At 37.9% G+C, this 144179-nt stretch overlaps 8 protein-coding genes, 1 long non-coding RNA gene and 1 other non-coding gene across 16 annotated transcripts in view; 6 read left to right on the top strand and 4 right to left on the bottom strand.

The window, feature by feature from the left end:
- Nucleotides 1-24951: 24951 nt before the first annotated feature.
- pdlim4 (PDZ and LIM domain 4) lies at nucleotides 24952-69125 on the top strand. Its single transcript, XM_087807217.1, has 7 exons — nucleotides 24952-25168; nucleotides 38650-38801; nucleotides 47328-47409; nucleotides 57950-58197; nucleotides 59348-59505; nucleotides 65188-65326; nucleotides 67400-69125. Exons 1-7 carry the CDS (start codon nucleotides 25067-25069, stop codon nucleotides 67602-67604), a joined length of 1086 nt encoding a protein of 361 aa, XP_087663343.1. The 5' UTR covers nucleotides 24952-25066; the 3' UTR covers nucleotides 67605-69125.
- Nucleotides 25349-25458, bottom strand: trnal-caa (transfer RNA leucine (anticodon CAA)). Its single transcript has 2 exons — nucleotides 25421-25458; nucleotides 25349-25394 (listed from the first exon to the last, which is right to left on the bottom strand). It is a non-coding gene; the product is annotated as a tRNA-Leu (tRNA).
- Nucleotides 69126-81039: 11914 nt separating the features above from the next.
- Nucleotides 81040-92411, top strand: LOC148066411 (organic cation/carnitine transporter 2-like). Of its 2 annotated transcripts, none has more exons than XM_087807833.1 (11): nucleotides 81040-81318; nucleotides 83631-83810; nucleotides 84563-84666; nucleotides 86563-86717; nucleotides 86799-86970; nucleotides 87327-87453; nucleotides 87754-87857; nucleotides 89247-89461; nucleotides 89526-89708; nucleotides 91822-91957; nucleotides 92031-92411. In XM_087807833.1, the coding sequence occupies exons 1-11, from the start codon at nucleotides 81109-81111 to the stop codon at nucleotides 92113-92115; spliced, it is 1671 nt and encodes a 556-aa protein (XP_087663959.1). In that variant the 5' UTR covers nucleotides 81040-81108; the 3' UTR covers nucleotides 92116-92411. The 2 variants fall into 2 exon arrangements, with proteins under 2 accessions (XP_087663959.1, XP_087663960.1); XM_087807834.1 differs by having other exon boundaries at nucleotides 89391-89461.
- A 507-nt stretch (nucleotides 92412-92918) lies between these two features.
- Nucleotides 92919-102928, bottom strand: LOC148066412 (solute carrier family 22 member 4-like). The gene is made up of 10 exons (XM_087807832.1): nucleotides 102476-102928; nucleotides 100973-101076; nucleotides 99396-99550; nucleotides 99151-99322; nucleotides 98926-99052; nucleotides 96587-96684; nucleotides 95487-95701; nucleotides 95237-95419; nucleotides 94317-94452; nucleotides 92919-93718 (listed from the first exon to the last, which is right to left on the bottom strand). The coding sequence occupies exons 1-10, from the start codon at nucleotides 102914-102916 to the stop codon at nucleotides 93646-93648; spliced, it is 1704 nt and encodes a 567-aa protein (XP_087663958.1). The 5' UTR covers nucleotides 102917-102928; the 3' UTR covers nucleotides 92919-93645.
- Nucleotides 102929-105581: 2653 nt separating this feature from the next.
- Nucleotides 105582-110712, top strand: LOC148066413 (solute carrier family 22 member 4-like). 2 transcript variants are annotated; one of them, XM_087807831.1, is made up of 10 exons: nucleotides 105582-105975; nucleotides 106039-106142; nucleotides 107601-107755; nucleotides 108183-108354; nucleotides 108432-108558; nucleotides 108635-108723; nucleotides 109006-109220; nucleotides 109982-110164; nucleotides 110238-110373; nucleotides 110439-110712. In XM_087807831.1, exons 1-10 carry the CDS (start codon nucleotides 105583-105585, stop codon nucleotides 110533-110535), a joined length of 1671 nt encoding a protein of 556 aa, XP_087663957.1. In that variant the 5' UTR covers nucleotide 105582; the 3' UTR covers nucleotides 110536-110712. The 2 variants fall into 2 exon arrangements, with proteins under 2 accessions (XP_087663957.1, XP_087663956.1); XM_087807830.1 differs by having other exon boundaries at nucleotides 105582-106142.
- Nucleotides 110713-112803: 2091 nt separating this feature from the next.
- Nucleotides 112804-118526, top strand: LOC148066414 (solute carrier family 22 member 4-like). Its single transcript, XM_087807116.1, has 10 exons — nucleotides 112804-113211; nucleotides 114091-114194; nucleotides 114270-114424; nucleotides 114493-114664; nucleotides 115757-115883; nucleotides 116045-116145; nucleotides 116208-116422; nucleotides 117278-117460; nucleotides 117521-117656; nucleotides 118302-118526. Exons 1-10 carry the CDS (start codon nucleotides 112804-112806, stop codon nucleotides 118390-118392), a joined length of 1692 nt encoding a protein of 563 aa, XP_087663242.1. The 3' UTR covers nucleotides 118393-118526.
- Nucleotides 118527-118673: 147 nt separating this feature from the next.
- On the top strand, nucleotides 118674-128547 carry LOC148066415 (uncharacterized). Its single transcript, XR_015713318.1, has 2 exons — nucleotides 118674-118934; nucleotides 126965-128547. It is a non-coding gene; the product is annotated as an uncharacterized LOC148066415 (long non-coding RNA).
- Nucleotides 128548-129935: 1388 nt separating this feature from the next.
- On the bottom strand, nucleotides 129936-132547 carry LOC148066416 (interferon regulatory factor 1-like). The gene is made up of 10 exons (XM_087808159.1): nucleotides 132415-132547; nucleotides 132028-132123; nucleotides 131766-131865; nucleotides 131538-131699; nucleotides 131417-131466; nucleotides 131224-131335; nucleotides 131048-131152; nucleotides 130880-130905; nucleotides 130708-130798; nucleotides 129936-130403 (listed from the first exon to the last, which is right to left on the bottom strand). The coding sequence occupies exons 2-10, from the start codon at nucleotides 132112-132114 to the stop codon at nucleotides 130324-130326; spliced, it is 813 nt and encodes a 270-aa protein (XP_087664285.1). The 5' UTR covers nucleotides 132115-132123; nucleotides 132415-132547; the 3' UTR covers nucleotides 129936-130323.
- Nucleotides 132548-135501: 2954 nt separating this feature from the next.
- On the bottom strand, nucleotides 135502-139008 carry LOC148066417 (uncharacterized). 3 transcript variants are annotated; one of them, XM_087808161.1, is made up of 10 exons: nucleotides 138809-139008; nucleotides 138447-138542; nucleotides 137503-137602; nucleotides 137275-137436; nucleotides 137154-137203; nucleotides 136952-137072; nucleotides 136786-136893; nucleotides 136658-136683; nucleotides 136485-136581; nucleotides 135502-135921 (listed from the first exon to the last, which is right to left on the bottom strand). In XM_087808161.1, the coding sequence occupies exons 2-10, from the start codon at nucleotides 138531-138533 to the stop codon at nucleotides 135788-135790; spliced, it is 885 nt and encodes a 294-aa protein (XP_087664287.1). In that variant the 5' UTR covers nucleotides 138534-138542; nucleotides 138809-139008; the 3' UTR covers nucleotides 135502-135787. The 3 variants fall into 3 exon arrangements, 2 of the variants coding, with proteins under 2 accessions (XP_087664287.1, XP_087664286.1); XM_087808160.1 differs by having other exon boundaries at nucleotides 135502-135924; XR_015713345.1 differs by having other exon boundaries at nucleotides 135790-135924; nucleotides 136648-136683.
- A 2394-nt stretch (nucleotides 139009-141402) lies between these two features.
- acsl6 (acyl-CoA synthetase long chain family member 6) overlaps nucleotides 141403-144179 on the top strand; it is a 28167-nt gene continuing 25390 nt past the window's right edge. For 2 of the 3 annotated variants that reach the window (XM_087808164.1, XM_087808162.1), the window contains exons 1-3: nucleotides 141403-141447; nucleotides 142320-142396; nucleotides 142481-142713. Coding sequence is in view for 2 of the 3 variants with exons in the window: in XM_087808162.1 (XP_087664288.1) it covers nucleotides 142668-142713 (46 nt within the window). In the remaining variant the exon portion in view is untranslated. The remainder of the gene's footprint in view (nucleotides 141448-142319; nucleotides 142397-142480; nucleotides 142714-144179) is intronic. The other variant, XM_087808163.1, reaches the window with a different exon arrangement.

Raw genomic sequence — 144179 nt, forward strand, 5'->3', positions numbered from 1 at the left:
AGACTCTCTGATCTTTAACGGCAGATGTCGGCTGGGTGAGGCGTTCTCCCCCCCAGAGGTTTTCTCGCAGGGTGAGCTATGATATTATCTGGGCCTACCAAGAGGCGGGCGTGGTTTAAGTGCCCACTCCACTCCCGGTGTAGCTGCTTCTGTGGCCCTCCTATGGCGTGGAGAGCATCCTAAAGGCTGCGTCCTGGGCTTCCACCTCAACACAGCTGATGAATTTTTTAGTAAAAACAATCACGTTGTTTTTCCAAGGCGCGGAAGTACACTATATTATATTAGCATTGTTCCAAAAAGCATTTTAGAGCACATAGTCAAGTTAATTAAAGTTTTGTTGAGCACTAATGTTCATTGGAATTTTATGATTTATATTCAATTTATCAGTGGCGGGCCATGCATTTCACAAATAACCTTCAGTGGCAGAGATTGAATCAATCCACCTCTCAATAACTACTTTAAGGTTCTTCATACACCACAGGGATCTGACCGTGTACTGTTATAGGTCAATAAGACGTCTATCATCAGATGAACATCAGTGCTTTATATCAAAATACCACTCCGACTACAGTCAGTTTGGTTTCCATGGCCACGACACACACGCTCTGCACCCCTCCCCCCCACACACACACACACGACAAACACACGCTAAAGCGACACAGAAGCACCACTATTGATCTCATAAAGCGCAACATTATTTAAAAAAAGATGTATTTACTCACGTAGTTCATGGAGGAAATAAATACATCCATTGAAGCTCGTGAAAGACTTGTCTCGGAGTTAGCATACCTTTCTTAACAACGTCCAGCTTTTTTTTTAAAGTGTGTTGAAAAACCAACAGTTAAATTAACTCAAATCATCAGCTCCATGTCACGAGTCTAAGTGCTATCCAATCAGAGGACATGAACGTGTTACACCAAGCTATGAGAAGGTTAGCTTCCAAAGCGCTGACGTTGTGTCCCCAACTCGAATCTGATTGGTTAACACAATCCTTCGGCTGCCGTTGATTTCAATGGACAAGAGCCACTTCTGAAACGCCTGAAGGCCTCGGGTAGATTTCTTCTGGCAACAAGTGACAGCTCAAATATGATTGGATGAAAGCTCTCACATGAACGTACAATCCCGGAAGCAGTGCACAACTTGTGCTAGCAAGAGAAAAGAAATGAAATGAAGAGAAAAGACTATTTGGAATAATTTAATACATATTTATGAAAAATAAACAATATTTTTTTATTTTATTTTATTTTTTATTAGAAAATTAAATTGTTTTCTGATTATGTTTAGGCCAGCAGAGAAGGCATTGCTGGCCCTGACGGCCTGCCACTGCAATTTATACTCTTTACTGTGTTATCACAGGGACAACGTGACCTGAAAAACAAGTTTTCAGTATCCCTTGTGTTGTCTCTGGTTCATGATGAACGACCTCCCTTGCTTCCAGAAATACACATGCAGTGGAGGAGGTCAGAGGTAAGAGGTCTACGTATGTATTTCCGGATGCAAGGGAGTGCAAGGCTCAAAATGAATGGAAAAAGGTAAAAAAAAAATTAAAATATTGCATATAATACGTAAAACCCAAGACTAAAAACAACTTAGGTTTGTTAATAACAAAAACTTAAAAAATCCTAAAACAAAAAACTATGCAACAAATACAATGAATTACAATAAAACTAAACTGAACATTAGCACCTTTAGTGCTAAGGATGAGAGGGAAACCATGCAGAACTATTTTTGTAGAGAAAGCTAGGAGGTTAATTGGACTTTTATAAGCATCCACTGTTTTCTGGATTGTCAAACAGGATACAGAATAATTTAATTGAAGCAGTGATGTGATGAGAACACTCATGTGAACCTAGGGTTGGGATTTTTTTCAGAGTAATCTGTTCCTTTTTAGAGTTATAGTCAAAAAGTGATGTGAAAGTGAAAGTGTTTTAATGTGGAGCTCAGTGATTGTTGTCTTCATCTTCTTCCAAAAAGACACTTAAAAACATCCAAATACCTCCATGGTGCTTGTCTGTACCGTCCATCCTGTATTGAAGCCTCATACCAAAAAAAAACAGTCTATAATTTATGTTTGTCTGTAGCAGAAGCTTAGAAACAAGCGATACAGACAGGAAGTACTACACTGGAAGCACTTGCGATATTTACCCAGAGTACTTCCTGTTTGTATCGCTTATTATTCTTTAACCATCTGCTATAAACTAGCTTAAAATAAACCCTTTTATAATGTTTTTTTTTTTTTAATTCCTAATGTTAAGGCTTCAATTCCAGATTGACATTACAAATGAGCAGTATTGCGGATGATGAAGATCCGAATCCAAGTTGAAAATTATTCCAACCCTTAGTCAACATGAGGGGGACTATCACTTTAAAAAGGAGATTTTTGACACCTTATTTGTTGCAGTAGTAGATGAGACTACTAATGCCAATAACAAAAGACAGATTTCTGTCATTTCGCAGTTTGAAAAAAGCTTGAATTATGTGCTCTATGTACTTAAAAAATAAAAAAGAGAAAGTAAGTTGTAGGACGAATGTGTTCTTTGTACGTGTTTTTGTAGGTGTAGGTGTCATTGTAAGAGGAATGATGATATGAAGTATTAGCAATTATTGTTGACGAAAAAGTCAAATAAGATGCGCTTTTCACTTCTTACAATTGTAAATCTGACCAGAGGAGTCAGTGCCATGAACTTCACCGCATGTCATTGGCCTGCAGCAATAATTTTAAATAAAATTAAACCTTGTGGCAAAATATAGAAAAAAGTAATTTTGAACATTTAACATTTTTTAATTATGAGCTAAGAACTGAAGTAGCGAATTTTCAAAATTGTGAACTGAACTTTGAACTGGTTAACTTTGAAACAAAAACAAAAGATTATTTAGAAGATAATTTCATTTTTGTTAGAATATTTCTTGGAAGAAAATCTTACATCGTCACAAAGCCTGTTTATTTAGCTTTTAAATGTTGCCACACTTGGGCACATGCATTTAGTAAGTAAGTATATTTGTAGAGTATCTGGGTTGCGCCCATGACAAATGTGGACAACATTCTCTTCCCAGTTAAACCGCTTCATCTGCTGTTTCTATTAACTCTTCTTTTTTAACATTTCTTGAATCCCCAGTTGAAAAAAAAAAACGGGTATAAGATTTATTTCCAAGAAGCATTGTCACAATAAAGATTAATCTGCCGAACACACATTCCACAATTGTATTCTAATATAGTTATCTCAATTTCTTCTTCCTGTTTCCGTTTAAAAGTTCAACAACTTAAAGATCGATTTGCAAGCAAGTCAATATCTTTATTTTCCGACAGATGGCGCTATATGTCCAAAAATCTTCCTTTTAGTTACAACTTTAATAGGCGCTTGTTTTGTCCCTTGAATTATCAATATTTCAATGTAATAGTAATCACAATAATACATGAAACTAAACAAAACATATTTGAAGTACTTGAAATGTGTTTTATCTTTTAAAACAAATACTTGTACAGATACTCTCTAGGTGGCGACAAAGTCCTTCTTTTTGTATCAGATCAATTACTTTTTGGGTTAGAACCACTGATGTGTAGCTACGCTTACAAGGCCCATAAGACCATAATGTTTACGTCTGAAGTCACAAATATTTTCCAGCTCAAGTTCATCAACAATATGTACCGCTGTGAGACGCTCGGGGCACAACGTTATATCAGGAGGTGGAAGAAATGTAGTCAATCGGCAGCGGTTAATGATACCTCGTAAATTTGCCTCATGAGGTGAAAGGGATATGAGTTCTACCCCGGCATCTGTTTTTTTTTAGTACCCCGTGTTTTATTGAGATGTTTGGGAACAAATGACATCAGCTGACCTGCTCTGTAATAAAGGCTGGAGAGAACAAACGCCGCAGGAGCTTGTTAGCTTAAGATATTTTAAGCTAGTCGTTGAAGTGTAGTGCCCCGTCATCATGCTTGTTATTGTTGGATAAGGTATTTGCTAATCTCAAGGGCCCAATCCTGGTAATAAAAAATAAGAAAAACCCCAAAGTGTTGTTTGACACGATAAATTCTCTCATGCGTCCTGCTGCTCAAATCGACCCTGTCTTCTGTGAAGCTGACAGCAATGAATTGTTGAGATTTTTTTTTGACAAAATCAAATTGATCAAAGAGAAAACCGCTCCTCCTTCTGTGTGGAACCCCTGCTGTCACTGTCTCCATGTTGTGGTCCTTCCTTCAACGTTGTAATGCTAGCTGATATTTCGGCTCTGGTGAACAAGATGAAACCCTCCTTTTGCTCTTCCGACGTCCTTCCATGTAGGCTCTTTATCAAGGTATTCGATGTAATTGGGCCCTGGGTTACCAATATGGTAAACCTCTCTCTTTCCATCAGGGTTTTTCGCAATGCCATTGTGTAGCCTCAAAAACCCAGGCTTGGACCCTAATAACCTCAGTAATTTCAGGACTATTTCTATGCTCCCTCTCTTTTCCAAGATCTTGGAGAAGGTGGTGTCTGAGCAGCTGTCTGTGTTCCTGGATCAGAGCGACATCCATGAGAAGTTTCAGTCTGGCTTCCGCAAACATCAATCTATGGAGACGGCCTTACTGAAAGTGTCCAGTGACATCATGATGATTCGGGTAAAAACACTGTTCTAGTTCTCATGGATCTGTCCTCAGCCTTTGACACAGTTGATCACCAGATCCTGCTGAGAAGACTGAGGGATGAAGTGGGACTGTCTGGGTCTGTGTTACAGTGGTTCTCGTCATACCTTTCTGGGCGCAGTTTCAGTGCATCTGCCAATCAAATGAGGTCTGAATCAGCGGATCTGTTGTGTGGACTTCCTCAAGGTTCTGTTCTGGGTCCTTTATTGTTTTTGCTGTACTTGATTCCCCTCGGTAAAATCATTCAGAGATTTCCTGATGTTTCTTAGCACATTTTTGCTGATGACATCCAGCTCATTTGATCCAACTGAGCCCAGAAAACTGAACAGCTTTGTCAATTGTTCGCTAGAAATCAAACAATGGCTGAGTGAAAACACTTTGCAGCTAAATGTGGACAAAACTGAAACTCTGTTATTGCGCCTGATGATTTGGCGTTGAGTCAGCACTTGGGTGATTTAGGTCAGTCTGTCAAATTGAGCCTGAGAAAAATGGGTGTTGTATTTGACAAAGACATGTCTCTAGTTCAACACTGCAGAAAACTGACCAGAAACTGTTTCCTTCAACTGAGAAAAATCAGTAAACTAAAGAAATGATGTCAGAACACGATCTGGAGCTTGTAATCCATCGTGTTTTGTCTTCTTGACTATTGCAACAGTTTCTTTTGTCTAAACAAGAAGGTGCTGTCTCGCTTGCAGTTAATATAAAATTCTGCAGCAAGAATTCTGACCCGCTCTAGTAGAAGAACTCACATTTCTCAGATCCTTAAAACTCTTCAATTTTTAGATTCTGGTTCTTAATTGCCAAATTTCTGCATGAAGTTAGTTTACAAAACAAAATAAAAGATATATTTGTTTTACTTTCATGGTAACCTGGAAAAAGAAGTCTCTCAGTTCTTCATTTAAAATAAAGAGTACAAATGTTACATATTGTAGCTTAAATCAAGGAGGAAGAAGAACACTATTTCTCAAATTTTTACATTTTAAAATAAAATTATAAAACATTTTTATTGTGTAGATCAGGGAGTGATTGGGGGCCGGGTTTAGTTTGTAACAGAAAAAGTACAACAACCTCAGGGATGACTAAAAAATGTATTGTTATCCAGAAAGCTACACCTGAAAAATCTTTTTAACTAGACCTTCTTAGAGAGCAAGAAAATGTAGTTAGATGTGGAATATAACAAAAAACATACAGTCTTGATTTTTATTTATCTACTTAAAAAAAAAATGGATGGTCCTTTATGTCAGTCAGTAAAAAATTAATTTTGTACAACAAACGCTTCAGTGTATTTGTTTGGATTCTTCACTCGAAACTGTCATCGCCCTAACATTTCTCTCACCAGTCTGCACTGTAAAAAAAGGGCCCAACTATCTTCTCTATTCATTACTCAGCACAGGAGTGTTTACCACTCAGTCATGTTCACACCAAAGAAGCCAAAAATGACAGAACGAGAAGTGAATGAGAAGCACGCCGATGTCCCGACAACAGAAACCAATAAAAAACAATTGACGTGTTCTGACTCTGTCATCTTCGGACCATGTTTTCAGGTTCAACTGGAGCTGGAATTTAAGTTCTTTATTATCTAAGAGGTCATGTGATGATGCAGTGTTTAACAACACACACATGTGAACACGCACACGGTTGCTCTGCCTGTTTCAAGTCACAGGCCGACCTTCTGCTTGTGTTTAGGCTGATTGAAGGTGAACACACACAACGAAAGGTTTTAGGTTCCACCCATCAAACATCATCAGCCTTGCTCAAGAGCTATATAAACGATCTGTTGTTTCCAAAAGGGGCCACATCGCAGGAGTCAAATACGACGGCAGAAATTTACAGGAATAAACACCCTGCTAATCTTTTTAAGAAGACGGTCATAATTCACTGGCCAATCGCTGGCTCATTTTAATTCCACTTTTCAAATAACATTGTAGAGAAGAATTATTGATTAATTTTAAACACAAAAAAGTTGAACAAAAACAAGAGAAAAGTAACATAATATTAGGTGCAAGTAAGGTTTTTCTTGTTGTTTTTTTGTGTGGAAACTAAGAAAAATGTAACACAAAAATACATATCTGATATAAAATCAAAAAGAGAAATATTAAATAAAATATTAATATTAATATAGAAGCAATAACGTTTCAATAATGTCAAATACATGAAAAAAAAATCAACCTTAATAAATAAATAAGGTTATTATATCAAGTAATACATATATATGAATGATTATTACTTTTAAAAACAATAATATAAAAAATTCTCTTAATAATATTTGATCAAAAATAATGTATTTTAATCTATTGATTTATCGCTGAAGCTGAGGAACAGATGTTTAACTGTATGTTGTAAGTCAGTTAATATGGGCAGTGCTAAAAACAGACAATGGGATTTTTTTTATGGAAGGTAACGCTATCTTTGTCTTTGTCTCGACCATGTTGAACAGCATCTGCACCTTTGGTCTCAAATAGTCCCCAAAGCTCTGAGTTCTTTAAAGGCACACATGGTTTTGTTGTGGTGAGTCCGAGACAGGAGACCTCTAGTGTCGGGTTTCACCAAGGGTCTGTCAGCGCCGACAAAATGAGACCCCTCGGGACAAAGGATGCCCGCCGCGGCGCTGATGTCAAAAACTGTTTACAGGTGATCCTTCACTTTTGTTTTCCAAAGAGCCGTGCAGACTGAAGGGGAACTCTGCTGTGAACGATTTGTGAGTGACAAGTGGACTCTTGTTTCGGGTCACGGGTGAGGATTTCGCGTTTCAGGGCCGATCGGGCCCGTCAGTCACATCCTCGTCGACAACCATCACTGGAGATTTTACACCTGGTCTGTCCTCTTTTTGTGGTGAGACTTTCGCCTGTTTTTGATCTGAGTCATTGTGATTTGGAGTCTGCGAATGTAACACCTGCTTCATAATGTCAGGTAAATTCCAGGAGCGAGTCAGTGAGTACCAGATGTGCCCGCGGTGTTAGACCTCGCCTCAACTACGGGCGATGTCGTCATGTTGTGCAACACACATTACATACTTGAAGTAATGGGAAAACCCAACCTTCCTGACTCACTATCATGTTTCAAATGAAGTCTTCCTCTCCAGGATGCAGTAAGTCCCTCATCATGATGATGTTTTGAAGTTCTTTGTACTTTATAAAGTTCTTGGCGAACAAGAGGTTATGAGAGCGGAGTCCATTATGACGTAATAACGGTCTTCACTCCTCCTCCAGCCAGCTGTGAACATGAATTGCTTTGTTTATACAGTCCCTGACGTAGAAAGACCATCTATACAATATCCTAAAACTGAAATAAAACATAATTATCATATTATAATTAATATCATAGGTTGAGGGAATGTTTTACCTTAATGTTGATTTTATCATAAAATTAAAATTCATTTTTTCCCCTGTCCGAAATCTCAGCGAACGAGAGGTTATGAGGGCGGAGTCCATTATGAGGTAACAATGGCTCCAGCTGTGATCACGCCCCATTTTGTGTATACAACGAGTCGTTTGGAGGTGGAGAATTCCGGTATTGATGACACGGGGTGACAAAACTAAGAAAGATTTAAGCAAATGATTATGTTATGTGGGCACCACACAGCAAGAAATAGCAGCTTACCCATAGTGTTTCCTGTGTAGCATGTTAGCCTTTTAGCTTCTGCTACAAACAAGCTTAAAATATAGAATTCTTGTTGGGGCTTTAATACAAGAGGGACATCATAGACGAGCACTATGGCGGACATCAGATGTTTTTCAATGCTTTTTGGACGAAGAAAAGTGAGCACGGTTCGCAACTGTCAAATCGATATATATATATTTCTTCCTATAACAAAATAATAATAATAAAAAAATGACAGATTACTCTGAAAATAATCTCAACCTTTCTTCAACGAGTTGAAAATTAGTGAAATTTGAAAAAAAAAAAAAAAAATTGGTGACTCTGTGTCTGCTTTAGCGATTCCACAAATATTAAAGATAAACTAATAATAGCATTTTAGCTTAAGTTGCATAACTTAATTGGTGACCAAATGCTATTGTGCATCAATAGACTGTTTTAATTTGTTAAATTTGGTTAAAAAATAAAAAGTTTTCTTTATATAAAACTGAACTTGGACCTATAACTTTTTCCAGTACTGTTTGTTCTACAGGTGACTTTAATGTTTGTTGTAAAGTGTGCTAGAACATTTCACAACAAGTTCAAGGCGATTTGTTTTTTGTTCATGCTTCCTTGACATCTGAGGTCAGAGACGCCGCTTAATGCAAGGTTAGCATCGTTTCATAAAAAGACAAAAGAACAAGCCGAGCGCCCACGCAACGAACATTCAGTCCAGCTGAATGACTCTGAATCGTAACTCCTCTCGCTGCTACATGACCAAACATGTGCGCCAAGAGTCATTGGTGTGATTTTCAGCTTCTGTCAGCAACACTTTGTCCGAGCGCTCACTGGATCTGACTTACGACTTCGCTAATGTTGACACAGCTCTCGCTCATGAATGGAGCGCAGATGCACAAACAGCTTTGAGATTGTGAAACAGCAAGAAGAGTCGACCGAAGAGCTGGATCTTATTCTATTATTCTTTAAACAGATGCACTGATGCGAGACGTTCAGGAAAGAAGAGGAAGCATTTATTTAATATTATATCATGAGGCAAAATACTTTAACGACGGTCAACAGTCACATCTTTCTTTTGATTCATAAAACGGTTGATACAAGTATAATAATGTTCATAATGATAAGAGTATTGTCAGAAAAAAAAGATTAAATTATCTTTCCTAAAAAGGCGGTCTACCCTAACTTTAATTTTAAGCCTTTAAAAAGGATAATTTAAAAAACAATTAACCTCATTTCTGAAGAGAAATTTTTTTTTTACTAGATTAAAGTCGTGTATATTATGTGTTTTACCGGATTTAAGTTGTATTTATTACCTGTTTCATGAGATTTAAGTCATTTATATTACATTTATTACAACATTAAATGGTATGAATTACATTTATTACAGCAATAAAGTCATTTTATTCCATTACAACATTATTGTTGTATATATTTGATTTTATTACGACATTAAAGTACAATATGTTCTGTTTATGACAACATTAAATTGTATATAGAAAGGCGCTATATAAAAAGAGATTATTATTATTATTATATTATATATTATTTTTATGACCAGATTCAAGTTGTATAAATTACATTTACTACAGCATTTAAGTCATTTTATGGCAACATCAAAGTCTTATATATTTCATTACGATATCAACATTGTATATATTACATTGATTACAAGTTTAAAGTTGTATATTTAATATGTTTATTATAACATTAAGGCCACATACAGTATATTACATTTATTACGACATTAAAGTAGAATATATTACCCTTTATTACAATATTAATGTCGCATATATAATGTTAATTACGAGTTTATTACGACATTACAGTTACGTTTATGACAACATAAAATCGCATATATTATTTTTCATTACAATATTTTCATTGTATATTTTATGTTAATGATCAGATTTAAGTTGTATATATTACGTTTATGACAAGATTCATATTGTTTATTACAAGATACAGGATATTTCTTTTAGAGACCCTAGTACTCATATTATTATATTCCAATCAATGGAAAATGTAAAAAAAAAAAGACATGGAACTAATTGGGGACAAAAATAACTAATGAACATTGACATTGGTTAACAATATCTCTTGATTTGAATGGAAAACATTATTAATGATCCTGTAGTTTAAGAAATTAACAAACTCTTCCAGATACACAGCCTGGGATTGAAGCACAAACAAGAAAGTTTCAAAACACCAGCATGTATGTTTGTGCTCTAGTGGGAGACTAGACTGTTGACTTCACTGTTGCACACAAATAAAAGAAGAGAATGGATCCGGCAGATTTCACGGATTCATCATTTTCCTGTCGACTGGGTTTCAATGAAGTCACGACAAAAGCTGAATCACCAAACTGGCACAGAGCAGGACAGTGTTCCAGAAGCAGGTCAGATCCGAGCGCATGTGCCCGTCAACATCCAGACCACTTAAAACACTCATATGGTCCAGTCATCAAACCACCGGTTCAAAGATTAGACGGAGAACACGACACAACTGCCTATCAGACACTTAACCTCAGGCCATGACATCACACACATCAAACAAAACACATTCATCAGAGTTGAAGTCGTGGTTCTTCTAATGTGCTTCTGAACATATTCAAAAACTAAAGCTCTCACAAATGGAATGCCTTGAGAATTCCAGACCAGACATGATGTCACCGAGGCTCTTAAATGTTGGGAAAGGAACCGGTATTCCAGGTAGAGGAGCTGGAAATTTAATTACAACATCTCGAGGGAAACTCGTAACCACCCGACATGGGGTTGTTGATGTTCACCCCCATGAAGTTTCAGAAGTCAGTTCTTCAACTTTGACCTCATTTTAAGCTTCTGACATCAGCGCCGGGGCAATGCAAGCTCCATATTTATTGTGTTTTATGATGACTGAGAGTGGATCCCTTTACCCCCTACTATCAACCACTTCTCGAGTCTTTTCTGTGTCACTCCTTTGATGTTACAGTAGAAAATGTTTTTCCTTTTATTTCCTGTGTTGCGTGTGCATTAAAAATTACGATTTAATTCAGTGTATGTTTCTCTGATGGTCATCCACAGTAGGATTCATTTTTGGATTCTTCCTTTGTCTACATATACTGCATTATATATTTTTAATTCAAAACGTTATTAAGCATTAAAATAGCTTTGATAACAATGAGCTCAATGAGACAGCAGGTGGCAGTAGCACACGGTAGGAGTGAAGAAGACAATATTGCCGCTCTCTCTAGACATAGAGTAATAAATCCTTGAACGGTTTGTTGATTCAGATCATAATCCAGAATATCAACAAACTTTTTTTAATTTCTAACGAACAGACAGGAAATTAAAACAATCATTTAAAAATAAATCATTAGTTGATCCCTTCTTCTTAACTCGACTCTGCCCAAACAACGCGGGGTCTAGTAAGTAGATAAAAGTGGGGAAATCCGCTTTTTAATAGTGAATGCGGTTGAGGTTTGGTGTAGAAAGAAAGGAAGTCGAGTACTCACCCAGCCAAAGAACAGACTTTTACGGCATTACAAAACACATTTACAGCCTGGTGAAAAAGAAAAAGCTTTGGTCTTCAACACTATTTTCCGTATAAGAACACACTTTCTAACACTTCCCTTTTAACAGATCCCTGATATTACATAATAAGAAGCACAGTCAATGGTGTATTAGCAACTATAGCCTCAACTACATGGACATGTTTTCATCGACCAATAGCCTTTTAACCTGCCCAAAATACACCCCTTGGTTAGATTCCGGCATTTCCAAGATGGCCGCGACCAAAGATTGGCTCAAAAGATTCATCATGGAAATCACAGATACTACATTTCTATTATATATAATATATTAATCCAAAGCAAAGTCACTCTGTAGAAAGCCAAAAACATAAAAATGCACTTTTAATGGCTTTTAATGTTCTACTAAGTATTTGCTCAGCAAAAACTTCCATGATCAAAACAACAACTACATAAAAATACCTTCAATCTTGGCACCATTTCAACAGAGAAATCATCAATATTCATTGAGTGTTTGAAATAGAATTATATCCTCAAGTCTTGGCAGTCAAGCTTCACCACGAAATGGACCACTCGAGCTTTTGGCAAAAAGTGAAAAAATCTGTCCCGAACAATATTTAAAAGCAAACAAAATGCTGCGTAGCTTTTATTGAGATCTGTTCCTCCTCCGGCCTGGCGTCCAAGTGTTGTTTCTCTACAGAGAAGAGGACTTTTACTGAGATATAAATCAGTGAACATTAAATCTGTGCCATAAAAGTTTGTTTCGCTCGCAGATAAAGCGGTTGATGGATCCTGACACGAGAACGCAGCATGAAAGACGGAGCGGTCTGGAAGTCGTTATGCAAAAAAAAAAAAAAGGTCGGGCTCCCTCTTGAATGTCCCCCCCACCCGACCCGAAGCCACTGAACGACCTTGATGGCCCGGAAGGCTGTAAACCCAGAGTGAGTTCCAGGGATGTCTGAGGACCACTGCCCCCCACTCTCTTATCCAAACATGACGGACGTCTGGCAACTTTTAGTGTCTGTCAGGGTGGAAATTACAACCTAACCAGGTATAGAGTGAGTTCCATTTAGATTTAAGCCTAGTTTTAAGTTCATCTTCAACAAGAAGAAGTGGTTTAAGCTTGTAGTCTGATGGTGCTTTGTCAGTGCAGACACACCACAAACAAATTAACACGAGACACAGTGTTTCAGAAAGCAATCATTTGACCAAGTGTGGCCAATCCGGTCCTCAAGGGGCCACAGTGGGTGCAATTTTTGGTTTTAACCATTGAGGTTTCAGATGAAACAAGCAACACCACACTGTTGGTCAACTGACCCTAAAACACTGACTTTTTCTTCTCTTGATTGGTGGAAGAAAAACCTGCACCCACTGTGGCCCTCTTTCCCACCCTGAACTAGACTACGAATTACAAATATTTATGTAAAATTTACAAAAATAAATACAAGTTTGAATGCTTTTTCTGGGGTTACATTTGTGCTTCGAAACAATTTTGCTGTCAAGTTAAGGCAAGTAGGGTTAGAACTGTGTAGTAAAAAATTAGTATAAAAAGTATCCATCTCTTCCCTCGTTCAGAGTTATCATCCCTTGTGATCTATTCCTTATTTAGTCATCTGATGTACCAAAGTGTCTATAAAACTTCTGGAGTGTATTTCAGAACTTTGGACATACTACTTAATGAAAGAGTAAAACTTCTTTTTTGTTGCAAACCCAACGCTGACTCGACCCAAATGCATGTGGTGACTGAAGAACGGGGAGACTCGACACCACAAGGTTTGAGGTTGCAGTTCATTTACACCCGTGATTAATAAGAAAAACAAACAATAGGAGGATAACCACAAAACAAAACCATGGTTCAAATTGGAAAAAGACTAAAAAAAACTAAAAACAAATCGGAAAATCTGTGGACATTCTTAGAAAATAGTACAATAAATACGTAGCTGTCAACACAAGCATACAGCTATACGAAAAACAAATCAAGGGAGCGTGAGGTATTACATCTAAATAGCTAAAAAACACCAGGGGAGAAACATACAAGGATAATCCAGGAATTCTCTGACACCACGGACTGGAACCATTTATCTGTCATTTGAGAAACGGAAGAGTGGGTCACCGAAAGGTATTTCAACAAAATGAAAGCAAAACAAACACTGATTATATAATTACATTTTAAAACAAAAGTTCAGTACGAAGCTCCTCCACCGTGCATGAACGCTGACCCCGGTTGAGTTGAGAACAGCTGAAACTGTTGAGGGCACGACATACCAGACGGGGGGGAAGAGAAGAGGTAAGTGTTTGGCTGTCATTGCCTAAGTAGGTGTGTGTAGACGTGTGTTTGCACGGCACTTCCACAAGCTCTGTGCAGGTCCGCTCATTTTCAAAGGTCCAGGACAAAAAGAGGCAAATATAAATCATCCGTCTGAACTTTCTTTAACCTTGAGAAAGGCTCTTGTTGACTGATTCATAACCAGAAACTGTAACTCGTGGGTCTGAACTTTTGTTTCATATACTTCTTGGACCGTCACAACTGGGTACATCCATTTATGCTCCTTATCTCGCGCCGAGTGTCCCTTGCAAACCTGTCTCTGGGGAGTTGTTTTATAGGCCGACCATATAAGTGCAGAGTCCAATAAAGTTCTCAAACTGAAGTCCTCCTCTGGTCTCACACGGACCAGGACTGTACTGGACTCCCATCTTTGGTAATACATGGAATAGAGACTCTCATCCTGACAACTTCAGCAGAAGAAGAGAAAGCTTTTATCAATATTTATATTTATTTTTATTTAGAATTTAAATAGTATACATTTAAAAAAAATATTGTAAGAAGGACACTACTGTGTTATTTGTAGGATTTTTGTAACTTAATGAATGAACGCAGGAGTTCCAGGAAATCAAGGAAAAGCCTGAACAAATAAAAATGTCTAAAGCGCTATATAAATACAAATTACTTACTTGAATTGTATTTTTACAAAATGATTTTGACAATTACATTTCATTATTTTATTTTTTTAGTACTTAAAATGAACTAAATTCTATTTTTAATCATTATATTCTAAATATATGTTTTTGTATATTTCAATTATTTGGTTAAAAAAAAAAAAAGTTTTTTTTTATATTTAGTTATTACAGTAACTTGTAAATATTTGATATAAATATATTGAAGATTATTTGTCTGGTGATTTTCTGTTGAAATTCTTTGGGTAAAAACATTTTTAACTCTTTAATTTCTGCTTGTATGAATTTATTTTTGTCTTGTTAAAATTGTGTAGTGTTTATCTATGTTTCCTTTTCCATGCATCTGTGTTATCTTCGTGCACCTCATCGTTTATCTTCTTCTCATTCAACAAGTTTCTTTTTTCATACGCTTCGCTGAGATGTTCGTACACTTTGGAGCAAAGTTAAACCCCGGGGTTGTTTTTAAACAGCTTTACAGAACAGAACACAAAGCTACAATCTTTTATTTCCTCTATTTTGAGTTTTTTTACGAGCCGAAGACAATCCTGGAACAGACTCTGAGACGTTTCCAATTACCCTCCTCAATTAACAGAGAGGCTTGAGCTCGTTAAAGCCTTTAATCCTGTTTATGACACGAGATTATGACCAGAAGCTTCTCGTTCAGCCCTCGGTGGAGAACGTCCTGCAGATGAAGGAGTAAGAGTAAGAGAAGTGTCAGTCATTTTACTAATGATTCCCTCGTTATATATTCTCGCACAACTTACGATGAAAGATTCTCCAACATTTTTCAAGATCTGTAGATGAACAGGTGGCTTGTAATGAAATCCTGTGTAGATTTGTGTAAAGACAAAAGTTGTCTTGGGGGTTTACACTCATTAAACATGGAGTTTTTGAAAACTATTTAAACAGACAGTGTTGGCCTATAGTAGAGATGGTGTGATGAAGCTTCATGAAGCAGTGTCATGTTGTTTAGAGGTCAGTAGGTGGCGCCATCAGTTTAAAGATGATGTGATGTTTCATTAGAACAGTTGTTCAAAACAAAGGAAAATAGTGCAGAGACCACCATCTAGTGCACTCTGAAAATAATGACACTGCTTCATGAAGCTTCATGAAGCCTCAGTCGATTATTAACACTGGTGCAAGAGCTATTGGTCTGACCAGTCAGGATTGTTTAGGTCCTGGAGATCGTGGAGACCTCCTGGACTCTCAGACAGACAAGAACTCCCTCACAAACTGCAAGAAAATACCGGGTTGGCTCTGTCACGTTCTGATTACGTCAAGTTGATTTTATTAGATCAGGACTCATGTCTGTCCTGAAAACTTTTTAGACAAATTGCCAAACTTCTGATCCACTGATAAAACCAGATGTTTCTAACGGAAAACTTTTTTTCATTTGTTTAAAGGTCTGATGTTTCATTAGAACAGTTGTTGAAAACAATGAGCAATACAAAGAAAATAGTGCAGAGACCGCCATCTAGTGGACTCTGAAAATAATGAAACTGCTTCATGAAGCTTCATCAGACCATAACTGCCTAATAGTTCCACATAAGGTAGCCAAAGGGTCTTGTTATGCTTTTCCACTCCAGTTCCAGCCCTACTTGGTTGTCACTTGTTTATTGTGTTGTGCTTCCTAAAATCTGATTGCGGTGGGCGGGGCCATAACATAACATTGAACCCCAAAAAACTTTGCACAAAAGGTATTTTTTCGTGTTTTCGATTTTCGAAGTCACATGACCAGTTCACTACTAAATGTGATGCTTTATCAGACAACAAGGTTTTGAGAGTCCGCCTCCATCAAGTCAAGTCCTGCAGGATTAGTTACTTCTGCCAAAAACAACCTTGTTAAGAAATATGGCTTTTATTTCCATCTGCTTTTTGCTCCTCGAGCCTAGTGTGGTTCAGTTGTCAGTCCTACTGCTGGAGATGTCTTCATTTTCAAATCCGACAGAATTATTCACGTTCGTCATCAGTTAATGTGACATCATAATCTTCAACGCACACTTGCACAAAGTGATTTATCAGCAACAGCATTGTGAAATTCATCTGAAACTACAACCACATGCTGAAACTGTATGAAGGTTTCAGCGAAACACGGCATGTTTAGAAACATTTCCACGTCTGTTTAGATTGTATGCGTTCATGATTCGAGGGTTGAGTAATTGTATTAATTTACGTGAGAGGTAATCCACGGGGAGAGAGGGAGAGATTTGACAGAGCGGCTTGTTTAAGCTACACGTCGTGTTTACTGTAAATAGGACAAAGCCGTGAATGTGCTGAACTCACTTGTCAACAACTTTTGCCCACCGGACTCGTTTGTTTGGCCGATCGGAAACTTCCAGCGCCAGACAAAGAGCCAGTGTGAGAGCGAGGATACCTGCGTGTGGTACAGTTGGGAGATTAGATCAGAATCTCACAGATGATCGAACAACTTGTCATGTCAGAGGATGACAGTTTGTTTTGAGGACAGTTATGGATACTAAATAAATAACCATAGTTTTAATGATAATGTTTAAAAGTCCAAGTTAGGAAATATATATACATTTTTTATATTTTTTAATAATTGTTAATCATTTTACTATGCAAATTGATTTTAAAATATATTATAAAAAAATATATCCAATAGAAAAAAAAAGAAGTTAGTTTATATTATTTAATTGACATATATACCTGGTTTAATTTAAATTAAATGTTTTTATTAGTAAAAATTGAACATGATTTGAAACGTTTTCTGCACATTTTAACTGTTTAAAAATTAAAAAAAGAGTGAAACACACCCTTACATTTTTTGTATTGCTTCATTTACATTTATTCATTGTTTGCATTTGTTCATCTACGTTTTTTGTTTGTTGTTTTTTAAGGTAAGGTAAGGTAAGGTAAAACTTTATTGATCCCTCAGGAGGTCTCGTTCAGGAAATTGTTTTTTTCCAATAGCCACAGAAAATACAGGAATTTTTCATAAAAAATAAATCAAAATAAAATAAGAACAATGTTATCTACTTAGTTTTAATACGACAATATATTTCTCCAACATAGGTCATAATTAAATAAATGACATTTTTGCTTAAAAAATAGATTTCATGGCAGTGTTTTTTCTTTTTTCTCTTTTTATTGTCTTACATTTGTGAATTCAGTATATATCTGTAATTTAAAAAGAAAATCTACAAATTGTATTGAATTGTTTTCAAAACTAAGTACATCACAAGCTCAGCCCTGAAAAGAAAATACTTATTACATATTTAAGATCTAACGAGTGCATATAATAATATAATACATTAATTGCTGTATATTTACATACCAGAGTCCTCTCACCACAGTGCAGAATGATAACCACAATCTTCAACCACATTATGAAAGGTGGAACCATACGTCATAAATGTGGCTGACAGATATGTAATTACACAAATACCCTCATTAGAAAGAACTTGCTCTTCCTTCGCGTCACCCACGACCACACACAGAGATCTAAATTAGAACATACAAAACCAAAAGCACAGCTTGGGAGTAATTACAAGAATTATTGTGGATAATAGTCTCAACAAATGTGTCCTCGTGTGAACCTGGAATTGGTATAAATAGTTCTGCCAATGGATTAATAAGACATTTATCCATAATAATCTGTAATAAAAAGCACATTTTTATTTTTTTATTTTTTTAACATGTGAATGATTTAATGTGACAGAACAAGAGGTTGATTTAAAGCCATTCATTGTTCTTATCACACTTCAACAGATGCAGTTCTACTCATTTATATTCTTGCTGTATTTGACCCTTGTGTTATCTCAAGGTCACACATTTGCTTTCGGGCCTTCGGGTCACCTTGACCCTGAGATAAAACAAGGGTTAAGGCAAGTCCTACGTGTTGCAGCAAAGCTTCCTTTTGTTCATTTTTGTCTAAATCATTAGAAAATTAAAATAAAACATCAGGTCTGTACAAAGCGCTGTAAGTTAATACATCAATTAACAAGTATTACACAATTAACCAGATAAATCATTGTCAAACTCATGGTGCGGCAACTTGAAAGAGAAACAGAAAAAAAGTTAGAGATTGACTCAATAAAAAATAGAAGCACTTATTATGAGTATAATTAATTAATCGCGATTAATAGCAGTAAATGAAACCCAAGTTAAAAGTTCTGTTTTCATTCTAAAAACACATCACCAGGTGAATTTCTGTTGTTCTTCGTTTGTAGTTTTTAGACAAAAGCAATCACAAGTTTCTCGTCAACATTTTTGGTGCGATCATCGGAGCGCCAAATAGGTTTTAGTGTTTTTTTGTGTAATTACCAAATGGCCTCGAGCACATTTTGGAAAACATCACAGAAGATTATCAGAAAACAAGTGTTTTTGTGTGGTTTTTGTGTGATTTAGGAGGAAGCTAAACGAACACAAAGATGTTAACTCTGACCAGAGTTGTTTTCCAAACAATATGGATGTTTCATTACTGAGCAAAAATAGTTGGACTAAATGAAGCCTCGTTATTCCAATTTTATACCAGATCTGATTTATTTCTTGGCTATAGGTCTCCTACCAAATTAAATTCGGGTTTATTAGAAAGCAACATTTTTTTTTAAAATTAAAACACATTTTTAAAATCTTTTCAAAGATTGTAATACTGCTATGAAAATGCTGACCGGGTTCAAGGGAAAAAAAACGTTTTATGAAGCATCATTATGCTTCCATATCCTGAAAGTTATTATTCATCTTGTGGCTATAAATGGCTTTATGAAAATCGAAAAATAAAAGCTGACTCTAGCAGTTTTGCTGGAACGTTGGCAAGATGTTGGTAATGTTCTAGTGACAACTATCGCTATTTATTTTTAGCCACTATAGCACCGAGGTTGTGCGTCATGATTAGATTTTTACGCTATAATCATCTGTTTTCCATTTCTGATTTAACAATATGGACGCCACATCAATCAAGCAGCAGGACTTTGCCATTACTGTTCACTTCCCAAAGGGGCGCCTGCATAACTCTGTAAGTAGCTCCCTCAGCTGCTATTGTTAAAGAAATAATGTTTCCCTTCAGCTACCTAAAGTGGTAGAGGCCAGTAAACAACCAGTGCTTTTTGCTTATAATGAGGAAAAGATGCTGGTAAATAGGAGTTTCATCTGCCTCAAGATTGACTTGTGTGCCACACTCACATTTGTGGGATTGGACTTGAAACAAGATAAATACGACAGTTTATACGGATTTTTGGTACTTCACGTACTAATGTGGGGTTTTTATAAAAGGGCACTTTCACCAGCTTTAATGAAGTTTTGAAACAGGGATTACATGAACACCATATTAAATGTCACCGGTTGTTGTCAACAAACACAAAGGATAATAGATGAAAATCAAAAGTGTAGATGGTGGAGTATTTTAACCATTTAGAGTCTGTTTTTTAGTAGTTTTTTTCTGGTTTGTAAATATATTTGGTTCATTGCTTTGACTGATATATTCAGTATTATGATCCTATTTTCTAGATTGTGTTATTTGAAATTAAATTCCAAGTCATTTCAAAAGGAACGCTTTAATTGAATATATTTATTCTTTACGATTTCCCTTTAGGACGTTTGAAAATCTCAGTGATTGTTTTAAATATATATATATTTTTGAATGAGAAATGTTCATTATTTTCATTTCAATTGTTTTACAGAAAAATATTGTATTCACTGTTGATGGACAATAGTGCTTGAGCTCATTTTTTCCAACTGACCTGGTCCTGTATCTAACCTATATATATATTTCTGCATATATATCTATATATATATTTTAACTATGATCTTTGCGCTTTATATTTTCACCTTGTTATCTCTTTGCACTTTGTTCTTGCTTTTATGAAACTTGCTGTACCTTCTATTGTTTGCCGTGTACTGGAAATCTAATTTCCAGATGGAGATCTCCAGAGGGATTAATAAATCTAATCCAACAATAATAATAAAAATAATCACAACTTTCTAAGTCACATTATAATCACCTATAAATGTGTAAATATCTTGGTGGTGAAAGGTGTCATTTTTCAATTATTATTTAGGACCATTTTTATTGGTTGATTTATGCTCTCAAACTGAAGTATGCAAGTTGTAGAAATAAAAATATTATATAGTCTGACATAGTCTAACATAAACTCATCTGTGAAAGTGTGGGAATTGTGGGTATTTAATTCCCTAAGATAAAGGTTGATTACTCTAATACCTGTAGAATCTGTTCTGTTTCTAAAGTATAAGTCTAAAAAAACAAGCTGTGGGAGCTGAAGGCTAATTGAGGATCCGTCTGTCTCTCACGCAAACTTAATTTTCCCCCAATAATGTCGGAGTCGAAGCAGCTAATGATTCCTCCAGCAGCTTTCATCCTGTCGGAAGCAGACAAGCCATGACCTGCTTCTTTGTTAAGGAGCCAGCGGCAACCTGAAAACCAGATAGTGAACAGATTTGAGGAGATTTAAACGGACCTGCTGAAGGGAAAATCCGTCCGAGAACAGAGACGAGGCCTCTGAAGTCTGACACAGATTTATGTAGGGAAGCGTTTGAAGACGCCCCAAATATGAAACCCGTTCATCTTCCCCATAAATCCCGGCGAGCCGTCATTCTCGGACGACCTCGGAGGAAAAACTACCTTTGATGGTCAGGTGGACACGACTGCTTGATTACCAGAGCGACAGTTTAATGATGAGATACAGAGTTTTTTTTATGAGCTTTTCACATAAGTTTCCTGCAGTATGATCAAACATCTCCTTGGTGCTGAACAATTAAAGTGTTCCAAAAATTATTTCACCTTTTTTCTTTCATTCCTGCCAATACATTATCATTACAGCATATTTAAAAAGCCTTTATGTTTTTATTTTTTGCTCCAAAATGAGTAAAATGTATGACATTTATATTTAAAATCTTTTCTTTTTAATGGTAATGATCTATTTCTCGTATTTTTACAAAAAACAAACAAATAAACTGTTAAGTCAACAAGCTTGAAATTGATTTTTCTTCTTCTCTGAATGTCACTTAACGATTACTTTCATCCAAACGTGTCCCGACCTGTCGTGCCTTTCAGTTCTCATGACTGATTTTATCGCAACCTCTGACTCTTCCCGCGAATAAACTAAACTAACACTGTGACGCGGCGTCAGCGATGACGGTTGTGATCAGTTTTCTGCGAGTATGTGACTCAAAACTGACTTGTCATGGTTTGTCTGGAAGAGAAGCTCAATGAGGTCATTGTGTCTGCAGTGAGGAAACCAATCCAGTGACTCACTCTGTGACATTTAAAAACTCAAAATCCTATCAATTAAAGAAAATCCCTTTACAATTCATACTCACCTTTTCTATTCAGGCCAGATTAAATATTTATTTCAGATGAATAGAACTGTTTTGTGGTGCTTTATTTAATTTTAATGATAATAATCCCATTTTACAATAATTGTGTTTTCTTTATTTTTTTGTATAACAGACAACTTTTCCTGTTGAATGTTGTGGGAAAAGTACTGGATCACGCTTTTTTTGCTTGGATTCTTTAAAGATTTATGTGTTTATATCTACTAGAATAACAACTTTTACATATATTATCAGAGAACAGTGGTCTCAGTGTATAGTAAGGAAAAAACTTGAAGTCTGGGCTTCACTTTTCTACAACCAAATCATTCTTTCATTACTAAAAAAACAACAACTTTGCAATGTTTTGGTGAGCTGTCATTAGAGGTAACACAATACTTCTGAGTGACTAAAAACATGCTGATTTCCACTGTTTATATTTTGGTAAATCCACTCATAATTTTGTTTACAACGCTTACAACGCTTTACAATGTTTACACACCACTCTACACAAAATAAATGCCTGATCTATATGAAAATGTCTTTCATTATAAAAAAAAGTTTAACTCGTCCATAACGTAACTATCTCTACTAACAGGTAAAATAAAATTGTGTTAGAGACAAGTTACGAACCCACATCTCTACTAGGAGACCAGAATACACATTCAGTTCATGGGAAGGAATCAACCTTAAGTCTGGCACTTTAGACCACTTGGCCACCCTGACACTGATACAAGCCCCACTGAAAGATATTTCTTAATATAATTAAGTAAGTAAGCAAGTAAATCCCCCAAATATTTCTGCTAAGATTGGCTGTATTTACATGCACCACTCTGATCGGAAAATGCTTCATGAAAACACATCTTTCAGTTCTATACTCTATACTTTGCTCTGAAGTAGTGATGATCTGATGAGGCTTCATGAAGCAGTGTCATTACTTTCAGAGTCCACTAGATGGCAGTCCCTGCAATATTTACCTTTGTTTTGAACAACTGTTCTAACGAGACATCACATCATTTTTAAACTGATGGCGCCACCGACTGACCTCTTAACAACATGACACTGTTTCATGAAGCTTCATCAGACCATCAATAGTTTAAAGCATTAACGTCTAAAGTTTTGTAAAAAAAAATCAAAATGAATGTCCATATGACAACGAAACTGCGATATCAAGTCGTGAATAACCATTTTTTCAATATGGTATGTTTAAAGTGATCCTATCCAAGGTTTTATTTCAGTATTCCTGGTTGGATAACAACCATGTAACATAATCTCCGGCTAGTATTTAAAACCAAACCTCCATTGAGATACCAGAAGTCCAAGTGCGTAGGAATAAACAAACCTTTCTACCACAGATGGAGAAGTCTTCTTAAAACACAATTAGTTGTATATGAATTATTAAAACCCCAAATGTGTTCGGTAAGAATTGAGGGCTTTGTTTCTCCAGTGACATCACCACATAACATAAGAGCCGAAAAACATGTCAAAAGCGGAATTTGAACCCACGCCTCCCATCAGAGACCAGTGTAAAGTAAGTAAGTAGGTAAGTAATGGTTATTTCTATAGTGCCTTTCTAGACCAGGTTCACAAAGAAGGACTTATCCTTGAGTTTGGTACCTTAGACCGCATAGCCATCCTGATACCAGAAGAACTTGAACCTGAAATGCCCCAAAATTTTCAGTGAAAAAAAATATATTCTATTTTGTGTTTGGATGCAGCATATCTAGTTACATAACAACAACTTAACTCATTCCTCAAAAGGTAAAGAGTAGACACGGGTAAAGATAAAAGCTGTTCCTGAAGAATCCAATCCTTTAAGAGAGCTCCTCGAGCAGGGGAGAGGACTTTTAAGTGGATTAAGAGTTCCCTCAGCAGGGGAGGCAGAGGAGATACTGGATGACAGGAAATTAATGAAACACCACAGATTGGATCATGCAGGAATCATGTTTGTGATTCATTACTTCTCCAAACGAACACAGCATACCTGGAGCAAACACATCATCCAAAATGATAATAAATGCTAAAGGATCTACTTTAAAATTAATATAGTTTGATTTTGAGACAACCATATCTTTGACACATAGTAAGTAAGTAAGTCATTTTTATTTGTATAGCGCTTTTCCAGACCAGGGTCACAAAGCGCTTAAACAATCGAAACAATATTCAATAAAGTATATACTTTAAAGTAAGTAAGTAAGTAAGTCATTTTTATTCATATAGCGCTTTTCCAGACCAGGGTCACAAAGCGCTTAAACAATCAAAACAATATTCAATAAAGTATATACTTTAAAGTAAGTAAGTAAGTAAGTCATTTTTATTCATATAGCGCTTTTCCAGACCTGGGTCACAAAGCGCTTAAAGAATCTAAACAATATTCAATAAAGTATATACTTTAAAGGTCAAGATAAAACTGATAACACAACAAGAGTTCCAGAAAATCAAGGAAAAGCCTACATGTGGGTAATAGGATCAGAATCATGAAACTATATATTGCCAGTCACGTAAGAACAAAACAGGATTAAAAAAACAGGGATTTTTCGTGGCGAAGAGGAAAAGACAAGACAATCGACAATAGTAAAAAACCTTGAGGCACTTCCTGACAAAAAAGAAACTACCAGTCTTTTGAAATATTGACTTTTAGTTGGCTTAGTGGGGCTAACTGTTGGCAATTTACTTTTCTTGGTAGTAAAAACAACTTCTTGGAGCTGTTCGACATCTGAAATATGTGGGACTAAAAAAAACAACAACCAGATTTCAATTTAATTGACCAAAAGAAACTAAATATTTACACACTTTTCTTTCTGTTAAAAAAACAGCATCTTGAGATTGACAGACTTCACTTTCCTTCCATGTCTGATGGACTCTCATCCTGGCTGTGTCCCCTCCCTCTCAGGAGGGGCCGGGGGCCCCCGTCATCCCGCGTCAGAGGCGGCTCCCATATTTAAACCTTGAATGAAGAGGGGGAGGAAAGTTTTGTCAGCTGGGACAGTGTTGCCTAGCAGCTTGTGGCGGATACTTCACGTCTGTTCGCTCAGCCCGAGGAGCTGCGGATCTATCGCTTCAACGCCGCCTGTCAGCGACCTGTTCTCCCCGCACTCGTCATGCCCAACACGCCGCAGACCGTCACGCTTCTCGGACCTTCTCCCTGGGGGTTCCGCCTGGTCGGAGGACGAGACTTCAGCGCCCCTTTGAGCATCTCCAGGGTGGGTGGAAAGTTCAGCAAGTTTTTGTTTCATTCAAAACTAACTTACCGGCGTTTTTTTTTTTAACCGTTATTTTTATGACCAAAAACCGACGAGTTCACAAAAAAAATATTACCCGGGACTGACTTGTTGGACTTAAAAAAAAAGTTTGTCAGATTTAAAAAAAAAAAAAAAAGTATGTGTCAGAAGTGGGATTCGAACCCACGCCTCCAGTTGGAGACCAGAAGTCCCTGAGTTCAGGAAGGAGTGAACCTTGAGTCTGGCGCCTTAGACCGCTCGGCCATCCTGACACTGTCGGTATTCGATCTTCAAAATAGAAAGTGAATCCTTAGTCTTTTTTATTTTGACAAACGAGACGTTTAAGAAAACCAATCTGACATATTATCTGACATTAAAGTCTTAGATGAATTGGAATGAATCATGGAAGTCACTTTTTTAATCGCTCAAAGAGTACAGACCTCTGCCAAGCAGCTTATATTCATTCATATGGTGAATTTGATAAACTATTATTGTTCTTCTTTCATTTTATTTAATTAAAAATTAAACGTTTATTAACAATATCACTTATTATCTTATCGAGTTACCTATGCGGGACAGCAGGTGGCAGTAGTCCGGCTTGTTTACGTAACCTAATAAGACCTGGGCAAAGTGCGTCCCCTAGTTAGAATTTACTTGAAATTAATTTAAATGAATTAATAGGATGGTTGTCTAATAATAAAGTATACCTTAGTAAAGATAATATCAGATTAAATCTGTCCTTTTGTAAACATTTTTATATGCAACTTTGAATCCATTTAAAGCTTCTTTTTCTTCTTGATTTTGCTAGTTTGGCTTGACAGTTCCTCAAGACTGGCCAAGTATAAAATGTGGCCCCATGGAAAATGTGTAGTTTCCCATCTAGACTATTTTAGACTGGTTCCTCAGACCAGTGGTCCCCAACCCCCGGTAAGGGGACCACTCCAGGTTAGTGAAGCATTTGTTAACCAGTCGCACAAATAAAAAACATTGATATAATTTCTGATCTATTGATTATTACTTTTTTGTTTTGAACTTTGTATTTTTCCCTAAACTAACATTAGCCTTTGATTCTTGAGACATCATGCTTTCTTTAAAAAAAAAATAATTTATTAATAAATTAATTTAAGTTAACTCTATATTATTTATTTTATCTGAAAGTCTAATAAAATGACATTTAACTGCTTGTGTTACGAAAAAGGTTGGCTTAGACCACCTGACCCTTCCTGACATTGACAAGATGACCTCAATTTAAGGTTTTGGCTAAAACATGTTAAGCAATACAATAAGTACTCTGTATTGGTACTGTCTCTTAGTATATTCAGTCAACTTGTGATAGTATTACATTTAACTTTTGTAACTTTTCTCTGTGTAGAAGTGAGGGGGCAATTGGCCCTCCCAGTCAGGTGCTATAATTATGGTATTCCTGAAAACTCTGTGAACTTTACTGACCCTCCAAATTTGGGTCATGAGTCGGGATACTGGCAGGGTTTCTGGCGGTAGCGAATGGTCGACTCCAGCCAGGGTAAACACATGGGCTTTCAGTGGAGAGCGCCTGAGGAGGGCGGAGCTAGAACATTTGTTTTTCATCAGTGCTCTTGTGCGCCGCTGAAGGATTCCAGGTGTCTCCTCAGCTGGATCACGGCTCCAAACGGGCCCTTTAACTACAAGAGTTTTCAGACCGAAAGTGTGATTTCTAGATTTATGGCTGCAATTACCGACATGGAGAGAACATCTTGTTGAGGTCGCACTCTGACCTCGGCCTCGGACCAAAGACTTAGGCACTATCGTTAAATACCCGACATCGATGGAAGCTTGTTGATCAGAAACAGAGTTGGACTAAAATCATAATCATTTTTATTTCCAAATCTAGTATTGTTAGTTATTTTATTAGAGTAAAGGTGAAGATAAATCATTTGAATAATACTAACAAATTATTTTTAAACAGATTAATGTCGTATTGATTAAATACATTCTCTGATGCTTACATACAAACAGAAAAGAAATGTTAGATGAATTGACATTTTTGAACTTTAAAAAAAACATTTTGAGAAACTCTCAATGCATGATAAATATTAATTATTAATAGAATATCCATCGAGAAAAGAAAAAAGCAGCAAAGTAGTTATTTCATAGTATAATTTTTACCTTTCATTGATAGTCGTATTCAAGAGACAGACATGTCATAAAAGAACATAGTATATGATATGTACGTACTAAAATAAATAATAATATAAATAAAATTTAAAAACAATAAAATTAAGTTAAAGGCAGAGATAAGATGTGCATTATATTGTTATTGTAGGTACACAGAGTTAAATATGCATATTTATATGTAATAAGTTCTTAAAACATTTATGAAAAGAACATGATTTACTAGATTTTATATTTATTTATATATTATCCAAGCATTAGCATTAATGCTAATGCTTGGATAATTAGTTGAGCTATGAGAGTCGGACGTGTTGTTTGTTTGGCTGGCGATGAGTCAGCAAAAGTGCTTCCCCTTGAGGATATAACCTGCTCACCTTTCCTTGGATGTTTTCCTGGAACGGTCAGCAGGATGAAGCCGCCAGGAAACGCCGCAGCATCACTCAAACTATGACCATCGAAACATTCTAAGGCTTCCCACCGTGCTGCTTCAACTCGGCAACAGTTAACAGACGATAAAAGTGGACAGAACGAAAACTTGATCTAACATCTGCTATTTTCTCCTCACGCTTGCTATATACCGTATGTAAACCTGAGGGATATAAAGTAGGATTATGTGTCTGATGTAACCTACAGTACATGGAAATGTTACAGAGAGACTTAAATATACCACAACCATAGTTTTATTAGAAGTGGGATTTAAGGCCAGAAATCAAATTCACTAGTCTGGCACTTTTAACCACTTACATCCTGACACTAAACATGGATTCTAGTTGCTTGTTAACAGTAGTTTGCCAGTAAAATTTGCTTCATTATTGAATATGAAAAATACTTTAAATTGTTTTCTCAGTCTTGGTCGTGGTCGACAATGAACACTACAATGTACACAATATTACATTCAACTAGTAATTCATCATAATGCTAGTGTAGCTAAGTGTTAGGTTGTAAAAAAAAAAGCATGTCATAAGTGGGATGTAAACCCACCCGTCCAAAAACTCCATTCTATGGATGGTGTCTGGCGCCTTAAACCACTTGGCTATTCTGACAGTGACCATATGAATATGGCTCTTTGAAATTAGCCTGGCCGTATAACTTTCTTTTTTATTGAATACAAAATGTACTGTGAATATGATTTTTCCTTGAACTAGTCAACTTGGTAGAATCAACATTAAACACTTCTACACTTCTACACATCTACTTTCATAGTTCATTGTAAAGCTTGTGAAGCTAACATTTAGTTTCTTGACAGAAGTGGGATTTGAACCCACACTTTAAACTGAAGATCAGAAACCCCATTCATATTTCCATTCAGCCAACCTGACACGGAAAACTTTACCTCAAAGCTCACGAAAAGCAGTCCAGTATAGTATTCTGGTATAGTCTCTTTAATTGAAGTACTTTTGATAATTGGATATATTCAGTCAACTTTGAACACTTGTACACAATGGTACAAGTAACTTATATAACATCATAAAAAAAGCTCTAATTTTTGGCATAAACTGGCGAAAAACTAGTCAGAAGTTGAATCTCAACCCAAGCCTCCAACTAGAGACCAGAAAGTAGCATTGCAGTATAGCTAACTCCTTTATTGAATAAAGCTAGTGAAGCCAACTATTAGCTTAATCATGTCTTGCTTAATCTTAAGCAATTATTTCTTGTCTCTGTCAAGCTAAACATTAGTCATGGTTAATCGATATGCTTAAGCATTGACAAGAAACAAAGTTGTACATAATATTACATTTCATTCCTTCATCATAAACCTAGTGAAGTTTATTGATACTAGTGTAATGGTAATGACAGAAAGCATGCAAGAAGTGGGAATTGAACCCACGCCTAAGACTGGAGACCAGAAGGCCCCATTCTTTGTATCTTTCGTTTTATTCATTTGGCTCACTCCGCAAAATATCTCCCTTCACTTTCATGTACTTTACTACTTAAATAAAAAGATAGATGTGATTAAACACCTGCACTTAGTCCCAGAGGTTGTTTCTTGCTTGATGGTATTTACGACTGTTTCCAGAGTAAGTTGTAAATACCAGTAAGCCAGGTCTGATGGCAGCAGCTGGTTCTTTGCTTTAGGTGATAATGTTCCAGGATCAGGCCGTCAGTACCCTGCCAGCTTTTTAGGACCCAGACCACTTTATGTTGTCTGAAAGTATTTGTTCTGATGCTGCGTGCTCTCTGGTGGGCTGTCGGAGGTGCTGGCGCTTGCATTTCTTTTCAATGGTCTGATCGGAAATATGGAGAGTGCTTGAAATTGCAAAACAACTCTGAACCTTAAACAGTATTGTTGATGTTTTACCTTGTTTTTATCTTCAACTTGGTAGACAAATACGTCTTGAATGATCAGCCAGAATTAAAAAGTTTAAAGTAGACTTGGTAAATTTTTTTAAAATTAAAGTAGATCTTGGATTACTTAATGGATTACTGTAAAGTTAGAAATCGAGATTAAAAAAAGTAAGCAAAAAGACAGGATAATCGTCAAGACAACTGGTTTAAAAAAGAACTTGATTAAACTCACAAGTTTAAAAAACAAAGAAACCTGAAAAGACTGATAAATTCTAAATGACATTTCGTAGTCTGAAATAAATTGGTCAAACCACAAATTCCAAAATAAACATGGTAAATGGAAAACCCATCTATTACATGTCAATCTTAAAACATAGACTAGATTAGCTGGACAGTAAAACCCCAATATGTAAGATGGAGAAGTGTGGCTTCTGGCGCCCCCTAGTGTAACAGAAATGATGTAGCTTCTCTGTCTCTAATTTTAACACAAACACAGTTTTTTTTTTACCAAATGATAAGAAAACTAATGTGGCCAGTTTCTCGCTTCATCATACTGGTAACTTTAAAAAGTGTCTTCACCCGACCCAGCAGTTTGGTTGTTACCTGGACACTTACAGACTCTACTAGTAGGTCATCCAGACATGGACTTGGTAAAGAAAGAAACTTGGTGAAGCGGGTAAGGCTTGTTAAATGAATCAAATATATTGTAGTCTCTGACTAAAACGCCGGTAAATTCCTTCTCACTAGCTTCTGGAGGTCAACCAGGGACGTCTCCACAACCAGCCATGTAGGTGTCAGACACGCAGACGGTGGCATTTAAACGTCAATTTTGTAACTTCGGAAGGCATTTCGGGAGTACGTGTGGAATATAACAGTGATGGCAGAAGGTGACGCAGGACACTTGTCAGTCTTGATTTACAGGAAACACTTCTCGGCGCTTGAATTTAACAAGAGGAAATGATGTAATCGGCTTATGAGGGTCTCAATCCTGCTGTTGCTTCATTCCTAAGGCAGGCATTTCTGGAATGTGCTAAACACGCAAGACGTTATTTAATACATCGTTTATGACTTGGGTGTTTGACAAAAAAGGGCAGCAGTTATGAATCCAATGAACCTGATGTTCTCCGTGCCCTCTAATCTCTCAGCGTACGTCCGTCCTCGCCGCATACCACTGGCAGGACATGTGACCGAAAAGCCGCATGGGTTGTTTCCCTGACACTGCTGCTTCTAATTCTAAGGTCTCCGGCGTGGCATCTTCTTCCCCTCCTTCAGGCTAGTATTAGGCGCTCTGACCTGCATCTGCAGCTAAAAGCAAAAGATAACAGATGGTACTCCTGAAGTATTTCCTGCTGTCAGAGGTGATGAGGTGTTCCTGAGCCAGAGGGCAGGAAGAGCCATGCTAGTCCAGGAGTGACTGCTGAGCAATAGTATCTGTTGGCGGATTGATTCGAAATATTGTAGCGGAGGATCTTCTTAGGAGCGAAACAGTTGAATATTTGCTGGTAAAAATCTGGAACGGAATGTGACATTGATTTAAATTTTAAAACAGATTGTTGTCAGCTTTTAAACGACACTCCCTTTCTTTTTAAAGCATCTACATTCTTTTGTTTTCCCAACTTCTAAATCAATTGTTTTCCAGATCTTTTGTTGATATTTGAGACCTATGGAACCTTTTGTCGGAGAACAAAGATGCTATAATGTAGTCTTTGTGGGTCTCAGTATCAACTTGCATTGGGGTGAACTGGTTTTTAGTGGTGCCTTTGTGATATATATTCTATTATTCAAAAGTCTAAAAAAACATCCTTATGAAAGCATACATCTAAGAGGTTTTCATAAAAAGTCAAACTAGTGATGGGTTTATAACTATTTGTACCCCTGAAGTCCTGTTTTTCATTCAGTGAGCTCTGTAAAAAGGACACTGCTTCATGATGAAGTCTGTCAACCCATCTCAAGTATCTACTGACTTTTAAGGAATAATAATAGAAAATCGGCTGCTGATGAAGGCAAAAAAGACATTTTACTTAGTCATAATAAATCATTTAGTCATTAAATGTGCTTTGAACTTATGTTTGGGTGTTTTTTCAAATGTAGCCATAGGCATGGCTGTGGTAGCTAACTAAATCTGATGTTATATCATGGTTAGCCCTTGTGTTAACTCAGGGTCAAGGTGACCCAAAGGGCTGAAAACAAATTTGTTTGATGTATCCCTTGTATTGTCTCAGGGTCAAGTTGACCCGAAGGCTCAAAAACAAACATGTTTGTGGTATCCTTGTGTTGTATCTGGGTCAAGGTGAACGATGTCCCTGGCTTCCAGAAATACATAACGCGTTAGGTCACTCATCTTGACCCAGAAGAAACAAAAGGGATACCTCAAACACATTTGTTTTCCGGCCTTTGAGATAACACAAGGGTTAGGATATACAATGTATATTGTGTTTGTTTACTGCATATTTCTGACCTTTAACCTCCTGGGAATATGTTTCAAGCCCATAGTTAAGATGTGCCTTCAATGACGGGATCAAAAAGGTCAATATTCTTCCTAAAATGAGGCTCAAATCTGCTTCTCTCTCCCTACTTATCAGTTCAGATCCCTTTGTTTGAGAGTTACAGACTCACACCCTTGATTATACATAATGGCTCCACAAAGGCATAATCAAGGTCATAACCGCTGCTGCTATCGGTAAGCAAACAAAAGCATTTGACACATCGCCAGGAATGATTCTCCCTGTATTCCGAGACGCTCGACTGCTCCCACCCAGAGAGAAAGAGAGTGTCCGGGTGGAATGCACCGTGATGAAATATTTGACAGGGGTCACGGCTAACAGTGGCAGGTTCTCTTTGTGAGAGCTGACATATACCGTTGATGGTTCAAAAGACACCGGGAAGTGACGCTTGTTTGGTGTCTGTTTGCTTTTCAACGGGGCTGTGTGCTGCTTTTCAAAAGATCTGCTCAATGACAGATCGCATTTTCCTGAAACCTCCCCTGAGGGCGAGATCATGAGCCAAGATAGAAACCATTAACTGTTGGAGTGGACAGGAATGCTTCAGGGAAAGTTATATGGCCGTGATTAAGATGCGTTTCAGCACTTGTTTATGCCTTTCTTTGGTCTGGCTTTTTAGTTGGATCCCATAAGAGGATTTTAACAATCTGGCTTAATCAGCTTAAATCATTAAAAGGATGTCTTTAGGGAAATATGCAATTGTGTTTAATTCAAAATCATTGGCGACTATTTAAGGAACTAGATGATGCCTTCATGAACTGTTTTCTTATGGAATAAGACACTGACAACAAACTAAATGAGTTGCTTAAATAAGTGAAATGATGTTTCCAATAGCTTTTTTATACAGCCTGCAAAAGATTAAAAATGTATACTTTGATAACATTTTTTAATTAAAACTGGCATTTATTGTGCATCAAAAAAGTAGATCAACTCCAATACATGTTGAGATCATCAACTATACATATAGAAATATAATGAGGCAGGAAGGGATTTCAATGATGATTAAAAAATAAATGAAAATATCTAGAACAAAAAAGAGGTAAGAGGAATATCTTTAAGTAATTAATAACAAAAATAAGCTATGAATTAGTTGCTTATGGATCAAGATAATTAATATAATACATGATGACTTTTGCCAAGTGAAAAGCAACTTGTTAACTCATTTTATTTGGATGGCAATATATAAAAAATCATATAATTTGGTAAAAAATGATGAATCAAGAAATAATTCACCTCAGTACATGTCGATAGTGTTACTCATGGAAGTAAAGATAAATCTTCTTCGTCAGCAAATTATGTAGGGTGTGTAAAGGAAAGCATTACAGTGATTCTAAATTTTACTCTGGAATTGCCACTTCTGCTCTGGGAACAGCATTTTAGCCGCAGGCAGGCTACCTCCCCAGACTTAAGGTAAGCTTTCAATTTTGTACCAGGGATTCTCAATGAGTACCTTTAAACCTGTTGGCAAAACACGAGGGTTGGAGTAGAAGCAAGAAGCAGAATTTAACACAGATTCAAGCTGCTCTTAAAATTGTTTAAAAGTAAGGCGCCAACTACCCTTTCCCCACAATGCAACCCTTCTCCCGTTCAAAAAAAGACATTAAAACAATTATTTTCCTCACGAGAAACCAGCAAAACCACGTTCCAGCTGACCTTGACAGTCCTGCAGGTCCTCGTGTTGACTCTGTCGTCTCAAAGCTGTCATTTTCTAACCGACTTCTCTGTTAGCAATTTACTTGTCTTCACTGATGCCGATGTACGTGTTTACGTTGTCAGAGTCGTTTCACTGCCTGCTCCATTTGTGGCGCGTCCACACTGACTTTCTTTGACAAATGACTTGGACTGCTCCGACTATCTGTAAAAAGAACACAGAACAAGAGCATCTGCTGTTTTGAATTTTTGTTATTGAATAAAATGTCAGGGTTTAAACACGAGGCAGAAATTATGCCCGAAGACATTTAGAATTTTGATTTCATTCGAAACAAAAATGTCATTATACATCGTTTGTACGTTGTCCTCAGATGATTCACACCATTTGAATCATATTTTGGCAAAAATATCACATGCACGGATCAGACAGTACATTTTGAGATCACAAAGTTATAAGAAATGAATGTTAATGGAGACGCCCTTTATTCATATTTGCTTTAACTTCAGTGTATTTAAGAAAAGTCCCACCATTAGAATGTTCTAACCAATGTTCCCTCTAATTTTGTTGGCGTCTGAGCAAACACAGCATCTCCCTGAGGGGTCCCTTGTATCACTGTGAGCAACATCAAACGTACTGTCATCAGGCCAGGATCGCATCCATTCAATATTAACTTGGGATAATATAATTGATTTATATAATAACCATGTCATCTTTGACATTAATATTATGATTTCTAGCTACAATATTATGATTTAATTATCAATTTATCTAAATTCTACATTCAAATGATATAATATTTTGGTGGAATAGTCCACATCTTCAAGAAGACATCAATGTCAGTCCATGATTGTTACCCATGGAAAGTATTTATTTATCATAATCTTAAATTTCATCAGTCATGATGGAAGGATGTGTGGATTTAATCATCTTCACATAAATACTGACTTACATAAATAACTAGATTCAAATAGTGCAGTCCGTGAGGAGCATATTTCCTCATAAGAAGATACTTTTCCTCTGAGAGTAACTTCCAAAAATGTCCATGAGACCTGGTCTTAAGCTCAGTGTCAGCCTGTGTTAAATCTCATCCTCCACTGCAGACAAGTTCAGACTCGTATGTACTAAGAATTGCATTGATTTCCAACTAAAATTGGTCATTAATTCGAACCCAAATGGTGCACAAAAAACATTAAGATGTAAGAATCTGTGCGTGACACGAATTTGAGCCTTTTTCCATGTCAAAATCAACAAAGGATTCAGACGGGTTCATCCCTTTCCATGCCTCCATTTCAATATGTCCATCATGTTTAAATGAAGCACAAGACTTACATTTCTCCATTTCTGTGATCATGAAAAAAACAAAAAACAGTTTACAATTGCTAATTTTAAACATGTCTGACATGAATCACACTATTGTAAATGAGTTTAGATGTGCTCCGGTGTAAATGTTTATATTTTACATACACGGTTATTAACAAGAATACTGCATTTACAGAGGCGACCAGTGGATTATTTAAATTGTAATAAAACGCGCATTATTTTGTTTGATATTTTTATTAAAAAAAACAAAGCTTATAATTCTATATTGTTTTTCTTAACTGCGTAAAATGACTTTCAGGAAGTTTGCACGTTTTGTTCTTTTTATTCTCGATTCATATTAACTTTGCCGTACGTTCACTGGAAAAGGCGGGAGCTCAGATTGGCTGCTGTGCATGTCAATCAAATTGACAACCAATCGGCGCAATAACTATTTGATTGACATGTACAGCAGCCAATCTGAGCTCTATTCATATTTTATTAAATCACGCGATCTTCTAGCAGCAGCTTGCTTTAGAATTGTACAAAAATAAAAAGTCAGAATTATAATAAACATAACTTTTTGAAGACAAACTGGTCTTTATTTGTGGAAATCAATGCAAAAATACATAATGTAAAAAAAGAAAAATATGACCGTAGACATATAAAATGTATAATATATAAAATATATGTATACTTATGAGAAAGGATGAAAAAAATGATCCTTTTTGTATCTTATTTAGTCTCATTTTTATTCTTATTTCTATATATTTTCTAAGTTTATTAATACACAAATTAAAAAATGTAAATAACTGGGGACAATACAATAATCCAAAGGCTAACTTTAGGACTTAAAGAATTTAATCAGCAATTAATAATGTATAGAGTATAAAATAGTATTAGTTGATTTAATCAGTGACAAGCTTAGCCATCCTTGAGAGGCTCAAAGTAGAGCCATCTGTTTTAGTTAACCTGTCACTGACCTTTTTTTTAATTGCTATTTAGAATTCCGGCTAACAATGTTTGCAAGGCTCTAATTCACTCACATAGAGATTGTTGGAGTTAATGTGTACATTCACACACAGATAAGAATATACGGCCCCTCGTAGCCACCTCTGAATGTCATTGTGGCGCTCGACCTACTGCTGTGAGAGTGTGTGTGTGTTTGTGATTCATTCACAACAGTTTGTGGTCTGATCCCGAGGCTGTATGTATGTGTGTGTATGTGAACTTTACTCAACTCTGACACAACACAGGCACAAATCCAAGACCCACATGCTCAGGAGGGAGGTCGTGCTAAATGACGTGGTTCGACTCCAGATAGATTTCACGGAGGCGTATCTTTATTTGTCCTGGTGTAAATAAATGATTTTTACTCTTGTGTAACAGGGAATTCCAGCCTATGGTCAACAAAAAGTTCCTAGGTGTTCTCTCCTGAATGTTTTTTTGTTTTTTTTTCAATAGGTTTGCATTTGTGTTAGGATTTATTTTTAATCATCAAATACAAGCCATTGTTTAAGTTAGAAATGTGACTTGAAAAACATATTTTTCCACCTCATGCATTAATATTGATTACTATTAAGCAAGACTCATATGAGACTCAAAATCAGAAAACATGTTTTATATTCCAAATTGTTATTTTATTTTATTAGATTGCAGATTTACACGATTATATTCAATTTAATTTCTAATCTTCAGCCTATACGGTGATACAAAGTATTTTAACCTTAAGAATTTAACCTCAAAATGACTGCAGCTAGCATTGTTAGCGACTAGCTAAGATAGCAAATTTACAATTAATTTTAAAAGATCCTTGACTCTACGTCAATGCTCATCAGAGTCTATCCAACTACCAAAGATAAAAAACTAATAAATCACTTCAGCTCTAGCTTGTCTTCTTGAGTCATAGGCTCTTGAAAGGTAGTGAATGGTGTCATCTGCAAAGAAACAGCATCTTTGTATTAGACAGAACCTGTAAGCGGGATTATGGGCATAAATCAAGGTTTTTATGTTGGAAAAGATACATTTATCTATAACTATAAGTCAATTTATTATCAATTTTAGTAATATAGGAGTATATATAGTTGTTCTCCTTTCTTAAAATGAAGAAATTGTAAATGTTCTTTTGCAAATGACTCAAATGTAAATGTATATAATGATGTTAAAACATGCTTTATGTCATTCACAACACTTTAATAAACAGTTGTGAGTCGTTTAACCTAATGAATGAACGGGTTTTGGACCCAGTGGCTAAAGTGGCCCTTTGGGGAAATAAATCGTCTCCATAATGCCTCTCAGTCAGGAACGAGGGGTGACGGTCCTAGGCTGTAAATAAGGAATTCCACATCTGAAACACACGCCTCGGCTGTTGAACTTGCGTTTCGCCTCTCCTGCTTAGTCCGGCTCAGTACTGGAACTAACTATTCCATCGTGGAGCTGTAATTTGTCTGGGGTTAGATTACAGCTATCTCCCGAAAAACTCTGTGTTATTAGCGAACACCGGCTCTCTCATTGGACGCGTCGAGGTTACTGACTTTAGAAAACACTGCGGCGTCAGCCGGCGCAGCTACAGATGAAGACGAATGAGTCCAAAGAGGCGCTCCACTTAAGAAACGTGCGACAGGATGAAGATTAATCGCAGACACTCGACGTATGCGTAGATTATAAAGTGATGTATAATCTTAAATCATCTGCTCCACGTGTTATTGTAAACCCAGGTTGTAATTTAAGCCTCTCGACTGAATCGTGAGAGACGTTTGGAAAATGATTGACAGGTGGCACACACCTCTTTTGCATTTACTAAATCCCAAAATTGTAATCCTTTAATGATTCCTTTTTTTTTCCACCACGTATGACTGAAAATCCATCTGTCTGCAGCGACTGTTTCCAGCTGTTTAAACTGTCTATAATTCATGTGTTGACTCGTCAAAGCCTGACAGAGAAAATAAAAGTAAGTGAACGCAAAACAATAATCTGATAATAGTAGTGTTCAGTTTTCATGTATAAAATATTCACTCTTGGCATTATTATTTTTTAAGTATATCTAGGAAAGGCATTTTTGTATTGTCACTATTATTATTCTCTTAATGGGGTCATATGTGCCTGAAGCCTATCCCAGCTACTTTGGGTTAAAGGCGGGATAAATTCCTCAAAAGGTCAACGGTCCACATGATGACAGACGACCACTCGCACACAAACAGACTATATGAAGTCCTGATTAACCTCTGGATATTTTAGTGACTATGGGAGGAAATTGGAGTTCCTTGAGAAAAAACGTTCACTGGGATAGAATAGAAAACAAGAATGAAGGTGTCAACCAAGTTACCTTAAACTGGAGTGTGTTATTAAAGCAATATAGCACTGTTTGCCTTTTTACTATCTGATCCAGTTTATATGGCCTGTTAAATCTACTTTATCTTCTGGAATCAATTGACCTTTAGCTACGACGTTCACTGACATTTCTCTGTGACTACTCACTTTGTGTGTTTGATTTTGATCGAGGACTCGCAATTTCTTTCAAATCCAGTCATGAATGCACAATTTTAAATCTGTTCTTTCCTCTTTCCTTTGTTATCCAGGTGAACCCCGGCAGCAAGGCGGCTCAAGGGGACCTGTGTCCGGGCGACATCATCCTGGCCATTAATGGCGACCCAACAGAGACCATGACACACATGGAGGCTCAGAACCGGATCAAAAACTGCAACAGGCAGCTTGCGCTCAGCATCTGCAGGTATGGACCCTTTGATCAGATACACTTCCTTATGTAGTCGTGGCTTGTTCATCACACATCTGTGCCTCACATTTGCACAGTTAATGACAATTTCCATCGTGGAAATGCAGTCTTATGGTTATGCCAGACTCCGCTTTCGTGCTGCTGATCGATTCGGTTTGAAGTTTGAAGCCAAAGCCATTGGTCTTAAAGTCATTTTTGCAGCCATCCTCGAGTTGACTCCAAATTAACTGCAGATTGTTGCACTTTCCCATTGGCTTCTCTTTTTTTAAACCAGGTGTTGCCACTTGGTTCAAATAATAAATATTGGTTGGACAAATAACCTTTTGCCATTCAATTATCCTTATCCTGACATTATTTGACTTGAGAGTTGGTCTTAAAGTTGTCAGGTTTTTTTTTATTAGATCTCATGACTAATGATTGTTTAGGCCTCATAACCAGAACTTAATTGTATAATTGCATGATGTAAGAAAAGTTTATTGAAAGAATCACTCAGTTGCCGATTAGTCATTTTCAAGCTCCCTCTAAAGGTCTGAGTCAGAGCGCTGAGCTGATGGAAACCATACTTCGCTCCTATCATCGCAGCTGCTTTGCCCTTCTTGGCACGGGTGCGTTTTGTTCATAACGTACTTAAAGGATCGTCTCTTTTTTCTAAAGCGGCCTTTGTCAGGCTCAATAACGCTTCTGCGTCCAGTCGTGCATATCGTGCCTTTTCCAAAATGTTCTCCCGAGGTTAATCTGGTGCGTTCAAATGAGGTGGAAAATCATTCCGCACTTTTCAGCCTTTCATTATTCCTGACCAAGAGCGAAAAAAAAGCGAAAGAAAAAAAAAGTCTTCCTGTATTTCTGTGGTGGGTTTTGAAGAGGAGCTGAAAAGTGCTGAGCTAATCTGGCAGAGGGTGAATCATCGAGGGTGAACTCTGAGGCTTTAGGTCGGAGCTTCCAACGGCTCCTTTTAGGGAAGCAGACGTCCCCCTCCTAAGAGACATCCGTCCATCCATTTTTTTTGTTCATGTAAAAATTCCCACAAGAACTTTTATATTTTTGTGACTGGAGTTCTCACTGTGTAAAAAAGTGAAAAATAGAGGTTGCATAACTTTAAATCAAATCTGGAGCTCAAATAAAGGAACAGGTTTGGGGTCGCAGGGTCAAGGCTTAGATGCTTTTTCAGCAACATTTCTCCAGCGGCATCAGTAGTGTCTAGGCATGTGAAGGGCACAATTTCATAACAGGAAGAAGACGAAATTCAGTTCATGGCTTCTAAGGTGGAGACTGTGGTGAATCTTTTATTGCCCACATTAGATAAAGGTAAGTATAGACGCCCAGCACAGTGAACTTGACTTGAGACATATCAGGAAGTCCTTTTTGTCTTTAGATTCCATCTAGGGTTATATAAGTGTTGCCCAAATCGCAAACCATGGATACCCTTAATCCAAAATTTGGTTCCATGAAGTAGAGATATGCAACTCCAGAGACATGACAGTGTGGAGAGATTTAACACTTGTATTATCTTTGGGTCAATATGAACCGGTGGCCCGAAAACAAACATGTGTTAGGTATCCCTTGTGTTGACTCTGGTTCAAAGTGAAACTCCTGGCTTCCATAAATACATGTGCAGTGTTGAAGGTCGTTCGCCTTGACCCAGAGACAATACAAGGGATATCACAAACACATTTTTTTTCAGGCCACATACGTGAAAAGGCAAAGTTGAGCCATGGACTTGGGGTCATTGCAGGGAGTAGATTCTGTTGGAAACATTTATTTTTTTATGGAAACATTTGGTGGAAATTCTGTTTGAGCTCTTTAATGATGCCATACATTTTTCCGTAAAAAAACGTTTCTCTTCTTGCATTTATCATTGTCAGACGTCTGTTTTATCTTCAATCTATGTTTCTAAACTCCCCAAAAGTAGAAATAAAGCAGACACAGTCGCACCCTGATTAGCTGTAATTATACAACATATTCACTGGCAGGTTTGTGTTGCTAAAATAACATGCTTCACTTCCCAAAGAAAATAACACACTTATAACGTGACTGTCAATGCTAAAGAAAAAGCGCCATGCTACTTAGAATTATAATTATAATGTACCTAAATAATTACCCTCTGTATTCAATCTCAGTAATTGGAAACAAGACTCAAATGACTCATAACTGAGTACGTAATAAAAATATGAGTAAATAATACGTTGTGTGTCCATCCACAATATGTCGCTGACGTCAATGAAAACAGTGACAGACCTAAAGAAAAAACCCGTCCCTTGCACACTCAGCCATAAAACAGTTGTGTCACGGTATCAAAGAAAGAGAAGGAACAACCCTGTAATTGTGTGTTGCTGCCGATGGACAAATATGAGTCTACGCATCTGCTGGGAACCAAAATTACAGTCCACCGGCTGCATCTGAGCATGAGGTCTTGCGTGGAGTGCAACAATTTTTCTTTGTAACGCCTCCACATTTATTACTTTTTACAACCTAGGTTCTTCATAATCCCTATTTGGGAGAATTTTAAAGAGCACTTTGTTACATGGGGACTTTTTTTCCCGGGACGCTTGTTAAAAAATAAATGCAGACAAAAATGAAGGCTTCTGAAATGTGGGTCACCAGATGGAGTTGTTTGTGAGGTAGTCTTAGATATCGTCCGGATGGGGGTTTAATTCATACGTCATTCATTCATCTGTCCGCTGCTTTAACCACAACCCGATATGCTTTTGTCAACCTCTTGGGGGCAGAAATCATAGCCAAGAAGTTCATACTCCTTCTACCCCATTAAACTCCTACATCTATTCCAGGGGTATGTATTCCAACATCTATCCAGGTTCTGTCCAGAAACAAATCCCCGGTTGGACATACACTTTTTCCAAGACTCATCTCTCTCAACTTGGAATAGCAGAGGTTCTCATTTGAGGCCTTCCTGGGTGAAATAGCATCTTGTATTATCTAAAAGAGCATTAGAAAGAAATCATATTGTAACTGGTCAAGGAAACAGGTGACCAACAATTCCAAACACCACCTTACACTGGATAGACCCAACATAAAACATACAGATTACCAGTGAGTCTATCCGTCAACTTGATTTCAGGGGTGTGTCTCAAATTGCGAACTTCTGCACTTAAATTTACACAGTGCACAAGTGCGTTCACACTGAGCAGTGTGCGTAAATGTAGTTTAGCGCACTCATCTGGCACACTAAAACGGTTAAGGGTAAAATTGAGTGAGGATCGATGGACACTTTCCACCCTTAACGTCGGCCATCTTAGTGACGTAGATGGCGCTAAACGGAAGATACGTCACTGACGTCACTGCTTCTTTTTAGCAGATACCAGTGTACATGTTTTGGTAAAACACTCAACCTTAAAACAACAAAACAAAAATAATAACAAAATTAAACACAACTAAATAACTTGTTTTGGTTGGCAAAAATCGCTTTCAAGTGTCGCCGATGATCGCTGTCAAGTGCAGTCAATGGCCAGTTGCAATAAGCGTTAAAAAGTAGTAGAAGAAGCTGTCCAGTCATTTCTGATAAGTGCGTAGCAACAGTCTTTGACTTGAGACTGTATAACCCTGTCGCAATTTGTGAACTGTGCAAGTAAATGCAATTTCTTAGAGTGTACTGTAAAGCAGGGCACTTAATGAAGTGCTCCATTTGAGACACAGCACACGACTTGTCCTAAATTGTCTTGGTGGTTTCTTTGTTGGTTTCCCTTCTGCGGTACCTCAGAGAATACCTTAATTACCTTGTACTGTAGTTGGAACAAACCCTCTTAAGAATAAGGGAACTATTTTTTCCAAAACAGCAGTTCAATTAACACTTTTAGAAACACTGGGTGGATATCATCTGTACTATGGGCCACTGGAGATAAATGTAACCACAGACGCTGAGTCTGTAGACTCTGCTTCAACCACCTCAAATAATGGCAAAATTTCTACTTTCCTATAATGTCTTATGTTAAGGTTTGCTGTGCCTAGATGTAGTAATTGCTAGTCCATAACTCATTGGACGAGTTGTTTCTTTTCTAATAAAATAACAAACCTTTAAACACAAACTTTGTTTTTTTTCTCTTAAAGAGGGGGCTGCTGTGATCAAAATTATTATTTGGGTGAGTTTTGGCTAACCCTGTGGAGAAATAGTGCAATAACGTGGTCCTTTACGTTTTGGTGTTTTTATTTTGGCAGCTGAAAAAAAGCTCATGACTTTCAGGGACACTGTGCTTTGGCCATGTTACTTGGAAAAGCCAGAGCTAAATGATTGGATTACAAAGAAAACCATATTAAAAGCAAAAGGAATCGATTAAAAACATGCAGCACCGACAATTTTCCTTTTTCACTCTGTCTTGTGGTGGAGTGGAAGAAGATCGTGGCTGCATTGTGAGGAAAAGCACTGCTATTTTCCCCTGTCACAGATAATTAAACAAAGCTGTGTCATCTTTGTACACACACTGTCCATTTGGACGACTACAGGCCTGTCGGTGTCATGCAAGGTTTGTGTGTTTCCAGATTCAAACATCACAATACATGAACCAGCTGCGGGTGAACAATATGTCCCCTTTTAACTTTTGAAATATTTTCCATTTTCAACCCTCAAAGTCTGGAACTCTTGCTCACAACACCATCTGCTCACTTTCTTAAAGGTTAAATACAATTATAAATCACATCTGATGTATGTACATATCCATTTTAGCTTTTTCCAACTTTGAGGAAGGCCAAGATTAGACCATGGAAACCCTAGATAGATTATTTCACTTGAACGTCCAGGAGAACTTAAGGATGTTTCTGCTAATGCTATACGGGTTAATGTTAAGTTAATGTTAAGAAAGTTAAGGTGAATAGAGTCACTAGTCAATAGCCATCAATACAGAAACCCAGTTGAGACTGTTTAAAACATTATTGATGACATTGGAAATGATAGATGGACCTTGTGTTCATTCAACTACCTTTGTGTGGGAGAAAATTGTTTTTGGTACTTGAACTTCAGAACAATCTGTGAGCTTGAAATCAAAAAAGAAATAGAGCTCTCCAATGACCAATATGTTTAATAACAGAGAGAAAAACCAAGTGAGAGAATAGTTGAAAAGAGTTGTATGTTGTTCTTTGAGTTAGTATTGAGTTTGAAGGGGTTTTATCCTAGAAGGCAAGTTGAAAGCTTTTTTTCTGTTGTTGTCTTGGTCACAAGTTTCCACAAACCACACATGTCCTGCCACTTTGTAATTTTGGGTAAGGAAAGAAGTAGAGAATTTTCTAGGAACTTCTAGCTTCTAGGAACAAAGGGCGCAGTAAGAGAACTGTAGCCACTCCAGTAGCTCCACAGCAATGATCTCTAACTTTCTGGTTTTAATTATTAATTTATTCAATCGATACTTTTGAACTCAGAGATAATCATCTGCTTTAAATATAGTCACCTGAAATGTTTACACTTCATAGGTGTGTATATTTACTTAGGTTAATGGAATGTTTTGTGTTATTAATGGGTTTGGGAACATTAAATGTGTTGTAAGTAAGTAAGTAAGTAATTTGTATTTATATAGCGCTTTTCCAGACCAGGGTCACGAAGCGCTTGAACAATCAAAACAATATTCAATAAAGTATATACCTTAAAGGTCAAGATAACACTGAGAACAACACAGGAGTTCCAGAAAATCAAGGAAAAGCCTGCACGAATAAAAATGTCTTAAGATGTTTCTTAAAGGAATCAGTAGATCCATCAAGTGCAAAGAGAGAGAAAGATCGTTCCAAAGCTTAGGAGCAATAGCCTGGAAGGATTTCTCTCCTTGTGCAGAAATCAGGTTCATACAGACCGCTTGGACAACCGTATAATTAATTTCATGGAAAGAAATAATCAGCTTAGTAAAGTGAAATAAGGGACCACCAATATTTTAAGAAATGATGGTCAGTCCGAAGAAATTCCAAAAAAAAGAAATTTGAATGAGCCCAGAAGTTGTGTCCAAACTTATGGCCTGAACAGTATCCTATAATAACAAGTGTATATTTGCATTTAAAGACAGGTTTGAGACAAAGCAAATATTCCTAGATTCTGACTAGATTCCGTCACGTCAGCATTCACCTCTGCTGTCTGGCTTTGACTCACAGCTGAAGGCCGATGCAGACACTCTCACCGACCCAACCAGTCCAGCTGCAGTGGAGACAAAAAAAACGACTCACACACACAGCTCTCGGCAAACCAGCATCCTCTCATGATCTCCCGGGTCTCTTTTTTGTGGTCAGAACTTCAGTGAAGCCTCAAAGCCTGTGTTATTGAAAACTCCCACTCCACCTCCATCATACATTCATCTTGTCATCACCTAGACACAGTTTATTTCCACGAAAACCCCCTCAGGTCTTCTGAAAAAGGCCTTTACAACTCTTGGAAAAAAAGAAAGACTGTCTCCGTTTACTCACAGAAGAGAAAACATTTGACCTCTTCTCATCTTTCAGAAGGAGCACAGAAGCAGTCACATGTGATAGATAACGGAGGTGCAGGACTCTTGCTGAACCCTGAAAATGTTCCGCGATTCGCCACATCTTAATTTGAGGGATAATGGTTTTCAGTCGTCAGTCTTTCACTCCAGCCGCGTCATGGTGATTGTGTTCGGCCAAAGAAAACTCATCCTCCATTTGAAAAACCAGATCTCAGCAGCGTGGAAATTAGAGTTGGCAGGGAAGAGCCCTCGGTCTGAGGAAAATATGACCAACGGGAACCATTTGGGAAGTTGTCCTGATGATCTGACATTTTATCTTCTCCTTCTTGTCATGTATTGAAGCTTGCAGTCATCACTTGGGCACCAGGAATTTGCCATAATCTTAAAATGTGCCTGCAAAAAGTTGCAGTAGCTTAACATGATTGTAGCTGGGAAAAAAAATGTATGTGGGTCTTTGATTAAAGGAAAAAAAAAACTGGTCCAGGCCAGGGCAACTGACCTCGTCTTCTATCTTTTCTGCCGCCTTTTCCTGCTAGACCTTCTGCTTATCTGCTGTAGAAGCTAACAGAAAGGGGATTGAGGGAACCATCATAGAAAAAGATACCCTTGAGTATGTATAATCCTGAAAAGTTAATGTAAGCAATTTGTAATACAAATCAAAGACTATTTCTCAGTGCTCAATCTGTCAGATTTGTTCAGTGCTACATTAAATCTGTCTCTCCACTCCCATGTTCATCTCCTTCTGTAAATGTCAACTCCATTATATCACTTTGACCTTCACTCTGCTCAAAAGGCTATTTGTGCATGAAGTCAGTCAGATAAATTGTCAGGGATTTTCAGGGAGGGATCTCAGCCTACGCAGTAGCTGTTCATCCACCAGACATTCGGCGCCTCATAAAAGACTCCTTGATAGCTCGACTTACATTAATTCGGATCTGAAGATTTGTCCACCGACGCCATGCCAGCCATGATGGATGACCTCAAGTTTCTTCCAAAATCCAATGGTTGATTTATTTGTCGATGGTGCCAATGAACAGTGTTCGAAAAGACAAATAGCCTGTCCTTCAGATAATCTGTCAATTTGAGTTCACGCTACAGGAGAACTGGATTCAGATTCATTTGAAACTTAAAACTCTCAAGACCCCAAAAGTTAAGTGGATAATGTTGATCTGACACAAGATTTTCGTTGAATACTTTACATTCTAGTTTGAGGTAACTGGTCAAATCAACCAGTGTGTGTAAAGTATGACCCTAGAACTGTTGAACTGTAGCCTTCTCTTGTGATTTTGCGACTCAATTATCCCAACAACTTCAAGGAAGCTTAAACCTTAGAAAGGAGTACTGCAGGAAAAACTGAACTGAATGAGATTAAGGTGAGCTAAGTAATAGGTCCAGAAGGATCTTCATCCTCCACTCATCTTTCTCTCAACTGTAGAAGGCTGCCAGAACTGTGAGGATCACGTTCTTAGATTTCTGGGATGTGATGATGTGGACCAATAACTGACAAGATGGGCTACCTTAATAACCGACCTGAAGATACGTGAAGATGCAGGACTTTGTGTCAGACCTGGCTTTGTTCCTGTTCCCCCAATACTTGACAACAGAGATGATCAAGAGTCAAGGTAGTTGGTGCAGGACTTTGCGGACTAGTGTCAACAAATGACCTCCAAAAAGATGGTGATGGATTTCTGCAAGCATCAATGTTAAGACATTGATAGGGTGTCACCTGATTGTTCACCTGAAAAATTACCTGGACTGGGACAACATTGATGCTCTCTTTAAGAAGGGTCAGAACGCTTAAGAGGACCAGAATGAACCAAACATCAAGGTGACATTCAACTGGATAATCGTATTCCTCTTTCCCATAATTGGGTCACCAGGTGGAAAAGCCTACCCCAGGTACTTATGTCGTAAGGTTGGGGACACCTTGGGTAAGTACCAGGGCAAATTCTGAAAGACAAACACCAAAGATTCCATCTGGAGTTTGCCAATTATTGTGATCTCCTTGAAGACCCTTTTTCATGTTCACCAAGAAATTATTTTTTTACTCTTTTATAAATTACATGTTTTTGAGTAATGATGTGATTGACATCTGTCTTTTTCCCTCTATCAGGCCAGGACCAGGAGACAGAGTGTGGTCGCCCACTGTAAGCGATGATGGCAAGATCAGCCCTTTCACAGAGCCAGACTCGCAGGTATTTAAATACTTTTGAAGTCCTAAAAATGTGTTTTTACTCTTGTCATGTTACAAAAAACAATTCCTTCTTTTTATTTTTTTAATTCTCAGATAGTTTAAGATAGGATAGGATTCAGGCAGTTCTTACACACTTTTATTAATAGTTGACCATTTTGTTAAGTCATTTTAAATGAATGTAACCAAGGTTGTTATTTTTTATTTAATCTGTCTATCATTGTACTGGTATCACAGTACAATGACTACTCTTATGGTATTTAAAAGAAGAAAACGGGTATGTATGGCTTGCACGTTGGCTGCCTTGAAGAGTTCAATAAGAGGGAGTGAGGTAAAGAAAATTAGAAAATTATCTTTTTTATATATATATAAAACTACAGATAAAGAAATATTAGGTTAACATTGTTAGTGCTTTGGATTTAAGTCACAGTAATGTTACATTACTGTTATATAACTACTGTAAATTTAACTTATCTTATTGGTATTATTTTATCATCTGAAAGGGATGAAACATTATTTTAAATATTCTGCATCAAATTTAAAATCTAGAGAAACACAACATTGAACTCGGTGGGTTAAAGAAGAAAGAAATACCTTCATAAACCATTGAAGTGAGCATTCTATTGAGGTTGAAAGCCCACAAGCCACAATAGTAGATTTTTGTCGTCTGTTTGTTGACTAAAAGTGAAGTTTCCCGGTCTGGACTGTTTACATCATAAACTGAAGCCATAGAAACAGACACAACACATTATCCCGGCAACTGCATGTGTCATTCATACGATTAGAGACGAGATAAAGCTCCCCACTGTTAGCTTCTTCAATACTGTCCCGATTGTTCCTCCACTGTATGAGCTGCCAGAAGGATATTAAAGACGTAATGACCTCGAGCGGATCATCTCCCCCAAAGTTTTCCGGCGCTGGCAGGCGATCAGGTTTTTGTATTTGAGCACACTGGGAAGACCTTTTTGACTGGCACGGCCAAAACAATGCACATATTGTCGCTGTGATATGCGAGTGTCCATTTGTCAAGCATTTGGTGAGAAGTTTGGACAGATCCATGTGTGAAGTGAAATGAATCCTGAACTGAAGAAGCCACTCATCTTTGTAGAAGCCGTTTGGGACTGGAAGATAATCTTGTCCTCAGCCGTCTTTTAAAAAGGAATGCTTAAATGTTTAGGATATTAAGAGTCTGTGAAATCACAGGAAAGTTCATTTAAAGTCATGATCTTTTGAGCCTGTTTGTAAAGTCTCTCTGTCTGCTTTTTAACAACCAGATGTCTTTTTTGGCATGTTTTGGTGCTGGTTAATATAAGTCCCTGAGTCTTTTGTGACTGGTCTCATTTACCCCTCATATGGTTTTCCAAAAATACTTTGGTTCTGCCTCAGATAGACTTCAAAGAATGACCTGAAACACACTATGTACATACTGTAGTTAACATCAGTTAGTTCTTGAAAGTACAGATTTTTTTTCACACTGAGAAACTGCATGGGAACTTCTGTTCATAGGAACCATTGGAACAATATTTTTTAAATTTTCAATCTTACAGACGGAAAGGCTTGTCGGCTATTTAACCGTATAAATGTGACCCTACCAAGGATGGAGTGTAGAGTAACACTTCATGTTATTGATATTTTTATACTTTTTCAACTCTAGATTTACATTTAGTTGTGAGTATTTTATTATTACAAGAAATTAACAACAATATTTGAAAAATGTATTTTGAAACAAACTGTCGTTATATAATATCTAACTTTCCATGGATCATTTATGGTTTATTTTCAGTTTAAGTTTTGAATAAAATATATAATAAGCTATAAACTAACAATAACAACAATTGGCCTATTTTTCACCACCATTTTGCTCATGTTACCTACTTTTTTCCCATTTTGGGAGCACTGTTTAGCATAAGCAAAATAATGTAATTAAAACACCGGGATAAAAAAAAGGGCTTTTATTTATTGATAGTTTAGATTTTTCTAAATATATCACAGAAACTCACCAAGGAATCAACAATTTGTAAATTTTTAAATGTGAAACAATATTTGTGGACAAAGGGGGGAAGACCAGAACCTTTCTCAGGATCATAATTGAGAAAAATATTGCTGCCAAAATAAATTAAAGGTACCCGTTGACTAGAAAATTTCTCAAAACGTTTTTTAGTGTCAGAAAACATTTGTCTACTTGAAAGATGAGAACGGTTTCTTTAATAAACTTTCTTGATCCCTGTATTTTTTAGGGCATCATAACCTCATCTTCCACTTTTCTAAATGACCTTATTTAATAAAGTGGTCTAAAAGCAGAAGTCGGTCACGCTCAGGTGGATTTGTCCTGGTATGTGTTTAGTAATTACTGCCTGTGGCCAAGTAGAGAGGCCTGACATCTTAAGGCTCCCTTTTTTTTAAATATTTAAATTGATAGCAAATGAGAGTAATTTTTCCCATGGTGCAGACAAGCTAGTAAAGGAATGTGTCCATCATTTCAAAAACTTGCCGAGCACGGTGACTGGACTGGCAGCAGAACATCTGCTTCACATGACTCACTTAGCTTAAGGTACAAAATCGCAGTGAAATCTGAAACCGAAATGCCAAAGCGCTTCATCCTAAAGCAATTTTCCTCTGTGCTGTGGAGGAGTTCGTACCTCGCCCGGGTCGCAAATTTGTTTTTTTTGACCTGATATTGTACACTTGAGTCAGACACTTTACAATTCACTTTAAAAAAAACAAAAAAACAAACAAAACTTCTTTACACAACAGTTTGTCATATTTGCCTAATCTGCTCCAGTCTCAACACATTCTTGAGACCAAATCATTGAAATATGTTGATTTGTGTCCAACAGCTTTCAGCAAGTCTCCAGTCATAGGCAATTTGTTCCCGAACCAGTGGCGACTGGAAATTCCAAGCTCACTTGTGGGAATTCGCTACCGAAGAGGAAACAATGCATGTTTCGTTTCCTTTCACATCAGGAGCGTCGATGACTATTACAAATGTGTCTGATGAAGTAATGCTCTATTCATGGTCAGTTACGACAAACCCTAGCGTCGGTGTAAGTCTTTCCAGTGTGACTCTCAGCCACGTACCATGTCCATGAAACAAAAAAGTGGTTTAAGAACCATATCACTTTACTTAGACTGTTAATGGATCCCATTTAGCACCTTGGAACTATTTCTGTTCCCCACAGAAATGTGCAATATCTAGTAAGCAAAATAAAAAATGTTAATCTTCCATGAAGAGGTTTTTCAGAGATTTCAAAATCTATTTTACAAGTTTTTCCAATTCCTCATCACATTGCCAGTACACCACAAAAAAACGTGGCATGATAGAAGATGAGACTTTTCTTAGCATCAAGTAAGTAGTCAGGTTTTGGTTATGTTTTCAAATGTTTTTAACGAGAATTGATTAAAGACATCTTTAAAAAAAAAAAAAAGAATAGCAAGTACTAATTATAAATATGTACTATGAGTTTTGGGTCAATGTTCCTTAAAATGCTCAGACAAATGTGTAAGATATTATAAATTTTACATTCCCAGGCGGATGGAAAATTCCCCAAAAAGATATTAAGTCTGTCAAAAAATATGCTCGGAATTTCTCAAAATGATCTCAAGTTTAACCAAATTCTGGATGAGAAATAATCAGACACACATGCATGACTTCTGATGTGGTTCTGGGGAATAATTACATATCAACGTGATGTTTCTTTCACAATGATGAAAAGAGATAACGACAAAAGAGGGAACAAGTTATCTCTTTCATAACTTTTATGATAACTAAAGCCGAAAACCTACAATTTCTGAGCTTGCTTTCAGACACCTACGTTACAATTTGACAGGCGTAGCGCACACCTGCCTCAACCCAAGCCTTAAATAGCAGTATTCCTTTAAACTAATATAAATTGCAAATATATATGTATGGTTATTGGTCATTTAACACTGTTTTATAGTTGCTAAGTAAAACTGTTAGTGCTTTTTAAATACCCTGGTTAAGGTTTTTGAGCCATGAACTATTGAGTTCCTTGGTGGAGTCGGAGCTGTCTTAGTGCTGTTGTAGAAAACAGGGACTAGTATAGAAAACTGAATGTGAAAATGTTACACATACTTTCAGTTGGTGGCGAGTAGTTGCAGTGGATATTGAAGCTCCCAAGACTGCTGTATGTTAAATATTGTTGGCAAAAAGGAACATTAACTCCTCAGTCAATATGGCTTTGTAAGATTAGCTTTAAGAGGGGTAAAGGTTAAAAGATTCACATTCCCTTTTAATCCCAGCGAAGCCTTTATTTTTTCACCTGACCCTCGTTCGTTCAGCCTGGAAGACCAGCGAAGGCTCCGTCAGCGAAAGCCAAAGACCGAGTTGGACATTTCTGAGGATTACCGGCTGATTAGTGAACACAAACATTCAAATAAAGTGGGGTCACAGGTCTGAGATCCTGAATGTAAAGTTGTTAGAAAAAGATGTTCCAGCTATGCACCATTGGGTTTCCTGGCAGAGGGATTAACACAGCAATTAAACACAATCTGGTGACCCGTGTGAAAATAAAACTAAACTGAAAATGGCTTGTTTTCACACTGTGAATCTGGGGCTTTATTCAGGTGTTGATTTTGAATTAAATCCATTCATAAAAAAGCTCACACCCTAGCCTACATTTTGTATTTTTTAAGTCATGTGAGGACGCCACACTACACTGTAATGGCAGGCAGAGGAATTCACCTTTAACTGCCAAGTCTGGAAACCTCAGTGACGTGTGATCCAGAGCTTCGACATCTTTCCAGACGGCTCAATAGTGCTTTAGGGCCACAATGGCTCTCAGGCTAATAGCAGGTCAGCAGTAGCTCAGCCATGAACAGAGTTGTCTTTGCCAGGGCTGCTGTTTAATTTTAACATTGACAAGCGGAGCTTTCCTACCTTAGAGTAGATGAATCGCTGGAACATAAAGAAAACCCTGCTTTTCTTTGGCCTTAATGTTTAGAAAAGTAGAAGTGACAGCTCAGTCATGATTAATATGTTATGCAGACTATAATATAAAGCAACATCTCGTCAAATAAAGCAGTCCCAGGTGGTATTGATATTGAACTGATATTTTCTGTAAAATACCTAAATCATTTCAATAATATTACTACGAATCCACAGTGGAAGCCTTTGTTTATTAAGATCATATAGCTGTAGATTTGGGATTCTAGTGAATGCTTGTGCCTTCTTTCTAAGGCTAGTTTTGACTGCTTAATATAAAATTGTACATAGCATTTTCAGCTTTATAACATGCTTATAACTTGAGAATAGATGAACAGAGATTATCATTTGATATATTTGAGTAAGTAAAATCTAATTTCGAAATTGCTTTTCCAACTCATTAAACAATCATGATCTAGATGTGTTTCCCAACATGTCTCTTCCTTAGTCTGACCCCCTCTTAGTGCCTATTTTTTTGCGGCTGGAGTGTCAATGTTATATGTGACCTAAAAAGCTGTGTTTTTGGAAATCTTTCGATTTTTTTTTAATTGTGCCACAGCACCAAGATTCTTGCATTAGTCTTAAACAATATGTGAGGAGTCTTATGTGTGATCCCACTACCAAGCCATGGAATCTGTGAATTTTCTGAATAGCAAAAATCTTCGAGGAGTAATGGTAATTTGGAGAAAGAAAATAACCTTCTTACATTAAAGTTTGAATTTAAAAAGTGGTACTCAGCCCTCCAGCAAGAGACGATAAGAACCCAAACCATGCATTTGCTAAGAAACTTCAGGTTTATGGTTGTTATGCTTATTGCCACAATGATACAGTTGAATTCGAAGTTCTATCTGGGAGGTCTTCCACTGACTTAGAAGCCAAACACGAAGGATATACAATGAGATATCCTCTGAAAAGAGACAAAAAATGTCGCATTGGCTGCACAAATGATTGCTTCATGTATTTCTTCTTGCTCAAAGGGAAACTAAAAACAGTGGGTAAATTACAACAGATTGTTTCCATCCTATACCCGGCCTTGATTGAGCCAGCTTTGATTGTTTCATCTCTTTGTTTTTCTGCCAACTGAGGGGTCTTCAGAGCTCATCAAACATCATATAATCATTGTATTTGTCCCCCTGGCATCGTCTCTGTACTATTCTTGAGACAGCGGTGCGATATGTTACCCAATGAGAGCCACAATGAGGCACCAACATAATTTCCAACAAACCCAAAAAATGACAAGTCTTTTTTTTTTAGTTTTATCCTCACCAAGAGCGACTTCTGGTCTCAGCTGAAATAGTTTTCCCGTCTCCCCCCCTCCTGTCACCTCATCTGTGGGCTGCCTGTCTCCCCTCCTCCAGGCACCCATGGGCCAGGCCCCAGGAGCCATAAAGGGCTGGTTTGTGTTTGGTTAGTGATGCAGAGCACCATGTGAAAAGCTTAATTTTGAATGTCCTGAGGGATTAAACCAAGCAGGAGGTAGTGGAGGAGAGGGAAGCGAGTGTGTGTCCGGTGTCCTCCGGGTCGAAACATATGATTCCTATTAAGAACCACCACCTTCCCCTCCTCCTCAAATTCAACTGTCATCATCTGTCGACTTGGTTTTGGCCAAATTTGGTGCTATACTGACCACTTCTATTGTCCGGTTGGTGAATATGGTTAATTTAAAGATGTTTAGTGTCAACGTATTCAGGTTATTTTAATCCTTAATGTTGTGTTCTTCATGTTTTTATCTCATTTAAAGTGACTATAGTGATTTGTCAGACGGAAGACAGCCGTGCAATTTGGGAAAGTGGAAGAATAAGAAGCCTCATGAGAGAAATCTTTAAAAAATAGATGAAATCACAGATGGACCTTTTTATTAAATTTGTTCTGGTCACTTTGAGATGAAACTGTAAAATCGACCCTAATCTGTTTTGACTACGCGGGGAAAACAAGACGGGGTTGTCAGCAGAATTACTGATGTCACACCGAAGTCACCATCGAACCCACGAGAGCATGAGACGGTTCGCCTTAACGATCCGTGTTGCAGGGAATAAAAATGACGATCGAAATCTGTGGAGAAACTTGAAAGCACTTCTGAATGTTATCAAAGTGACGTTTTTACAAGCTAAGCACCAGATGTGGCGGCTCGTAAATCTGCCATTCACCTTAAAGAAGCGAACACATGGTGAAGTACGAGCGCCGACAGAAGCGTGAGGGAAACTATTCAAGAAGTTGCTGCAGACAATGGTGACAGAGTTTACAAAGAACTGCTTTATATTTCCTGCTTGTACTACATCTTTGTCTGAAGGTGCTAACAGCTAGTTTCTAATCACCAGTTTGGGATTTAGCTAAAGGATCGGACTGACCCAGAGACTGCAATTTGCAAATCATTTTTAAAGATAAAGAGCAACGTTCCACTAACATTAGACCCTGCCTCTGCGGATTTACCCACTATTTCCGACTTTAAGGATAGCACTTACTAAGAAGTGCACTTTTAGAGGTATGAATCTCAACCCTTTTGAGGCTCTCGTATTTTATGAAGTCAAACTGGGTGGAGGTCATGTGGCACACCTAGGTCACGACCTCTTTACTTCAGAAAGTGAGTCATTGAACAGCTACTCGGGCAACACCTTTGTATTCCACCAGAACAGCTATTGCAGAGTTCATGAATAATTTCATTATTTTTTTGCATGTAGTTCTCACAGTGCTTGACTTTTTAAACAAAAAAATTAAATTCCATTCTATTTAGGTGCTCAGAAAGTGTTACATTACCCTGAAAAAGGTGCATATTCTTCATTTTAATGCACATTACTAAGCCCTCCAAACGTTTCAAGATTGATTTTCAAACATCCTGTTTTTCTTATCAGTGACAAGAACAAGCTTGTCTGATAAGCGATACACTCGCGGAACTGATCCCCCCTGAGATGAAAAATAGACTGTCCAACGACGAGTTGAGACAGCGGCCTCGTTCTATAGAAGGATGTGAGAAGAATGAGGCTGAAAAACACTGGAGGGGGGTTCAAAACTGCTGCTCAGGCGGTTTTCAGACAGGAAGTGGGCCAACTGATATTAAACTGAAACTGAAAACCGATGCCCAAGTCTGTTTCTCACCGTGTGATGAATGGATCGGCTCCAAAAATGTCATCAACCTGTTTTCGATTGTGACTCACACCTCAGCCCAGATGGATGGAATTCTGTGGTTATTTTTTCTTTATGTTACTCAAAACTTCTGGTGTGATTTTGAATATTTATTTTTTCAATCAGCTGCTGACGTTACAACCCTAAAGAGTAACACAATTGAAATCATAATGTAAAAGAGATTATAGCAGATGCTCCTTATATTATACTGTATGTTATATAATACAAACAAATTGTTTTTTACTGTCAAAGTCTTTTGCAGGAATTAAATTAAAACAAACAAGTGGTAAAATGACTTATCTTAAATACATTTAATTGCGTTTTGAAAAGGAAATATTAATAATATTTAAAGAATTCCTTTATCCCCTTATTATGAAATTTAGTTAAAATATTAATATAATAATTGTTATAATTATTTTCACCATGATTTGTTTCAAATACATTATATCATTAATATATTATCTCTATTGTCTAATCAAAACATTTTAAACACACACTTTTGTTTTTTATTATAGTACACATATAATATATTCTAGCTGATTTTACCATAGTTAACATTTTAATCTAAAACCTGTTTTCTTTAATACCTTTTTTGTGCATTTTATTATGCAGCAACTTTAATTATTCTGTTTTTTTTTAAATAAATAATGTTTTTATTTAAAATACTTTATGAGTTTTAACATTTGATTTTACTATTTGAGTTGTATTGTTTTGTAAATTAAAATATATATAAGTAGTACATATATTAATAAAAAAGAAGAATGGGTATACAAAGAAAATAATAATAATTCTCCAACAGAAATGTGATATTAAAGAGTCAAATAATAAAACAAGTCAAGCACAGATGGCTTGTGCCAGTAAACTGTGGTTACGGTGGTTTTCAGTTCTGCTCTGAACGTTGCAAAATAAACCTGGCGCTCAAACGCATCAAATCCAAACATGGCTAAATCCAGCCGCTGAGGTTAACATGATATATAATATGAAGCTTTGGAATATCACAGCACATCAGTGAAACATTGTGCAGCCCTGTCTGTTTCCAGTCATACGTCACTCAACCCAGAGACCAGTAAACCAACATCTCTGGACCACCAGCACATCAACGTCGTTATATTTCAGCAAATTCAATAAAGGCTGCGTGTGATGTGTCTGCATTGAGGGATTAAGCAAATCTTTGATTAAATTCGCATCATGTGTGCAAACGGGGTTAAATATACCGAGTGGGTTCTGGTCTGTGGTCGGGCTTCAGAGTGTCTGGTTTGTGGGTGTCTTTCACATCCAGTCCAGGGTTTTGGCTGTTGGATCTTGGGTTGACTCGCCAGCCTGATAGTCAAGTATGTTTCGTTGTAACGGCTTTGAGACTCTTGGGAAAAGAGTTTTACTTGATCCACCTTTTGAGTTTAAGGCTCCTTCGGATGGGGTGTGACGGGTCAAGTGTGTGTGGTCCGGGGGCGAGGTCTGACAGGGACCAGACCTGTCCATTCGAATGACAGGTCCGTCATGTCTGGACAAGCCGTGGACGTCCGCCGGCCTCTCACACACACACACACACACACACTCCGATGACTGGTTTGTGTCTTCACATTGTTTAAAAAGCAGTTCACGCTGACATGTTTACGCCGAGCACGTAATGTGAAGCTCTTGAGAGTTATCTGGTGATATAGAAACACTCGGCAATCATCCTGAAGTTCATCTCCTTAGCCTCTCAGAAACACACATGATTCAAGCTTTATCAGTGGAGTTGACTTGTAAACACAGAGCATGATGTCACCAAATTCATGTTGAGGGCGTTGACCGCCGCACACTCCAGTGTACACAAGTGTAGGTGTACACACTGTTGCTCTGGCCAAGTATCTAAGGAGGAAACACCTCAATGTATCATAAATGTTATACTATAATTTTGCAAGAAAGAATAAGTGCACCCAAGTTGTTTATTGGATATAAGGTAGGACGTACCTATGTTTACATGGGTTTTGAGAAGAGATTTCCAACTGACGGTTTTGTACTAAGAGCTTTCGGCAGCATTCAAGCTACACTCAAAACAGGTTTCTAAGAAGGACCAATCAAGTCCTTGAGAAGGTCAGTTGATTTAGCGATCCTCACATTTGACATTTTAAAGTTAAGATCACTAAATTACCCGTCAAAGGATAAACTGAGGGAGTGCTCTGTTGAGGGAAAAATCTTTTTTGGGGTGGCAAGAAGCTCTAATGTTACTAATTTAATTTCCCCGAAAAATCAGAATTCCTTCTGAAAACAGAAAAGTGCGGTGGATAATTTCCGTGAATGCAGCACAGCCTCATCGAAGCCTTGTTTTCCACAATGTTCCCCTTCTTCTCACCACTGGAGGATTGTGGTTTCCGACCCTCTTGTTCTAATTTCCTGGACAACAGACTCATCCTGCAGAACGCATTTGTCCCTCCAAGCATATTTTTACCACTCCATTGTTTACAAAGAAAATCATCGCGGTCTTCTTTCTTCTCTGCAGAATTTCCGTCCCATCACCAGCGGATATGGCGGCAACTCCCGTAAAACCTCGTTCTCTGCTGAACCCCAGATAGCCCCGCAGCCCAGCCACGTGACCAACGGGCACTCCAGGCCCAACAATGGATGCGGCAACGGAACCGGCCACACTCAATACAACAACCCTGCGGGGATGTACGCTCACAATGGCAGCAATGGAGACAGATGTCTGCCCAATAAGATGGGAGGCCTCAGTCTCAGCGCCACCCAGAGGTGAGAGTCCGTTTTACTATAATTCTTTAACATCTGGGCCAGGTTTTTTTTGTGGCTGTTGAATTGTTGTATTAATATCCAGTTGTTGTTTTTTAATGTGCTTATTTTAAGTTGCTGTTTGTAAGATATGAGATTTTACTTTAGAACAAGGCAAGGCCTTCAAACTAACATGGATAAGCAAACCAAGACTTTCTAACCAAATCAACACAATAGAAACTTTCTTTCTACGTCTCACTCCATCTCAGTGAACTCATCACATTAGGGGTGGGTTTTCGTGCCATATCTCATTGGAAATATATATATATTTTTTCCTTTAATTGTACTGAATGTTCAGGGTTTTTTCTAAGACATATGTTTGCTTATTACATATAAGGACATAATAGACATATGTGCTTGGTTTTCTTTTTCCTCTAATCCTATATTGTGTTTACAACACTGGCAATAAAAGATTCTGATTCTGATGCAACTCTTGACGCATGTGCAGGTGAATCTTCTGTGTTTGGCTTTCTGCTGTAGATCAGGAGACTGTTGAAATGACATTTTATAACAAATTTTACAAATAACAAATATTATCTCCTTTTCGATGGTGTTTATGTTGTATATATTGAATAAACCTTTAAGTAGTGTCAGTCATTTGAAATGTCAAATCAGGTCCATGGCGACATGTTTGTCTAAGTTCTAGAAACGTTGGTTCTTTCTAGATAAAATTGCTTTTTAACCTCAACCATTCTTCAACATATCAAGAGCCAGTTTTTTTTTAGCACCTGCCCATTTCTCTCGTTGGTCTCCTGGTTCTATTTCCTTCTCACTGACCCTTCGGAAGCTCAGCCTCTGGTGCAGATGTGTTCGGCAGCGAAGTAAATTGGCAGGGGTTCACGTCTTTGACATTCCCGGAGAGAAATCTAGAGACAGACGTCCAGTTAAGTGTGTCAGGACCACATCTGTCGGCAGAACCTTCCAGGAGCTGCCTGAGAAACAGCCAAAAAAACTCTGCGCTCCTTTTTAGGAAAATTGTAACGGATGGTTTGGGGCTGACTATGAGTGTTCCCTTAGTAAATCTGATAAATGTTTAGTTGACTTCAGGAAGTGCTCAGTGTCATCATTAATCAAATTGAAATGTAATAACAGCCTAATGCTGTACCTCCTCCAGCCCGGAACCTCCCTCGCACTCCCCGGTGGGCCCCAATGGCGCCGAATTGCAGTCAGAAGTCCTCAAAATGCTGCAGCACTTCGAGGAACCCGCCTCAGAACCCAAACAATCCGGCTCCTTCAAATACCTGCAGGGAATCCTGGAAGCCGAGGATGGAGGTGAGATGTTTAACTTTTTACCATGTTTAGAAGACAGGAGATCAGAACACTTTAAGGTCCAGGGGGTCACATGACTGTAATCAAGTCCTCATACTCAATATAGTAATACGTGCAAGAGCTGAAGTAAAAATGCCTAATAAGAAGACCCCCATCTACTCTTCTGGAGGAATACAATAAAGAGTTTTTCTCAGGTCTGACCCAGGACCTCCTTTTGGTTGGACAAGCTCAAAACACCTCAACAATCCAGTAAGCATCCTGACGAGATCCCTGAGCCAACTCCATTAACTTCACCTTGGCGTTCCACTTAGAGTCACTCCTAGATGTGAAACCCAATGCAATCTGGAGACAGTTTTTGAAATTTGACAAAAGTTGGCATCTAAAGTCTAAAAAAAAGTGGGTTTAGCTTGGGGTCAAAAAGGTGGATCTATGAGCTCTGTGAGTTTCATACTTCATGTAAGCAGTGCCATGTTGTTTGGCACCATTAGGTTAAAAAAATTATGTTTTGTTTCATTAGAACGCCATCTAGTGGGCCCTGAAAACAATTCCACTGCTTCATGAAGTTTCATCAGACCATCACTAGTTTAAGGGCAACCAATGTTTGGATACAAGTGTCTATTGTACTCATCAGTATGCGTTCAAACTCTCTTTTAAGCCCCGGCCACTGAAAACGCTTAGTTTTTCTAGAGATAAAATATTGTTTGACATAACTACACCCACTCTGTTGTGATTGGGTAAGCATCAAGGTTTGTCACTGAGTGTCATCAATCACAGAAGTCTCCACCTCCAAGGGACTTGTTGTATAAACAAAGCGGTGCGTGATTACAGCTGGCTGCAGGAGGAGTAAACCCATCATTACGTCATAATGGACTCCGCTCTTGTAACCCCTCATTCGCTCAGATTTCAGACAAGGGAGAACTTTATAAAGTAATAACTTCAAAAACATAGTCATGATGAGGGACTTACAGAATCCTGGAGAGGAAGAATTCAACATTTGACACATGCAAGTTAGGTTTTCACAGTAATTGCCCTTAAATAAATATTCTCTGCACATGTCATCCTCAATAAAGGTATATCTCCATGATAGCCTTAAAGGTCAATGAAAATCAAGCATGTGATGATGATCACATTTGGTGATCCCTCTTCCTTCCTTCATCCATGACTTCATAAAGATAAATCTCATTTACGCCCGTGTGACGTGACACAGCTGTGGAGTCTCTGGCCCACTTGGCCGTCGTGGTCCTCTCAGTAAATCGTTGGAGCAGATAGGAGGCAGCTGTTTATGTTCGTCCAGTCAAAATTTCCAAGTAAATATTTCTCCCTCACTAAATGAAGCCTGTGATTCCGACCAGAGGAACATGTTTTTCCCGTTGACTTATTGGAGCTCATCTGTCTTCCTGGCATACTTTTCCTTTTATAGAAAGACACCGGCCCAGAGGTGAGGGGGGCGTCGTGAGCTGCCAAAAACAAGTTCACTAGAACAGAAAAGCACTGACACAGCACGTACCTCCTCCAAGGACCAATTTCAGTTCGTCTTTTGAAAAGACTCGATGAGTTTATTAACCCTTGTCTTGCCTCTGAGTCAAGGTGATACATATGCAGTGATGTTGCCATTGACATTGACCCAGAGGCAACACAAGGGATACAACAATTGCATTTGTTTTTGGGCCTTTTGGTCACCTTGACCCTGAGATAACACAAGGGTTAAAGAAACACAGCATAGAATCTTATCTCATCTAATGAACTACTTGCATCAGCCACTAATTGTGTTTGAACAGATCAATAACCTTGCGGTCGATTTCAAACTAGATACTGAGTCCTATTGGACAATTCCCAATTTCTCAGAACTGATGTGTTCACGGACAGTAAGTTAACCCAAGTTTGAAAAAAGATTTACTGTATTTTCCGCACCATGAATGGCCTATTTTAGAACTGTTTTCATAAATAGGGCGCACCAGATTATAATGCGCATACAATAAAAGATACGGTCAAACGTTTGACTGGGGTTGCGTTATGCATCCACTAGATAAAGCTGTGCTAAAGGGAATGTCAACAAAACAGTCAGATAAAGTCAAACTTTATTAAGCGTTCTGACTCTTCCGTTCACTCGCATGGTAACGATGTTCAAATGATGTTTAAAAGGCTTCAAGCAGCAACGCCTGAGACTGGTGTTGTGAGCAGACAAATGTTGAGTGCACAGCAGTGAAGTTGAGCGCATGTATGACAGCTAGAGCGTGCGTGTATGACATGTTGAACACACGTGTATGACTGGTTGAGCACGCAGCAGAGTGATCTTGTGCAAAAAAATGTTTTGAGCGTACAACTACCAAGACACACTTGCTCAAAAGGTGGCAGTAATCTCACTCCAAAGACGTACGCCATGATGTGACGTGCGTCGTAAATCAGACCCCTTGATGACGTAATCCCGCCCACGGCGTATCGGCTCAGTCGGCGCAGAGTCATGAAAGTGTTTGTAAACAAGTCACCCACCAGGTAATGTTCATATATAAGGCGCTCCGGATTATAAGGCGCACTGTCGTTTTTTTGAGAAATTTAAAAGCTTTTAGGTGCACCTTATATATACGATACAGAAATAACAAAAAAGTAATTACCTCAAATCCAAAGGGAAATAAAAATTGAAAAAAATTGAAAACAAATTAAAACAGAGTCAGTATTGGTAGTAAAACTCAAATTTTTTCGACGTGAAGACAACACAAGCGAAACAAAATGATGTTCTGGCCTTCAGTGACCCCTCGCTCCTTAAGAAACCTCTTCGATTGATTGATCTAGATAGCTGTGTGTGGTTCTGATCATGTAGAGCAGGGCTAAAACAGGAAAATAACTAACACGCTAGCAGGTAAATGATGCACTCAGAAGTCTTTTTTCTTCTTATGTCATGAAGCGAGGGAGTTTCAGTCGTGCGTGGGAACTGGTCGTATCACCCGTGTGGTGCAGACCTCCAGCAGTGACAGTTGGAGTAAGACCTACCGTGCTGTGCCTTCATTTACTGGAGGACGGCCGTGAGAGAGACAGACCCACATTGAGGTAGAACAGTGTTTGTCTGCTGTCAGATTAACACACTGACAGATGGAATGACAAGATAATCCCTAAATAGACTTCAGACGATACCTACAGATTACCCCGTTGTCGTTTTTTTCCAAAAGCTACCTGTTGATGTGTTGCGGTGTCATATGATCGCGCTGATGATTTCCTAAACCCAAAACATCGCTCATAATCAAACGGCGGGGTTGTTGAAGCATTCCTCGCCGTCAGGAGATTAAATCATCACCCGGGTATCGTTTGAAGGCCGAAGCCCCCGCAGAGCCCCTTTTGACTCGAAGAGGCTTTATGGAGTGAAAGCAAACACAAGTGTCAGTTTACCCAGAATTCCACAGCTTTGGGTGGGATGGAAGTGTGTGGCCCGGGCTCTGGATGGAGAAGGGAATAGAAGTATATTTTAGTAGAATGTCTGGCCTTAATCACATTTGGCAATTTTAATTACCCATGTGTGCCAGGGTCAGAGCGAGGACAAAAATATTAATAACATACAGTCAAATAACCAGTTGTCTCAATCAGCAATTCTTCTGCTGCATACCCAGGCTGACTCAGCAAAATTCTGTCCGCTTTAAACTGTTATATTTTACGTTTGATTTGTAGAATATTCCTAAAAAACTTCCTTATATTGTTTTTTAGAGTTAACTTGAAGACACACAATGGAAGCTGGACTGTTGATTTTTGTTTTTTTCAAGCTATAAAGTATAGTGTTTGTATTAGCATTTTCTTGTTTAAGATAATTCAGAATCAGAAACTTTTATTGCCAGTAACATACAAATTGGTGGTGGCAGTACAGTATAAAATAATTACATTTAAAAAAAACACCACAAATAAGCAAATCAGAACAAATAACAATGACAAAATAAAAAAGTTATATATGCAGAACAATCTGAAAAGCAAACCTATTTCATGAACTGACGGTATTATAAATGTGTATTATTAAATACTTTGCTAATATATACTAAAATGCTGCAGGAAAAACATGCTTAACTAAATATCAAAAAACCTGACTCTGTAATAATTAATGATAATATAAATTGTCATTGCTTAATGTTTTACATTGTCATGATGGATGAACAAACATTTTGTCGGACTAAACAAAAGTACAAGGTCAGAAGATGAAGATAACAAATATATTTAACTTGCTTGAAATGCCGTTTCTGATATTAACATTAGCAAATATTGTTTCTAACTGCACATAGAGGACTGATATCGGTGTTGGCTAGCATGTTGGCGCAGTGGTTAGTGTGGCAGTGTGACCTGTCGGAGGTGAGGGGGAGGAATAAAATACAGTCTGTTATAAGCTTGTTTGGCAGCAAAGCTCACAAGACCAAACAAGAAAACTCCTCCATTCTGCCCCTGTCCTCAGGATATTTATTAGTCAGCTCTCTTTCTGTGAGAAAGTCTTTAGTAAGGATTTTCCATCCCTCTGGGTCACCGGGTAATAATCCCCAAAATAACACACCCAGCTCAAGAACTGTCATTGAGCAGCATCAGGGCTTTGTACCCGCAGCCAAATGTGACCTAATGAAGACTCGTGGTAATCGTTGACATTGTGTCCTGAAAAGACTTTTCCGTACATGAATGCTCGTGTTATATATTCAAACTTGTATAATTGTAAGATGTTAAAGACAAAGACTTCACTGTGGCTGGATGAACCGCCCCATTAACTTTTTCTTCTTTTTTTGGAACAAGCGTTGTGTAATGTTGTAGACACCAGACATATTTATGTGGACAAGAGAAAAAAACAAACTATAACCAAGTTTCTAACATTCTCACAGACATGGAATATCGTTTTAATAAGACAAGTGTATATAAATAGCCTCATCAAAGATTCCAACTAAGCACTACTTAATTACAATAACAAGCTATTCTGGTTGATCTATCTATTGACTGATCTATTTAAGATAAACCACATTGTGACTGGTTCAATGGTATTTGTAATCATATGTATGTAAAATACTATAACAATAACTGCTACTTTTAGCACTGTTAGCCATAATCTAATGTAGTTATTTTTCTAACTTGCAGTAGTCACTGCCTTAAACTTATTTTTCAATTTATTGTAAAGATAATCTAACTAGCTTCATTAGATACTGGAATCAACTGAATTTATACCATTGTTAGCTACATTAGCTGCTAACATATTTACTTTTTTTTTATTTGTTGTATTAGCTATTCCAACTTAGTTACTCACTCTAGCTATTTGTTTTATTGTGCTCTCTACTGTATTACCTTTTGAGATAATCAAACTAGATTCAATGCTTCACACGTATAATTTATACTTAACAACAGCATATATTAAGTATATTCCATTACCTATGTTAGCTTTATCAGCCACTACCTTTAGCTTTTTATATAACACTCAACAAAAATGTCTACAGTAAAAAAAATAAAACGCTCGTCGTAATCGAGTTCACTTTTGTGGAAAACGTCCAAGAAGATGTCAAAAGAATGTCCCCCTGGGGATCAAAAGGACTGCTGTGTGAAGGTATAGAAGAGAGATATTGATATCATCTTTCAGCCCACATGTAGTAAACACACACAGCGACACATGAAGGGTCCGCGGCTCTTAAATGTAAGACACGTGTGAGGTTGTTAAACGCATGTCATGCTCTCTCTTTCTTCTAGGCGTGTCCCCCACTGAGAGAATGAGACACTTGAAGTCCCCGGTGAGATCTCCCATCCCCAAGTTAGGAAGCCCGATTCCCAGCCCCATGTCTGGACTCCAGAAGCTTCCCCAGTGCACTCGCTGCTGTAACGGCATTGTGTAAGTATTGATTTAAAGATGTTAAAATGATTTATTCATAGGTTTAATAATCTATTGTTTTCACATCAAGAACTTCCTTTTCAACTTTTGAAGAAAAACATTTGTTAGATGCGTTTGTTTTGACACTAACATTTAATATCACAATTGTAAACTACTAATATTGTTAAATATCAACATGTGTTAACCTTCCACTAATAGCTACTCTTCAGACTCATATCATTTAAAACTAGATTTATTATCTACCAATACTATTCAAACTTTCTGTAATACACTTAATAAACTATAAATAAACTAAAATCTTCCTATGACAGCGAAACATTAACGCCTGAGCAACTTGCATACATGTGATACATGTGATGACTTTAACTAATAATTCACCAGTAGAAACATCCTAAACATCCTTAACTAGCTACCGGTACTTGAATTAGATACATTACATCTAACTTGATTTAATTGTTTAGCTACATGTCTAAGCTACTCAATTCATTAGGTGCCAAGACTAGCTTACTTTACTTAAGCTAGTGACACAAATTCACAAAGCTATTACTATTAAGCCACTAAAATTGTCTTCATTATATATGCTTATTAGCTTTACTCAATTGTATTAATTTATCTTACATTGTCATTGTGGTATTCTAACTAGCTGTATTAGCTACTACAATTCACCATATTTTTTTCTTTAGCCATGCTAGCTACTCATTACACTGTGATAAAACGTTCCCAACTCACTGGATAAGCTACTTAACTAGCTGGGTAAACTATTTCTAACAATAATAATTCATTACCTACTGAACCTTTTGAAGTAGATCCACTTCCTCACTTCGCTTTCGTTAGCTTAGCTTTGATGACCTTTTATTGATAGCTGGCGCTACTTCTTTTCAAGCTAATTGACTAGCTATTTTAACTCATTTTATCAGATGCTGAAACTATTAGCTCTGGCTTTAATCTAATTTTGAAACTACTTGTATTAACTTAAAAGCATAAATTCATCATAAATATAAATAGTTTGATACAGTTAATCGCACACTAACATAGATAATCAAATATTTGTCTATGTCGTAACATTCTTGGTCAAAGTCACATGAGTTCACTTAAACAATGCGGCGAGTGTGTGCGCACACCTTCGACACACATTTTCTCACCTGCCGTTCAAACACGGCAGCAGGAACCACATGTGGAACCACATGTGATCCAGGGTGCGATGAAGTCATCGACCTCAAATTAGCGCTGAGCGGGCGGCAGGTGCTCCCAGCGGCAACAATGGCATCTCTCATGACTCGCCAGCGTTTTACAGCTTTAGAAACAAGCTTTGCAGTCAGAGGGGGGGAGTTAGGGTTAGTCAGGCTTATGAATGAACCGGGCTAGATTTCCGGTCCAGGAAGGAAAATGTGAATAGACGCCGTGAATGAACGTCGACGCTTCACTTCCACTGACACAATCTGGGGAGTGAACTGGTGTTTGGAGTGAACGCCCGCTATTCAGAGACTCTGGAAAGGAAACCGTGACCTACTTCTTGTCGACAAAAACACATATGCTGTGTCTCAAATCGCATACTAGCGTACTCAAAGTTAGTTTTTTTAGTGCGTTAGTGCATCTCAATTCTTAGTATGCGAAATTGAGTGCGCCATGCACACTAAATTGGCGTACTAACACGTCCACGAAACTAGTATGGTTCGATGGACACTAACCACCCTAAACAGTCGTCATCTTAATGACGTTTTAAACGCATATATATTCATATACTTTCTTTTCTTTATTTCTTTTTCCAAAGTTGCAAAACGTGCTGCCAGCAGGTGTCGGCGATAGCGTTCAAACAGCTGGTTGAAACATCGTTAAATAGAAGTAGAAGAAGAAGCTGTCATGTGATTTCCGGTTAGTGTGTAGCAGCAGTGTTTGATTTGTGACATACTATCTGTGGAGAATTTGCCTACTAGTTAGTATGTATAATAAACTGATGCATACTAACTTCTAGTATACTAAGAGTAGTATGCGATTTGAGACACAGCAATAGTTAAACGTCGATGCTAGCAGGGTAACGTACATGTTTCTATAACGATCTCCGTCTCCCCCTAGTGGCACCATCGTGAAGGCCCGCGACAAGCTCTACCACCCGGACTGCTTCGTGTGCGACGACTGCCGCGTCAACCTGAAGAGCCGAGGCTACTTCTTCATCGAGGACAATCTGTACTGCGAGACCCACGCCATGGCTCGCGTCAAGCCGCCCGAGGGCTACGACGTGGTCGCCGTCTACCCCAACTCCAAGGTGGAGCTGGTGTGAGTCGCCAGAACGAAGCTGAAGGAACTCAATCTCGAGTCGCATGGTTACTGTTTATAATATTTTTTTTTAGGTAAATAATTTCTAAGAATTTACTTTATTATACAAAACACTTCCGTTTGGGTCGATGGGTTTTTAAGTTCATTATTTAACATTTGCTTGTGAGCTTCTACTCATACAGTTCATGCTAATGATGTGCGCTTCTTTTGCGTGTCTGCGACACAATAATTCATGGCGACCTTTAGTGACCTTCCACGTGCAAATATGCAGGCACCACCCGCCTGAAATGTAAACGAAACCCCTGCAGGAGAGAGAAGAGTCTGTGAGAAACTTCAGAGCTCAGCGAGAGTCCGGGATTTCTCCTGGATGAGATCATGAAACTCACATTTGAAAATCTGCTGAAAAGTAATCGGCATGTGCATGTTTTATTTTTGACTTGCACGTGATAGATAAGCTTGGTAAAGTTTGTCCTTCATGTGTTTAGATTTGTGAGGCATGAGAATGTTAATATTACTTAAAGGAAATACGTTTTGAACAATACAAAAAAAAAACATCTTAGAAAAAAGGTTCAAGTATTTAAAGAAAAATTGGAAATATCAAATCAATATTTTACACTGTTGAGTGAGCGTTCAATAAATTGATTTAAAAAATGATATATATTTTCATTAAAAAAGAAGATTTTTCATAAAAAAAAAGGTTATAAGGTAAAAGTATGAGGAAAGAAAAAAAAAGTGAATAACCTCCAAGATTGAGAAACATTATCATAAAAAAACTTAATGTAAGAGTTAATATTCCATTTTACATAAATCAGTGAACAAATTTGTGGGGAAACAAAAAAATACAATTTTAAATATAAAATTGTGAATAAATGAAAAGGTGAGTGATAATAAAAGAAGTTCAGTATAATTGTAACCATTGACATACACAAAATAGTTGAATACAGTTTTTAAATGATGTAGAAATGTTATCAAAAACGCATGTAAAGGAAATCTGACTCAAATACAAAAGGTAAAGTCGAGGTTGAAAAATTCTTCTATGTTTTTTTATCTCTTATAAGAATCTTACCAGCAATGATAACAAATGACGTCTCACTCTGATCTTAGAAAAATTCCCCTGTTGAGGTCATGTCAGAGTTTTTTGTGAGTCGCTCCACAAAAAGATTATTTGATCCAAAAAAAATATTTTACATGTAGATATTCTTTTTGAGGTTTTACAGCTAAATAGCACAGTGTAACCAATTTTGCATCTGGGGGTTTCAGTGTGTTTTTGTTTTGTTAAGTTACTCGTTTGATCAACTGATCTCATGTCTTTCCACACAGACGACTGTGTGAAGCTCAACGCTGGTTCAATTTCTGTCCTCGCCGTTTTGTAAATTATGTGAAAATGTATATTGCTACAACACTTTTGTACATAGACTACTGTGTAACGCTTCCTTTCTTTCCTGACGTCTTCTTAACTTATTGTTTCCGTCTGTTGATTTGCTTCTTATTTTCAAATAAAATGAGTTTTGCATTACATTAAAAAGAGCATTTTTTTTCTTTTGATCTATTATTGATGAAATCGATTCCACTGGGTTAACCCTCGTGTTATCTCAGGGTCTAGGTGACCCAAAAACAAATGTATTTGTGGTATCCCTTGTGTTGTCTCGGGGTAATGACCTCCACCACTGCATATGTATTTCTGAAAGGCAGTCGTTCACCTTGACCTAGAAAAATAACCAAAACAACCTAAAGTGAAAGTGAAATTTACAGCTTTATAATAATTCAAATAAACAAAGGTTAAGTAAAACTTTTGTCAAAGACAAGAGGAACCCAATTTAGATAAATTGTAGTAAACGACAAGATGAAAATAGGGAAAAAAGATCAGTATCTTTACAAAAAGCTTGAGAGCTCATTCTCATTCTTCAAACTTGTTTTCCCAGACAATGTTAAGACTAACTTTAATTCCAGTGCTCCCGTATGTGACATCCCATCGCCTTCATCACGGAGCGTCTGCTCCACATAAACGCTGAAGCTCTCTCTGCGTTTGTTTACATGGAGGAAACCTAACACTAGTCGCGCCCTGGGAAGCTTCAGAGATAAAGCGCGAGTGTTTATCTCCAAGGGATATGAGCGCGGCGTGTAAACATCACATCCAAAGTAAACTGAAATCAGAGCCTCCTTTTGGTACCTTTATACAAAAAAACCCAAATGTTAGCTCATTTGATGTGTCAGGAAACAAAAATCCCATATTTCTTGTTCCATTTGTCTAGATTGCTGCTAAAAAAAAACAACATAGAATAACATAGCATGAAAAAGAGACCTTGGCCCAAAATAGTTTTTGAACATCAGATTTGAGACATAAACTTCAATACAGGGAGGCAAATAGGGAGAAATAAAGGTTTTAAATCAATCTTCAACCGAAAAAAAAAAGTGTTTGTTGTATCCATTGACCCAGAGACAACACAAGGGATACCACAAACACATTTGTTTTCAGGCCTGCGGGTCTCCTTTACCCCTGAGATAACACAAGGGTTATGTTCCTCTAGGAGAAAACCACTGATTGCTAAGCAATCCCTAGAAACACAGATCCTTGAGCATTTTGCAAGGGTCTTTCTCTTAGTAACCGAATCCTATATTTTCATACAAGTAACTTTAGAACTCAACTAACTAGGGAAAGGACTTCTACTACAACTATTTACCCTTTTCCAACTGAGAAACACGTTCCTGGAATTGGATATTAAACTACAGTGATACTTCTTGTTACGCCCAATGTTGGCTATCGATAGAAGAGCATAGCATAGTGCAGTGATTTTGGTTAGTGAGGGTGTATTCACACAGAATCCAGGAGATATATAATTTTAAAGATATATTATTCAACAAAAATGTGCACAAGAAACAAAGTACTGAATAGTGTAACCGAACAAAAAACCCTCCCCACAATAAAAGCTGCAAGAGCACCCCAAAATACAGAGGGTGGTTCACACCGCTGACCTATGCTTTGTCTCAAATCACATACTTCTCTTAGTGCACTGGCGGTTAGTATGCATCAGGATAGCTTACGTACTAATTAGTACGCAAATTCTCGACAGATAGTATGTCTCGAATCAAACGCTGCCGGTATGCACTAACCGAAAATGACGCGACAGCTTCTTCTTCTACTTCTATTTTACGATGATTGCAACCAGCTGTTTGGACACTATCGACACCTGCTGGCAGCAAGTTTTTTGCAAGTTTGGATCAAGAAATATGAGCGAGATATTTACGCCGGTATCAGCACAGAAGACATCTCATCCTTCTACTGATGGCTGAAAATGCACTTGTAAGTATATTTGAGGTATATATATGAGATAACTTCCGTTTAAAACGTCAACTTCACTAAGATGGCGGCTGTTTAGGGTAGAAAGTGTCCATCGATCCATACTCAGTTTTGTGGGCGCTTGAGTACGGCAATATAGTGTGCATGGCGCACTACATTTCGCATACTAAGAATTGAGAGGCAATTACGCACTAAAAATTCTAACTTTGAGTTCGCAAGTATGCGATTTGAGACACATCAATGCTGTGTCTCAAATCGCATACTTCTCTTAGTATACTAGAAGTTAGTATGCATCAGGATAGTGTACATACTAACTAGTACGCAGATCCTCCACAGATAGTATGTCTCAAATCAAACACTGCTGCTACGCTACTGCTACTGCTACCGGAATTGAGGTGACAGCTTCTTCTTCTACTTCTATTTAACGATGTTTCAACCAGCTGTTTGAACGCTATCGCCACCTGCTGGCAGCACGTTTTGCAAGTTTGGAAAAAGAAATAAAGAAAAAATATGAGAATCGAAATATTCACGAGATATTTACGCTGGTATCAGCACTGAAGACGTGTCATCCTTCTACTGCTGCGGAAAATACACCTGTAAGTATATGCATATATATGAATATATATATGCATATATATGCATATATATGCATATATATATGACATAACTTCCGTTTACAACGTCACTAAGATGGAGCCGTTTAGGGTGGTTAGTGTCCATGGAACCATGCTCAGTTTTGTGGGCGTGTTAGTACGCCAATTTAGTGTGCATGGCGCACTACATTTCGCATACTAAGAATTGAGACGCACTTACGCACTAAAAATACTAACTTTGAGGTCGCAAGTATGCGATTTCAGACACAGCAAAAGAGAGACATGAAGACGAGCCATCTTTATGGAGGTGACCAGGTGACTTGATTGTGAGGCTGATAGGATGATGAACTTCAGGTGTGCCACTGTGAACTTGATCATACATGTCAACAGTGCATGAACTTGTAGAATGTTGGTTTGTTATAGATAGATAGATAGATAGATAGATAGATAGATAGATAGATAGATAGATAGATAGATAGATAGATAGATAGATAGATAGATAGATAGATAGATAGATAGATAGATAGATAGATAGATAGATAGATACTTTATTCATCTCCTTAGAGAAATTCACTGTTCAGCAGCTCCAGAAAATGTTACAAAGAGATAGAACACAGAGGCATGCAAGTTATGTACAGTCTAAAATATAATGAAACATATGTATAAAAAGGGAAAAAAAAACAAAATAGAATAAAATAAAAATATTTAAAAATATATATAAAACGTTAATATATGTATCTAAGGACACTTTTCCAGTAGTCTAGTCAACCAAAGGAGTCAGAAAGGATCGGTTGTTTTATCCATGTCTGGATTATAACAGCTTTGTGTTGTTTGTTATTGAGCAACGCACAGAATCCCATCGTCCAGTCCTCCTTCCAGTACCGGAAACAATAAAATTACCACAATCCAGATCCCCGTGGGTGCTGAGTCAGACATGTTGGGACATTCAAAAAAAAAATCAATGTAGTTTTTTGCAGCCAAGATTCTGTCCAAACCTACATCAAGTCACCCACCTGTGGTCGTTGAGGCACTTACAGTTTAAGGATCAAGGGTTCTGTAACACCAGCCGCCGGGGGAACCATTCAACCGGTTTCCATGGAATCCTTTGACTGACGCCTCTTGTCGAGTCGTTGTCAGGGGATGTAAAGTAGAAAGCGAGGGAATGTTTCGTGTTCTTTATTAAGAAGAGGTTATTAGACAGTGAGAGGGCAGTGACTTCAGACGCAGTGAGCTTATGAAGGGAGTTGATGCACCTGGGGAGCATGTTCTTCTCTCGAAATCCTCTGGATTGATTCTGAAACTAAACCCCCTGGTGGTCCAAATCTTCACCAGCTTAAGGTGGGAAGGATTTATGTTTTGTAATTAAATAATATTCAAGAAGAATCATTTTGAATTGGAGACTGATTGGTGAAGTGAAAGCTAGGTATTTTGTTTGGAGAATGATGGTGGGCGAAAACAACAGAACCCACAGGATGTCGGCAGAGTGGTTAGAGGGGGAGATTTAAATGGCAGCGAACGAGGGTTTGCTTGGTGGCAACGTTTTATTTTGCCTTTATCTTCAAACTAAATGACACTAATAACAACAAGTCCAGTATTGGGGTTAACTCTTGTGTTACCTCATGGTGACCTGGTGGCCCGAAAAGAAATGTGTTCAAGGTATCCCCACTTTGACCCAGAGGAAACACAAGGCTTAAAAGAAAAAGAAAAAAAAATTGCATATCAAGGCAGTAAAAGTGTCAGCCCTATAAATATAAATCTAGTGGCTGTTTGGTCGAAGTATAATTATATATCATTATAAATACGCAGTTCAAATGTATTCATCACATGCCATTGATTAAAAACAAATAAATCAGTAGTTTGGATCATTTAGTTTTTATTGATAAAGTAAACTCTCGATTAATCGTTGCATTTGAGAGACTTGGACTCCTGGATCTGCTGGTGTTTAGCTCAACTTTGCGTGTTTGTTTTATTTATTTTCCACCCTTTGTTTCCTCTCCAGTCTTTTCTGTTTGCTGCCTACTTAAAAAGACATTCAAATGTTGCTATTTTTACATCCCTTCCATCTCACTCTGTTTACGGTTTGTTTAAAAAGCTCAGCTGTGTCTCATCGTCTTGTTTTATTTCCTGCTCCATGAAGTCTTTTTAGTGGAATTGCTGACCTTTATTGTTATTATTTCAGGATATTTTAAGACAAAAACAGGGTTTTTTTCTTGTACAAAAAGTTTTTTTCATTTTTTTTACCTTAGAGTGAAACAACTAAAAGCCATTCACATAAAAATAGCTGAAATACATGATGACCACTTGAAAACAAATAATCAACAATCAATGCTCACTTATTGATCACATGACTACCTGAATACAGAGTAGACTTGAAGGCGTCACTTTTGACTCTGTGTTTTCAATGACAGGTTAAGAAACACACATGCTAATTTAGCAACATGTTGAGTCCGTGCACGGAAATGCATGAGAAAGCGTGTCATTACCGAGCATGACATCATCACCGGGTTGAGGTTCACGACTCCTTCAGGGGTGATCAGAACTCACCATAAATTATGTTTTTATCCATGAAAATTTGGAAGAAAGCTGATTGTTTTGGATCATATTTTAACATCTAAAGTTACTGTTCTCTGGGATGGAGCTGCCAATAATCTCCAGAGGTTCAGCTTCAACACAAATCAGATTTTATTTTTGTGATCGCTGTCCGTGGGAAAGCAGGTCACAGAGCAACTCTTTATCCATTTTTGTTTTTTATAATTCTCAGATTTCAGCTAAATTTGCATTTTAAAAATCATTGCAATATACTCCTAAGTACGTTGTTTAAAGAAAGTTTGTACTTTTAGCATTGTTGCTAATCTGTAAGATTTTTGTTTTAATGTCATTCAGAATTAGCATTAACTTAATTAGCTTCTTCTTCTTTTGTTTACTTTACAAGCAAATCCTGGTAAACTTCAAAATAAATTGTACCTTTTTTTTTTTCTTGAAGCGCAAAATTAGCCCAAAATTATTTTTTTAAGTTACAGTTCAATTAAAAAAAATAATCGTAACAACACTCTCCTATACTTCTAAATTCTAGCTAGCTAGCTGCTTCTTTATAAGATACAACCCAAATAAGGACTTAAAGTTAGCAAACAAAAAACAAGTTAATTCATTTACAAACACAAATCAGGATCATTCAAAACAAAATAGTTGGTCATTTGTAACACTAGCCTCCAGCATGCTAATATAATTTTCAGCATTTTAGTTGTTATTGTTTTCAATGTGTGTGCATTGTGTTAGAATTGTACTTAGCAAGTGTCATAATAATTCACTGATTTTCTGGAGAAAAAAAATAATGTAAGCTAACTGAACGTCACTTTATTTGTCTGTTGTTAGCATTATCTTTAAGCCACTAATACCTGTTGCTGTCTTCAGGTACACACACACACACACACAATGTTTTTGTTTTTCTAACCCAACAATCTTTTCAAGCTGGTTTTTTTAAAGCTGGCATTAATCATGAAAACATTGACATTAATCATGAAAACATTGACATTAATCATGACGGTGGTTCAGGAAATCTGTTAAACCCATGTAGCATTAATTCTCCAAGTACAAACAATCAGGTCAAACAAAATCCAGGGCAAATAAATCCACCTCGCGGTGATTTAAAGTGGTCATGCACCGCTTCAGCCGTTCTCACACAGGAAGTTGTGGGTTTGCCAAAAGGGAGCAGTTGTTTGCTTGGTTTCCATGGAGTGAAAGTTAGGAAAGAAAGGTGGGGTTCATTTAGAAGTGCGAGTCTTTTGACGAAACATGAATAGTTTGTGTGTTTAAGGTTAAGAAATCCTGATGACACAACGTGTTCAAAGAGGTCCGTCCTGATGGTGTTTTTTTGGGGGTCTCCACACTTGTTCTTCAGAAGCCACGACACAAAAATAACCGACCCTGGTGTCGAAACAATACGCTGCTGTTGTCTTATTTTCATGGCAACCCCACAACAATTCCTAGTTGTGATTAGCTCACCAGAGGTCAAGGAGAATGACTTCCAACTATGTTTTCCTGCGCGAGCCAAGGACGTGGTTTCAGGATTCCATCAATCAAAAGAACCTCCTCTGGGTTTCCATGTGGAAGATAAGGATCGGTCGAGGTCCTTGGACGCCTTCTGATGAGAAGTGTTTCTCCACGTGAACCTCTTGTCCCCCAGACAAAGAACCCGTGAACACCCTCGCACGCCCACTTAAGAGCCCTTCAGTTTATTAATAATAAAAACAGCCTTGGACTTCTGGGTGTCGCTGACCAGAACAAAAGGTGTTCAAGAAATATATATTTAAGGCAGATTATATGTACAGACAAAACAAACTAAAATAAAAAAATATATAATTATAGGATTAGGTACGATTAAAACATGTTCCATTATATATTAAATTGATTTAAATAAATTAAAAAAAAATTAACAACATTCACTCATGAACTGTTTTATAGTTGTTTGTTTCTTTTTACTTTTTATTAAAACAATCGTTTTATTATATTTAGATAGATTTGATTAATAAGCAGAGATTATGTTTACAAACAAAACAAACCAACATTCTAAAAATTAACAATACGATTTAAGCATGACCCTAAAAATGGTTTCCATTATACGTTTAATTGTTTTACATAGATTTTAACTAGATAATATATTTTTTTAAAACAATATGAAAATGTGATCACCTTTAAAAAAAAGAAAAAAAGGTAATACAGTTTCAATAGCTGTGTGGAAATAACATTCAAAACGGTACCGAAAACAAACAAAAAAGAAGAAAGGGTTGATTTCGGTACAATAACAGATTTCCTCTGACATTATCAGGACCACATAAATAAAGTGAGGGACCGTGTCTGGCCCCCAGACCGTACTTTTTTTTAGATGACTAGTTGAAAACAATATAGGAATACAACTAATAGCTCAGTTTGTTGCTAGCAGCTAGTATGTTAGCTAAACTGTTCGATTTTAATGTCGATGTTTCATATTTTTTCCGCTTTCCATCACGCATCCATCCATCCATCCATCCATCCATCCATCCATCCATCCATCCATCCATCCATCCATCCATCCATCCATCCATCCATCCATCCATCCATCCATCCATCCATCCATCCATCCATCCATCCATCCATCCATCCATCCATCCATCCATCCATCCATCCATCCATCCATCCATCCATCCATCCATCCATCCATCCATCCATCCATCCATCCATCCATCCATCCAATTGTGACTCAAGTGAACCACAGGCTCTACTTGAAATGAACCTCCATAGACGTAAAAAATATGGAATTACAATCCCACATGTGGAGGTGGAGCTCAGTGCCAGGAGAGCAGCATGTTCCTGACTTCTTCTCACTGCTGAGAAGACACTTTTAACAGACGTCTCCGCGAAACCCTGTCTCTTTGAGCCGTGATTTAGGACGATGAGGTCATGAGGTAATCAAGGGTTTATGACACACAAGCACAACAACGACAGTGACATCACCACACGTGCAATTCTCAAAGAACAAGAAGCAACTAGATCTACTTTTGTTTTGTCTTTAATTTATATTAAATCTCGATTCATAAACAAACATAAAAATAATTTGTTACTTTTAAAGAACTTGCTGGAATAAGATATTAAAGAATGTATATTATTGTGAAAAGAAAATACTACTAGAATACATTGAGAGAAATGTAAAACAAAAGTATTAAACGTTATTAAAAACAAATACATTTGTATATAAAATTGTGTATATATATATACATATATTAATATTTTAAAGTATAATGATCAAATACAGTTTTTTAGAAAACTATATTAAATTTAAAAAACATGTTTATACTGTATTATATTTTTCAGTGTGTTTATTCATTAAAAAAGTTTCTTTACTTTTTATTAAAATTGACATTAATTATTATTCAACATAATCTCACAAGAAACATTATCATGTATTTTTATTATTATTATTTTCATTTGAAGTGTTTTATGTCATGTTTCCCACTCAAACAATCACTTTAAAAACATTGAAATGATTGTACTTCATTCTTTTTTGAGTATTGTTTTGATTGTTTAAGCGCTTTGTGACCCTGGTCTCGAAATGCGCTATATAAATAAATACTACTTACTTACTTACTTACTTACTCTAATCTGGTCCTTTTCTGAAGAAAAAACCCCTCAGATGTAAATAAAAATGAGAAAAAAACAATGCTTCACTATAAAAGAACACATTTTAACGCTCTTCCTTTAAAATAAATTGCTTTAGCGTCGTCTGGCCTTCTCTCTCGGCACCTCCAAGAGTTTGACTCTTAAATCAGTTTTATTCCTTCTCGTCACTCTCTGTGGTGAGTGTGTTCCTGGGGTCTCAGTCTCTGGACAGTAAAACTGTGACGATGAAAGCTGCGTCTGTGGAATGAGACGCCCACGACAAAAAAAAGTAAATGGAGCCATTTTCCACGAGCAGGCCCTGATTGTTCTGACCCAATTACTGCCGGGCCACATGTTCCAGAGCTGCCGGGGAAGCCCTCTCTCTTCTTTTTTTTTTTTAAACAACCTGAAGCAGAGGGGCAGCGAGAAATATCAGGAGAGAACTGTTATTGCTGCTGATGTCACTCTGGTGATGTGAATCTGAAGACTTTGGCTCCTGCAAGAGTTTAACTCACCTGCTGTCTTTGAAACCATGTTTATGTAATAGTCACAAAATGAAAATAAAAGTGTTACGTCGTGGTTTCTAAAACAGCATGGTTAGCATAAATAAGTAGAATTTATTATAAAAATAATTGTACTTTGAAAAAACGTTTTTTTCTAAAGGCTTCAATTAATTAATTAATAAATATATATACAAATATTTGAATCAATAAAAACCCATTTAGGTGCCTTTAAAGTCTTCGTATAGTCGAGGATGAAACTATAATCAGTTACGTCAAAGGCACACACGAATTATAGATTGATATCTGGCGCCCTCTAGTGTATATCCGCGCATTTACCATATCTAACTTTGGTAATCGAAAACTTATTATATTATTATTCAACTATTTAATTATCTTTTGCTGCTAACGAATATATATAATTGACGATTTCAGTTTAAACAGAAATATCCGTCATTTAATGGTTTTTAAATATAAAAAGGCTGTTTTCTTGTTCCGATCGTGGTAAAAAATAAAAGCTTAAGATATTGTCAAAGCTGGACCCTTTTTAAATTGTTGTTTTAAGTAATGAAGTAAGTCATGGACATTTTATTTTCATGTGATATTTTAAACCTGTTAACGCGTGTTTGTTTTTAAAAATATAATTATTATTTTCGTAACATTATTGGTATTTTATTTCTATTTTTTTTTTTGTTTTTTTTAAGTAAGTATTAAGATAACCCTAGAAAACGCCTTTTCCATTGTATGATCTGTCTGTAGTTATATATATCAATATTAAAATACTTCCATTTATATTTGCACATTCATATAAATGAGTTAAAGAGTGTTGATTTCTTCAGATTTATAGCACGTCTATAAATTCTAGAAGTTCTAGTAGCAGCAGTTTTGAATTTCACTTTGAATGTTATTTGACTAAGCAGGTGGGATTTGGTCTGTGGCTTTGAGGTTGACTCTTGTACTCATGCTATAATAATAAACAAATAAACAACTGCAGAAACACACACACTTCCCTATAGTGTTCATGTATACATTGTTCAAATACATGCCTTTTTTCTTGTATTTGCTCCATCGGTGTTGAGTCTCGGGAGTCATGTGTCAACACAAGCTTATGTACGTTTCTCTCAAACTGGTCTTTCAAGTTCTGGTGAGATAATCCAGTTTGATGGCTGAGAAGTGTCTCACATTTACCCGAGTCATTGTTCATTCAACATTTATAACAGACGTATTTGACACCTACTGAAAACTGAGCAGGTAAAGGTGTTGTGAAGAGGGGGGGAGGGGTTAAAATCTGCCTTGAGTCGGTTCTGAAGCAACTATAAATCTGCATCAAGTCAAGAGACAGGTACACTTAAGCACAGGTCTGTAGGTGATGCCATCAACAGAGTCAAGTCTATCTTCTTCAGCATCTGACCACTCAATCCATCACTTGGTCATCAATTCATTTCATAATAATAAACAAATAAATGAGATTCACAGACATGTGTAAACACTCAATGATTTTTTCTGTACATCTTTTATTATTTATGTATAATCGCTCCCACTGTACAGATCCCTAAACAAAAGCACAGCGATCCGGAAATAAGTATTTGCCTCACTAAACGATTTTTAATCAACAGTAATCATTCTAATTTGAAATCTTCCACTTCAACGCTTCGGATTACTAAATACTGAATTAGCTGCTTGTCCTGAAATGAGTAACAGTTTTTTCTTGTGATGTCAGAGGGATTAATATGTGCCATCAAAAAAAAAAATAAACAAACTTCAGTGACGAGAGAAAAAAGTAATACAAGATTAATAATAATTCATTAGTAATTAAAGAGCAACTAATGTGAAAACCCAAGTCTCCTGACTTACTCTTGTGTTTTAAATGTTTTTATTTGTTCAGGCTTTTCCTTGATTTTCTGGAACTCCTGTTGTGTTATCAGTTTTATCTTGAACTTTAAAGTATATACTTTATTGAATATTGTTTTGATTGTTTAAGTGCTTTGTGACCCTGGTCTGGAAAAGCGATATACAAATAAAAATTACTTACTTACTTACATCTCCAAGATGCAGTAAGTCCCTCATCATGATGTTTTGAACTTATTGCTTTATGAAGTTCTTGCTTCGTAATAATGGTCTTCGCTCCTCCTCCACGCCCTGCTTTGTTTATACAAAGACGCATGGTGACGAATGAAGTACAATAAGTCTAAGTCTAAGATCTATTGACGACACACTTAAATCAACACATGAGTTGCCCGGTAAGTTTGGCCCGGTTCAGACCTATACCTGTAAAAGGTAAAAATATCTTTAAGAAACTGAAATGTTGAAATGAAGGACATTTAATGACAGGAAATGGTTAGAAATCTATATTAAATTAAAAAAACATGTATATACTGCAATATATTTTTCAGTGTGTTTATTCATTAAAAAAGCATGTAGTTTCTTTACTTTTTTGCCTTAGTTATTTATTTTTTACTTGTTAAAATTAACAATTATTATTATTCAACATAACTTCACTAGAAACATTATAATGTATTTTTTTTATTATTTTCATTTGAAGTGTTTTATGTAATGTTTCCCACTCTAACAATCATATTTTTTTAAAGTACATATATAGTCGTAAAACAGTGAGTATCCCTGATAGTAAATTAATCTGCTCTTTCACAAGACATACTTAGTAATAATAATGTTACTATATACTGTACTATAAGTACCTCATATATCTTCTTGACAATCGTTTTTTTTGTCCTGAAGTTCACAAGTGAAATTGGAGAAGGATCTGAGAGAACTCGTCCTTCTGTCAAGACTGAAAACAGGAAGACTGTGTGGTTTTCATTTGAAGCAGCCAATGTGTGTGTGGTTACGTTGCCGGGGCGGTGTCTGCGTGTGTGTGTCATGTACCCACACACACACACACACACTTCAACATGTGCACGCGAGGAGGAGGAAGAGGAGGAAGAAGCTGAGAAAGACGAGGGTGACGCTGAAGTTTTCGCCGCGGAGATGAAGGGCTACGCGGAGTCCATCGGGTTCCTGGGTCAGTGGGGTCGCTTCCAACAGGTGGTCTTCATCCTCCTGTGCGTCACCATCATCCCCAACGGGTTCGGAGCCTTCACCCTCGTCTTCCTCGCGGACACGCCGGAGCACCGGTGCCTCGTACCTGCGGACGTCAACCTCTCGGACGCGTGGAGGGAGGCGATCATCCCCGAGCTGGTGAGAAGATCTTCTTCTGTGGGACTTTAAGAATGAAAGAAAACCTGGAGGAGATCTGGTCCGTGACGTCATTTCTGTGTCTTTTTTTTTTCGAAAACAAATCCTTCATTGAGAAGAACCTTTCAGCTACAATAAGAACATCATTGATAACGAATTAAGATAACTCACAATGACATTTTAAGACGAAGAACATTCTGTCCTAAGAACTTCACGAGTGACCTTGAAGACTTCATGGATGTGAAGGAAACTGTCTGGAAAAATGAGCTTAAAGTAAAACAGATGACAGACAGAATGAGTTGCCTTTTGTGAGGAGGAACCAAAACATATTTTAAAATCTTTCTTTGCATGTCTGTTGTGGTTACACAGTGCACTTTTTTTTTCATTGTTTACAAAATTACCCTTTTTTGTTCAGTGTTATTATCAAGATATATGCACATTAAAGTATCTACCTAGTCTCGCAAAATACATTTCTCATTATATAAAAGGGGAAGTATTTCTATCGCCCTTGGAAAGGCAAAAAAAACAAACAACCAAAAGTTAAATAATGCAACTGCATGGATGTCAAATAATTGTGTTCAAGCTTAAAGTTTAAAAAATAATAATAATTTTAACATTTATGTGATGTAACCAGTCACATGTGGGGAAAAGATGGTGAAATGTGTGGTCAGAGAAGGAAATCCCCAATTCTTCTAGCATTGTACTTGAGAAACATATGACTAACATATTAGACACAGAACAAAGTTTCGAATGTCCGTCTTCCTGTATACACCTTAAAAATGGATTATAAGCTTGTTTAAAGTACTTTAACATACGCTGAGATTTTGAGGAAACTTTGAGGAACTTGTACTAGCAACATGCTAGTATAGGAAGATATATTTAGCTTTAAACTGACAAGTTATTTATCTCTCTAAAATGTAATGTGGCGTGTTGAACATCTTACAATAGATCACAATAGACATATAGACAACAAACTCATTGTCACTGCAAATACTTTTGAGATCATATCCCGTCAGTCCGAAATAGGGACAGTTTCTGCCCCCGGGGCATCAACCGCTTCCTCTCAAACTGAGGTCTTTCTGTTGCAGATTTTGGGCGTGGAAACTGATCAAATAGTAAATATAATTTCTAGGCTCACGTTATAATTAACTTCAGAACAAAATTCCTTCATAAATGACTTTTAACAGCGTCGTAAATCCTTTAATATACAACATTAGAGCAGGAATGTCGTACCACAGCGAAGAGTTACTCAACATTTGGGCGTATTAAACCAGTGTAAAATACTTCCTTTGAACGCCTGTAGAAAGTCTTTAAATGAATTTGGGATCCATAAAAATCAAAATGTTTTGGGTTTTTTTTTCGAATGAAATTTGTTCTTAACAAAGAATGGTATATTCAGCAGCATGGATATTTATGGTTAATGGTTTTCTTCCAGTAAGGAGGGAGGGATGGATAGATGGATGTTGCAGAGATGAAGTCTTCGTATCAGCCTGTTGTGATAGAAAAAAATGTGGTGAGCCGAAAGACAATGCTCTGTATTTACAGAGTTTGGACTCATTGACACCTATAATGGTACGACAGGCATGTCCATAGTATGGAAGATTTGTGACAGATTCTAAAAATACATCTCTTGGTTGGCCTTGGGATGTCTTAGTTACCCCTAAAGAGCTTAATGGTATGTTCAGTGCTGTAGTTACAAAAATGAAACAATATTATTTTCCTTCTGTCTGTTTTAAACTTGGGTTCTTTTGTGGCACAGATCGAAAGGTTTTAGTAGTAGCGAGACATGCTTCGTCCTTCAGTACTCAAAACTTTTCTAAAGAGAAGCTGATAAGAGACAAAGGCAGTGAACAACATCATTTTTCACTTTTTAGAAAAACAACTCAAGAATTGTACCATGTGTAATGTCATTTTTAATTATGAAAATGGTATCGAAAAAAATGTATATTTTAAGAAACTGTATCGAGGTATCGGTAGCGATATAGAACATTTTCGATCGATACAAATCTCTAGAAAAGATGTGAAGTCTGGCTCCAAAAGATCAATCTTGGTGGATGTATTCTCAAAAAGTTGTCAACAGGATCTTGTCCAAGACATCTGGCAGAGGTTTTTATTGGGCACTACAAGCTTTCTTGTGAAAGGTAGGGTCAGACACGATGGTTCTCTGTTGGAAAATAATGCCTTAAGGTCAGATCTTTGAAGCAAACAAGGTCAAAAAGCAAAACAAAAGGTCAGCAATTTAGAAACGACCCACTGAGTGAGTCCATTTCTGTGCCTCTGTGTACTGATGTATATTCTTTTTATGCCTCTTCAAGGTGGTGGAAGACAAACTGATGCGCAGCAGCTGCAGCAGATATCGACTGGACGTGGTTCGGAACTTGTCTGCGCAAGGACTAATACCAGCTCAAGTGAATCTCACTACTGTGGAGCAAGAGAGCTGCAAGGATGGATTCTTCTACAGCACCGCTATCTACACGTCCACCATCGTGTCAGAGGTATCCGGTCATTCCTTCTGTCAGTTATAAATGTGTAACACAATGTTGCCGATCAACTCCCAAGTTGCTGAGCATTTATCATCTTTTATTAGATATATTTAAAGTATCTTTAGAGTTGACACGTGAAGGAGCTTGATTTCTCCACCACAGCAGCATATTGAGTTTGAGCAGTTGCCTGTAGTTTTCACACTTCTGTCCACTTTTAAACTTTATTTCCAAAGGTGTAAAGATCATTAATATTATTGATCGATTATGCATTCTTTCTCTTTTTATAACGATAGAATGATACACATAAGTGCAGTGCATACACAGAAGCCCCTTCTCTGGACTTATTTTCCAATATCACTAGACAAAGTTTCAGTAAAGTGCGATGTAGCAGATGATGGCAGATGCTGTCACCGTGTAAAAATTCCTGGAACATGTTGAGCAGGCGTAACATTTTTCGCTAGCTGTGTTTTTTGCATAGTCACGGTAATGTCCTGAGGACTTCTTGTTTAAGGTTGCCGCGCCTCTTCTGTTAAGGTGCGTGTTAAGTGTGCAAATCAGGATGGCCTGACAGAACAATAAATAGCCACATTGTGTTTGTTTCATGAAAAATACAGTTAACTAAATTTAGCCTCAACGATCAGTCACATGATCACATGATTCTCCGCCAACACTGCAGCGTGTCCTAACAAAGCTCCACCATTTAAAAAAAAAAAAAGAATCACTCTTTAGTCAGGTCACATGACATGGTTTCATTTTTCTTGCAGTTTGACTTGGTTTGTGAGAACAAGTGGAAGCAGCCGTTGACCAACACCATTTTCTTTGTGGGAATTTTCATCGGATCCTTCTTTTCGGGACAGCTCTCGGACAGGTATATATAAAAAAGAGACAACTGCAAATAGAAAGCAGCAACTATTGGGGTTTTCACAGAAGAATTCAAAAATGTGTACTGGCATTTGTTAGTGGTAACACACTTCATGGGATGAAGATCAGCTTCTCAAAGTTAAGCAATTTGGTTCTTAGTCGTCAAAGAGTGGCTTTGTATATTAACTGTGTATTGTTTTTGATTGTTAAAGCGCTTTGTGACCCTGGTCTAGAAAGGCACTTTACAAATAACCATTACTTACTGACTAACCTACTTACTCACTAACTTACTGACTTACTTATTTATTGACTTACTTACTGTGCAGAAGCAGACAAAGATGGTTGCAGAGAATCAAAGGAGTAGACAAGTTTGGTTGCGGGATATCAAAGGAGCAGGTGACTTTGTTTGAAGGGGAAAAAAGAGTATAGGCGGTATGTTGTTGGGAGCCACATGTGTAATCAAGTAGGAAGTAGACCAAGTTGGTTGCAGGGGATCAAGGAAGTAGACCAAGTTGGTTGCAGGGGATAAAGGAAGTAGACCAAGTTGGTTGCAGGTGATCAAGGAAGTAGACAAAGTTGGTTTCAGGGGATCAAGGAAGTAGACAAAGTTGGTTGCAGGGGATCAAGGAAGTAGACCAAGTTGGTTGCAGGGGATCAAGGAAGTAGACCAAGTTGGTTGCAGGGGATCAAGGAAGTATACCAAGTTGGTTGCAGGGGATCAAGGAAGTAGACCAAGTTGGTTGCAGGGGATCAAGGAAGTAGACCAAGTTGGTTGCAGGGGATCAAGGAAGTAGACAAAGTTGGTTTCAGGGGATCAAGGAAGTAGACAAAGTTGGTTTCAGGGGATCAAGGAAGTATACCAAGTTGGTTGCAGGGGATCAAGGAAGTAGACCAAGTTGGTTGCAGGGGATCAAGGAAGTATACCAAGTTGGTTGCAGGGGATCAAGGAAGTAGACCAAGTTGGTTGCAGGGGATCAAGGAAGTAGACCAAGTTGGTTGCAGGGGATCAAGGAAGTAGACAAAGTTGGTTTCAGGGGATCAAGGAAGTAGACAAAGTTGGTTTCAGGGGATCAAGGAAGTAGACCAAGTTGGTTGCAGGGGATCAAGGAAGTAGACCAAGTTGGTTGCTGGGGATCAAGGAAGTAGACCAAGTTGGTTGCAGGGGATCAAGGAAGTAGACCAAGTTGGTTGCAGGGGATCAGGAAGTAGACAAAGTTGGTTTCAGGGGATCAAGGAAGTAGACAAAGTTGGTTTCAGGGGATCAAGGAAGTAGACCAAGTTGGTTGCTGGGGATCAAGGAAGTAGACCAAGTTGGTTGCAGGGATCAAGGAAGTAGACCAAGTTGGTTGCAGGGGATCAAGGAAGTAGACCAAGTTGGTTGCAGGGGATCAAAGGAGTAGACCAACTTGGAGTAGAGAAGGTATGTTGCAGGAAATCACATAGGTAGAAAAGGTGTTTTCGTAAGGAACCACAGGAGTTGACAAGGTTTGTTGCAGGGGATTCCAGGACTAGAAGTTGATCACAAAATGTTTGAATACTGTGTCAACAGTGGGCGGTCTTTCAGGTTGAAAATGAAACGTGTGTCGGAAAAGAGTGATGGAAGCGTGCGGCGTATGATGACCAGAAGCTGCAACATGTTGAGACAAAGCTCTCATTCTATTTCCATTTGTTCGTCTATGTTTGTCCATTCAATCCCACAAGCTTAAGGCAGCTATTCTATCGACAAAATCTTAGATACAAGGCGCTAAAATTTTTTAACTCTACAAAAATTCTGTCTTAGAATAAGATAGTAAACTTAATCACCCAGATTTGGGAGCAAAGTAGAACTTTTGGTTATGACTTCTCATATTTTCTTGACAGTTGATGTAAAATATTTATCTTGATGATATATTTTATCCTGCAGGTTTGGAAGGAAGCCGGTCCTCTTCGCGACTGTGGTGCTTCAGACGGTTTCAACTCTCCTCAAGATCTTCTCGGTGTCATGGGTCATGTTCATTGTGCTCCTCTTCATCAACGGTCTGGGAAACATATCCAACTACATCTCTGCTTTGGTCCTCGGTGTGTTTCAGTCTTTCAAACACAAAAACAAACAAATGTATCAGCAGTGAAAGAAAAAGCCTGACGTTCATTTCTTTGCAGGGGCGGAGATCCTGACCGGGAATGTGCGCGTCCTCTACTCATCTCTGGGGACGTGTTTCGGGTTCGCTCTTGGATACTTGATGCTGCCTTTGGTGGCGTACTTCTTAAGAAGCTGGACGTCGCTTCTTATCGCTTTGACCATTCCTGGCTTCTTCTTGTTCCCCCTCTGGTGGTATGTGATCTTCATGCTCACTTATTTGACCTATTTACATTTACAAATATTACGTTTTCTTAGCCTTTTTGTGTTGTTATTATCTGCTCTGACTGGGCTAACCTGTGCAGGTAAATATGGTCTGTGTTTAGACTGTCCAGCACACGTGGTTGGCCCTGCCGTAATGACACTAATATGAGCACAAATGGAAATTCTCTGCAGATAATGCGTCTATTTTCTTGATTATCATAGAAAAGATTCAAATTAGGTGGAGCAATCCCATCCCAGCTACCTAGGGTCGGAGGTTGAGACCTTCCTACACTGAAATTCGTTCACATTTACAGTCGCAACCATTCTTTTGTCACGTCCTGTCTCAGGTTCATCCCCGAATCTCCACGTTACCTCCTCTCTCGAGGGAGGGTGGAGGAAGCCGAGGCAATTGTGAGAAAAGCTGCGAGGATGAACAAAGTGAGCGCCCCCGCCGTCATCTTTGAAGACTACGTGGTGAGAACCTTCACACATGTGCATCGACACATGTGAGTTTTGGTTTGATGACTCTTTACATAAAACTATTAATTATTGTTAATTATCCTTTATTTTTATTTTTTAAATGATCTTTGTCCAGATTATTTATGTATTATGATTATTAAGTGTTGTGTAACAAAATATATATATATTACCCTTCTTTTTGTGTTGTCCATTCAGGGAATATTTGTTATTTAATAAGAGTATAAATATATTAATGAACCAAAAATATACATACATGTTACCCAGAAGCTTGAAATTTGATTGACCCATTCGCAGGTTAACCAGACGAAGGAGCCACAGTATCAAGAACAGTACCGAGCCATGGACCTGCTCGGAAAAAGTGCCTTCAGACTCACAACCTTAATCCTCTACCTGGTGGCGTGAGTATCACAACTAATATTACGACTTCACTTGCTTCTGCAACACAATTACTGCGTCTCAAGTCACATCTTAATGCTTTTAACTCCTTAATGACTAAAATTCTAAAAAATATATTTTGAATTTACTGCAATAGTATTGTTAAAATTTACTATAAATACTCATTTTTAATAGTCGCTGTGGTGGTCAGAAAGCTCCACATAGCAAAGCTGCAGAAATTGATTAGATTCGCCCAAATGCTGAAGGCTCTGAATTTTAAGGGTTGTCTTGGCTGACTCGTCTCTTCAACATTGTGTGGGCGTCTGGTTCGGTACCTGACTGGGTCGGTACCCCTAAGTGGAACCAGAGGTTGTGTGCCAACCACAGAGGCATCACACTCCTCAGCCTTCCTTGTAAGGAAGGTCTACTTTAAGGTCTTGGAAAAGAGGGTCCGATCGATGGTTGAACCTCAGATCCAAGAGGAACAATGCGGGTTCCGTCCTGGCCGTGGAACTACGAACCAAACTCTTCACTCTCGCGACGGTTCCCGAGGGTACCTGGGAGTATGACCTGCCAGTCTACATGTGCTTGTGGACTTGGAGAAGGCGTACGACCGAGTGCCCAGGGCGAAGTTGTTGGAGGTGCTTCAGGAGTATGGCGTGAGAGGCTCTGTACTGAGGGCCCTCCAATCACTGTATTCCCCCAGCGGGAGTTGGATCCTTGGATGCAGATCGGATGTATTCCCGGTGGGAGTTGGTCTAGGATGTGTTTTGTCTCCAGTCCTGTTTCTGGCGAGGAAGGTTTGCGGTTTGGTGGCCTGAAGATCTGATCACTGCTTTTTGCAGATGATTTGGTTCTCATCACGCTGCGACCTTCAGCTCTCGCTGGATCGGTTTGCATCTGAATGTGAAGCGGCTGGGATGAGGATCAGCACCTCTAAATCTGAGGCCATAGTTCTCAGCAGGAGAAAGATGGCTGGTTCTCTCCAGGTTTGGGATTGAGCTCTTGCCTCAAGTGGAGACGTTTAAGTATCTTGAGGTCTTGTTCTAGCTTGAGGGTGTTCGGGAATTAAAGATTGGTGCAGCATTCGCTCTACCGCGCTGTTGTGCCTCAGAGAGAGCTGAGCCAAAAGGCAAAGCTCTCTATTTAACGATCAATCTTTGTCCCCACCCTCACCTACGGTCATGAGCTTCGGGTCATGACGGAGAGCATCACTAGTTTTAGCTGCTGTGCTATGACTAGAAAAATGTGAAAGAAACTGACCAGTGTATAATTTAAAGTCACAGTTATATGAGTAATTCTTTAAAATGACAGTTATATGAGTGCAAAGACAGTTTTTGCCGATCCGACAGTGTTTGAGTCCCAGCAACAGGAAGTAGTCCGATGGTCTAACCGCATGTCGTCCCTGACAGATTCACTGCCATCGCTGCATATTACGGCCTCTGCTTCAACACGGCTAACCTCCACGCCGACCCACACATCAGCTGCTTCATAGCCGCGTCAGTAGAAATCCCAGCTTACGTCATCGCTTGGCTGGCACTGCATTATCTTCCCAGACGAGTGTCCATCATCGGCATGTTGCTGCTCGGAGGAAGCCCGCTTTTCTTCATCCAGCTGGTCCTGGAAAGTACGACCCGACACCGTTGTTAAACAAAAATGTACCATGTTGGTCATACGTTGTCTTCCAACAGAGCTGCCTACAGTCGCCATCATCCTGGAGATCTTCGGAAAGCTCTTCATCACAAGCACCGTCTCCCTTCTGTTCTCCTTCTCGGCAGAACTTTATCCCACTGCCATCAGGAACACGGCGACAGGATCGTGCAACTCCGTGGCCCGGATAGGAAGTTGCATCACACCTTTTCTGTTTGAATTGAGTGAGTGACAAATGTTTGGATTGGTGTTGTTGTCTAGTCATACTATTATAAAACGATTAAAACTGACCTTTTACAATCGATCGGACACGCTCTTTGCCGGCAGCTCTACAATAGCTCCGGGAAAGGTACGGTCAAGTACTATAGAGCATCGCTATATTTAAGGGAAAATTTCCTGTCCAGGGGGTCGTCTCTTCCGGGGCAGTGGTTCTTTCAAGTTCGTTCATGTCTCAGGTCACCTGGAGAGTATCTTCCTTGCTTCCCTGTTGCTTGGGCGGATGCCTTTGTCTTCCCCCTTTTTTGGGTGTGTTCTGCTTTGCTCTTTGTTTCACGCCCCCAGGTGTGAAACGGACAGATGTTCAAGTAATCGCTGTTATGACTCTAATTCTGCTCCAAGCTTTTCTTGAAACAGTGTATCAGTCTGGAGTGAAATGTTGGTTGTGAATGTGTATTCAAATGTTTAAGCTCTTAGATGAAGCTAGTCATTTATACTTTATATTTTGATTATCTTTTAGCATTAATTTTAAGTATGGCGTATACGTATAGTGTATAATAATTTTGAATCTAACACTATTTAATGACATTTCATATTGTAGTTATTAACTTTCATATTCAGGATTAAAAACTGAATTTTATTTGTCTTCATTTTCAGTTATTTCAGAGAGGAAGTCTCAACTGACAATAATATTTATAATCATATTAGTTTACACATTTTATATATATATATATATATAATATATATATAGATATAGATATAATTTTTATATATATATATATATATATATAAAAAAATGTTTTATGTTGGATGTTTTGAATTAAATATTTGTAAAATAACACAGTCCAGGAGAAACTAGTTCGGTTTTATACAACATGGAACTCATTCTGTATATTTATGTAAGTTTTATATATATATATATATATATTTTAAACGATACATATTTATATTGTTTTTTTCATATTTATATTGTTTTTTTCATATTTATTGTTTATTCTTTTTCAATTGTGTTATTTAAAGTTTAATTCTAGTAAATAAGTATGTATTGTTTATAATTATTTGTCTATGACATGATTCAAATACAACAATAAGCAAAAACAAATCTATATATTATCAGAAAAAAAGACAAAATAGTTTTTTCAAGAATTGCAAAAACAATGGTCCAATCCAAAGTGTAATAATAAAAATGGAAATACCTGTCATGAGTCTACATGTTCCTCCTTGTGTTTCCGGTTTTATTGTGAAATCCGCTCCCTTCTGTGTCTGCGCTAGTCTTACTTCCCCCCTGTCTGAGTAGTAATTGTTCCCAGCCGTGTCTCGTTAGTCCCGCCCCCAGCTGCTGCTGATTGCTCCCCTGTGTTCTTAAGCCTCCACTCTCTGTCACATCTTGGTCTTGTTACCACTGTTTTCCAGTAACCAGTATCTTCCCATTGAGTATTCCTGCTTCCTACCCTGTCTCGTTACCTTTGTCCCGACCAAGACTCCCGTTTGCTTTACCCCTGCTTTGCGTTCTGTTGCTGGATCCTGGAGTGTATGACTACGCCTCTGCCTTCCCCACTGAATTAAACCAAGTCTCTGCAAATTACCTCTGCGCCTGGCTTTCTCCATTCCACACCGTGATAATATCTAATATTTTCATATTATATTATAAAATTTAAATGCATTTTCTTTCTGCTTGACTGGAGTCTATCCCAGCTACTTCGGGTTCACAGAGAGCCACAACCATTCACACACACCTAAAGGCTATTTTGAGTTTTTAATCAACCTCTGTATGTTTTTGAACTGTGTGAGAAGTACCCTCAGTAAACCCACACAAGAACTGAGAGAACAAAAAAACTCCACACAGAAAACGCTGCAAATTGTTATTATCATTTGAATATAAAAATGTTGTTTGAAAAGTTGTTAAACATGAATAATTGAAAACAAATTAATGGTAAAATTATGTTTGATAAGATAATTAGGAGAATCACAATGTTTTTTTTTAAATAAGTTAATACATGTTAACACGCTGTACAAGTTTTTAGAGGGACTTGGGTAGATCAAAAAAGACAAAAAAAAGTTTATTTGAATATTCAGATAATGATAAATATCCCAGATAAATATGTCTCTCTCTCGTTACAGGAACTGTCAATAAGTTCTTGCCGTACATCATCTTGGGGACGATGTGCATCTTGTCAGCTGCTGCTTCCTTATTCCTGCCGGAGACTTACGGGAGATCTCTGCCGGACACCGAGGCTCAGATGGCTAAAAGGAAAAGGTGCGAGTCTCAGCAAAAATCCAGTTTTACCTGCATCCGACAAGCGTTGACGATTCTTCCTCTTCTCCCGCAGCATCGACTTCCCCTGCAGGAAACACACTCCAGTCCCGGTCTACTCTGCTCCGAACAACGACCTCTTGAAAAATGACATTTTGTAGTCAAGCTCAACAACAACCTCAGATACGCACAAGATAAACTGTTTATGGATGAAGGTGTTTTTTTTCAAAGAGCACAAACTGTCCTAGAAGTAGGACTGTTCTCAGCAATATGCTATTTTTTTAAAATGCTGTTTTATTAATGCATTTCTCAGAAACCATTCAATCAGGGACTTGAAAACTGCTACAAGATTTTGTTCATGTTGTTAAACCCTGCAGTGAGCGGGTTAGGGTTCCTTTATGTTTTGTAAAGCTGTCTTTGTTTCATGTTTTTTTTTATAATAAAACTATTTCTTTTATCACTTTTTCTATCCTTTTTATTAACCACTGAAAAAAAAAACCCCATTCAGCGAGCTGAAAGAATAATATAATTGTATAATATGATTACAATAATTGTAACTAAAACTTTTTATGATTTTCTGATAAATAATGATTTTCCAAACATTTCTAGAATGTCATTTTTACCTTTTCTAGCAGATTTATTTATTTTTTTATTGCAAACTTTGGAAGAAAAAACGTTTTTTTTATGTATTAAAATGTAATTAAAAAGTAATACGGGTTGGTTTAGTTAGTAATTTTCATACAAACTTGTTTTTATGTAAAATTATTCAACTATGGGTTTGCAAAATCCTGTTACGCAGGAAGACACTCCTAAACTATATCACTAAGCTTTCAAGAAACCAGGTCAAGCAGCTGAGATTGCTGAGTCAGATGTTCTCTAACCTGATGTCTCCAGACTTGCTCCCAGAGATGTTCATGTCGTCAAACTGTCGCCCAGAAACTTTTGTTTTGTGTCTTTTCTCACATTCAGATTTGGATCGATTTTCCTTTATTAGTCCCACAGGGGGAAATTTTAGTTACAGCAGCATCAGGGGGGAAGAAGTACAATAAGCAAGAGCACACACAAAAAAATGAATAAAATACTTAAATATGAATACAATACAAATATATATGTTTTTGAACTGTTTTAACAGTGTCAAAAACCTACTCTGGTGTTCAATAAAAGGATTTTGCTGACACAAAATCAGTGATAAATAACTTAAAATTAACCATTTAAGGATCTAGAATGTCAGGAAATCTAAAAAAAAAAAAAAGGCGTTTTGAGGAGCCATTAAAGTTGATCAAAAATAGTTTACATGTAAGTGTTCAATGCTAAAGCTAACCGATAAAGCTGACATGATAAAGCAAACTGTTTCATAAAATAAGAAAGGTCAGACGATAACAAGTTTAACCAGTTACACTCAAATATCTTATAACACTTATAACACTTATAAGAGGATTTGAAAAGCTTTTTCACCTTTAGTTTTGACCACACGAGGGCACTGTTGGCTTAAGTGTCGATATATAAATGTATTAAAACCAACGGATCGATGATCATCGAGGCTCCTGAAGGGTTAATAAATACTCCAGTTAACATGATTCCGAAACACTTTTGTTTAATGGTTGATCGTATCAATAGCGATGATAATAAAAAAGGGTCATTATCTGTAAAAGTGAAAAAAGGAAACTATTCTTAAAAAATGTGCGACATATTCAGCCATTTAGAGTTTCCGGAATGTTTTCTTCATCTTTGGTGCTTGTGGCTGTGTAACTCTTCCGGCAACATCTGGAATAATAAATGAAAAAGAAAAGGTTAATTACATGTAGAAAAAGTCAAAATACTATTGTCATAGTAACATAAATAATTATATTAATATTAAAAATGATTGTTCTCTGTACTTAAGAAGACGAAATATTAAGCAAGGAAGTACATTTATTATTATTATTTATTTATTAATAATTTAAAGAAATACAGAAAGAACAATTGTCGAATTTTATAAATGATATATAAGCATGATATAACATAATTGTGATTTATTATTTATTTAACATCTCTTTCTATTTTTAAAATACGGAAATCACACAGAACACAAAAGAAATGTTGTGCAAAAAATCAATATACATTTCCTACAATAAAATGAAAATCCAACGTTATTGTTGTTGTTTTATTATCTAGTCAGGCATTTTAACCCAACAGTGATGAACAGTGTCATGTTGTTTAGAGGTCAGTAGGTGGCGCCATCAGTTCAAAGATGATGTGATGTTTCATTAGATCAGTTGTTGAAAACAAAGGAAAATAGTGCACAGACCGCCATCTAGTGGACTCTGAAAACAATGACACTGCTTCATGAAGCTTCATCGGACCATCACTAGTTGAATCATACCCTGGGAACGGCTGTACGTCTTCGACGACGTCTGGAAGTGACTTTCCAAAGCTCTCCGGCAGCAGGAGGCAGAAACCTCCGGCGAAAACCGACAGAATTCCCATCAGGATGTACGGCAGCGACTCAGAGTAGCTTCCTGTAGCAAACATGATAGTTTAAATGACTAATAAAACAAATCACTCATCTGGCACCTTTAATGATAATTAATCTATTCAAATGCATATAACTTTATATTGAGGCTTTTTTAGTCCTGAACCACACAAAAGTATTGCCTCTCTGACCACACCTTACTGCTCACTTTTTTTAACCAATTAACTAGAATAATATAAGGTTTTCCATACAAATATCAGCCACTATCTATCACTCGTTTGCCATCTAGTGGTGAGACAGGGAAAGGTTTGCGAACCCTTTTTTAATATAGATTAGATTAGATTAGATTAAGGAAATTTTAGTTACAGCAGCATCAGGGGAAAAATACAATTAGCAAGAGCACACACACAAAAAAAATAATAAAATACTTAAATAAGAATACCATACAAATATATATGTTTTTGAACTGTTTTACCAGTGTCAAAAACCTACTCTGGTGTTCAATAGAGGGATTTTGCTGACACTAAATTAGTGATAAATAACTTAAAAAGAACCATTTAAGGATCTAGAATGTCAGGAAATCTAAAATTTTACTTATTAGTTTATTTAAACAAACCAAAAAAAAAAGTTTACAGATTAAAGGTTCTGGTGGACGCTTGAAACCAGCCCTGATTTTAATATGATGAACAACTTCTTGTAGCCAAACCTTTGATAACTGAACGTCTAAGAAAACGTTTTGGATTTTTTAAAATAAATTCATTCAAATGTCATAGTTGTGTTTGTAAAGATGTTTTCGGACAATACTATATAGATAACAAACATATTCTTACCGAGGAAAATGAAATATGGCGCCAAGATGCCACCGATCCTGGAAAACATCGAGCAGGCTCCCAGCGCCGAGTTCCTGAGCACCGTGGGGTAGACTTCTGTGGTGTATGCATAGATGATGGAGAATACAATCGTCATGCAGAACTTCCCCATCATCACCAGAGTTATTCCCAGAGCGGGCAGACCTGGAGGCGGCAAACACCGAAGTTACGACTGGTCAGAGGCGTAAAACAAATCCCTACCAATCCATACTTGCGGGTATCAGCCATATGAAGAAAAGAGAAGCCCCGCCCAGGAAGTTGCTCAGGCTCATGGTCAGTCGCCTGTGGCACCAGCGGAATAGAACCCACGACAGGATGTAGGCGGGCACCTCCACCACCGCAGACAGGAAGCAGTTGAAGTGTATGTTTCCGGCCAAGTTGGACGTGTTCAGGGACAACGCGAAGTAGGTGATGTTCAGGATCAACCTGGAAAATGGTGGATTTGAGTGGTTCAGAATAATATGACCAGCAGGAAGTCTCTGGGCCTCTTTGCTCCAGCTCCTGCCTCCACGACGGTCAATGAATTGATAATAAAAAATAAATGCAGCTAATTAGTAATATTAACCCATGTGCGGTCACTGGGTCAAGGTGACCCGGGGGCCCAAAAACAAATGGATATCTGAAACACATTTGTTTTTTAGGCCATCGGGTTACACAATGGTTAAAGAAATAACTATTTTAGTGCAAATGTCCTTACATATGTACATACATTATAAATATATAAATCAAGTGAAATAATAAGATAGAAAAATATATTACTAATTTATGGCAAAAAATATTTAGAAAATCTTAGAGACAAAAACGTGTAAACTATTATTCAATTTTTATTTTAATTTGTATATAAAACGCCCCTATTTGAAGAAAGATCTTAAAAATAAACATGTATATATTACTTTTTGTGGTATGTTCAACACCTGTCATTATTAAATATGAAAAAACATGTGTGCTTTTAATTTCATTTTTTCTTAATTATTCATTGTATCCTACAGTCTTGCAGCCAAATAACCGCATTGATTTTTCTTCAATATTTTGTTATTCAACAGAGTGAATGTGGATCAATCGTGAGCGCAGGACGACCCACTGGGCGCTCGCACAAAACAGCGGTTAGATCCGGGGCTCAGGCTTCACAGCCCCCGACAGGTCATTATTTGTTGTTAGCGAGATGGACCGAGATCTGGACCCGGCGACGGCGGCCACTGTGACAGAGCAGCGTGTGCGCGTCCACATGTGTGCGTGCTCGCCGGTGTGTACTTGTGGGTGCGAGGTCACTGTACTGAATGTGGGGGTCAGACGTGGAGAGCAGGAACTCACCAGACCAACCACAGCGTGACGGAGAGCCAACGCATTTTCTTTGAACGCAGCAGGTCGCAGATGTTGAGGTTCTTCCTGGTCGCAGACTTCAGCTCTTTCTGTTGGCGACACGTGGAACAACAAACAGTCCACCATTAGTCAGGATCCAGATCCCTTAGACGGGGTTCGGGAGGTGAGTTCCGTCCATCTTGGCATTTGTACACACATTCCTTAAATCCAGTTATAGCTCAACACAATTTTGAAAGACTTAAATGAAGACAATTATTTTACTCTTTTTTTTATGTAAAAAAGAGGAGAAAAAAACATTTAGGATGATGTGAAAAAACTGCCTCATGCAGCTGCCAACACAAATATAAACCTTACACAGACATGCCAACACAAATATAAACCTTACACACACAACTGATAACACAAATATATAAACCTTACATACAGTCAATCCCACGTAAACCTGACGACTCATATATAAACATTACATAAATACAATTAACACATATAAAAACAAATTCTACAGACATACAGCCAGACACACACTGACACACGCACACACAATCAAATATGCAAGTACATACATACACTAACATGCACACACATAAAGACACAAACTCACATACAAAAAACACATACAGACAAAAACACAAAAACAAGCAGACGCGTGCAAACACGCAAACATACACACAGAGACATGCAAACAAACACACTCATGCAAAGACCCACACACAAGTATAAAACTTAAACACGCACAAAAACACATACTACACACTTTCTTGCACTTACACGCAGAAACTCACAACAACACACACATAAACGCACCTACACACAAAAACACAGACACACAACAAACACACAACACACTCCTGCACGCAGCCACATGCAAACACTAAGGCATTCACACAGAGAAGCTCAAAAAACAAACACACTCACATACAGACACACACATGCACAGGTAGACAAACACACATAAACAAAAACACTTCTACTACACACTCTTTTGCGCTTCATGTAGAAACACACAAAAACACACACATGAGCACACCTACACACAAACAACACCAAACACACTCCCGCACGCAGACACATGCAAACACAAAAACATACACACAGAGATGCTCAAAAAACAAACACACTCACATACAGACACAAACACATGCACATGCAAAAACACAGACACACAAAAAACACCAAACACACTCCTGCACGCAGATACATGCAAATACAAAAACATAGACACAGAGATGCTCAAAAAACAAACACACTCACATACAGACACAAACACATACACAGGTACACAATCACACATAAACACAAACAAAAACACATACTACACACTCTTTTGCACTTCATGTAGAGACTCACAAAAACACACACAAACACACCTACACACAAAAAACACCAAACACACTCCCGCGGACACATGCAAACACAAAAACATTCACACAGAGACGCTCAAAAAACAAACACACTCACATACAGACACAAACACATGCACAGGTACACAATCACAAAAAAACTCAGACACACAAAAAACACCAAACACACTCCCGCACGCAGACACATTCAAACACAAAAACATAGACACAGAGATGCTCAAAAACAAACACACTCACATAGAGAAACAAACACATACACAGGTACACAATCAAAAACACATACTACACACTCTTTTGCACTTCATGTAGAGACTCACAAAAACACATACAAACACACCTACACACAAAAAACACCAAACACACTCCCGCGGACACATGCAAACACAAAAACATACACACAGAGACGCTCAAAAAACAAACACACTCACTTACAGACACAAACACATGCACAGGTACACAATCACACAAAAACACAGACACACAAAAAACACACAACACACTCCCGCACGCAGACACATGCAAACACAAAAACATACACACAGAGACGCTAAAAAAACAAACACACTCACGTAGAGAAACAAACACATGCACAGGTACACAATCACACAAAAACTCAGACACACAAAAAACACACAACACACTCCCGCACGCAGACACATGCAAACACAAAAACATACACACAGAGACGCTAAAAAAACAAACACACTCACGTAGAGAAACAAACACATGCACAGGTACACAATTACACAAAAAACACACAACACACTACCGCACGCAGAAACATTCAAACACAAAAACACAAAGACACTTTCACACAAATACACAAACTACACACTCTCTCACAAACATAAACATATACTCACACATACTCACATAAAAACACTCATACACACACACACAGACACACACACACTGGGTTAGCCATTTGTTTTTGCTACGGTCGTTCTGACGTCATAACCTCAGGCTCACCTGGCACGGACTGAAGATGGTTTGTGGAGGATTAACTTTGTTTTTTCGAGCAGCATTTATTATGATGGCTTCTGCCATTTCCACTCTCCCCTGAGAGAGAAGCCAACGAGGAGACTCTGGAAGAAACCTGCAACATTTTGTGCAAACATTAAACCAAGTCACAGATTTATCCTGAGCGAGACAAAGACACTCTGGCAGGGGAATGTTACAAACAAAGTGACCTACCACCAAAAGGGGAGAACGAGGATGTTTGGCAGGGTAACAGAGAGCAGGAGGTTCCTCCAGTCCCTCGCGTAGAAAGCGAAGAGCGGCAGCAGCATGTAGCCGATGGCGAAGAAAATATTAACCCCAGCTGTCGAGTACAGGAACCGCATCTTCGGGCCTAAAAGCTCCGTTCCTGCTCATCAGAAATAAAGTAGTCAGAGGTTAAAAGAAAACGATGTGGAAGCTGCTCTGGAGACTTTTCCTACCTAAGACGAATGAGGTAATGTAGTTCGAGATCTGCATGATCCCCACCAGGAAGTGCAGCGAGCAGAACATGGTCCAGGAAGACGAAAAAAACTGAATGACAGTCAGGAGCAGCTGGAGAGTCTTGGTCACAAACAGCACTTTTTTACGACCATACCTTAAAAGAGAAGACAGGTTCCGATTGATATCCTTGTCGAGTCCAGATTTTCAACCCGAGACAATCATGACGATAAGTACTAGCTTAGCAACACCGCAGATACTTTTACCAGAGGGCAGTGGAGGCATTTTAAAGTAGGGCTACCAATCCAGACAAGGATTCTCTCTTCTGTGGACAGCAAAACTTCTATTTCCTAGTAAAGTCTTGGTGGCCAGATTCCCTTTTGCTGGGGCTAAACATACACCAACTGTGCTGAGGGGCACTTGGTTGCAATCCAATGGCTTCTGGGGCCACACTGAAGACAAGGGTCATCTGAGACACCATCAGTACAATCTCAAGGTCAAAGTGATCAACCAATTGAGGTTCATGGTGTGACTTGAGTATGGTCAAGATGGGTAACTGTGGAGGACTTGGCCTTAGCAAATCCCTGATGTGATGGTGGCAACGACCAGCCTGTCCTTTGGGGGTCCCTCACTTTTGACAAAGATGGGGAAAAGGCACAGCAAGTAATAAGTGGATTCCCGCCAAAGGAAAAGGACTCGGATCTCGAGGTTGACATAAAGTCCCAGGACACCTGAAGGTCACAGTGAATAAAGCAACTAGGTTTCCACAGGACCCTACAATCCTGCAAAACTAGCAATACAAAAAAAATATTTCAAGATGGCGGAGGGTCCACTTGGACTCAAGACCGAGTTGAACGACGCAGAACCTGCTATGACCCACCGAAGATGTGATGCACCAGTATAAACATCGTGACTTTTAACTCCCTCCCCCACTGGAACTCAGTTCAAAATTATGTCAATAAATCACAACATTTTACAAGGAAGATTGAGTGCATCTATGTTTAGGGGATTGGCTTTTCAGATCGACATTAGTTGGGACCAATTCAGAGGGTTATCTTCTTTACTTCTTGAGCTTTGGAAATTATTACGGGGTAAAGAGCATGACTTTTACTTGTCTTTTGTGGGAGTTTCTTTGGCAAGACTGAAATACTTAAAATAATAACTAAAATGTTTAACAATTTTTGAATGTCTTATTATAACCCTCAAATTTGGAACTTCTCAGTGACGAGCCAGATTTGCTGAGTCAGGATCATTTGTTTCGCCAAAGAGTTAATAGGTGATGACAGTAGTCTCAGGTTAAAGTTAGTCGACCCAGTTTTGGTAAAACAATAAATGATAAGCTAAAAAGGGTAGGAACAAGATCCTTAACTTGGCATGAGCAAAGTTTAAACTACACTTAATCAATTGACAACACACTTCTCTTTACACACACTGAAAGAAAAAATAATAATAATAATAATTAAACACTGAATCCAAACAACAAGAATAATAAAGATTAACAAACATCAAACACACTTTAATTATGAAGAACATAGAAATAAATCCAAGGCCATCTAAAAAAGTATTATTATTATTTTACCTGTCGGAGAGCTGACCAGCGCAGAGAGAGCCGATTAAAACACCAACGAAGAAGAGTGAGGAGGTCATGGGTTTCTTCCATCCGTCATCACACACCAAGTCCCACTGTCGTGACGGTAATAGAATAGAACCATTTAAAAAAGAGTCACTGGCAACTCTGGTTTGGTGCTGTATTTAACCCTTGTGTCTGTCGTCTCTGGGTCAAGGTGACCTGAACGCCCGCAAACAAAAGTATTTGTCGTATCCCTTGTGTTGTACAGCTTGATTAAGTGACATTGGAAACACATTTGTTTTTAGGCCTTCGGGTTACCTTGACCTAGAGATAACACTCGGGTTAGATAAACAAGATTTGGATCATTGGAGTAAAACAAATGACTTATGGAAAATGTCGTTGCTAGTGATGAGCATGCAAAATTACCTTTCTTACAAGCTAGAGTTAAAAATAAGCATGTATTTGCTGAAAGGGCGATGTATAGAAGTAAAAAGGGGGCGTGGCCAGAGTGTTTGTGTTTGAGAAATAGTTTAACAAAAGAGGAGATCCTGGAAAGCAGGATGTTACCCGAACCTAAGAGACATGTGTTGAATACATTTATTAAAAAACTGGTGAATAGAAAACAGGTAAAAACTAATTCAGTTTTAAGTTGAATCAGACTATATATTTGAATAAACATGCCTATTCTTCTGGGAACAAAAAGGACCAGATGGACATTTAGCGGGAGTGAACAACGATTTAAAAGATCGAGAGATCTGAGCTCTACTACCCTGGACCGCCAAATTGCTGCGTCAGGGGAAGAAGCCTGGTCGATTGTCACTGCTTTTATTTCTTGTCACAGAATTGTGGAATAAAGTACCTGAATATGCTTTAGACCTACACATATCAAAGTATAAGAACACAGGGTCTAAGTTCAGATGCCCAGGCACAAAACATTGTATTCACTAAGTAAAGATATGTTGTTGTTTTTTAAGTATTCTGACTATAAGAAAGAATTTGCTATGCTTGTGTCCCTTATTTTTCATTTTCGTTTGTTTTAGGTTTGTTTTTTTTTAACCAAAAAATGTGAAAAAAACAAAAAAACGACTTATAATGCTTTTTAAAAAAAAAAAAACCTTAAAAGTAATAAATACATGTTTTAGGACGTTTTGCATTATTTGCCTGCGAGGAAAATTCCCTCTTGTAGAATATTTACAACAAAAAATATCAAGTACAAATCTGCCATAATTTGAAGTATGTCTCCACATTACTTCAATAAAGTTATTTATTTAAAATAAAGCTTAATAGATATATTTTTAGATTCAAATATATAAAAGTAATATAATAAAATATATATATATATATGTAACAAAAAATGTATATATGTAATCGATACCTTAAAAAAGCGATACAAAAATAGATTTTATCAACTTTTATAAACTTTTTTTTAATATAAAAAGATAATTTTAAATTTGATTTATGTTTATTATATTTATTCCATTGCTTTTCATCAACATGATGTGGCGTCAGCACCTCAGAGACGATGGTGGAGCTGTAGACGCTCCTGTCGTACTCCCATCCGTCCAGACATCCCTCCTGCGGCACCTGCCTCAGATCCACGTCGACCCCCGGCTCCAGACCCCTGTCGGAAAACTCCAGCAGGTCTCGGAGTCTGTACCTGGAGCACGGGCTCGGAACCAGACCTCCGCCCGGACTCTCCATCAGCGGGATGCTGGAGTTGATCCACGCCGCCGACAGGTTGAGGTGCGCGGGGATGACGCAGCTGTGCGCCGGCGTGTCGGCGAAGAAGACCACCGCGAACGGACAGAGCCCGTTGGGGATGGCGAGGAAACAGAGGAGGAGGCACACCTGCCACTGGAAGGGTCCCTGTTCCCCCAAAAAAGACGTCGCAGTCTCATAGTCGGCCATGTTAGCTGCAGCGTCAGAAGGAAAAAAAAAAAACCTGGACTTCATGAAAAGACCCTTGAGCAGCCCCCCCCCCCTCCAACTCTCAGAACCTCCAACTCGTAACACGTAAATAATCTCTAGAAGTCAGCCATCAAAGTGTCGGGTCATGGAAAAGCAGTTCTATTATAAAATAACGTTTTAAAAATAATAAAGTGATGCGTTTCAATTGTAAAACTTTTGATCAATGGATCATCTCAATGAAATAACATGAAACCTCTGACTTTGCCAAACTATTTCATTACATCAACGTTTTGATGTCAATCACCAACTCGCTGGTCCTGAGACAGATTGTAAAGTTAATCATTCAAGATAGAAAAACTTTAGAAAAAAGTGGACAATACTAAAGCGGTGAATTAAATCATCAAAATTACCTTCGCACAGTTTTTCAATTCAAAATGCCTAAATAATAACATTAATAAAACATGTTCTTCTTTTACACACAAGTGATATGAATTAAAAACAAGATCAGATGAGGTTTTATGTTTATCTCTAAGTACTTCAGCTGAAATACATTTTTAAAAAGGCAACTTATCCTTTATCAGGAAATCATATTAGAAAAGTGTTGATAAGCGTTCATTAAATGTGTTGAATCTGTGTTGATCTCTGTGAAGGAAAGAGGGTGAGATCTGATCTTGTCACTCATTACATCCTCAAGGAGTTGACTGATTACATCAAATGTGTCACTAGTGGATGTCACTCAGTTTAGGATTTAAAAGATACTGGAGATAACAGCCTTCAAGAGATGCCCTCTGTTAATCCAGTCATGGAGTTTGGCTGCTCTAGCACTCTCTTCGAGAGCAAGAAGCTGTGGAAAAATGAAAAACGACCTCTAACAAACCGAAAACTCAAATGAAACCTAGTCCCCTCTTTGAATGATCATAAAAAAACGTTCGTGGACTGGGAAGTGACCCTCTTCCCGTCTGCAAGAAGGCAAAAGGCAACTTAAAGGGACGTCCATTTTATTCCTGTTGACACTGTAGCATGTGAAGGTATCTGCGGTATAAACCCACCAAGTTAGCAGGGTCAAGAACAACAAAGAGGCATCACATGGGTCAAAATCACCCCACATAAGAAGGATGGCAGAAAGCCAGGATGCAGTTTCACCGTGTGGCATTATGCTGGTCAAAAGGGCCACTGTGCCGTGGAGGGGGATTCTGGACCAAGTCAAACTCAAGGGTGAGCGGTTGACAAAGCCCTACCTGTTTGGTTTTCACAGTAATGTCCTGCCCTTTATTTGAAAGATGGAGGTAATTGCGGCCTTCTATGGACGACCGACAGTCGGTTCTGCTAAGGACATGCATATTTTCAACCAAAATCACATCTATCGACTTCTGACTTACTTCCGTAAGCCTGTACAGCTCCACCCATTACGGGGGGAACCTGCTTAACAGCCCCAAATCAACCCTAGGTAACCCCTAGAAGACCGGATACCTTGACCAGTCCATAGCCCCGACACTCTCCCATAACTACAGGGTGTCTGGACGGTCCTTAAGGTCCGTTCACATCGATTTATAAAGTATGTGAGATTATATTAGAGGTTGTATTATAGATTATACCTTAGAGATAGGGTGAGATGCACAGTCATCCGGGAGAGTCTCAGAGTAGAGCCGCTGCTTCTCTGCGTTGAGAGGAGTTGAGGTAGATTGGGCGCCTCGCTGATGAGGGGTTCAAGGCTGGTTCTACTGCTAGGAGACCCAGCTAAAAAGACTGTGCCTGGGAATTCCTTGGGGTCCCCCGGGAAGTGCTGGATGAAGTTGCTGGGGAGAGGAAAGCCTGTTGTTTCCGTGACTTGACCCCTGATGAAGCGAAAAAAGACAACTTTAGGTGCAACAAATCACTACAACGTGGGAGCAAGGCTGAAAATTCAAGGAGGAATGGTCAAAGCGATTCTAGAGACATTTTCATCCACCCAGCTGAATGATCTCTTTTTTTAGATTGGACTTAAGAGGCAATAGGAAGTTGTTTTTTCAGACAAATATATCAAAAACGGAAGGGAGTGGTCTAACAAATGTCGCCAAGTTGCTTTTAGTGAGAATGTTTAGAGTTAAGGAGTCAGTCAAAGAGGTGGGAATCAAAGTAAAACCACTGCTCCTCATCAAGAGAAGACGGTTGTTTTAGGAAGGCTGCCTGGGAAGGTGCTTGGCATAAACATCTAGATCCTGGGACAGACCCAAATGAACAGACTGAACCGAAACCCTAGGAACAAGAATTATTGGCAGGGCTTTATATATTTGTTGTGCTCTAAATTCAAATGTCTACTGAGGTCTCTGGGTTCCTTGTGGGAATGAGGTGAAAGTTGTGTCTTGGCACTTCAGCAACCCCTAAAATGAGTCCATTTGCAGTCTTAAAGCTACTTAGCACCATTTAGAGTACAGGCACGTGTGCGTCTTTGGGTATTTAACAAGTGTGGAATGTTGCTAAGAGAAAAGCGGCCACTTCAACCAGTGAAGTGGGGGAGTCAGGACCCCACCCCGTCTTTTTTATCTGTGATGCAAATCCTATCAGTAATTGAGTAGAGGTCTGGAATCCACTCACTGGACATGTAAGTGAACCCCTCTCCTTATAAGCTGGTGTTTAATGACCGCCTCAGTGTCGAAAGAATAGGTCCAGAGGGGGGGCTTCACTCTGTTGACTGCAACTTTGTTCACCACACAGGAGAGCAGAGTACTTGAATGATGCGTGATTATGATGAAGAAACCAGCTTCCTGGGACAGATCGGTCCTTATTACTGGACCACGTTCTTCCTTCTCAACACGGTTTTCGTGTCGACTGGATTTAACGGGTTGTACATTGTGTTTGCCGGAGCTGCTCCAAAGCACCAATGCCTCATTCCGGATGTCAACTTGACAGATGAGTGGAGAAATGCCATCATTCCTATTACAGTGGAAGATGGCAAGGCAGTCCACAGCCAGTGCTGGAGGTATAAACTGGACGTGGTGAGGAATCTCTCGGCTGAAGGACATGTGCCAGGGAGGGATGTGAACCTCACCAGTCTGGAGCAGGAGGGATGTTTAAATGGATGGAACTACAGCACAGAGATCTACCAGTCCACCATCGTCACAGAGGTTAGTTCACCTTTTTTTTTTAAATGTGCTTTAAGTCTTGTATTAAAACCAAGCTTTTCACAGTGGGATCTTGTTTGTGACGACCAGTGGAAAGTTCCGTTCACATCTTCATCCCTATTTATTGGATATCTATTTGGATCTCTGATCTCGGGCCAGCTCTCCGACAGGTTTGTTATTTCTTATTGGGTTTTATTGATTTTTAAAATTCACTGATAATGTCTTTGGTCTACAAGGCAAAAAATATGTATTTTAGCAGCACCATCTAGTGTTTACACAAAGCGTTACATGCAAAACACCTCTTGATTGATTTTTAAATGTGACCAATTCAAACCAAGAAATTCAAGTCATCTGAAAGCTTTTCATACTAATATACTTTGTTACTGCTTGATGAAGTAAAAATAAAAATAAATCGAACTTTTTAGAGCATACATGACCTTCATACCTGTAAAACAATATACTAGAACGTAATTGTAAAAAAATGATAATCAAATTCTTAGTCTGCCAGTGAAATTAAAGTTATTCATTTTGATTGGAACCTGAACATTTTTTTAATTTTATTATTTTGTAACTCTTTTTCAATCCAACATCGACAAACTTGCCCTTTACTTTTAGAAGGCTTTAGAAACCTATATTTTAAACGCAGGAATTGTATTGATTTTTGAACACCTACATAACAACAGCAACATAATGACAAAATATTATATGCTCAGGACTGTTCACACCACTTTGAACTTTAACCTCATTTTCAGATGTGCTACACAAAAACATTTATTTATTGTCTGTTATAACAGTACAATGCATTTTCTTATCTCAGGTACCCTTTTACACTTTTCCTGGAAGTTTTTTTCAGAAGAACACAGAAAGATTGAAACTACCAGGAAAGGGACTGGGTTCACGGCTGAGCTCATGAGAGTTAAACTTTGACAGACTTTATGCGGCGCTCAGCTGATTGTAAGAAAACAAGGAGCTCTTATGCAGCTGTTCAAACACGGTCGGAAGTGAGGCCAAAAATTGTTGCGCAACTTTAAGATCCTGCAGTCTTTACACTCTTAAAGATGGAAATGAAGTCGTGATTTAGAATCACAGTTTAAGAATGAATCAATGAATATTTATAGTTTATAAACGAATACAGCGAACATGGCTAAATGTGGAAAAATATTTTTAAAAGTATTTTTAAAAAGTGAATCCCTAAAAAATACACAACAGAAAAAACATTCCATTATAAAATGGAACCCCAACATAAATATAGTTATTTAAATAAAGTTTGATATTTGTTTCAGTTTTGAAACTGTATTCTAAGTAAAAAAAAATTTTATTATCCGAAATGTTTCAAGCTTTGAGCAAAATAATAATTATTTAAAAAAACTATGAAGCTTCATGAAACATTGTCATGTTGTTTAGTCAGTAGGTGGCGCCATCAGTTTAAAAATGATCTGATGTTTCATTAGAACAGTGGTTGTGCAGAGACCGCCATCTAGTGGACTCTGAAAATAATGACACTGCTTCATGAAGCTTCATAAGATCATCACTAAAAAAAAATAACAACAGCATGTGAATATCTCAACCCTTCAAGATTTTAGTCATCGCGTGTATCAAATGTTTTCATCAAGTGTTTTGTGTGTCAGGTTCGGGAGGAAAAAGATCATCTTCATCTCTCTGGCTGTTCAATGTCTGTCCGTCATGCTCCAGTCCTTCTCGTATTCATGGAAGATGTTCTGTGTCATGTATCTCTTCGTCGGCGCATCCCAGATTTCCATGTACATCTCTGCATTCGTCCTTGGTATGTATTTTTATTGTCTCTTTAAATGTATATCGTTGCCATCATGTGAATGTGTGCAATGTAGTGAATTTATAATAATAAGTCAGCGTTTGTCTTGGACTAGCCAACAGTTGTCTGTGGTCCATATCCTATTGATCCTGGCTAAAGCCATAGTTGATCAATTTCTATCAATGTTTTTTTTAATTCAGATGGTCAACCAAGTTTCTTTTTTCAGAAAAAATGAAATTTGAAAATATCCTATTCACTATTTGCAATGGCACTTTGATCAGGGTGTCCCATGCCTCTCGCCCTAAACAGCTGGGATAGGGTTCAGCCCTCATGTGTCCGCAATAAGGGAATAAATAATTGTTTGTTTTTTTTTACCTCTATGACTGTTTTAAGTATGGAAAAAAAACATGTTTAACTTAAACTGTGATGTCAATCGCAGGAACTGAGTTGCTGAGTAAAACCATGCGCGTCATTTTCACCACTCTGGGAGCGTTTCTCTTCTACTGCGCCGGCTACATGATGTTGCCTTGGATCGCCTACGCCATCAGAGACTGGAGGACACTTCTCGCAACCCTGTCCTCGATATCTGTCGTCTACCTCCCACTGTGGTGGTGAGTTTCACTGTTCAGATCCAACATTATATCGCTATAATCCAGTGTTGATGTGACGCACGCACTCTTTTTGTCAGGTTCATCACGGAGTCTCCTCGGTGGCTGATCACTCAGGGAAGGATCGAGGAAGCTGAAGCCATCGTGAGAGACGCTGCCCGCAAAAATAAAGTAGAAGCGCCTCCTGTCATCTTCAAAGAACATGATGTGAGTCCGAGATAGATGTCTGGGCCATGACTCCTGTTTTGATCATGATTTGTTTTGTTTTTTTGTTTCGCTGTAGGAGATTCCTTCAACCAGAAGGTACTCTATACTGGACATCATGAGATATTCAAACATCAGATGTATCACCCTGATGTGTCTTATGTTGTGGTAAGTAATTTGTCGTTGATTCGTTGTATGATAATCAAAGTAGTACACAAAGATTCAACGTGTTACGGGTTTGAAATTATCTTCAGAATTAGTGCTAGCTGCCCTATCAAGTATACTATTAGGCTAAAAATGTTTTCCAAAGCTCCTATTAGGTCCTATGAGATCTCCCTGGAAAGAAACAACACTTCACTCCCTCCACTAATGCCTAGACCCTCAGACAGGGCTCCAGCAAGGGTTTCCAGCACTTCCTCCCCCTTAAACTCTTGTGCACCTTTCCATTAGGATGGCCATCAACGTTGGATATTTCGGTTTGTCCCTGAACACCTCCAACCTTAGTGGGAACCCCTACATGAACTGTTTCCTGTCAGCCACCACCGAGGTACCTGCCTACGTGATGTCCACCCTGCTGCTGAAGAAATGTCCGAGAAGAGTGCTGCTGTCAACATTCCTGGTCCTCGGGGGCGGAGTTCTGCTGCTTGTCCAGTTCATCCCGGATGGTACGACTTTGCCTGTTCCTTCACTGTTTTATCAGTGAATGGATGAACTGTCTAGACAGACGTTTTAGCTGCTGATAACAGGGTTAGGACTTACAATTAGTAGAAAAAGCAATTTGATGCAATTGATTTTTAGAATTACAAGTTTAATAGAACATTGGATAAGACTAAGTGCTAACGGTGATGCAAGCTGGGAGTTGTACGCTCATAGAGTGGTTGGCGCTATTCAATTATGGCATTTCATTTTTTATTAATTTTCTCCAAAATGCGCCACTAGTGGTTGGCTACGACATCAAATAACTCCTCCTAGCTTACTGCTAATACCCTTTAAACAACTTTGAATGACAGTTGACTGTGAATTCCTAATATTCCCAAGAATTGTTCTATTTAATAACAAAATAGACAGTGTGTTGCCTGTGGTTTTATATCAACATCAACAATCTACTCAAACCTAACTGCTAATATATTTTCCTCAAAGCATGCGCTTAAGCCACAATGCATTGCTAATGGTTAGCTTACAATGTTATTCTTCGTAATGTTGAAAATATACTGTTGGGGTTGTGGCGATAACAAAAAACTATAGATTTTAACCAGTGTATTAAGCATTCCTCCATTTTTTATGTAAGTAAGTTAGTAATTATTAATTGTAAAGCGCCTTTTTCTCCAGACCAGGATTGCAGAACAGGAATCTAATACCTAACTTTGATCATCTATAAGTGATTCAGATCACAGCATACCTAACTAAATCTTTTCTCCTTCTCAAGAATGGCAGTGGGTTGCTCTAGCTTTGGTCTTGGCGGGGAAGTTCGGCTTCACGATGGCGTTCAGCATGGTCTACATCTACACCGCAGAGATCTACCCGACTGTTCTCAGGAATGTCGGCATGGGAATGTGCTCATCGGCCGCTCGGATCGGCAGCATCACGGCTCCTTACGTCATTTACTTAGGTACATACTTGTGCAGCTTGAGCGTCGCCTGCTGTGATTGTTAACCTCGATGTCAACGATTCCTCTGACGCAGGAACGTACGACAAAGCTCTACCGTACATACTCATGGGAAGCCTCACCATTGCCAGCTCTGTGGTCAACTTCTTCCTCCCCGAGACCCTCAACAAAGACCTTCCGGAGACAGTGGAGCAGATGCAGGAGTGTCAAGGGTAAGACTAGGCTGCGACAAGTTATCGTCTCAACAGAGTTTCTGAGAAATCATTTGGTCTTCCAGGATGTGCAGCGGACCCAAAAAGAGAAAATACATGGATAACGGGAGCATCAAACCATCGCTACAACCTGAAAGTGACGTGGAAAAAATTGTATGTTAGAACAACCTGTTTGCAATTCCTGAGAAGAAGGAAAACCCAAATATGCAGATTAGGATTTTAAACATTCCCAGTCGACCAACTCACGGACAGATTCACTTTTATATAAATTAAATACATTTGTATTTAACTTGTCTTTTTGAATTGATGACAATTCAAAGCAAGCATCCAAACCAAGAATTAAACGTTTTAATCCCCTCATGGTAAGCTTTTATTTTAAATACTTCATGTTAATCATCCTGTTTATTAGCAACATAACTTAGTTATAGATGATGTGGAGTTTCATATGGAGTTGGGAAGGTTTTTGTGTCTTTATTCACTTGTATGGTTCCTAACTGCTGTCATTCAGAGGCCAACTGTTGACCAGCGAAAAATAAACCATAAAACATACAATCAAATTACAAACAAAAATGTTTTATGGTTGGCACACTTTTGATATCAGGATCCACGCTGTCCTCTCCAAAAATACAACGAGGGGCTTCCCTGTGCCTTCTTTAGCAATCTCACCGCTGCTGAGAGGAACTTTGTTGTGCGAAACGAGGATCTGCTCACAGAGGTGGTGGCACTGCAGGACAGTGGAAAAATTGGTTGGAGGGATCAAAGGTGCCCTTCCTGATTCTGAGAGACCTCAATGACCTTAAGACATCCAAGATACTGAACTCCTGCCAGGCTTGCCTCCCCCTTTCTTATCACCTATATTTTAAAAACACAGAATATTATGCTTTCTCTTGGCTTTTTCGAAAGCATTAACGATTAAAGAGCAACTAATGTGAAACCCCAATTCTCCCCAAATGTTTAAGATGTTGAAGTCTTACTCTCCAAGATGCATGGTCCAAGATATAAAGGTCTTCTTCAACCTCTCCTGATCACTGACTGCATCACGGGTTAGCCTCCCTCATATTGCTAGAAAATCTTCCTGACCATAGTGGATGGATTTTCTAAGATAGTTCACCGCGTTTTTGGAATCCCTTTGTACATTGTTTCCAAGTTTGGTAGGCTTTCTATAAGGCCGTCAGCGCCATCTCCAGCATCGCCTTCAAATAGTCCCTTTAAGGACTGCAGAAGAATCCCGGTTTGCTCACAATACCAGTGGTGAGGCAGAGGGAGCTGTGGGGACTGTGGAAAGGAGGTGATAAAACAAAAGCTTTGTTGGCGTACCGTGCAATACCCCTAGAAAGCGATTATTCACCTGCACAGCTTCTACGTTCTACAATACCACAGGTACCAGTTTTAGTCTGGCCTCATTGGCCCCACATCAGAAATTTCATGAAGGTGGAGAAGCAAGCAAAGGAGAAACAACGACAGCGATACAATCTACGCTACCTTTGAGAATTCTTCAACCCGGTCATAATGTTTGGCTCAACAAAGAGAGGAAAGAAGCGACTGTTGTACAAATTGCAAAAAAAACAACAGGTTGTGCGTAATAAACACAGATGAGGGACAGGTCAGAAGGAATTGCACACAATTCATAATCCTTCCTTATATCAGTTATCATTTAACACATAAAAAGTCAGATAGCACTGACACAAACTTTACTGTCAGTAGTAATCCAGACCGAAATAGCACTAACAGACCATATGTTACTCTGTCACGCCCTCCTTTACAGATGTATTTATAATAGTTGTGTTTAAAAATAGAGTGTTTGAAATGTTAAGAAATACTGTGTTCTCAAGGAAAATGACTAGGAGTCTATTTAATGTTTAATATAAGTCAAAGTGTTCTGAAGAAGGGAAGGTTCTTACTCAAAGGGGGAGGTGTTGTGTAAGCGGAACCAAGGGTTGAGCGTGCGGGTTGCACCCCGGACATGTTTTTGACGTTACAACATCAAAGATACTTGGTAGTCCGTCTCGTGCTCCCACAAAACACGTAAAGTAAAAGTTGTAAACTGACGTACGCTTTAGAACAAATGGAAAGGTCAGTGTGAACTTCACGCCTGCATATTTTGCTCCCTGCTTATCTTTAACAATGGCTTGTCAAACTTTAACATCTTTGGAGATAATTTACAGCTGATTCGAGGACTTCACCATATAAATGACATAATTATACTAAGTAACAAATATTATATTTAAAATGTAGGCGTTTTTGTACAAAATGAAATCTAAGAAGCTCACTTTGGGAAATTTGAAAACTAGAAATATAATCTATAATTTTATGTCTATGTAAGATTTCTAGAAACGTCACCTCCCAGATGAGGAGTGAGTTAATATAAGCAAAGTCCACTGTGACACGTTACAACACAAACCAAGGAGACTTGTGTTGTCTTCTAGGAAAATGAGCAGCTCCAAAGTCAGAGATTATGACAGTATTGTCAGTTTTCTTGGCTGTTGGGGACCTTTTCAGAGGCAGATTTTTTTCTCACTTGCTATAAGTATCGTTCCAAACGGCTTAATTGGCATTTACATCGTATTTGTAGCAGCGGTGCCGCCTCATGAGTGTTTCATACCTGGCAGCTACAACCTGAGCCAAGCATGGATGGATGTGGTCATCCCGTTGGAAACAGTGGACGGTAACGTAAGTCGAAGCTCTTGCTTCACGCTGAACATGGACATGGTCAGGGACTATTCTGACAGAGGAATCAGCCCAAATGAAGGCGTGAACGTGAGTGAGATTCCCCTGGAATCTTGTGCGGATGGTTGGAAATACAGCAAGGACATCTTCCAGTCGACCATCGTCACGGACGTGAGTGGAGAAGTGTTTATTTTTGTAAGCTACGAGAGGGAGGCTCATAGAAAATGTAGTGTTTTATAGCCTTGTTGACACTAAACCACAAACTGAGTCACGTCTTTGAGTCCTACAAATATCAACCTAATAATTTATCAGTGAGAACAAATCATTCCCTTTAACTTGATAATAACAAATGTCGAGCAAACTAGCGTTGATCTTGTCTAGTTAATTGGTTGTTTTTACCAATTAATAATAGATATATCAAACATCATACTGTAAGTTGTCAACACTAACTATTGGCAGAAACAGAAATTATAATATTATTTATGTAATGACACATTAGTAAGAGACATAAAAATTAATCCAACTGTTAAAAAATGTCTGTTAATAGTTAATAATGCATATACAGATTAAAGAATAAATCATATAAGGAGAATAAAATGTATACTTTTGATAATAAGGTTTGTTGCATGTAAGTATAACATGGAATAAAATGATTGAAATTATTTATTCTCTCATAATAATGTTTTTGTTTTTGTTTTTTTTAATTGACATCAGGAGAACAGTCATGGCAGATACATGATACACATTCTGTCCAAACCATTGCGTGACTTTTACAATAGACCGATGTACCTACTGTGTGACGTCTTCTTCTGAGCAGGAGAAAAATACTCGTACAAACGCTTTTTGTACTTGGACTGACCAACAATGTCTGATAGTAAAGCACAGTAACTCCACCCTTTTAAAGAAGCATGCAGTTAGTGAGAACATTGATGCTGGTTTAGTGGATACTGTCCCAATCTGCACCAATATTGTTTTATAGTAGACTGTAAAACATCCTTCTGGGCTCTAGACAATGGTTTTGTTAACATCTTCATTACCTGATGGTCACAGTGGGACTTAGTGTGTGACGACGCCTACAAGGTCCCGTTGACCACGTCCATCCATTACGCAGGCGTCCTCGTGGGTGGCTTGGTCTCGGGTCAGATGTCGGACAGGTCAGTTCACCTGATCTCTCGCTGATGTAGCTCCATTTGACGAAGCCCCGACGGTGATGTGTTTGACGTCCGCAGGTTTGGCAGGAAGTACGTTCTCTTCCTCATGATGGCGCTTCAAACTCTAGCCACGACCGCGCAGATATTCTCGCCGAACTGGTTGACCTTCACCGTGTTGTTCAGCATCATTGGAGCCGGTTCGATCTCCAACTACCTCATCGCCTTCGTGCTAGGTGTGTAAGGAAAATGACGAAGCTAGTAGCAGAAGGAAAACAAAGTTTCCATTGTTTGTTGCCTGCAGGTACAGAAATATTAGGCGCCAAAACTAGAGTTTTCTTCTGCTCCCTCGGTGTGTTCATGGGCTCTGCTATAGGCTACATGTTGTTGGCTCCGGTAGCGATGGCGTTGAGGGAGTGGCATCTGTTGATGATCCCCATGGCTGCAAGTGGCCTGATCTACATCCCACTATGGTGGTAAGAGTTTTACCTAAATATCTGACGTTTTTAACATGATGAACTAGGAGCAATTTACAACCCTTTGTAATTATTCTACCTTAAATTCTTTCCCTTTGTTCATTTAATTTCACAGTAGGTGTAAGTAAGTGTTCCCATCACAACAAACAGTAGGCGAAAAGAAGAGTTGTCGAAATCCTTTAAAAATGTTCTAAATCAGCATTGAAATCCAGAATACCTCCAAAAGGTAATCATCTGTTCCTGGTTCCCTTTTTTGCAATTTCATAACCATTGGTTCTAAGGGTTTACATTTAAAATATACTACATTTAAGAAAATAGTCACTAAAATAACAATTTAAAAAACCTAATAAATTAAAGATTAGTGAAATGTTAATTAGTTAAAGAAACATTATTTTGAGAGACACTTGTTTTGTGGGACTGAGACCAGAAAGAATGATCAGGACTTCACGTAGAAGATGAGATCCTTCACAGTGTGGACATGTATCTTGGGGGTTTTGTTCACGGGTGAAAGATTAATTTTTTATTATAAAATTCTGTTGTGATTATAAAAGAGCTGAGCCAAAAGACACAGGTCTTCATGTACCTGCAAGCAAAACATTTGGGTAATGATGGTAAGCACCAGATAAAAATGGCCAAAATATTTTTTTTTACTAACAGTGGTTACTGGTCTGATGAAGCTTCATGAATCAGTGTTTCGTTATTTTCAGAGTCCACTAGATGGCGGTCTCTGCACTATTTCCCTTTTTTGAACAACTGTTAAAAACATTGCTTTATTTTTAAACTGATGGCGCCACCTACTGACGTCTAAACAACATGACACTGATCATGAAGCTTCATCAGACCATCACTAGTGTAGGGAGTTTTTTCTTAGAAATAAGATCAAAAGTTTAGTCGTCCAGTAAAGTAGAACCACTAATCTTTTTGTTAAAAAAGCTTACCTTGAAGAGCTTTTCAGAATGTCTCTACGATGTCCCCCCTTGGTTATCTGGCAACGTTATTTGCCTCTGCTTCTTCCTCAATATAATCTCTGATACACTGTGGGCAATGGACGTGTACATTTACAACCAAAAATCTTCCTTCTCTTGTCTTCAGGTTGGTTCCGGAGTCTCCGCGATGGCTCTTCTCTCAAGGACGAGTGAAGGAAGCTGAGAAGATTCTCTTGTACGCGGCCAAGAGGAACAACATTGTCGCTCCCGAACCCATTTTCAGTCAAGACGATGTAAATATCATACATTTGTTAAAACATCCATGGAAGAAGCTCAGATGCTAGAATGTCTATGCTGTAATATAAATGTATTTTCATTATATATTTTTTATTAAATTGCTATCCTGACTGATAAAGACAGCTGAGATGTTTTAATGACACATGTCTGTCTAAAGATCAACAGGGTCCTGGAGACGAAAGACAAGAAGTACAACATCTTTTTCCTCCTTTGTGACGGCAACATCTTCCTCATCCTCCTGCTGTGCTCGCTCCTCTGGTAACACTCCCTCTCGTCACCCTCACAAAACCACCGGCGTGTCTCAAAGCTGCTCCCTGCAGGGTTTTCATCACCATCAGCTATTACGGCCTGATCCTCAACACCTCCAACCTGCACGGAGACCCGTACCTGAACGCCTTCCTGTCGGCGGTGACCGAGGTCCCGGCTTATCTGATCGCCCTCCTGCTGCTCCACTTCTTCTCCAGGCGCCTCTGCCAGTCTTCCACTCTTTTCATCGGAGGAGTGATGATCCTCTGCGTTCACCTCCTTCCCATCAGTAACTATTCGCCGTTACACACCTGGACAATAATACTATCCTGAAATATCAGATATTTATCTGAATTAAACATTTTAAGAGATGCATAAATATTTTGTACATGATAGCATGGGCCGCATACAATTTGTAATTAAAGAGAATTTGTTGGTATTTTATTCAAACATTACATATAACCAACAAGTTTACTTCACTTACTTTTTCTTTTTTTTAATGACAGATGTTGTCAAAATTATTTTCAGACAGTAACAAAGAGATATAATGATATTTATGATTCAATTTTAAAAAGGGTTGCTTTAATAAATAAAATAATAATAATAATTGAATCTAGGAAAAGTTGCTTCAATCAAGAAAAAAAGTGTTTTATTAAAAAAAAGTTACATTTATTTAGGAGATATTATAGGAAAGTATTTGCGATCATTTCACAATTATTAAATCCCAACGGTTACTTCAAATAACTGTAAAATCATGTTTTTTTATAGAAGTATATATTTTTTAATAAAATATAGAATTTAATTACATTTTTCGGATTCCCTTTTTTTATTCAAGAACATTTTTTATATAAGTAACTTTTTTATTGAAGTAACTTTTTTATAGAAGTAACTTTTTTATAGAAGTAACTTTTTTATTGAAGTAACTTTTTCAATGAAGTTCCTTTTTAATTGAAATGATAATTTTATTGAACCGTTTTATTAAAGTAACTTTTTTATTGAGGTAACTCTTTTTATTGAAGTAACTCTTTTGTTGAAGTAACTTTTTAATTGGAGTAACTTTTATATTGAAGTTACTTTTATATTGAAGTTATTTTTTGTTGAATGATGATGAATGATATAAATAATGCATTGTAAATTTACCCAGATGTACCCTGGGTAAGGGTGTTGCTGGAGATGTTGGGAAAATTTGGCGTCACCTCTGCGTTTTGCATTGTCTACACGTTCTCCTCCGAGCTCTTCCCCACCGTGATAAGGAACTCAGCAATGGGATGTTGTGCCATGGCAGCCCGAATCGGCACCATCGTCTCCCCGTTTATCATCTACATGGGTGAGTATCTTGGTTCCTGCTCCGTCCTGGCACAGACTCTGACTCACTCTCTCAACGCAGGACAGTATTATAAGGCTTTACCATACATCCTCATGGGAGCTTTGGCTCTTCTTGGCGCCGCCATCGCTCTCATGCTGCCCGAGACAAACAAGAAGCCACTTCCAGAGACTTTAGATCATATGCAGAAGATCTTCTGGTGAGTTTAATGTTCACGTTGATGAGGTGGTCAATGATGGATGGATTGATGATAAATGATGGATGATGGATGATGGATGATGGATGATGGATGATGGATGATGGATGATGGATGATGGATGATGGATGATGGATGATGGATGGATGGATGATGGATGATGGATGATGGATGATGGATGATGGATGATGGATGATGGATGGATGATGGATGATGGATGATGGATGATGGATAATGGATGATGGATGATGGATGATGGATGATGGATGATGGATGGATGATGGATGATGGATGGATGATGGATGTTGGATGAGGGATGGATGGATGATAGATTGATGGATGATGGATGATGGATGATGGATGATGGATGATGGATGATGGATGATGGATGGATGGATAGATGGATGGATGGATGGATGGATGGATGGATGGATGGATGGATGGATGGATGGATGGATGGATTGATTGATGTTGGATGATAGATGGATGGATGGATGGATGATAGCTGGATGGATGGATGGATGGATGGATGGATGGATGGATGGATGGATGGATGGATGGATGGATGGATGGATGGATGGATGGATGGATGGATGGATGGATGATTGTACTTGTGCTCTGAACAATATTTCTCTCATATTCAAACAGTACAAGAAGAAAAGCTGAAAAGGAAAAAGCAGAAGAAGAAGCTGATGATGAACAAATGGAAGAAAAGTGTCTCCAGGAGCATAAGTTCTAGTTACTCTGGAGTTTGTTGTAAAGCTGGAGTTCTTGTGAGGATAGAAAACACTTCACTTTATGTACAGTACAGTCTAACATAATTCAGCTTTTTATGACAAATATATGTTGTGATGTATGTTGTAAAGAGGTGGGAACTTGTCACATGTGTTTATTAATAAAAGATGGTATGATTTTTATTTGTGTACTAATGTTCATCACCCCGCCTAGTGTGTGTGTGCATGTGTGACGCAACAGGATGTTTTGACGCATGCCTGCTCTTTTAAAGGTTGTCGCAACACGCAATTCACAATTTATTTTATCTTTTAAAATGTATTTATTTAATTGTGAAGTCTTTTTAGATTTTAAAATATATAAATATATGTTTGTTTTTGTTTTTTTACCTTATGGAATGACTTCAAGTCTGATCACAAGTAAAAGTGAAACTAAAACACCCTCGTTATTACCGACCTCGGTTGGTATCCAGAGACTCCGCACTGTGGATTAAAATCTATAACATGGATTATTCTTAATCTCCTTTACTTCTGAAGATTTATATCCAAGGTAGGTTTTATCACCATCTTCAGTTGTTGTTGTTCAATTTAACGGTATTTTTGCTCACCAATGTTTCATTTGAACGTAAAAGTGTATGGATTTTACTTTAATATACTATATCCTAATGTTACAATGTAATACAATATCTTTATATACTTTAACTTAGTTTGACGAACCTATGTTGACAACGAATTCAAATCAGAAAGTGAAAGTTGAGAAACTTGTAAAGTGAAAGTTGTCAAACTTTCTTTCAAAACTTTCCAACTGTTGCATTTTTCTGAATTTAAAATCGCTTTCGTTTGGTTATCGAATGCTACATTCTTTTTCATAGATCTTTACTTTTAAATCTGAATAAATTATACATATTACATATGACATATTTCAAAACTTAAACACAGCTCTGAAAATATTTTGTTCATGTTTAATACAGTGTCTGTAGATTTAAATAAACTTAAAGATATAACCTCAAACTCAAGTTACACGAGTCTTTAAAAACTGCCACATCGCACGCAGATTTTATTATTCTGAACAGTACCAATTGTAACCGCAGGATGGCGTCAGAGGATTAAGTTCACACACTCACGAGCTCAACCACGAATAACTCTTCATTTCATTTAAATAAAATCTGTTTTAATGTCGACTTTTAGGTTTAAATCAAATAAACAAAACTACATAAATCAAATAAACTAATTTCACTCTGCTTCAACACAAATATGATCATTTACAGAAAGACAGATCATTTTTCATTCAAACAGATCACAATTTTATTTCAAGTACAATCCTTTCCTTTTACTTGTCTTTTTTTTTTAAATATGTTTCACTTTTTTTTTTGTTATCACCATTATTTTGAGGGCAACCCAATAACCTTTACAGATTGAGACCCATCTTTAAGATACCTTTTCTTTTCTCTCTCTCTTGTCGAATTACATCCTCAAGCAAAGTCTCAAACTAAATGCCGGCTAGATAGTTTGCGGTGCTTTTACTCTGGTTCAAATTTTAAAAAATGCTTACTGAAGTGCACCTTTTTTTTTTTGTGGAACCGAAAGTAGCCATGAAGATGCGTAGGGCGAAAACTAGCCTCTTTTTATCCAAATTATAACCGGTCACTCTTATTTTCCTTTAATGGATTGCAGAAGAAATTCTTTTTTGGTGTGTTCAAACGCACACACTTATAAATGTTTTTGTCTTTTGGTCAATGAAACCAAAGATACTTTCAATTGTTTTTTCAGTGTTCGGCTTTTGTAAGTGCAATAAATAAATACCAACATAAAAATTAAATATAGCGCAATAGCATGCTACATGCTACAAGCACATATATTTACTTGTGATAAAGGTTGTTTCAAATATACAACCAAAAACATGTCCTTTAGATAATAAAGAATAGAAAAAAAAAAAAAATTGTGTAATCTCTGGAGGGTGTTTTTTTTTTTTGCCTTCACATCCTCATACATTTGTTTGTGGGTGTTTGTTTCCACCCTGAAAGTCTCAAGATGGAACCATAGATAAAAGATTTTTGGCATCGAACTACTGGGGAGGTTTTACATCTGTCAGCGTTTGATTTCAGTTACAGAGCGTGTTATCATAACACATACTTTCTTTTTTTTATTGCTTTGGATGTTGTTATTTTTTTTTTTATATATATGTTTGGCTTAAATTAAATATAATAACACATTTACTCTTGTGATGCACTCATTGAATTCATAAAACCTACTGTATTTATGAAGTATTATTATTAATAATAATAATAAATAAGAAAATTAATTTGTTTGTCCATGCACTAAAAAATGGATTTTAACTATTGTTATATATAAAATTACCAGCTGCAGGAGAAATAGAAATCTTTGTGTGAAACAAGGCACATATATTTCTTAATGTGCTTACATTGGAAAAAAAAAACGTGATCAAATCCCTGTCTGCGTCTGTCAGTGTGAAGTTTCTTACATGAAACCGGTTGTTTCTTGTAAACGCTCCCCCTAGTGTTCAGAATGCGACCAGCAGCGTTTATGTTGAAGTCACTTGATTTCTTGTAAATGCTTCTCGGATTTAACCAGGTCACCCAAGCGCTCCCCCTAGCGTTCAGAATGCGACCAGCAGCTCTTTTGTTGAAGCGACTGTATTTCTTGTAAACGCTTATCAGATTAAACCAGGTCACTCACAGCTGCCACCTTTAGCCCTCTTTCTCTCTCTCTCTCTCTCTCTCTCTCTCTCTCTCTCTCTCTCTCTCTCTCTCTCTCTCTCTCTCTCTCTCTCTCTCTCTCTCTCTCTCACACACACTCAACAATTTGGTGAGTCTGAACTTTCCTCGCTGTTATCTGAGTGTCAGACAGGTCCTGTCGGAGACTGATAGCTGCTCTGTGCGGGTGAAGTTTGGTACTTTTGCACACAAACATTTGATGAGTCTGATTTTAAAAAATAGACTGTTGGAGGAAAGTTAAAAGAAGAAAGGGAAGTCACTGGTCTGAAAAATTTGATTAGTGCTTCTTTTTTTTTTTTAATAACGGTATTCTAGAGGGGAAGTAAAAAAAACGTGGTTTTTATTTGGTCACGTATCTCCAGTTTTGTGTGTTCAACGCCGTGAGAAGTAGATAAAATAGACCATTAAATGCAATCTGTTGTTTGGATTCTGTGTGGTTGTGTGTGTGTGTTTTTGTGTGTTATCTTTTAAAATCTGATCCATGTTAACTATTTAATCCGAGCAATATAAACGATAACACTTGATGTGATGACCTTTATTACTTAACCATCGGACCTTTGCTCGACCTGCATTTATAGAAAACAAAGTCGGTAAAGCAACAGTTTACGTTGAATAATCTGTTGTTTGTGTCACGACTCGTACACAACAGTTCTCGGACGACAACAAATTTGCACAAGAGACCATTTGTTCTGATCCATTTTTCTTTGAAATTCCATAAGCGACAAAACTTGATCTTGTTTTTAATGCACTTTAAACTGATAGTTCACCCAAAACAAAAACACCCTCATGTCGATTAAGGGTTGGGATTATGTTCAGAATAATCTGTTCCTTTTTAGAATTATAGGTGAAAAATATTCTAAATGCAGCTCTTTATCACTTCATTTTCTTGCCTTTACCATTGAAAGAATCAGTCGAAAAGTGTCTAAACTTAGAGAATATGAATAACATGAATAAATCATCACTTTAACAGCTAATGATGAATAATAATGTTTATAATGCTACATGTTTCGATACAAATAAATAACACACTTTAATTATACTCTGTTATGCATCATGCAGAATAAACTAAATTATTAAATAACAAAAGAAAAGCTATTAAAAACCCGTCCTCTGCAACAGAACAACACTTTCTACTCATCAGAAAACAAGCAAACGTTTACCTTTATTTGTAACAATCATTTATGAACGCTATGTGGGACAGAGATGATGGATTTTAACAACAGGAGTTAAAATGTTAAAATGAAATTGATTTTTGGTGAAAGGGAACCAACACAGAGATAAGATTTTTTTTAAGACTTTGTTTATTTTTTTTGTACATTTATTTTCTTACCCTAAAAAATGTATGTAAACCTGTATGTTATTGTAGTTATTATCTAGAATATTTGTAAAGCTTTTTTCAATCAATATACGATCAAATAACAATTTATAGTTAAAAGTTTTACTGTATTTTTAACATCCAAATCTGGCTGCCGCTTTTCCCACTGACTTCCTGTGTGTATCTCACAAAGAGAGCATACATCCCCTGCTCAGGCAGATAAGACAGGGCAGCATGTTGACTCCTACACTGAAGGTTCAAACTTAGATGATTCGTTTCAAGGTCGTTCAAATGTTATTCGGAATGTTCAACAAGTATCGCACATGAATTTTGAGTCTCTCCTCAATGAACAATTTAGTGCAAAAGAAAATCAGTATCTATAATATTTTTGAGTCTGTTTTCATAAAATGAGTTGTAGTTCAGTTCAGGAATTTTGTAAGAATTTTATTGTTGTCCTCTTTTGATTTTGACCTTTTTCCTAATATTTTTCACAAATGTTTTTGTCTGCTTATATTAATTATTCTCTTTATTTTTGGTCTTTTTTGTTTTCATCATACATACCACGATTTGCCTTGTCTTTTATTATTATTTTTTGTTGTCTTGATTTTTCTAGTGCAAGACACATTTTTTGGATTCCATTTCTCTTTGTGATCAAGATGCAGTGAAAGCAAAGACAAAATCAAAGAAGTCATTGTCGCGTTGTCAGGTAGAAAATGATCAGAGACATAAACACTGATGAAAATATTGAATGTGTTAAGTGGGTGATCTGGTTTAGAGGCCACGTGTCAAACGGCTTCTGCTGCTTGTAGGCGATGAAACGTCAATCATTTTTTCGTGTTTTCCTTTTGTTGATCTTGTCAGAATTCACCTTCACGTCAGTTGATTTCTTCCGGTCTTTCAGGTTTGTGGTTTCAGCCACGCCTTTTTCTATTTCAACCTCCAGCTGTAGTTCTTGTAAATGAATTTTCCTTGTCATACAAGTTGTGAGTGGATGGATGACAGTTAACTTTTTTTTATTTGATCGCCGTTTTGAAAGTGTTTCATAAATCAAAGAGGGATGTCGATGATCTGCTCTGTCTTTTAGGGAAGCAAATATGGATCGACATTATTCAAGAGAGGGAAGCAGACGAGTTCAGATGTTTGTCTGATCTCGAGGGAGGAACATTTTGGCACTTGTGTCGCGTCGATCTCGTCTCTTACACAAACAAAATATAATCTGCACACTGCTACACTAGCTGTCATCAATTTATGACTCAGAAAGTGTTTTTAGAGTTCACTGACAGTACAAGTAGAAATAAAACTGACTTTCTAGATGCCTGAGGAGATTATTGTTGGTTAAGTATAATCTAGATTAACACCAAATATCCACGAAGGTAAATATGAATAAATGCACAACTCATACATAGAAAATGTTTTTTAACTAATTAATATATTCATTTATAACATTATTTTTTTTTCTTTTTCAAATTTCTTTCCATTACTTTTTTTTTTTAATTAATTAAAAAAAATTGTCTGTTTATATTTAACATTTAACATTCTGAATCTGAAATTCATATTATCATTATTTATCATCCTTTTTTTCTTTTGAAAAAAAAAAAAATTTGATGTCGCTTGTGGGGGTCTTTATATTTTATTCCGAGCGTTTTGTTATTGATTTTAACAGTTTTCAGATTTTCCTTTTTTTGTGACTTTTAAAATTTCAAAATGAATTGTTGTTTTTCTGAATCTTTTCTGAATTTATTGTTTAAATGGTAAAAAACTGTTTTTTAAAAAAAAATGTATGGTTGTTGATGTTTATTATCTTAATTTAATTATTTTAACTAGTATTACATTGCATTTTTGGTTCTCATTGCAAACTTTATTTCGATTAAAAAACGTGTTTTAAATTAATTTATTTTACAATAATTAAGTTTCACTTTTTAGTTGCTTTCCACCCACAATCACTTGCAATCTAAAACATAATAAAAACACAGTTGAATAAGAATCATTCAGAAGAATTCAAAATCTGAAAAATATAAAACATCAAAAACAGTCAATGGAGAATCAAATCTTTCATATTCATACAAAAGCCAGGACCATGACTGAAGAGTTGATGCATCCTGTAAATGTGAGACATGGATTGGATCCTGAAACTACTTCCGTTAAAATGTTTTTTCTGGTTAATTTAACTTCAAACCATCGTGGGGACATATTTAAAAAACCAAAACAATTTGAAGAGATTGTGTAGCTTAAAACCCGTTATGATGATAAAGACACATGAAGGTCTTGGGCTCGATGGTGGGCTCATCACCCGTAAGTGGAGCCAAAGGGATGTGATGCATTCTAAGGCAGGGGATGGTGATCGGATTCCTCGGACGCAGAAGCTAGTTTTTCGGACCCAGAATGCCACATTTTGGTCGGGAAGCAGGCTGAGTTGCGTGAAAGGTTTCCAGCGGAATATAGTCGGAATCACTTTGACACAGTGCGGGCCCCAGAACTAGTAACTAGAGGGGTGGGACACCTTTCCACTCTGGAGTTCTGAACCTCGATCTGACCCCGAATTGCGGTTCATTATTGGACTTCTTTGCTGGTCACAGATTGTCCACCATGGACAAGTACAAGGGTGTCCACATGTGCACTCGGCACCAGGACAACTTAGGATGTAGTTTTGTAGTTGTGTTGTCTGTCTTGCGGCCCCGTATCTTGTGCTGTGTCTCAAATCGCATACTTCTCTTAGTATACTAGAAGTTAGTATGCATCAGGATAGTGTACGTACTAACTAGTACGCAAGATAGTATGTCTCAAATCAAACACTTCTGCTACGCACTAAATGGAATTGAGGTGACAGCTTCTTCTTCTACTTCTATTTAACGATGGTTGCAACCAGCTGTTTGAACGCTATCGCCACCTGCTGGCAGCACGTTTTGCCACTTTGGAAAAAGAAATAAAGAAAAAATATGAGAATCGAGATATTCGCGAGATATTTAAGCTGGTATCAGCACCAAAGACGTCTCATCCTCCTACTGCTGCTGAAAATGCACCTGTAAGTATATACATATATATGCATATATATGACGTAACTTCCGTTTAAAACGTCACTAAAATGGCAGCCGTTTAGGGTGGTTAGTGTCCATCGAACCATACTCAGTTTTGTGGGCATTTTAGGACGCCAATTTATTGTGCATGACGCACTAAATTTCGCATACTAAGAATTGAGACGCACTAAAAATACTAACTTTGAGTACGCTAGTATGCGATTTGAGACACAGCACTGGTCTCTCAGGTGAAGAAGGCTGTCAACTTATCACCGGTGGTTGAGGAAGGACGTGGCAAACCCAGACGTCTTGATATTCATTCCAGAGACTAGAAATCAGGGGAAGATAAGGTCAGGTATCTTTGTAAGACTTATTTCATAGTCAAAGTAGCTACATTTGCATTTTGCCTGTTCAAAGACTAGTGTGAACGTGTGTGTAATCTGTGACGTTTGATGAAATTGTTGTGTTGTCCAAGAATTCTCCAACTGCAACCGTGAAAAGACGCAGGGAGAGGTCGATATTGTTGCGACCATCCAGAAGGGGGCGTATGTGAGGCTGCTTTTCACTGCGACGAGCATTTAATCGTTGTCTTTCCTCCGTCGGACGGCCAAGATGTATTAGATACCAAAGCTTAACCCTTTTCAGTCAAAATGGGAAGTAGTTAAGAGCGAACGCTGGAGACAAATATGTTGCTTCAAAGTACAGGACAAGAGATATCAGAAGACGAATGAGTCGCTCTTCTCCTCAATAAAAGCACCTGTTTGTTGTTTTGTGCCCATAGATACGTGGCTTTATCGTTCTGGACGGCAGCTGGCAACAATGCCCTCATGATTATATAACATTATTATTTTTGAAGATAATATAATAATTGCTGTGGTTTAAATGTGCCGCCTTATCTTCACACACTTTTATCATTTGCTAATGCAATATAAAAAAAACAGCAGCCAATTGAATTAAAGCAAACTTTTGGGTCAGTGTGAGTCAGTTCCTCACCACCCACTGATACAAACTATGCAACCCCCTTCCTGTTCTTGCCTGTTGTTGTGTGTGTGTGTGTGTGTGTGTGTGTGTGTGTGTTACAGGCTATATACCAACAACTATTCTATTTATACCTCCAGGTCTGGTCCTTATAAATGTTTGGAGTCCTTCATAAAAGGTGTGCGAGGTCAACTTGTGTGTTTATTTGAAGTGTTTCAAGAGGCTTGTTTAGTCACTGCTGACTTCGGTCTGTCGCCTGCTTGTGCAGCAGTTACGTAACCACACATGTTGTGTGTTTAATTCAGCGCCGTCGCCTGCTTGTGCTTCCTGTAAATCATCAGACCTGCCAACCGTTGGTGTGAGCTCTCAAGTTCAACAGCGGCTCGGTGAAGCACTCGCCGCCACTTCCTGACCCGATGGTCCGCCCTTTATTCCTTATAAGTCCTGAAAAATAAATGAGAATCCAAATATATCCTTCTTCTTCTGTTGCTTTTATAATAAAACGATTCTGCTGAGTAATCATTTTCTTCTCTGACAGGGATCTTCCTGAGGACAGAAAAAAACACCTGGGAAAGTTTTAAGCTTCAATTCTTTGGATTCTACTGTCAAGATGGTAGATGGACCTAAAGCTGTTTCTCCCGCTTCTCCACTGACCAGGAAGAATTTTGGCGAAAAGATTTGATCGTTCCAAATGATGAAAGGAAGTCATTTTTAAATCTTTTGATCTTGGACCTCTATTGTACTCATCAGTATGTGTCTGTTTGTACAAACATTTTTTATTTATTTAAATATTTACATTACAAAATGTGCTTAAGCCACGCCCACTGAAAACACTTTTTTTTATCAAGATAAAATCTTGTTTTCAATAGCCACACCCACTCTGCAGCGATTGGTCATCAAGGTTTGTCACCCCGCATAATAAATCCAGGGCGTCTCTACCTCCTAGGGACTCGTTTTGTGAACAAAGCGGGCCGTAATTACAGCTGGCTCGAGGAGGAGTGAAGCAATTATTACGTCATAATGGACTCCGCTCTCATAACCTCTCGTTCGCCAAGAATAGAGACTGGGGAGAACTTTATAAAGTCACATTCGTTTTCCTCAAATAGAGAAAAAAGATGCTAACATGTAAGTAAGTAAGTCATTTTTATTTGTATAGCGCTTTTCCAGTAAGGTAAGGTAGAACTTTATTGATCCCTCAGGAGGTCTCCTTCGTGAAATTGTTTTGGGTAATGTACAGGGTTAATGTACCAAAGAATAAGTTCTAAGGTGAGGGTAAATAAGGTGAGGATGATTAAGCCAGGAGACCTCGCTTTCAAAGAATGTAGTTATAGTGTTATAGCTTCTAGTTATAAGTTTTGCTTGGAAGTTAAACGTTGACATATAAATGAAGATCAGAAGTCAAGCGACAGCAGTGGTCAAAGAAAGTAAAAAAAAAAGAAATCATTATGTTCACACATTTAAAAATAATCTTAAAAAAAGATGTAAAATACGTTAGTCTTCAAATCTAAATATTTGATTTATTTAATATTCCACCCAGTATTTATTTATTAATTGCTTCATAAGAAGTAGAATTACCCCAACATTTAATGCATTTATCTTAAGGAAAATCAACCATTTTTGGAAAATAATTCATTTGCAAGACACAGTTGCGGTTTGTTTATTTTCTAATTTAACAAATAATAATTGACGAAAGACTTCTAGTGAAGAGCAAGGGTATCTTTAGAAACATCAGGCTCATATGACAACATTTTTAATGAAAAATTAGAAATAAAAAAGTTTTATACTTAACATATTATTTTCGACTAATATTGGTGAAAAAAAAACAACCTTTTTTTACTTTTATTTTTGTTACTCTTGCTGTGAATGAGTTATCATGGTTGTTTTATCCATATAATATAAGTTATATATAAGTGATTTTCTTTGTTCCGGAATATCTAGTTAAGGTATACAACTTTTTTTTTTCCAAATTCTTTCAGCTTTTTCAGCTAATGGTTAAATTCAGAGATCGCCTGAAGGTTTTCCTTCTTTTAAACTTGTATTGTTAAATCAAGTCACAGTAGTTATGACAGTGGACTTTTGTGTTGGACTGTTAGTCAATTCACAATAAAGTTTTTAAAAACACTGAATTTCTACGCTTCTTTTATTTAAGTCTTCTATACTCTTACCCCGACTTTATGAGTCTTTTATTTTTGACCTTGATGTTTATTCCTCACCTGCCCTTTCCCAGCAATTGCTAATTGGAAAACTTCACAAAAACTGCAGTTTTAACAGGAGAAAATTCAGGAACATCTCAGGCTTTCGGATGCTTGAGCATGTTTGGAATACAAAAACTCTACCTCTGAAATTCTTGCATCAAAACTTGCCTCTGTAGGTATAAAGTACAGAAGCATTCATACCCCTTGAACTTTCCTACATTTTGTCACATTACACGTCACAAACATAAATATATCTTATTAGAATTTAATGTGAAAGACCAACACAAAGTGTCAAGTACAAAGAAAATAATACATGATTTAAAAAAAAAATCACAAATAAAAGTGCATGTGCAAACGTATCCAGTCCCCCATTCTCTGAGTGCAACTAGTTGCCTTCAAGCGTTGATGACTTCTGAACGACTGAATGTTTACCTAATAACTAAATAGAGTCCACCTGTGTGTAATCCAATCTAAGCGCAAATACAGCTGTTCTGTGACAGCCTCAGAGGTTTGTTAAGAGACTATAGGGGAGTCTACAGGACCGTGAAGTACAAGGAACACACCAGACAGGTGAGAGATAGTTGTGGAGAAGTTAAAAGCAGGGTTTGGCTATAAAAAGATTTCCCAACAGGGCCGGGTCTAGGCAGGGGCAAGAGGGGGCCTGGCCCCCTCAAATAAATGTTGTGCCCCCTCAAACTTACATGTAAGTAAGTAAGTAACAGCACAATGCCCCCTCAAGATTTGTGGCTGCCCCCTCATACATGCCTGCCTAGACCCGGCCCTGTTTCCCAACCTTTGAACATGTCACGGAGCAACTGTTCAATCCATTATTCGGAAAGATTGGCACAACTGCAAGCCTACCAAGACACGGCCGTCCACCTGAACTTACAGGCCAAACACTGATAAGAGATGCAGCCAAGAGGCCCATCTTGACTCTGGACAAACTGCAGAGTTTTAATTGCTGCAAAAGGCAGTTCCACAAAGTATTGACTCAGGGTGGCTGAATACACACTGCACTTTAAAGTTTTTTATTTGTGAAAACAATTTAAAATCATCTATAATTTTCTTTGTACTTCAAAATTGTGTGACACTTTGTGTTGGTCTTTCACATTAAATTCTAATAATATATATTTATGTTTGTGGCGTGTAATGTGCCAAAATGTGTAAAGGTTCAAGGGGTATGAATACTTTTGCAAGCCTTGTATTTATAAGTGATTATCATATATAAGTAAATTAAAAAGGTATATTGAAAATGTTATGTTAAATATTAGAAAATGTAGAAGTATGTGCTTTGATAATGAACAAGTGACCATATTTTTTGATGAAGCATTTTTATTTTTTTAGAAAAAGAAGACACACATTTGACTTTTTACAATATATACACTCACAATATATACACTCAAAATATATACACTCATTATCACACCTCTCGGTGCAACAGTGCAACCTTCTTTGTAGCTCTTACACACATTGAATATGTGATATTTGACAAGATTAAAAGATGGCTGTGCTTTCTTGAGCATGGAGAACAGTAGTAGTTATCAGGACTACAGTGCACCATTTGGATAAAACAGCAGGAGTACGGCGGGTCATGGGAGTCTCCAAGCTGGAGTCTGCGACGAGATGATAGTGGATCTTGACAAGAAGGTGTTTTAAAGTCCGAAAGAGAACTCTCTAAATCAGAGAGCGCTCACAAGTGGAATCAGGAACACCACAATGCATCTTCAATGTTGATGATGTCCGTACTTAGAGTTGTGTAGTGTGGCATGTAGATGTCATCTGCTGTGGATAGAAATACACATTTTAGCGATTTAAGTCTAATTTCCTTTTTCTGTTTACTGTATATATTTCACATACAGAAATTTCTCTTCCTTAATTCATACATCTTTTCAACCCCTCTGGTTAATAGGTTGTTGAGATTGTAGATTATTATTTATTTAATTAAAATAGATGTGGTTCTTATCATCGTAAAATTAGATGAATAATTAAATAAAACACTTAAATACTTCTACAAATAAACTATTAAACTGTCTTGATTAATAACATCGTATTATGGTTTTATAGGTTTTTTTTATTATTAACTCACCCGACGAGTCGCTTCCACTTGGACTGAAACAAGTTAGGTTTTGATGGAAGTTTAGGTTCATCATCGATTCCCTCTCCATGTCCTCGCAAATCTGAACCAAGAATTAGAGCGTTAAGCATCATCCTTTACAAACAATTGAACAGAAGAAAACTCTAAACATACTGATATTTACCTTAATAATCTGGTCGTAGGAACAATCTGTAAGGAAAAGAGCAGACAAGAGGAGACCAGAGTTAATTTATGGACCATGAATGAAGGTTTAAATTTAATTTAATTAAAGTGTAATTAAATGTATTTTAAGTTGAATGATTTGACATAAATAAGAGTGGTCTAGTCTTACCGTTGCTGCTTTCAGGAGAAACTTGGAATCTGTCATTGTAGCTCGCGAAAACATCTGATTCAATCTCTACTGAAAGGCAGAAGTCGGGAACGTCCATGATGAGATCTGAAGTTACAAAAGACGGCAGTATTAGAAACGATTCCCAACCCTCCTCGTGCCTGACAAGTCGGTCTCACCTGCGCTGCCCGGACTATCCACACTGCCCGCTCTGTTTCCCTGAGACGACGAGTCGTAGTCTGTTTGTGACCGACTTGTGGAATACGTGTCGTCCTCCTTCTCGATCTTGACCTGTGCAGGTGGGATAAGAAATTAATTCTTGACCTGATTCATCTCTAATATGTGTCAGATAATTAAGAAGCAGAATTCTACCTTCAGTCGTCTCTTTGTGTCCGCGCCTCTCCCACGTTTTCTCAGGGAAGCTGTAAAAGTCAAGGTAATTATTCAAACTGTCAAAACAGTCCAACATGGCGGCCACCTCGTCCTCTCTCACCTCTATGTTTGACCGGGAGCATCCTGTAGACCCGTGCAGCCATGTGTCCCTTGTTTACGCTCCTGTTCTTTACCTCCTCGATGTCCGGCAGAGAGTTCATGGCACAGCGGAAGTTGGCTTTCCACGTCTTGGGGTCTACTGCCTGACCCTCCACATATTTACCTGCAAGAACATTCTGTCAGTTCCCATCTCAACCTCTGGATTTTGAGCATGTGTTTTTCCTCTCACCGGTGTGGATGGCCCATTCCCTGAAGATACAAGCGTCCTTGCTCAACTCCCAGCCTTGGCGAGCGGCGTGCTTCCAGGGGATGGCGAACATTGTTCTTTCCTGAATAGAAATAAATAAACAATGCCGATCAACAAAAACACAAAGTCAAAAAAACGCTGTCAGCTTTAGAGTCAACGATAAAGCTACACCCGAGGATGGTTGTTTTTTTTTTACAACAGGTTCAATTATTTTCAAGATTAAATAATAAGATTAAATCCTCACCTTGTCAATCCAGGTCAGACCTTCGATGGAGTTGGAGTTGATCTTCTCCTCCAGCCACTGACGCATCTTCTTCCTCAGGACTGGCATGTTTGCTTCCTAAAAAGCGGTAAAAAAAAAAACGCGTTAAAATGCGCCCCTTATGTTCGTAAAACCGCAGAGTTGAAAAAAAGAGTTGAGAAGTTCATGACCGAGATGTAGAGTTGGAGCCTGCGGCGCACGTAACATGCGCGCTTTTCTATTCACGACACAAACGCAATGTATTTACAAGGAATATTCTAAAAAAAAATAATTCCCTTAATGCTGAATTTAAATTATGAATTTAAAAGCAATAAACCGTCTTTTTAAGGTTTAAAACTCTTAAAAGTAAAACATCAAGAGTCCACTTACAGTTGATCTTCGTTGTCAGACAAAAAAAGATCGAATTCTGGGAATAATCTCCAAAGAATCTTCTCTTTCGAACATCCACTTGAAGAGAGAACTCTGAATGGTAAGGAGCGAGACGCAACACTGTCTCTTATTCTATCTCAGCGGGTATTTCCCACTGTTTCGACCGGGGGAGGCGCGACAGTGGGATCTGCGCATGCGCTCTCACGTATCCGCGCCGGCGCTCTTACTATAAGTCACGTGGGTACAGAGAACCCTGAAGCGGTGGCGTCAGATTTTTAAGATGTTTTTTAAAATGATTAGAAGCCAAAAGTTGCATCAAAGCTGAATATGGATGAACCTAAAATGCATTCTTAATAAACATTTGTATCCTCTTTTTATTTTTATTTTGAATACCATTCTGCACGAACAGATCTCGTCAATTCAACTTGTCAATTTTGTGTTAAAAGCAATGATAGTTAAATAAAATTAGTTTTACAGAATCATGTGACACATCAAAGTTTAATTACCAACATTTTCCGATGCCAAAGTCGTATACACAAACACACGCCCTTTATTGGAGATCCACCATTTCCACGAAGCCTGTAGTGATTTATTTGGCCGTTAGAGGCCGCTGTGCATATTAAAAATGCGCTTGCAAACGTGACGCAATAGTTCATGTTCAGACTGTAATGTTGTTTCAATTAGAATTTCACATCTGACGTGTATTTGCTTGACTGAAACCCTGGGGTTTAGGGTAAGTCCACTCTAACTGCCTCGTCTGCCTCTGTGCACCCAGGTGCTTCCCAGGCGCGCACACCTACTAGTCACGAGTTGTTGTCGTGCCCGCGCACGACGGCAGGAATTTTATCTGGGATTTCCAATTTCTACAAGGAGGGAAAACGAAACTTGGCTGGTGAACTCAAACCAGTGATGTAATCCCAGAGAATGAATGGAGGAGCTGGAAAAAGGGAAACGCACGTGGGTTACAATAAGTCACGGAGAAAGAAATAAGAGTAAAATCACAAATAATAATTATAAAAGCTAAAAAAAACAAGTTAAAAAGTTCAAAATGAACGAAATTAAAATCTATGAGCCGATATTGTTTTGTTTTTTTGTTTTTTTTAGATGTGTTCCATCAGTTTGGCAAATAAAGATGAGTTCATTTGAAGTATCTTGAGGAACTGATCTCACTGTACAACATTAATATTGCAGTAATCAAGGTATAATAGAAGATTATGCTGATAATACGTGTATTAGTTTGTTCAATGTTAAGTTGTGTTGCACTGGTATAATTTCCTGTGTCTTCTATAGTTGCCTCAGTCGAGATTTCACACACATGCGGTTCTTCTGATACATAAAACAAGACACTTTTCCAAAATGAAAGCTTCTTATAAAAAAATATTTTATTCATGAATATACTGAATAGTCTTCAAAAGTACAATGTATGTTTATGTACGTCATGTGATCTACTCGCACTACCTGTGTGATCAACTGGTAGATCAGGCAAGTCAGAAAACAAAGTATATAATAAAAACCACCACATCTTTTTTTTTTCCTGTTTCTTCATTAAATACCTTAACTGTGCGGATTTCAAGACATTCATATGTATTTCTGCATCCCTTGACACATCCTTCACATTGAGGAAAGGAGCTGAAATTGTGGAAATATCTCTTAATTAGTATGTAATACTATTAATTAGTATGTAATACATGGTTTAAACTTAATCGAAATTGGACATGTTAGAATCTTCAAGGGGGTTTTCTGCCTTCCTTCTGTAGTGATGGTCTGATGAAGCTTCATGAAGCAGTGTCGTGTTGTTCAGAGGTCCGTAGGTGGCACCATCAGTTTAAAAATAATGTGATGTTTTATTAGAACAGTTGTTCAAAATAAAGGAAAATAGTGCAGCGACTAGAGCCATCTAGTGGACTCTAAAAATAATGACACTGCTTCATGAAGCTTCATCAGACCATCACTGCCTTTCTGCCCTTTTTCCATTGAACTTATCGAGTTGTCCTCCTCCCTATAACCGACTCTGAGAGGTCAGAAGTCTTTTAGATGTATTTTAATTTTTCTACCATAAATGCAAACTGTGAAGGTTTGGCTTTGTATTATAGTTGTTGACAGATGGACGGAGAGTCCAGTCTTCTCAGATAACAACACCACCAATAAAGAAAGGTCAAACAATTATTAGGGTTATCATAACTTCCTTTCTAATCTGTACTTTGTCCTTTCATGTAAGTGGAGAACTTAAAAAGGTGGTGGCAATTCTTCAGGAAGCAGATGGAAGGTCCAGAACAATGACCTCTTCAATTTAGAGGGTGGCTCATATGATGCTGGGTTTTGCTTGCGTGACGGGGCAAAAAAAACTTGCACATTTTTGAAATGTCTTACCAGAAAAATAGTTTGAAAGTGATTTACTTATGATTGATTAATTTAAAAGTTGAGTTCACGCAAAATTTTATCTTCACTCATTTTCTACTCCCACTCATGTCGACCAAGGGTTGGGATTATTTTCAGAGTAATCTCCATTGCTCAGGTATCTTCGTATTTATCTTCCTCCAGAATGACGCATTAACCCTTGTGTTCTCTTGTTTTTTATTTTATTATGTATTGATTTAAGTCATGATGATAACAGTGCACCACTACCCTCTCAATGTCCTTGTACTATTGTCTTGGTCAGTTTCTAAATTCACAATGAAGTTTGAAAGTGATTATTTTCTGGGTGTTGCAGTGTAAAAACAAATAGCAAATAATAGGACTGAGAATTTTTTTCATTTCCATGTCTTTGGCATCACTCTCCATTCTGTGACTTACCTATTCCATCCAACTGTTGGCCTGTGTTGGTCATAGTTTCCTTCAGAACCAACACGATTTTATTGTAGACATACAGTATGTGACAGGATTGGTACAGTAAAGGTGGCATGTGACCTTAAGAGTTGGGTTTTATCCTGGGCTTCTTACACTAGGGTGGGATATTTTGCCAGAGACAACAACCTAAGCAGAGTAACTGAAAAAACAGTAGTTTATAGAGTGGCAAGAGGTCCAATTGTTAAATGAACGAGCCAAAATGTGTCCTTCCCATGCTTTGATAATGAATCAGCGACCATATTTTTGAGGAGCATTTTTTATTTAAGTTAATAAAACAAACAGACTTTTTACATTATATACACTATATCACTATTACACCTGCAGATTCTACCTTCTTCATTGAATAAATGAAGCCATGTTTGGAAAGGATAAAAGATGGTTTTTTTGAGGATGGAAAAAAGTAGTAGTTTTCAGGAGGAACTACAGCATGCGGATAAAACAACCGAAGTACGGATGGGAAGAGACATGACAGGCTTCAAGCTGGAGTCTGGGACGAGATGATGGTCCCTCTTGACAAGAAGGCATTTTAAAGTCCAAAGAACTCTTTCACCTGAGAGCGCTCACAAGTTGAATCAGGAAACCACATCTTACTCAAATGACCTTCACTGTTTTGAACAAAGTCTGCACTTATAGTTGTGTAGTTTTGCATGTAGTTGTCCTCTGCTGCGGAGAAAAATACACAGTTTAGAGACTTTGTACCAGTTTCTTCTTTTGATTTTCTGTATATATCTTTCGTATAGATCTCAACGTATATATGTGTCATAAAGATATCGTAACAAGTATGATTACAATTTTAGTTTTGTGTGTCTGTGTTTATTAATAAAACTATTACATATGTGCTACAGTATGGCTGCCTTGGTTCTTAGTTGTTCTTTTTATTCCTTATTTTTATGTGTTATCTTATTTGCATTTTTATTCTGTACTTACACCACAACAAAAAAACATGTTTTGTTTACAGAAGTTTCTGATTCTTATATATTTATTTTATTAAGAGAGAAATACACATATTTATCTCAGTAATTACTTGAAAATCTAGTAAATAATATGGATAAGTAATTTTTTTTTTTTTTAAATAAATGTAATTTAAAGTATTTCTTTTGAGTTGTTCAATTCAATTTTTAATATTGAAATATTATATATGTAGCATAGTACACGATGAATGACAAAAGACATTACTTAATCATAATGAATATGTAATATTTGAAGCTTCAGGAAACACTCACCTGACAAGAAACTTTCATTTGGACTGAAAGAATTCACGTTTGTTTGGTAGACTTGGTCCAGCATCGAGTCACTCTCAAACTCATTCCAGATCTGAAACTGGAGTATGGGCATTAGCAATCATCCCATAAAAACCAAACGAATAGAAGAAAACTGTTAACATACTGATATGTACCTTAGTCATCTGGTCATGGCCCAAATCTGTAAGAGGAAAAGGGGACAAGAGGAGGACACAGTTAATTGATGGACCATGAATGAATGTTTTAAGTTGGAAAACTTTACGTAAATAAGATCCAGTCTTACCGTTGCTTTCAGGAGCATCATTGAATCCGTCACTGACGTTTGGAAAAAGATCTGGTTCAATCTTTACCAAAGAGCCCAATTCAGGAACATCATAGGAGTGATCTGAGGCTACACAATTCAGAATTATTATCAACATTTTTCAATGTGCCTGACAAGTCGGTCTCACCTGCGCTGCCCGGACTATCTACACTGTCTGCACCGTTTCCCTGAGACGACGAGTCGTCGTCTGTTTGTGACTGACTTGTGGAAGAGAGTGAATCTGTGTCGTCCTCCTCCTCCATCTTGACCTGTGCAGGTGGGATTAGAAATGAATTCTTGACCTGATTCATCTCTAATATGTGTTGATAAATTAAGAAGCAAAATTCTACCTTCAGTCGTCTCTTTGTGTCCGCGCCTCTCCCACGTTTTCTAAGGGAAGCTGTAAACGTCCAGGTAATTATTCAAACTGTCAAAACAGTCCAACATGGCGGCCACCTCGTCCTCTCTCACCTCTATGTTTGACCGGGAGCATCCTGTAGACCCGTGCAGCCATGTGTCCCTTGTTTACGCTCCTGTTCTTTACCTCCTCGATGTCCGGCAAAGAGTTCATGGCACAGCGGAAGTTGGCTTTCCACGTCTTGGCGTCTACTGCCTGACCCTCCACATATTTACCTGCAAGAACATTCTGTCAGTTCCCATCTCAACCTCTGGATTTTGAGCATGTGTTTTTCCTCTCACCGGTGTGGATGGCCCATTCCCTGAAGATACCAGCATCCTTGCTCAACTCCCAGCCTTGGAGAGCGGCGTGCTTCCAGGGGATGGCGAACATTGTTCTTTCCTGAATAGAAATAAATAAAGTCTGAGCTACACCTCCACGTCAGACCTGAGATTACTTTTTGAAGGAAGTAAGTAAGTCATTTTTATTTATATAGCGCTTTTCCGGACCAGGATCACAAAGCGCTTAAACAATCAAAACAATATTCAATGAAGTAAATACTTTAAAGGGCAAGATAAAACTGATAACACAACAGGAGTTCCGGAAAATCAAGGAAAAGCCTGAACAAATAAAAACATCTTAAGATGTTTCTTGAAGGAGTCAGTAGATCATCAAACACAGAGGGAGATCGTTCCAAAGCTTAGGAGCAACAGCCTGGAAGGATTTCTCTCCTCTGGTCCTGAACGGTGTGCGAGGAACCATCAGTAGATTCTGATCCACAGACCTCAGAGCCCGAGCTGGGGTGTAAGGCTGGATCAGATCAGTGATGTAAGTAAGGAAGTAAGGAAGTAATTAAGTAATTAAGTAAGTCATTTTTAAAATTAAAGCGCCTTAAGCAGACCAGGGTCACAAAGCCCTTAAACATCAAAACAATACACAGTTAAAAATATTTGTGTTTATCCTCATTACTACTCATAAGTACCAAATGCACCATTTCATGGCAACATATTATTGTGTTAGTAATTATTGTTTTTAATTACTTTTACTCCTTTTTTTTACATAAACACCTTACAATAAATCCATAAATTCATTGTTTTAATTTGAAATTTTACATTAATCATTTTTAGCGAGTATATATAATATGTAAATAAGCATATACAAATGTATTAGTTAAATCTAGATGATCGGTATGGTTAAAATGGTAATTTCCTTGTTATGAATTTAAACTATAAACTTCAATCCTCACCTTGTCAATCCAGTTCAGACCTTCGATGGAGTTGGAGTTGATCTTCTCCTCCAGCCACGGACGCAACCTCATCCTGTCTGCCGGCATGTTTGCTTCCTAACATGTGCGGGAAAACCGAGTTAAAAAATGCTCATTCTAGCGACAAAAACTGAGTAGTGAAAAAGAGTTGAAAAGTTCATGGCCGAGGAGTAAAGGGGGAATACGGAGAAGGCTCCTGCGCGCATTACATGCCCACTTTTCTACTTACAATATAAACAAAATCACTAAACGCCCTTAAACAATTTTACATTTCGTCGTCTTTAAATACAAACTTAATTTTAAGGTTTCAAATATTTAACTCTGATGCGCAAGCGTCCACTTACTTATTTTATGGTGAGAGCCGCGCAAAGATTCTGGAATATTATCCAAATAATGTTCCCCTCCTTCGATTATCCACTGAGAAGAGTGAAGCTACAACACCATGCAGCGAGAGTGACACGGTTTTTTTTGTTGTTTTTTTTAAACTTTGAATCATGTATTTCCTACCGCTTCGGGAGGCGCGACGATTGATCTGCGCATGTTTGTGGACTCCACGCTGGAGTGGTTAATAATGGTTGTTTTACATAAGCAGGTGACACACCCACGTATTAACACAAACACACCTTTTAGGAGATTCACTTTCTTCAGTACTCAGTCCGGCCAGCTGGGGGATACCACCACGCAGAATCTCCTAGGTGCACAAAAATAAAATGTAGATCCTTGAAGAGACACTAACAGTCGGAAAATAATTCCATGTTTATTGTTAGTTGGCCAATAAAGCTGTTTCTCATTTTGACATTCCTTACGTTAATTACCTACTTGTGTCGTTATAAAACCCTTGTTGTTGTTGTTGTTGTTGTTGTTTGTGTCCCTGAGTTTAAATAATATACGAATGCAAATATATTACAATCCACACTTCTGTTTTTTATGCAGATAGTTTTGAAAAGTTAAGTTGCACTGATATCATGTTCTGTGTCTTGCATCTATTTGCCTTGGGCATAATATTACACCCTTGCAGCTCTATGGATACTTAAAGTCAGAATAAGTAAGAATCACCATAGCATGGGTTATTTTACGGTTTGTAAGATTTTTCTTAGCTTAAGTTTTGCCTATAAGCTTTTGCCACAGAAAGTCACAACGTTAACACTTTTATCCTCTCTCTTTGCACTTGATGGAGTCTACTAAATCCTTTAAGAAACATCTTAAGACGTTTTTATTTGTTCAGGCTTTTCCTTGATTTTCTGGAACTCCTGTTGTGTTATCAGTTTTATCTTGCCCATTAAAGTATATACTTTATTGAGTATTGTTTTGATTGTTTAAGCGTTTTGTGACCCTGGTCTGGAAAAGCGCTATACAAATAAAAATTACTTACTTACTTACTTACTTACTTATTTACCAAAACCTGGAAAGTAGTTGGTCTTCTACCCCCTCCAACTGGTACCCACATTTTAAGATACCGTGGCCAAATGAATATCCTTTTTAGAAAATACCATTCCTTTTTTCCCTTAAAACTAAATTTGTAGAGTTTGCCCTTAAAAATATGTTTTATTTTATTTGTTTTTCAAGTAAACACTGCCTTTCTCGTACTTCAGAGAGGCTGCAGGCTTTTAAACAATATATATATATATATACATATATATATATATATATATGTATATATATATATAGAAACTAAACAAATTGATTTCCAAGTGTGACTGCTCAGAAAAAAAGTGGTCTTTTCGATGTCACGAGCACAACCACATAGAGGTTAATAGGAGCAACTCTGGTTCTCAAAAAAAAAACGACATATATATTATAGTGCAAAGAAACAGATGGAGAGCACGAATGCTCCTTCCCAGATGCAAAACTAATAGACTCAGTGACTCATTCATTCCTCGTGCTATTAGATTGTACAATTCTGAGTCAGGAGTGGAGTGAAAGTATCTTGACATTCTATTCTATGTTAATCTTTGTATCCATTGTCTTTGTTATTTGTCTTCAATCTACAGTATGTTCTTTATTGTTAGACTTAGATTGTGTCATCTTGTTCTTTCTTTTTATTTCTTTGTTCTTGTTCTTATTTTTATTTTTATGAATAATCGTCTGTGTTGCTGTGTCTAATTGGAACACAAATTGCTGTGTCTAATTGGAAAAACAAATAAAGTTCTACATAACCTAACCTAATAATAATAATAATCTCAACCTATACATATACATATATATTATGTTAGGTATATATATATACTGTACATCATTGGTGCAATAAACGTCAGCCTGTTGTGTAATCTATCACTATTTACCCCATTGAAAAAAAAATCCTAATAATTGTCAAGGTTTAAGTATGTTAGTTTTCTTCTTTACAGCTAGACGGAACAATTATTAGTAAGTAAATAATATTTATTTATATAGCGCTTTTCGAGACCAGGGTCACAAAGCGCTTAGACAATCAAAACAATACTCAAAAAAGTACATACTTTAAAGATCAAGATAATACTGAGAACAACACAGGAGTTCGAGAAATTCAAGGAAAAGCCTGAACATATAGAAACGTCTTAAGGTGTTTCTTAAAGGAGTTGTCCTTCTACCCAAGCGGAGGAGTGTAAAAATTTGTGGCACACCTGCAGGAGACAGATGAAGGTCCTGAACATTTGAGCCATTTCATCAAGAGTGAAAGTCACGTGATGCGGTGTGCAGAGCAGAGTGCTTAAATACCGGAAGTACCTTAGTTTTTACTAAAAGATTCAATTTACATCAACCAACCATAAATGCTTCTAAATGCTCTGATTAAAAATATATTTACTTATTTTAATTTCATTCAGCATTTTATTGCGTTACTCGAATATATTAAAAAAGCATTTATTCCGTCTCAGCCCAGCCTCCACGTCATCGCTATCACTGTGTCAGCCGTTCTCAAGGTTACTTTAGTTCAGTAGGCGTGGCCTGTTTTGATCACGTGCTTTTGACGTCGGACGACTGCTGCTCGGCTTCAGGAAATTTAACGGTGCAGTAAACTATTATAATTCTAGTTAAAAATCGCAAATGCAAATATTTTTCACCTGTTACATCAACAAGAAATAAAAAATAAATTGTGCAAGACGCCACCATTAGGTGAAGGAAGTGGTGACTGAACGCTGTTGCTATCGATATTGTTTCACTATTATGGCCACAAAAACAGCATTTATTTAACATTATTATAGTCAGAAACATTTTGAACGTATTTTCCTCAATGCATTTGGAGCAATCACACATGTTAATAAACGCATTTCTGAATACAATACCGGAAGCGGAAGTGACCCTCCTCCCCCAACCCCCGGAATTCAACACGAATTGAAGTGTGTGAAAGTGTTTGCTTGGATCTGTTCTCAGTTTTCGCTCTTATAATATACAATTTCCTTTAATATTTTTGAAATTGAATCGTGCTAGATTTTGTTCAGTAAAATGTTGTAATTATTTCGATTTCAAGACCGAAAGAACTAATGTAAGCGAGGAACCAAACACTTGAGCCGCATCTTTCATTATTTTTCGTTTATTATTGTTTTTATCATTCAATGTAGGTTGCTACATGCATACTCTATGTTACGACAAATCACCATTTGTTTTTTCTATAAACCTGCAAATGTTTAAATATATTTTGTACATCACAAGCAATTATTTTGTGATACTGTTTTCCTTTTATTATTGTGTCCGACTATATTATATATAAATATATATATATATATATATATATATATTAATGTGTATATTCATTGGTCTCTCATTTCATTCATTGGCCTCTCATTTTCTTCTGTGACGTCACATCAAGTCACTTTATTTTGCGCACACAGAAATATTTCCGTTGCATTCGTAGCTTATCACCAGACATTTGATCCTCAGTAACCTTGTCCGTCATCTTCCGACGGGACCGGTCAGCCCACCTCTCCTGTCGCGGTGTTCCAGCCTCAGCCAAGTAGGTGAGGGTGCAAACATCCACCGGGGAAGATGCTCATGAGGTCTTGTTTGCTTAACCAACACTTTTTCATATTGTCCCCTTCCAGCTGGACTTTGGCCCACAACCCCTGTCCTCCGACGTGTCTCAGATCAGCGGTCGACCCCCACCACCACCACCATCTCCTCCTCCTCCTCCTCCTCCTCCTCCTCTTAATCTCCCAGATTGTCGGTGACTTGCTGCAGTCGATGCTGCGGCTCTGACACGCTCCTGCACCGGGACTCCATGACACAGACATGCTCGCATTCGTTTTGGTCTCTGGGTCGCTCTGGATTATATTAGGTGAGTTTTTTTTTGGAAAAAAAAGCCTTTTTATGTGCGATCAGCAATATTCGTAGGAGCTGCAGGGGGGGTCGTTTGGTCTGATGCACATCGTGTCATTCATTGCCGGCTTTTTCACTCACTTGCTGCACTGCGTCTATTTTTAACTTCATTATTAAACATTGATGTCACTTAAATGTCTGGGCACCTGTGATTAAAACCATCGCACCTATTTGGGGGGTTTACATGGAGGTAGAAACATAGAAAAGGTGCACATCAGGTAGGGCGGAATGGCTACCAGTGTGCGCCTGCGTACAAACGAGCACCAAAAACGTCTGCTCTCTTGAAATAAACCGCACGTATAGTGACGCGTTTTTAGACGAACACTCGTCCTAGGAATGCGTGTCAATATGAGCGTTTTTGAAGGTGGGCCAGCCGGGGAAAGTCGTTTGACATTGTGCGTAATTCCCATGCGCACTTGACGCAAGTGGATTTTTTGCGTACAGGCCTCTTTGGCAATTCTGCGTTAAATGACTCATTTAAACGCGCACGTCGCATCATTCGGTCGCTCGCGAGCCGGTTTTGAAACAAGCCATGTCCTCCACCGTGCCTCAGAGATGGAGGACGAGAGGAGGATGATGGTGGCGAGGAGGACGAATGACGCGATCGGAAGCCGAGGTTCTGATTGGACGGAGCTGTCCACCAGAGAGGGGTTCTGAAATCCAGCGGCCCACCGGCGGATTCTCTCCTCGCTCCGCCTCGCGCGCACTCTCCAGTTGCAGGTTTATATCCGGCCATTGACCTCCTGTCGTCTTTGAAACGCCAGAGGACCTTCTTTAGTGACGTGAATCTCACACAATATGCACGTTAGTAAGCGAGTAGACTCAAAGGAGGGTGGCAGAAAGGAGCTCAACTAACAAAAAAAAAAAAGAAAGCAAATATTATTTTGAATATGAATGATCAGCTTTAGGGGGTGAATACACAGCAAACGGGTAAAGCAAACAATAATATTTTTATTTAATCTGGCAAGTAATCTTGTTCACAAAATACAAGAACGGTGTTTTTGCACCTATAATAATATGAATTTTGAGACGTTAATGATGTGTGATAACCCCTTAGAATATGATTAGAACTTGAAATTTATTACGCAAAGTTTCAGTAAAATTAATATTTTACTAAACTCTTTGTTGTTATTTTGGGGGGGGGGGGGGTGGGGGGTTGGTAGGTGGTTAAGAGGTTTTGGATTTCAACACCAAAAGCAGCAGAAGCACGTTAAGGTAAAGGACAGTTGGTTTGTCTCGAGCATTAATATTTAACTGTCACAGTATGGTGCTGCATATTTAATAACCAACACTGCCGGTGAGAATGAAGTGCTATTTAAACAACTCTGAATTGTTTTGTAATTGTTATCATAACTAATTCTTAAAGTGCTTTCAAGTGGCCACATTTTCTGTCACAAAATTAAAATGTATATATTTGTATTCACC

This window comes from Callionymus lyra, chromosome 14 (genome assembly GCF_982586985.1).
Source record: "Callionymus lyra chromosome 14, fCalLyr1.hap1.1, whole genome shotgun sequence".
In the NCBI taxonomy this organism is placed as follows: domain Eukaryota; kingdom Metazoa; phylum Chordata; class Actinopteri; order Syngnathiformes; family Callionymidae; genus Callionymus; species Callionymus lyra.

What these genes read in the sequence shown, in the direction of transcription:
- pdlim4 (XM_087807217.1), top strand. Translation starts at nt 25,067, where the DNA reads ATGCCCAACACGCCGCAGACCGTCACGCTTCTCGGACCTTCTCCCTGG. An exon ending in CTTGCGCTCAGCATCTGCAG is followed by an intron (nt 38,802 to 47,327) that starts GTATGGACCCTT and finishes TCCCTCTATCAG; the next exon opens with GCCAGGACCAGGAGACAGAG. An exon ending in CGCTGCTGTAACGGCATTGT is followed by an intron (nt 65,327 to 67,399) that starts GTAAGTATTGAT and finishes GTCTCCCCCTAG; the next exon opens with TGGCACCATCGTGAAGGCCC.
- LOC148066411 (XM_087807833.1), top strand. Translation starts at nt 81,109, where the DNA reads ATGAAGGGCTACGCGGAGTCCATCGGGTTCCTGGGTCAGTGGGGTCGC. An exon ending in TCGGGACAGCTCTCGGACAG is followed by an intron (nt 84,667 to 86,562) that starts GTATATATAAAA and finishes TTTATCCTGCAG; the next exon opens with GTTTGGAAGGAAGCCGGTCC. An exon ending in ACCTTTTCTGTTTGAATTGA is followed by an intron (nt 89,709 to 91,821) that starts GTGAGTGACAAA and finishes CTCTCGTTACAG; the next exon opens with GAACTGTCAATAAGTTCTTG.
- LOC148066412 (XM_087807832.1), bottom strand. Translation starts at nt 102,916, where the DNA reads ATGAAGTCCAGGTTTTTTTTTTTTCCTTCTGACGCTGCAGCTAACATG. An exon ending in CATTACCTCATTCGTCTTAG is followed by an intron (nt 99,323 to 99,395) that starts GTAGGAAAAGTC and finishes TCTGATGAGCAG; the next exon opens with GAACGGAGCTTTTAGGCCCG. An exon ending in GACGTACAGCCGTTCCCAGG is followed by an intron (nt 93,719 to 94,316) that starts GTATGATTCAAC and finishes TTATTATTCCAG; the next exon opens with ATGTTGCCGGAAGAGTTACA.
- LOC148066413 (XM_087807830.1), top strand. Translation starts at nt 105,583, where the DNA reads ATGATGCGTGATTATGATGAAGAAACCAGCTTCCTGGGACAGATCGGT. An exon ending in TCGGGCCAGCTCTCCGACAG is followed by an intron (nt 106,143 to 107,600) that starts GTTTGTTATTTC and finishes TTTGTGTGTCAG; the next exon opens with GTTCGGGAGGAAAAAGATCA. An exon ending in CTGATGTGTCTTATGTTGTG is followed by an intron (nt 108,724 to 109,005) that starts GTAAGTAATTTG and finishes CCTTTCCATTAG; the next exon opens with GATGGCCATCAACGTTGGAT.
- LOC148066414 (XM_087807116.1), top strand. Translation starts at nt 112,804, where the DNA reads ATGAGCAGCTCCAAAGTCAGAGATTATGACAGTATTGTCAGTTTTCTT. An exon ending in ATCTACATCCCACTATGGTG is followed by an intron (nt 114,665 to 115,756) that starts GTAAGAGTTTTA and finishes TCTTGTCTTCAG; the next exon opens with GTTGGTTCCGGAGTCTCCGC. An exon ending in CCATTTTCAGTCAAGACGAT is followed by an intron (nt 115,884 to 116,044) that starts GTAAATATCATA and finishes GTCTGTCTAAAG; the next exon opens with ATCAACAGGGTCCTGGAGAC.
- LOC148066416 (XM_087808159.1), bottom strand. Translation starts at nt 132,114, where the DNA reads ATGCCAGTCCTGAGGAAGAAGATGCGTCAGTGGCTGGAGGAGAAGATC. An exon ending in TTCTCCTGAAAGCAGCAACG is followed by an intron (nt 130,906 to 131,047) that starts GTAAGACTAGAC and finishes TTTTCCTTACAG; the next exon opens with ATTGTTCCTACGACCAGATT. An exon ending in AAGTGGAAGCGACTCGTCGG is followed by an intron (nt 130,404 to 130,707) that starts GTGAGTTAATAA and finishes TTCTATCCACAG; the next exon opens with CAGATGACATCTACATGCCA.
- LOC148066417 (XM_087808160.1), bottom strand. Translation starts at nt 138,533, where the DNA reads ATGCCGGCAGACAGGATGAGGTTGCGTCCGTGGCTGGAGGAGAAGATC. An exon ending in AGATAGTCCGGGCAGCGCAG is followed by an intron (nt 136,894 to 136,951) that starts GTGAGACCGACT and finishes TGAATTGTGTAG; the next exon opens with CCTCAGATCACTCCTATGAT. An exon ending in TGATGCTCCTGAAAGCAACG is followed by an intron (nt 136,684 to 136,785) that starts GTAAGACTGGAT and finishes TTCCTCTTACAG; the next exon opens with ATTTGGGCCATGACCAGATG.